General features: G+C 40.9%; 1 protein-coding gene and 1 long non-coding RNA gene across 3 annotated transcripts; both read left to right on the forward strand.

The window, feature by feature from the left end:
* Window positions 1-22,846: 22,846 nt before the first annotated feature.
* LOC118565159 lies at window positions 22,847-86,714 on the forward strand. 2 transcript variants are annotated; one of them, XR_004932225.1, is made up of 4 exons: window positions 22,847-23,062; window positions 23,143-23,365; window positions 31,605-31,715; window positions 85,396-86,714. It is a non-coding gene; the product is annotated as an uncharacterized LOC118565159 (long non-coding RNA). The 2 variants fall into 2 exon arrangements; XR_004932224.1 differs by having other exon boundaries at window positions 22,847-23,365.
* A 16,133-nt stretch (window positions 86,715-102,847) lies between these two features.
* kpna6 (karyopherin alpha 6 (importin alpha 7)) lies at window positions 102,848-115,185 on the forward strand. Its single transcript, XM_012875765.3, has 14 exons — window positions 102,848-102,990; window positions 105,574-105,707; window positions 105,841-105,933; window positions 106,095-106,194; window positions 107,362-107,456; window positions 107,559-107,690; window positions 107,824-107,912; window positions 108,031-108,130; window positions 108,926-109,089; window positions 109,182-109,260; window positions 111,436-111,561; window positions 112,259-112,386; window positions 112,984-113,168; window positions 114,640-115,185. The coding sequence occupies exons 1-14, from the start codon at window positions 102,987-102,989 to the stop codon at window positions 114,825-114,827; spliced, it is 1,617 nt and encodes a 538-aa protein (XP_012731219.1). The 5' UTR covers window positions 102,848-102,986; the 3' UTR covers window positions 114,828-115,185.
* Window positions 115,186-119,532: the final 4,347 nt, after the last annotated feature.

Raw genomic sequence — 119,532 nt, forward strand, 5'->3', positions numbered from 1 at the left:
TAAAAGTTAACCTAAGGTAGCCTAAGCTAGTCTAATTATAAATATATAGTTTTAAGCCTGGTCTTAAAAGTAGACAGGGTGTCTGCCTCACAGACCAAAACTGGGAGTTGGTTCCACAGGAGAGGAGCCTGATAGCTAAAGGATCTGCCTCCTGCAGTCTCAGAGTAAAGGGCTCTATTAGGAACATACGGGGAAATCAGAGCTCTGATATATGATGGAGCTTGATTATTAAGGGCTTTATATGTTAGAAGAGGAATTTTAAATTGTATTATTGATTTAACAGGAAGCCAATGAAGCTAAAATAGGAGAAACTTGATCTCTCTTGTTGACTTTCATCAGAACTCTTGCTGCAGCATTTTGGATCAGCTGAAGACTTTGAACTGCATTTTGTGGACTTCCTGATGGTAAAGAATTACAGTTGTCCAGCCTTGAAGTAACAAATGCATGGACTAGTTTTTCAGCGTCACTCCTGGAAAAAATATTTATAATTTTGGCGATATTCCAGAGGAGAAAAAAGAAAACCCTGGAAACCTGTTTAATATGGGATTTAAATTACCTGGTTAAAAATAACATCAAGGTTTTTTTGTTCTTTTTTACTTTAATACCACAGGCCAATTTAATGCCGCCCAAGATTAAGTGATTAAGCTGGCAGCAAGATTAAGTTTATTTTTTGAGGACTTCTGGTCCAAAGATTACAATTTCTGTCTTGTAAAAATTTAAAAGCAGGTAAGTCATCCAGGTTTTGATGTTATCAAGACATGCCTTCAGTTAAAGTAACTGATTGATTTCATAAGATTTATGGATAAATACAGCTGAGTGTCATCAGTGGGTTCTCTCCGGGCACTCCGGCTTCCTCCCACAGTCCAAAAGCATGACTGTTAGGTTAATTTGGTCTCTCTAAAATTGTCCCTAGAGTTTGAAGAAGATTTATTATTAACATGAACAAACTGGAATCTGTCAGACAGATAAGATTTAAACCAGCCTAATGCTTTCCCCTTAATCCCTACAGTATGATCAAGTCTTTGTAGGAGAATATTATGATCAACTATATCAAATGCAGCACTGAGATCTAACAGGACAAGTACAGACACGAGTCCATTATCTGAGGCCATGAGAATATCATTAGTGACCTTCACCAGAGCTGTTTCAGTGCTATGATGGGCTCTGAAGCCTGACTGAAACTCCTCAAGTAGGTCATTACTTTGTAAATGTTCACAAAGTTGATTAGCAACTACTTTCTCAAGAATTTTAGATAAGAAAAGAAGATTAGATATAGGTCTGTAATTTACTAACTCATTTTGATCAAGAGAAGGTTTCTTAAGTAAAGGTTTAATAACAGCTACTTTAAAAGCCTGTGGTACATATCCATTTACTAAGGATAGATTAATCATGTCTAAAATAGTGCCACTGATCAAAAGGAATATCTCCTTAAACAACATGGTTGGGATTGGGTCTAACATACAGGTAGAAGGTTTAGATGTAGCTAAAATTTTAGATAGCTCAGTTTCCAGGCAGGCAGACAGAGTCAGAACATGATCAGGCAGGCTCAGAAACAGAAGGCAAAAACAGGTCGAGAAACAGATAGGCAGGTTGATAGAGGACGCTGGATTGGTCTTACCGGGATGGCACGAGACAATCTGGCACTGGTGGCAGGTCAGATGGCAGGTTTTATACTGTTGAGAACAGGTGGAACCGGTGAGGGATGATTGCAGGCAGGGTGGAGCAGGGCAGGTGTGCTGAGTTATGGATCAGACCAGCACCAGTGCCGAGATCACAAATTTCCTTACGTCCAAAATATGAGGTTTTGGGTCTACTTTGATCTACAGGTGCATTTAAAAAATATTAGAATATTATGAAAAAGTTAAATCTTTTGCCACTAATTTTAGAAGGAAAAATTCAAATATGTAGTTATCACACATAGGGTGAAATGTTTCAAGCCTTTATTTCTTGTAATCTTAAAGACTATGTCTTACAGATAATGAAAACCCAAGAGTCAGTTTCTCAGAAAATTTGAATATTACGTAAGATCAAAGAAAAAATTATATTTTAAGCAGAAATGTTAGGCTCCTGAAAACCGTGTTAATTTCTATGCACCTAGTACTTGGCTGGGCCTCCTTCTGCATGGCATGGATGTGATCAGCCTGTGAAACTGCTGAGGTGTTAAGGAAGACCAGGTTGGTTTCATAGCAGTCATGTGCATGGCTGGGTTATGTGTCTCTAATCTTCCTCTTGTCAATGCCCCACAGATACTCTATGGGGTTCAGGTCAGGACAGGTTTGCTGACCAATCAAGCACAATCACATCATGGTCTTTGTACCAGCTTTTGGTACCATTTGTAGTGTGGGCAGGCACCAAGTCCAGCTGAAAAAAGATTTTTCTCCTATTGGAAGATAAACCTCTGCTGCAGCATCCAGCACAATGCTGCCACTTGCAATGTTTCACGGTTGACATGGTGTGTATGGGGTGATGGCTGCTTCTGTGATGAGTTTTCGCCTTGCCTAAAGGGGCCTGTTCTGGTGAGTTTGTATTTAACCTATGCTCTTTTTATTATTGCATTAAAGATTTAACAGCACTCTATAAGATGTACAAAGCGTAGCCTGTTATTTTTTTTTAACTAAATATCTACTTAAAACGTCTCCACAACCTATTTACCTGACTTGTCCGGCGTGTTCAGTGGTTTTCATGAAGCTGTTTGGTCTCTGCTAGTGATGTTACGTTATGTGCCGAGGCTTCGAGGCGCGTGTCGAGTAATTGAGGGGGCGTTTCCGTGAAGCGCGTATCGAGGCTTGCTTCATTTAGGGGAGGAGCTGAAAACGATGACGTCCGAAGCCTCGCTGGCCGGCTGTACCACGTGACTGCTTCGGGAAGTGGTTCAGATGTTGGCACGGCTTCGACAGCTTTAGAAACCCCACAGGCTCCATTCAAAATGTGGGTTGTTGTAGGCGAGTTGCGGTCAGTTGAGAGAGTGGATGGAGTTTTGATAGTTTGGATAGCAGAGTTTGGATAGTGGTTATTTAGTTTGAGACAGTTAGTTTGGTGTTTGGAGAGTTTAGGAGAGAGATAGATAGATAGGAGATCAGTGCTCTCAACTATCACGCATTGACCGTCACTGACTTCACACGGTCACACGCAAACATGGCATTTTTCACGCATAAAAATCCCAACGCCCATCTGGGCAGCGGACGATAAAAACTCCGCCTTCTGCTGAGATGTTTCAGCTTCTTTCACAGCTTGTGGCCATCAGTAATTCCTGCTGCAGTTCATGTTAACAGTGCAGCAGGAAGAGCGATCAGAGTTATGAGTAATTTTAGTCTTAACCAGCGGTTGAAAGTGTGCCGGTAAGGTCCTGTACTACGTACGCAGGAGGGGAGGGGGCGGGGGAAGAGAGCTGCTGCCAGATATTGCCTTCATTCAGAACCAGTGATGGCTGCACTCTGGATCATAAAACAGTTCTGTTCACCTGATGCAGTATAAAACGCTACGTCTGGTTATAAGTTGTTTTTTTTAATTCTGCATTTTTTAACTACATGCACCGTATTTCTGTGCCTCAGCGCTTCGATGCGCTTCTGCCGTGCGCTTTTTTCAGGTGCGCAAAATTCCGTTACTTGTAATTTGGGTGCGCGCTTTCATTTTAAAGAACTTGTAACATCAGGAGGCTGATCTCAGACCGGTCAGCTCCTATAATCACTGTATAGGAGCCCTTTACAGTTTTTATTTATGCATTTCCACCCTGTTTATCCCTCGCACGCAGCGCACCATCGGGTAAAATCCTCCCACCTCACCGCCCAGAGCGCACTGAGGAGAGCAATAGAGATTTGTCTGGTTGACTGAGATGAGAAACCTGTTGCTGTGAAAGGTGATATAGGTTATAAACTGTTACTGTCTAGAATTGCATTGAGCTGAAAAGAGAGGAGACATCAGCAGCTGGATCGTGCGTAAAGACGCAGCGGGAACCTCTGTGTGCTTCAGTGTTGCTGCTGAGGGGAAACTGTGGGACCGTATAGTACTGGGCTAATCATTGGTCACAGTACCCCAATCTGTACATACTTGCACTTATTTATTTATGCACCCCGGCATCATCTGTGCCATGTGAGCGTGTCTTTTCAAAGGTTGGAGAAGTAGTATCAAAAAAGAGAAATCATTTGAAACCAAAAACTGTGGAGAAATTGTTGTTTCTTAATAAAAATGCATGAAATCATCCAAGTTACACAAGCATTAGCCTATTCACTACCCCCTGCCTAGTTCCACAAGCACTTTCATTGTCCTCTGCCTGATTAAGCCCATGCCATTTTTCTAGAGTCACAGAAAAACATTATTACACAACATGCCATATCATGTCACTACTATTTTGGGAATAATTACACACAGAGAATACATTCAAACAATAATTTAATGTACACGTGTTTACAAAATTTATGTAGACAAATGATTTCGTCCTACACCTTCTGTGAAGTCATTCCCAAGAACCATAATAGACAAAAATGATATGCATCACACGTGTTAAGATACAGCTGGCTGTGATTATACAACTTGCCAGTAGGTGGTGCTGTGTGCACATGAACCGTCAAGAAATGAACCTTTTCTCGAACCAGTTGGCTGAGTGGTTCAATGCCTCATGAGGCTTCATCTCGCCATCACTAGTCTCTGCTGTTGTGTAACACACCTCTGACACTTAAATGCAGTTAGATGCTGATTTCCTGTCATGCTGCCTCTGTGAGGGGCTGTCTGAAGCAGGTGTGGATACCATCTCACCTGAGTTCCACTAGCTTGTTAGCCTGCTGCTTATGCGTTCTGTTTTTTGCCAATCAGGTTGTTGTCATTGGCAGGTTAATGACACCGTTCTACACTGTGGCCTCCTCCTAGAGAGAAACTACTTTTTTGCTGCGATACTCTGTCCTGTCTGACTAACCCTGTTCTCCTTATTTTCAGGAAATTTGTCTTTAGTTATCTGTCTGCCCTGCCTGTCTGTCACCAATCAGTCAACTCAGTGAGCCTGTCTTATCTACCTGCCAGTCAGCCCTTCTTTTCAACTGGTAACTCAGATGGCTGCAAAGTTTATTTAAAACCTCAGCAGTTCACTGATTGCAACAGTTTACCAACCTGCTTTAATTATTTCATTGCTGTTATGAAGGCTGGGCGCTCTAGAATTGCACCGCTCAAGGTGACAGCATACAGGAGTAGCTCTGTTACTATCATTCAGATTTATTCATTTTAAAAACTTTAGTTCCTCCTTTGCTGATGGAACCATTACTTTATTTGAACAAACATTATCTCTGGTTTTGGATGCTGTGCAGCTGGAGGGACTTTTGCTGATATCTCTTACTTTTGCACATCTGTTATTTGCGGTGGTGGGCACAGTCGCAATAATCCAAAAACAAATAATTGTGGAGCTAACTTTTTGCACATCACGTTATCTTTCATGTTAAATTTAGAAACTGTATGCGGACTGGTTAGCATCTGTTTTATTGGGTATCGATACATGTAAGAATGATAACAATGTTCAAGATATTCATCCGCCATTTACATCACTGTACTGGGTCACAGCTATGCTGTTTTCTTCTTACCCTTATTCTATTTTTCTTTCTTTCTTTTGATGTGGTCAGCGCCCATTGTTGGCTCCTATTGCTAAAAAAGAGGGACACATTTTTTTTTCTGTAAACAGTGCATTGCTGTGTAACTCTAATCCTTTAATTAGTAGTGTAATCGAGCTTTCTGGGTTTGTTACCGGCACTGCATGAGGTTGAAGGAGATTGTATACCAAACTGGGCTATTGGTTTTTAACACTTCTGTTAAAAACACCAAGCGATTTACTGCCTAGCTGCCCTATGGCAATCCTCGGTGGGCATGTATAAAATAGGAAAAACTTGTTGGAACCTATGTTTATTTATGCTTTTCAATTAAAAAATAGTGCACTTTAAATATAAAAATACCGATACTGATGTTACAACAATAAGTAACCCAAAAAGTTGTGATTTCTTGCACATTTGTTAAAAAGTCTAATGACCTCCAGAAACGCTCAGTCCTGTTGTTTAAGCTTCCAGCAGTGTTGCCACACCCATGTATTGTAAGCTACTTTGGGCTTGTTCGTTTATGCTGTTTACAAGGTAGAGGCAATAGAGCTGGTTGCATATTTCTCTCACAAGAACTGGCAACACTGGTTTCCAACCCACACTGGCCCACACCATTTTCTTCCTATAATGCACCTGTCTCGACACGGCGGGATTAAATAGTCTTCTCAAATGGTTCACCTGTCGTGTAAAAGTTAACATTTAGAAGTAATTTATCCTGAACTAAAACTGCTCTCCCCTCAAACATGCAGAGCTGCTTATGTTCGTAAAGCCACCGTGTGTGTGCATGTAGCAAAGGATGTCTGAAGACCTTTGAGACAGACTGAGTGACTGCCGTTGGCTATTGGTTAGCAGCTAGCATTAGCTTCCTCAAATTTCCTTATTTATCGGCAGTGAAGCTAATAGTTTGCAGAATATGAGTTTGCGAAGATAACTTTTTGATTAGCTCTAAACACCACTGTCTATTTGCTCAACCAGAGCAACTAGGTGTTTTTTGTTTTTTTTTTACAAACGAAAGCAGTTGATTAACTTCACAAAAGGTTCCAGTGGTGTGAAAGACATTCTGCCTTGTTCCAGTAAAAAAAAAAAAAAAAACTCACCCCTCAGTCATCAGAGACTTCAGACCTATTGGCCTAACTTCCCACATCAGAAAGGTCCGAGAGAGACTCCTGTTGGCCTACCTCAGCAAGCAATTGGATTTGACGATATTATACTTGTGCTTTAACAAAACTCAGTGTCATCTGGACTAAGCTGGCAGCACTTTGAGGGTCATGATATTTGATTTATGCAGTGCATTCAACACAATTGTGCCCGAATTACTTTGTCAGAAACTCCAGAAAAGACAGATGGAGGCCTCAGCCATCGCCCGAATCAATAACTTTCTGACAACCATACCACAGTTTGTAAGGCAGTTGAAGGGTTGTTTATAACAATGTGGTCAGCAGCACGGGATAGGGGATAGGGGAGTGGACGCTCTCCTTTCTTATTTACTGTATACACCTCAGATTTCTTATGCAAGTCAGAATCCTGTCACCAGCAGAAATGCTCACAACTTTTCAGTTGTCAGGTGTATCAGAGATGGTCAACAAGCTGAATACAGAGAGCTGTTAGACCACTTTATGGCATGGTGTGGAAACAATCATCTAAATGTGAATGTGCACCAAACAAAGGAGATTATTGTAGATTTAAAGAGAAACTGGGTGAGGGTCAAACACTATTTCCATCATGGGAGAAAAAGTGGAGGTGGTGGAGGAGTATAAATACCTCAATGTTCACCTGGATAAAAAGAATGGACTGGAGACGCTACAATAATTTTTTTATAACCAAAGTACCAGTGTACCCTTTACTTCTTGAGGGTGCGACCTCTTCTGCCATCATCTATTGGGGTAGCAGCATCAGAGCCAGTAACTTAAAAAAAAACTCTCAAAAAGCTGATAAGGAAGACTGGTTCTGTTCTAGGGTTTGCTCTGGATCTTCTGCAGGTGATTGTGCAAAGAGGGATTCTTCATAAAATTTGGAACATTACAAACAATCCTGAGAATCCTTTTCACGAGATGGTGAAACAACAACAGTGGGTTTTTTTTTAAGTTAAGATAACTCTTCAGATCTGCTGTAATACTGACCACTACAACAGACCTTTCCTGCAAACAGCCATTAGCATCTACAACTCTGAAGAAAATTGTATAATATTAGTTACAACATTTAATTTCCATTTGGGATTAAAGGCATACCTATTTTTAATAAAATTGAATCAGGGTAAATTTAGGCAATTTAGTTTGTGTTATAGGACCACAATTGTATAGATAGAAATGAAAATGAGATGATTCATTGAGATGATTCATAATGAGGGATGGCATTTCGCCACCAGAAAAAATTGTAAGAATTGGTCATTGTTATTAGGAAACCAGAAGTAATATTTTTCCAGTTTCTGTTTGGCCGTACGACTTACAATGAAAAAGATATCCCAGGTTTCAGGCATCCAAGATTTGTAATCTTTTTGATTTAGCTTTTAAAATGTTTATTGGTGATTGGTTTAACCCACAAACCAGCTGGGTGTGCTTTGCATGGTCCTATTTTAAACTGTAATCTGTTTTCTTGTAGCAAAGGGTGGGATTAAATAAGCATCTGCTACTTTCCACTCCCTTTGGACATTGACTTTTTTTTTGTTTTCTTGTTAATATATATATATATATATATATATATATATATATATATATATATATATATATATATATATATATATAGAGAGAGAGAGAGAGAGAGAGAGAGAGAGAGAGAGAGAGAGAGAGAGACACACAGACAGTCATCAGCTCAGTCTAGTTCCGCCTGCTGCCTCAAATTAGTCCCAACTCTGCTCACCTGTACCCTGCCTTCATATACCTGCCTCACCTACACAATCACTCCAATATCGTCTCGTCTCCTCTCATGTGCTCTGCTGCCTTGACGCTTCCATTTTCTGTGTGCTCTGCCTGCTGGATTTAGGAACCCTGCTGATGCTCAGCCCGCACTGAAGAAGGTTTCCAGTGTCTGCGTGCTGCTATCTGCTCCGTTTCCTGTAAGGTCCAGTTGCCTGTTCAGTGAGCCTTCGGCCTGCATTATCTGCTCTAATCAACTGAACAACTGTCTTCCGCCCCGGTTTAAGTTCTTCAACGCCTTCTACTCCCAGTTTGTTCTGGTCCAGTCTGCATCCTCTGGTCTTCTCCCAATTCCCTGCCAGCCTGCCTCATCTGCTAGAATTCATTCTTTCAATTAATCTTTGAAGAACATACACTGTGTTGGCTAATTTCGGGTTCACACCCTGACGGCAGGAGTAATCCTACCTTTCATGTCCAGTAGATGAGAGCAATTTAGACCAGTTTTTTTATTTATATTTATATATATATATCAACACAGCAGATCCAAAAGAAAAATTTATTTCACATGATTTTGATTAACTAAGGACTCCAGGCCCTAACCTCACGCGGCGTTCTTTAAAGCTTTTTAAATCATGAAGTGATGCTGCAGATTTGTTTGGAGATTAAGAAAAGTATTGATCAAAGTTGAAATTGCATACACCTTTAAAATGATAACATGTTGTTTATACAAATTTGATGTACTACTTTGTAGTTATATTCAAATAAAAAAGGTACTATGTTTTTTTTGGTTTGCTTTTTTGGGCTTTTTCGCAGCTCTAGTGGCTCGCTTTTTATGAAAGTAGGCTGACAGGAAGGGGGGTGGAAGAGGGGGGGAGACATGCGGCAAAGGACCGCGGATCGGATCTGAACCCGGGTCGACCGCGTCGAGGACTAAGGCCTCCGTACATGGGTCTCGCTACCCACTGCGCCACGAGCGCACCATATCCTCTCCTTTTTACTAAAAAAAAAAAAACAATTGTTTTTGTTTTTTTTCTTCTCCTGCTTCAAAAGGAGCAAAGCACAAAGTTTTTTCCAGGCAATCTACAGGAACCAAAAATGTCATTGTGAAGGCAGTTATTTATAAAGGTTTCTTATATGTGGGGGATTTAGGCTTACATGTTTGTTCATTCAAGAAGATTGTTTTTGATGAGAATGTGACAGGAATCTCTCTAAACGTAATAGCACAAGGTAAGTTGCGTATCAATTTTGAAAATTTTATGTTGAAAATGAATTACACCCTTCTTTCAAAAGTATCGATTGCCATTATGGTAATCACACCATACTTGTATTGCTCACAAGCCTTTTGCATTTTTCCAGTGACATTTTAATCATTTTCCTTCGGTGTTGAGCTCAAAGTCTTCCATTAGCCTTCCATCTTTTGCTCCCTCCAAAGAATCTCAATCAGATTCCAGTCAGGGCTCAGGCTGTGTCACTCTAAAATGAGATCAAAAGAAACATGTTGATCAAATTAGAACATTACTTGAAACCAAAATCTGCCAGAGGTATGATTACTTTTGGGCTTGACTTTGCATATACAATACAATTTGTAAGGCTTGAGGTTTAATAACGTTTTGGATTAAGGCTCTGTGTGGTGCAGTGAATAGAACAGGTATCCAATTTATAGAGGCCAACAGTCCTCTTCATAGGCTGTCTGAATTTGATTCCTGGCCTGTTTCTCTCTTCTTTTTACTTTCTGCTAAACTATTGAATAAAGGCCCCCATTACAAAAAAAAAAACAGTTTGGACTGATGCAGAGTATTTTTGTCCAACAATAAATGGAGAGAGTTTGCTAGACTTTGTGTAACACTGTATGTGCTCAGGGAATTCTCATATAAGAATGTAGCACAGAACAGTACCTTACACTGTGTTCTGGCACTTTGGTACCTTCTGTCGGCCCTTATAGATGATCCATGGAAGTACTTGTGTTTGTTTGCGTGAGTAGGGCTGATACATACATGCCGTCCTTGGGGAAGAGACCCAGCTATGGGGGTCAGGGTGGCTGTGATCTGAATGGAGAGCATTAATATTTAAGCACAGGCTCCAAAGGGAAAGAGACTGTAAATGATTCATGATTTATACCATGAGCTCTTTGGAGCAAAGGCTTGATGCTTCGTAATTCACCGATTCCTCCATTCTTATGTATCCGCAATGCCAATATGTCAGATGTGTTTTATCTCATAACAATTAATGTCCTCTTTACTTGCTTCTCTTGATTAACATTTTTTTATTCCCCACTTTCCCATTATGCTTTTTAGCTGTCAATTTTTGTTTTCTGTGTATGCAAGCCTTTTAGACTTTCACAGCACAGTAAACTTGCAGCCATTAAAAAAAAAATAAAACTTGTGGTTCATTCCTTTAAACCTCTGCCGTGGCCAATGGCACACTATATGGAATAAATAAAAATGTCTGTTATAAGTGCATATTCATAGAAATGTAACAGTGAAGTTTGAACTCTTACTTTTGTCTTTCTATCGGCAATCACAGACGTAAAGGGCAGAAGAAGGTTTTATTGAAGGGACAAAACCTTAAGAACAAGGAGAAAGACTTGATCAGTTACATTTTAGACATCAAGACCACTGTAGAATCATGATAAACATGAAAATCACTACATATATGCAGGTCAAATTAGGTCAAAGATTTGTCAAAGTACCATTTAGGTTTGTGAAGCCTCTTGATGTGTAAATGAGTGACAGTAACTTGTCAAGATTAGACAATGGCAAAGTAAATGCATTCCATTGTCCATGATTTACCCCCTGACAGGTCCCTTGTTTATTTTCCTAAAAAAATAATTAATGAATCAGTGACTGGAGAAAGGAGGGAGGATGTTGGGGGGGTTTACAAGCAGCAAGAAAAACTGTTCATCACAAGGGTGGAGTAAGAAACAGTAAGGAGATGAGAAGTTTATAAACTATAAAATCTATTTTATACCTAAATTTATCACAAAAAGTTGTTCTAAAGGGGGTTTTTTTTGACAAGAAAGCTCACCTCCAAACGTCATCGTTGCAGTGAGTTCATCTGGATTATGAGGCGATTTTAATCCAGTTTGGATTTGTTGGGAGCGGCAGAGACCGAGGATGACAGAGGATGAGGAGAACCCACCTGCCGCCACCTATTCTCACGTCTTTCTACAGAAGCACGATAGAGAGCATTCTGATCAGCTGTCTCTCTGTGTGGTGTGGAGGCTGCTGCGCCTCTAACTGGAAGAATGTGAGGGGGCTGGTGAGGATCATCGGGGCTCCTCTTCCCTCCATTAAGTACATTTCATCTCAGCGCTGTGTGTCCCGAGCCCGTGACATCATCAGAGACCCTTCACACCCCCACCATGGACTGTGCTCCCTGCTGCCCTCTGGAAAGAGGTTCCGCAGCATCCGCTGCAGGTCCACCTGGTTCTGCAAAAGCTTTTTCCCTGTTGCCATCAGACTGTTGAACTGCTGAACTCTAAACTGGACTCTGCTTTACATTTGCTTCCTTATTTGGCACTACCAACGTTGCTGAACTTTTATTATCCATTTTAATAGTACACAACTCAACGTTTACTGCATTTTTGCACATATTATTTGCACTGCACGATACTTTTGCATACAAATGCCTTTTTGCACCATTAGTTTTGCACATAAACAATGGTTGAACATTCTCTGCACTCTGTTCTTGCACACTGTTTTTCTCCTGTTACATCTGATCACTGCTGCACTTTATACTGTATTGTAATGCTGCCTTATTACACCTGAAATACCATTACAATGTCGTAAGCTGTATGCAATGAAATTTCATTCTGTATGCACACTGTAAATACAAAATGACAATAAAGTTGTCTAAGTCTAAGACCCACAGAAAGGCTGGCCTCGCAGGGGAGGCTGCAGGGTGAGAAAGAGTATTTAAAAACCGTCCTCGCCATTCTCGCCATGGCTGAGGAAAATTTATACTCATAACCCCCCACACAACTGCGGTCCGAGTGCTGCACAGGCAGGAAGAAGCTGTGCTTCTTTTTATTTATACCAACAGAAGTAGAATACAGTGGAGCCTGGTGGTGAGAAATAGGGCTGGGGGCATAAAAGGGGCTAAGGAGATGTAACGGCATCAGTTGCTCGTTGTCCTCCAGTTTCTTCTGAGTCCGGATGAGTGGCTGCATGATTGGCAGGAAGTGGACACAATTTTCTGTATGTGTCTTATGGGCCAAGAACAAAACAGAGTTTTTTGCATCGCATGCAAATTCTATTCTACAAACTCTTAAACTTTCACTACCTTTGCGTAAGGTGGTTGTTTACACATGAATACACAGTTTATTTTTTTGAATCACCAATGATGTTTTTGTGCGACAGACTTGCTAAGCAACTGAAAATGTGAAACTTCTATCAAAATGAACGGTCACATATAAAAGGGAAATGTTCTAAAAAGCATAGATGTTAAATATAAATATTGTGCTTTTGTTTAAGTGAATACTGTTGATTCTTTACACTACCTTGCTTTTCTATGACGTATTTAGACCAAAACAGTTCACACATTAGTACGCAGAAACATAATTGGTGCTGATCCTTCCTCCTACCCACAATCCATGTGTAAAGGTTCATAAAATAGCCTTTGCGTTAACCACAATGGCGGTGTTAAGACTGGATTTGTTTTAAGACAGCAAACATCTTATTTGGTCTTGGTCCCTCTTGAATTAGCTGTCAGATTCAGCCTCAGAAATAAACTAATCCGGATTTACACGAAATTGAAAAACCAGTTCCAACAACCCTGACCTGTTCCTTTAAGCAGAACAAAAGGGACACGTGATTAAATGTAATATCAAATGACAAGCACATTCCTTTGGGTGGAAAACTAAAAATATAAAGACAGTTGAAGGGTCAAGGTTTGGACAATATTTCATGGAGCTAATAGAATTTGTTTTTTAGACCTTTAACAGTCATTAGTGAAACTGATTCACTGATCCGTTTAAACCCAGCTGGCTTTTCGCACCTTATAGCTCAGTTTGACTATTTGACGACTCTCCAGCACACAGGTTCAGGGGTTGGATCCAGTTTAAACAGCTCTTTGGCAGGCGCTGCACCACTTGTGCACTGTAGCCTCAGTAATAAACCTTTCTAGTGAAGCTGAACGAAATAGTACTTCTTGTCAGCTTTTATTCTCCCTTCTTGTTCAAAATCCTTGCTTGCACTCTACAGGCTCAAGAAAAGATGATCTTAAAATACATGTTCTTTGAAATTATAGGAATTATAATTTCTTGTGACTCAGAAAATGTGCCCACGGTAAAATTACTTTACCAACCTTACTATGCACACCTGTGCCCGCATTCACAAAGATTCTCAGAATCCTCTCAGAGAGCTCCTAAACATTCCTACCTGGGATATTTCGCTTAAGAGCGATTCAGATAGTTGCTGAGAGCGACACTGAGGAAATGACAGAATTTTTTATTTAGAGAGGAGGCGTGGTTGACCCCGTTGCTAGGTGTCCTGCTGTCTTTTAAGAGCTGTGATTGGTTGATGGTACAAGAAGAAAACAAACAACATAAATGTGCTACTAGTGATCAAAGGAAAGAAATTAACCGATTAGACTGGATTAAGAAACCTGTGTTATGATGATGAATTGTAAAATAAAAAAAAATTTGTCACACTGCATCAAAATGGTTGAACATACGTCATTTACATCAATTGAATAAAATTTTATTTATATAGCGCCAATTCATGAAACATTTCATCTCAAGGCACTTTCCAAAGTCATCCTCATCATTATTTTGATTTGCTTATTTATTTTTACTTGCAAGTCATTTTACTACTTGATCTATTTATACATTGATGCACACTCACCTGTCAGCATTTTACTGAGATTGCCTGCTTGTGTAAACCAGATGCATTTGACAAAAAGAACGACATTAAATAGAGAAAAAAGGTATGTAAAAATGAAGGGCAGCACATCTGTCCCACAGCTCTGGAAGGAGAAGAAAGGAGTATTGAAAGATGAATGGGTCCCTGGATCACGGCGCAAATAGGTGGACTTTGAAGTATTGCCGTGGATCAATGCATCTTTTTCTCTGCGCGTCTTGGTGCTTACACTCACCAGCCTGGAAAGTGAGAATGCTCTGTGCAGCAATCAAAAGAGAGGAGATGGCATCACACTAGCAAACTTCTAGATGACCATTTAGACTATTGGCATTGTCATGCAAAATAAAAAATACATCCTCACCTCTTCATGAATAAAAAGTTCTCCACTTGTTATTCATGATTATTCAATATTTTTCCTATTATTTATTAATCCTCAATAAAATTACATTACTAGATCCCCGCCTTTAACCTGTCGGCCCGCTGAAATTAATTAATTTCCCTCCATGGGGATGATAAAGTTTATCTTATCTCCTTTCCTCGACTGATAAGGTGGTGGATCAGCCAATCAGCTCTCTCTGTTTCCACCATATTCTCTGTTTAAGACACTCTTATGCTCACTAAAAGTCGTCCTCACTACTCCTAATGTTTTTCCGCATTAGAAAAAAAAATCTTAGAATTCAGGAAATTCTATAATTTGTCCTAAAATAATGTCACTAAGAGCTACTTTTAGTCTTAGGATTTTCTGTGAATACGGGCACAGACTCTTAAGAAATCTGCCATACATTCTACAGTAAAACATTCCTTACAAATGAGGGTTGTTTTTTTGTTCCACCTATGGCAAAATCCTTTCATATGAAAGATCAAAAGTGCTCTGTGAACTAAGTCATTCAAGATAATCATTTGGTTGGAAAGGCTTTATTGCAAAACATTAACATATTTTAAAGCTTTCAGCCAAAGGGCATCCTGCCCCCGACATTCTATTATTATCGACCTCAGTGCTACACACTAACCAGAATCAAATAGCTGTCATTTTGTGGGAAATCAGACAGTCGTGGCTCAAAACCATTTTCCTGATTGCATACATTATAAACATCACTATGGCAGATAAAAGCTAAGTTTAGAGTAATGTTGCGTCATCTTATTTTTTTTTTTCTAAGATTTTGTGTTAGCCTCTGAAATAAACCAGAAACATCATGGCACTCAGTTTGAGATTGGGAAGTTTCTGGCAGTTGTGTTTCAGACGCCATTCAATTTATTGTGGATTTTACACTAACACGCTTATGTGGACGTCTCTTTGCTCTCCTGCTTTTGACGTTTTTGCTCTTATCTTCTTCCTTATTAAATTCTGTGGTAGCGTTACTGCGCCCCTCACTGGCGTGGCATAGGTATTACAACGCATATTAAGGCTCCTCTGGCTTAGTGCGGTTTCATCTTTACGCTCAAATTTTTCTATGCAGATACAGTATTCGGCTCCTTGTAGATGTAGCCTAAGTAAGCCACGGTAATGTCGGCGCTAACAACCCCTTGTTGTTAGAGTAGTGCCGATCTAAGTTTAGTGCAGAATGGCACGCCCCTAACAGCTTAAAAACTTGAAACTTCTCCTTCATTGACTTTTGAGTTGAGAAAGCGTTTCAGATGAAGAGTAAGACGTTTTCAAGAACTGAAGCCCAGTTGTTTGTTTTCAAGTCTTAATATATTAATGGATTTCCATCAAGTGTCCTTCTGCAATCTTCCATGTGTCAGAAAATGATTGAGCGTTTCAGTGGCTAGAAATTTTTTAGTTTCCGGTAAACCCGATTTTGATAGGTGGCCAGTGAAATACTTCAGAGGCACACATCTCACTGCTGTTCGTCAGTGTGTTGGTATGTCTGTTCACCAGAAGAGATATAGATGAAGAAAGGCTGAGGGAATTGTATCTAGGAAGGAGAAGAAGAGAGTAAGGAGAGAGATGCATGGACAGACAGGTCTGAAGTGGCAGCAGTCGGCCCTGATGGAGACTGATAGGACAATGAGGAGATAAGAGTGGAGAAGGTGCAGGAGCGGGCTGCGTTCACTCCGTCGAGGATGGCCCAAGACAGATCGAGAAAAAGACAAGGAGAAAACGAATCAGGGTTTGACAAAAAATAATGAGCGTGCCTCCAGTGGCACAATGGAGGCAAGGAAAGGAAAGGCAGAAGGAATGAACGTGGCAAAAAGGGAAATTTATGGAAAAAGGAAATTACTGGGAGAAAGGAGGGGCGGTCTGTGTGAATTAATGACGGAGAGTAACTGTGCTGCGTTTGTGGAGCGTGGAAACAGGAGATGGGTAAGATTCCCCTGTGCTTCCACGAGCACTTTGCCGAGCCACCACAGCCACTTAGGTCTATACAAGCCTGGAGCCACTCAGCACTCTGTTGTCCATTTCATCGTGTCCACAGCAGTTATCATCCAACCTTCACTTACTGCTGCAATAACAGGCAGCGCAAAGCTTACGACAGCAAAGCACAGAGCAGAGATACAATGGGATCTGAATGACATTAATACAGACTAGACTCCCTTAGAAGAAACATCACACTTTTTACTTAATAAAGTCTGAACTCTCCAGGTCTTGTAATATATTTCTGAATCTAGAACTAAATGGTGCAATGAACAATGCGGAAATATATGGCAGGGGGTATTAATGGATGCTTCTCTTTTATTTCTTTATTTATTTGTTTGTTTATGTATTTCTGTATTTGTTTATGTATCTATTTATTTCTGTGATCAGTCAGTTTCTGACAAAAATAGATTGGAATTTACATCAATCAGCTATAATATTATGACCACTGAAAGCATTGATTAACACTCATTCTTGATCATTGCAACTGTTAGTGGGTAAAAAGTACACTGCCTATTCAAAAAGAAAATTAAATACCTGGATTTAACCAACCAAATAAGTAACAGTCTCCTATTGAATAATCAAGCCATGCATAGTTATGCTTCAGCTCACGACAAGTTGTTTAACTCTAACTGATGCTACGAGTGGCTTCTCATATTGTACACAGCCATGTTGGAAAACAAATCCTGTGGCTGTAGAAAAATGTTAATCGGTTTCAGAGGGCTCAAACTGTTGACATGTACATATCAAGGACAGAAAAAATCTGGGAAATGTAAAAAAAAAAGCCAATCTTTTATTGATCACATCGTTGAATATAATTAATTGAATATAATTAATGCCCCAGACCATGTACAACATGGTCTGGGGCGTTAATCCTGTCCTAGGACAGGAAAAAAAACACATGAAATAGGACTTTTTTGTGTAGTTTTGTAATTCAGTCATTTTGTATCATCCAGACCTTACCATGCACATTAATTCTTGCACTTACCTCCTCAAACGTTTGAAGGAACAAACAAAATAGAGAAGTTCTTTAGCAACATTGCATGGGACCAGTCTTAAACATCTTTCACATGGTTGTTGGTACCTCCATCTAACATTTTCCACCACTCTATACTCTCCTAATATAAAATTTAGCAAGATTCTGAAAGAATAGGAATAAAAAAGTGTCTATCATTTGTTTAACTATTGGAAGGTTAAGCGAGAAATTGACCTTTAACAGCATAAAAATGTAAGATAAATTGCACCGTTGACTAAATTTAACCAAGATGAATCATTGGCTTGTTAAACTGAAAGAGATTTAATTTATAATGTTCATTTCAGAGCAGTAATATGGCTGTCTATTTCATCAGTGATATTATCTTGCTTTCAGATTCTGGCCCGTCGCTATGACTTACAGTTTGCTTAATATTAATGGTGATCCGTGCCTCAGCAGATCATTGCTGTTCCTCAATTTATGCAAAGTTCCAACAAAATAATGTCATGATTGTTACCATGGTTTGCAAGTGACTAGGAATGGATACCAATGTATTCTGATGCGTCTCAATGCTTAAGGGTCACATATTATACGAGATAACTGCTCAAGATCTATTGAGCCAATGGAGGCACTTATTCACGATAGAGTTGTACCAGATTGTGAGCATCAAACTGGTTTATAAACTCATAAAAAAAGAATGTAAATCCTAATAGCGGCACACCCTTTGCCCTGCCACGCATTAAGGAAAAAGCCAAACATAGTGATAATAACTAGTGATAATGTCAAGTGAAAAGGATTCCAATCTTCAGTAATCAATTCTGTTTGGAACATGACGACAGCATCAAAAAGGTACTATCCCCTGAAACCTGGTGGTAACTGTGATGCAAGCATATTTATGGAATTGTAAGCATATTTCAGAGGTACTAACATATGGCAGACTTTTATTTATATATATAATTAAACTCAGTTCAATTCAATTTTATTTATATAGCTCCAATTCACGACACATGTCATCTCAAGGCACTTTACAAAGTCAAATCCAATCAAATCATACAGATTGGTCAAAAAGTTTCCTATCTAAGGAAACCCAGCAGCATTCACTCCTCATGAAAGAGCGTAGAGCCACAATGGACAGTCGTCTGATTTGTTGATGGCTTTGCAGCAATCCCTCATACTGAGCATGCATGAAGCGACAGTGGAGAGGAAAACTCTCCTTTAACAGGGAGGAAAACATCCAGCAGAACCAGGCTCAGTGTGAAACGGTCATCTGCCTTTAGGAGGTTAGAGAAGACAGAGCAGAGACACAAGAAGCACAGAAGCACACATTGACCCAGGATGAGAAAATGTGAGCAGATGGAAGCTTACTTTTGAGCTTACTGCGTAGATCTGTTCTAGTTTCCTGGTTTATTTAGCAACACCGTTTCTGTCTACATGTAGAACTGGACCTGCTTCAGTAATGGGAAGCATTGTCTAAACGACCTTTTAATCTATTCAGCTACTTTTGGAATAAATGCTGTGATTTTCACTGATCCAAGCACAAGAGATTTTTCACTTTTTGATGCAAATCTAGCTGGAAGCTCTCAGAGAGAGTTCCTACTGGTGTCAGGTTTAACTGTAGCTCAGGTGAAAGTCCCTCTGCCCGCTGTCCCTGATGAGGACCCTGGTGATGCTCATTAGAGTAGACCTCCACTTCACATCTTGCAGGATGAATCAGTGATCGACTGTAATTTATAATCAGCTCATTCTGGGTCAGCATTCAGGTTTTACTGCTAACTTGACTCTGGTTTATATTGCATCCAACTGTTCTCTTTGCAGCTCAGGGCACCCCAGGCTCCAACTCTGCTCTCTAACAACATTTAAAGTAGCTCTGATGGTGATATTTGATTTTGTTTTCTTCATCGATATGCTGTTGTACTGAGCGACGTGCGTTCCTACTGCAAGGTACGCACATCTTTGCAGGGCATGCCCTGAGTTACAACACTGGTTTCTCTACACTCGGGCCTGCCTCATGCCGGTGTCAGGTCACCTCGTGCTGCATTCAATGTTGTCCGATATAAAGGGTTCACACTTACAACTTTTGCCGTTACCTGTAGCTTGATTTCATAGCTGCCAGGTGGGGTGGCAAGGCTTACTTTTAGGGTGGCAGCTGCCAGCCTATGCCAACCCAGTAGGTCCGCCCCTGGATGCAAGTAAAGGACAGAACACAAAGCAATCTGCCACACCGCTGCCTTTCCACTTACAGGGCAGCCACATCATAAAATGTATAATTCATCTTCTTTTTAAGTGAAGTATTAATTATATGCAAATTTAGAACAAATATGTGTATTAAGATTGTTGCAGAATATTTTTGACATGTACAAGTTAAAAAAAAAAACTTCATAAAAACCTTGCTGTTGCTGTTTGACTTCAAACATTTTAAAAGAATAATGACTCATCATGTGCATCAAATACATCATATTGATTTAAAAATGCCACCCTGACCTTGCATTGTTACTGGAACAGCGAGGTGTTGTTCTTGCAGTTTTAGGGAGTGTTTGATTACCTCATGCATTGAGGCCAGGAGCAGTGAGGAAACATTCGTCCCTCTATCCCTCAGTCCTTTTTGTGCCTGCAGGTACACAAAAAGGGAAACAACAGGTAAACTCGATGGACATGTTTGTGATGATGTACAGTTGGTGCTAGTTGTTTGTCAAAGGTGGAGCAATGATATTAGTGCTATGATAGTGAGTTAGTATCATTATATCCAAACCAGTGATGTGATGATGTTGGAAGAAACTTCACATCAGATTGACAATTGATCATTTCTCAAAGGGAAATACTGCCCCTTTGTAAACAGATTCATTTCAAGTGAGTACACATATACTCTGAAGTTCTTTACTAAAGAGTTTTGGTGGATGTTATCCACAGGCATGTCCAAATGTCTTCCGACATCTTGACTTTCGTAGTTTTATTAGGGTTATATGTGAAATATTACATAAACTATCAGATGAGGGAAAAGGGATGGATTGTTGGAGACGGAGAGGAGTTGGGTGCATTTGCATTCAGTCCCCTTTACTCGAATAAAGTTAAATAGAATACGGAGCAACCGATGCCCTGGCCTTCAGAGGTCACCGAATTAGAAAAAACAATGTGCTTGTAATCTATTCTCTGTATAAATATTGAAGCTCTGGGAAGACCTCGGAGATCTGGTAAACAAGATCGGGGAACAAACAACATTTTGAAGATCAATGGGCATCGGAGACAGGTCAGGTAAAGAGCTGGGGAAGAGTTTAAAGCAACTATATGTTGTAAAACAATATCCCATCATCTCAAAAAGCACTGTCCAATCCATCATCTGAAAATAGAAAGAGTATGGTAGAAACGTAAGCATACATTATCTGACATGCCAGAGAATAAAACCGTTAACCCATAAAGGAGCAAAGAGGGCCGTGGTGACCCTTTTTGGGGTTAGGGTTGAGGTCTTCTTTTTGTCTTTGGTCTACAATCTAAGTTTATGTTAATGTTCTGGGCTCTCATTTATAAAACAGCGCATAGAATGTATACAAACGTTTGCGTCAGCCCAAAGCCTGAAAATGTTGTATGGGGGGGAAAACAAAAAACTGATTTATAAAACCATGTGCACGCACCCAAGCACGCAAATTTCCTTTATAAATCACAGCTGCCGCTGAACGCTGGCGTACCAGGTTCCACTTTTATCTTCGGTCCTCTACATGTCCAGATTCAACGAATGTTAATGTGTATTAAAAGTAGGTCAGTGGATCTTTTTTTTTCTAATTTTCGCCGTGCAGTGGCAGAGAAGAGAAAAAGCAAAGGAACTGTGAAAAAAAAATGACAGAAAGAAGTTTATGAAATGTGTAAATCAGAGGTAAAAGCACATATGTTGTTGCACATTAAAATAACTTTTTAAAAAGTCAAACTTTTTAAAAAAGGGTGACATTTCCACACACGCTCAGTGTTGAAATGACTCTTGTGTTGGAGTCATTCTGAATAGGAGGAGGCCAGGAGGGATGAGGGCTTCCCCCCGATGACTTAATACCTCTCACACCCAATTAGCGGTCTAAATGGGCTTATTAGCCAATCGTCATCATGGGCCAAGAACTCTTGATCCCTGATTCCGCGTTCCCTCCTAATTCTGCCATTTGCAAGGTCATCCAGCAATGCCAATGCATCCACTGCGCAGGATTGCCCAAGAGTGTCTTTAACTGTTCACAGCAATTAATGTAAATGCCCTACACCTTATCACAATGTATGTGTTACTCTGTGGCACACATCACCCAAGAGATCAACAGGGAGAGGAATGTGATGGTAAAACCCCGATGAAATGTTGTGTGGACTGTGAATTAAGATTTAAGTTGGCTTATGGGCCTTTTGTAATAATTTGAAAGGATCTTATGTATAGCTACGGCTCAGCAGAGCAAGCATGAAAGCTTAAAATAAAGTGGATCTATATTAAAGTCTCATAAGGAGTGAAATTGAACATCTGTGAGGAATCGTCATGCAGTGTGGCTGGAATTCACCGCTTTCTGATGTCATGTTTTTTTATTATAGATCGCTGCCTGCATGGAAGGTGGCACGTGTAAGAATAAGTCTCCATTTTCATACGCAGGCTTTATGAATGTGACCCCTGGTCTTTGACAATTGCCTTAGACAACAACAACAAAAAACTATTCTGTGTTGTTATAGCTCTTTCTTCTTCTTTAGTATGAATTAATACTGAAGAAACCACTGAAAATGTTAATTTTTGGAAATCCATCTGGACAGGCATTAACGCTCCAGGCACCAAAAATGATGCAGAACTCACAATGGTGCTATTTTCTGTCTAATGGTGTGAGTAACACAGTGAGAAATGTTACAATATAACAAGAGGCAGATCGATATACTGTCAGCTGGAAAAAAAAAAAGAAGAAAAAAAAAACAGGAACAGCTGCAGTGAGCTCCCTGGGTGTGTCTAATGCTCACATCTCCATAAAAGCAATACTGATGAGCAGGAAGAAGGCTTTTAAAGCGCTTCGAATGCTCATTACAATGAAGCCGTCCTATTAATGGCACACACACATACACAAACCCTGCACGTCTTGAAGGTTACCACCTACATTTTGTTCACTGCTCAAATTTGAGGTAAAGCAAAAGTTTTACGCTTCCCATCATTGCCGCAGGCTTTCTGAGGCTGAAGCGAGACAGCCTCCTCTGTGATTAATGAGTCTCTGTGAGTAGAACACACAACGTTTAAAGCATTTGACTGATGCTTCGACGATTGCCGGCTCCCTCTGCATGCATCACTCAAACTTCTTACCCCCGCTCTAAGGTTTGAATTCAGGAACAGAGGAGCTTATGAGTAAAACGGGTTAGTGCTGCTGATGGAAATGGAAGAAATCCACGGCCGAAGCTCTTTTCATCGGATCAATTTCCCGACTAACGCCGTCAATATGACGCGTCTCACAGCTCCAGAAAAGGTGAGAGCGTTTATTAATTCAGCCATAAGTGTTACGCTCTATTATTTGCTCACCCGCCACCTCTCCATTCCTTTTGTGAGTGATACGTTGTGTGTTCGGAGTCGCCACACTTTGGCACCTGCCTCCATCCATAATTGATGGGCAGGGCCAGAGGACATGTCATAGCCACTCCGCACAGCCTCCGACTGACAAGGCCACACAGAGTGGCAGGGAAACACTTCGCTTCCTCACCCCATCTACATTCCGCGCACACGTCACACGTTCCTGCACTTCTGGGATGGACAGCCACACTGGCAGATGGAGGTAAGAAACGAAGAAGGAATAGAGGAGCAAATATCCAGTTTTTTTTTGGATATCTTGCATTTGTGTGTTGTCATGTTTATTGTTCCTCCGGATGTCTGCATGAGCGCTTTAGGGATAAAACGTAATTATGAAAAAAAAATGACATTACAATATCTGTTTTCATTTATGCAAATAGTAAGTATCTAGATATATTCAGAAACTGAGTGCACATGTTGACTGTAAAAACGGTAAGCACAGAGAGAGACAACATTTCCTGGTACTGAAAAGTGATTTAGGTAAAGACAATTGTGTGCACAGCTTTAATATGTGAAAGAGTCAATAAAATAGTGAAAGAAAAGAATTCATGCTCTATTTTACAATGTAATGTTAACATGGGATGCAAATATTTGATTGTACACATAAAGAGACTATAAATCATTGCATTATAGTCATGATATACCATGTTTAACCGTATTTAAAGTGCGGTAACATTGTTTCCTGTCCTGGCATGTTGCTGTTGTTGTATTAAAAATGTGTGCACTAAATGGGGAACATCAAATCCTGTCACATCTGTGACGTGTGCTGTTTAGGATATGTCCGCCTTTGTTTAGCGCCTGTGCCTCATCATCAGGACAGGACTCCATACCTTTTCCATTGACATCACCATCTTGTTTTATCACTCTATAAAATATAGCGACTGCCTGGAGATATCTGCCATTTATGAGCGTGCCCAAGTGTTTCAATAGTTAATAGGAAAGAAAAAATATGAAAGTAGCCACTTCAGAGCCACATCAAGCACTCAGCATGCTGAAGTGAGTGAATCTTCATCACCTGCAGCCCATGCAATGCTGCTTTTGAGTAGCACTCGGATACTGTAGAAAATTGGTGTATATCCATGGTAGATCTGGGTGATATGGATTTAAAAGTGTGTCATGATATTTTGTGACATTTTTTGTGATAACAATAAAAAGTATTTATAACTTAATTTTAGTCTCTATTAGGTAACTGTATGAGTACAGGAGGACAGCGAGTACTAATGCAACTTTTAAAAAACATACCTATTTTGAAATAGGCCTTTTCAGGATGCAACTTACATAAATTAGTGTGTTTCATTTCTCTAAAATGCACTGTGAGACAGAATGTCACTCTTTGCCTGTTTTCTAATCTAACTTTGGAGATTTCCTAACCCCCATCTAATATTTGTAAAACTATTAAACAGGAAAATTTAGATAAAAAGACTCTAAAGCTGGCGGATAAAAGCATGTAGTCCTTAGCCTTTATGCTTGGAATCCCCTAACTCTCCTTTCCCCCTTTTCCCTCCAAATGTCCTTGTTTTTACCAATAGCTAGAGGGGTTCTGGCTTGTCCTGCTTACTTGGAAAGCCGCCATCAATTGCAGATAAATGCCATCAGAGCTCCCCACATTTCCTTTTGCATCTAGCCTTCACTGTTAGGTGTGGTCTGCATTATCAAGCGCTCACTGTGAGTGGTAGCAAGACAAATAAAGGTCCTTGTCTAGCCAATATGAGATAAAAAGTTGGCCTGTGTCTAATATCCTATTTATGTCCCAGGGAAATTGAAAGTGGTGTGTATCTATCACTATACTGTAACTAGAACAGCCACAAGCCGTCATTTTGACCACTGCATTTAAACCTTGTCAGTTTACCACTGACAAGGTTGAAATGTATTTAGCTGAGCAATGTTTTACAAACCAAATTAACACCAAAATAAAAAAAAATGCATTAAATAGACAAACTTAACCTTTTGGTTGTACTGATTATCATCATAAAAATCCTGTATTATAACATATGCACAAGACAAATTTTGTCAATCAATTCGACAGAGAAATCTAACAAAATATAACATTTTAAATCAACAGGAATTTTAGACTCCTTTATCACATAACAAAATCTAACAACAAATTTTCACATCACCAAAACATCTGTGACAAACGGCGATCAACAAGTATGAAACGCACTGCCAGAGTGCACACAAGCCGGATATCAAACTACAGCAAAGAGCTATGAATCTTCTGCATCTGCTGCTGGTATCTAATGTTTTATCTGTTGGTGCCGCTTCCGCACATCTAGCATTGCCTCCATTTTTGGGGGCAGCAGCAGTATTTTTTAGTTCTGATGGCTTAGATCACCACCTTGATCCGCCTGACTGGATGGCTATCTCCCCTCCACAAACTCAGCTTAAAGCTCCTCTCCCAGCGGCTGCAGAAACTTTCCTTGCAGGATCCTGGCACCGGTGCACTCAGAGAAGTGAGCATAGGCGTTCATTCCTGCAAGCTGTGGCAAGTTATAAAACACAGCGATGGCCATCTCCGCTGAGAATACAAACATTTGGGCAGGTCTTTTCCTAATAAATTATTCGGGTTCGATGTCTGCATTTCCGCACCCTTGTAGAGAACAGCTCTTGCTGTTTAGGAAAGGGAGGTAACTCACGCTTTGTTCTCCCCTGAGTGGCCACAAGGTAGTATTTTTGTTTTGCAAGGTGTTAGCCCATTTTTGAGAAGTGGGGATATTTCTTTTCCTTTCCCAAGAATGGCTCTGCCAGATTCCGAGCCACCTTCTCCCCAGAGAGCTGAACTCTACTCCACACTTCCTCCTTCCCCAGATATGGAGCTCATTTAGCAGGCATTTGATGTTTTCCATCTGTATTTGTATGTTTTTAGCAATTAACAAAACAAACAGCAAAATGGCTGTCATGGTTATTCTACTGAAGTTCAAAGAAACTCTGATCAAATTAGAAAACTTAGATAAAGAATGTTAATTAAAACATTTTTTTTACTTATGTTAAACGTATATTTAGGGCTACCAGTAATTTTGACATTGCTGATTTATTGATACATTTCTTAACAAGGGATTCCTTACCCCATGAATATGTCTGCACAAACTAAAGGTTGTAGTTTGCTGTAATAGCCTAATCTAGAAGGCACTTTACCTGCACTTCAGAAATTAGGAAAAGAGTATTGGTATTTACTTGCAACAAAATCATATTTTACTTTAAAAAAGAAAGAAATCTCTGCTTGTGTTGTTTTATTTAATCACGTATGAGATGCTTTTTTTGGCTAACACATAATGAATATACTGAAAGAAATGATGGATAAAAAATCGTTGGCAAGAAAAGTTACCAATGTTAAACTGAGACTCTTGAGCTTTTAAATTCTTGACACTGAATCCACGTTGTCAAATGTCTGGCTCAATGCCATTAATTTCTCCTCTTTCCCCAATGGAAAAATGATTTGCCCACATTTGAAATGGACCAAATTACTGGAGTGGTTTTAGTGCTGGAAGTGGGTCCATACACTGAAAAAAAAAGGAAAATCCAAGAAAGTGCAGTTCCAAATTATCCATTGTGCCTCAGCACATGAAGGGAAATCAGATACATCAGCAAAACTCACATTTTGCCACATTCTCGGTCTATCTACCCTTCACAAAGCACTGATCAGGGCTAAACATGCTGACACAGCGGAGCAGCTTTCCCCCACTGCCTAACAAGGATTATCCCAGGAAACAATTTGAAAACGTAACTCTGAAAAAAAAGTAAAGGATGTTTCCGATCTTGTGAGTCACTTCGGATAACAGCGTCACCCAAAATTACGGAGAGAAGATAAAGGCAATAACATTGCTTTCATTCTACTGTCAAGCAAATCTGATGTTTGGAAATATTACAGAAAATGTTATGAGCAACATATTCTCTCTCCCCTGGTGAGTTGAAGATGACAGTTCTGACAAAGTCACTGCCGTTTGTAAGTCATGCAGATTCCATTTTATATCAGCCTGCGACGCATCAGTGGAGTCATTATTGGACGCTGACAGCAAATACTACCAAAGTCTTCCTGGTGGGGTTATGATGATCCAGCTCAGCAGATGAGGCGATACGCAACACTGACTCTGACGAGATTAGATTTTGGGGAAAACAAGGAATTCCTGGTTTTTCACAAATGTTAAATCTCGGTAGAACATATTGGTCCACATCTGACTGAACTGGACGCTGCAAACTCAGTTCTTTTTATGGATTCATTTGAGTCACTCAGTGATCTGGTTACGACACTTGAGTGTACTTAAAGCAATCCTTGTGGTTATTTTTATTCTTCTGCTGCTGATCTGACTTTTGTGCTGTGTGTTTGGCGCCACCCTTTGGCGTTTGGTGAGTACAGGTAGTGCAACTAACTGGGCTCTTCATCCTGATTCAGTCAAATTATATGAGCCAAAATTGTTCTTGGTTGAGCTTCTAACCCAGGGGTGTCAAACATACGGCCCGCGGGCCGGATCCGGCCCGCCGAACAATTTAGTCCGGCCCTGTGGCTAAATGCATTATCATTATAAAAAATGAATAATTTTTTTTTTTTTTTTTTTTTTTTTCCTGTCTAGCAATGTGGCAATAAGATGCCACAAAGAGCTCATCAGATTTGACTTCCACAAGTGGACAAGATAAAAGGAAGAGAATGATAAAACAATTATTGAAAAAAACATGCACTTCATTTAATTGAAAATATGCAGTTCCTATATTGTCCACGAGGGGCGCTGTGTTTTAATTAGCAGATTAAGCTTCAGGTGTGGAAAAATTCAAATCATTTCTTAATTTTTATCTGCTTGATGTATTTTGTCATGCAGGACAGTGTTTTTAAGTTCCAAAAAATGTGAATAAATGTTTTTCAACATTGTATAATCACTGTGATCGGTTCTTATGCATAATGCACAAGTAAATGTTTAACTGAGTAAAAGTATTGTTGAAATTGCACATACTTTTCTTAAAAACGCTGAGGTTATTCATAATATATTGTGTAAAAGTGAAATTAACTTAATATAAAAATCGACAACAAGTCCACATTTATTAGTTCTATTTAATCTTGCAAAGAGTTAACTCGTGTGGCCCTCTTGAGATCAGATTAAGCTGAATGCGGCCCCTCAACCAAAATGAGTTTGACACCCCTGTTCTAACCCAAGTTGATAAACTGATTTGACCGAGTCATCTGAGTGTTGTTTCTGGTAAGTCTACTTTGTCTTTGTGAGTTTGCTCGTTTGTCTTGTGTGCTCAGTAGCAGCCAGCGATAGGAGTTATTTGATCTGGGTGTCTCAGACTCAAGCTTCCTGATTTAGTATGAAGAGTCAAATCATCAAGGAATTGACCAGCTCCACTCTAGAAGAGACTACATATTGCATTTTTTTTTTATGCTAATTCAATTTGAATTGTTCCGGCTACCAAAAAAAGGCATTGCAAATAAAGTTTTCACAAATAATATAAATGTTTCATAAATGTCAAATTGAGTCACATAGCATTTCTGTTTAGTGTAGGATGGTCCAGTTAAGATTTGATCAAGCTAAATGTTTAACAACAGATTGTTATGTCAATTAGTCAACTCCTTTAACAGAACAGTGTGAATTAAGAACTACTTCATTTTTTATTTCAAAATAACAGTCAAAAGCATATAAAAAACTTTAGGCTCAAGCTTAAATCAGCCACCTTTGTATCCGGTGTAACATAAACCCGCTTCGGATTAAGTCACTATCAAACATCAATCAGATTGCTCCAATTGGAATATGAAAAAACAAAAAACAGAAGAAAAACAACAAGAGCCTTATGAGATTGAGGAGTGAGAGCCTCAAAGCATCAGACGTACTTGCTCACAGCCAGAACTGCAACACAGTTAGTGTTGAAATTCAGTGTTTCCTGTTTTCCTGGCATCTGAATTTTCAAGGCTACCTTCTTAACCTCAGAATGTGGTACTATCAGAGTATGAGATGAAAGGTATCAGTATTGCTTTTATCTTCTGGTTTGTAGTGAATAAACAGGGGGGGGGGGGGGCAGAAGGGGCCTCTGTGAGACTTTACTTCTGGCTGTGAGAAAAGAAAACTGTATGAAATGTGTGGTTACTAACAGGAACCAATGTGCAAGTCATGGATGCTCCTTAATTGTTCTTTTAGGTCACTTGATACTCATATAGTGCAGAGTGTCACGTGGAATAATACCTAGCTTAACACCCAAAATAGGAAGGGACAGTTAAAGCCTAGACCAGCAGTGGCCAAACAGGTCAGCATCAAGAGTCAGAGTAACATCCAGCAGCGTTGCAAAGAGCCACGATACAAAATGTCCACGTATTTTACTTCATTCAAATGCCTTATAACCTAAACAGAAACAGTTCAAACGTTTTCATATCAGATTTTTTTATTCTTTGACTGCTTAGTTAAAAATAAAACAACTGAAGAAACAAAATGTACTCAGGAAAACATAGAGCAGTGACCTCTCTCTCTCAACTTCTAGCCACCACCCAATTCTTTCACCCATACATGTACTAAAAGAATAACTTGATTATTAACATATTAGCCTCAACGTGACATTAACTGTGAATCAATCTGGCAAAATGTTGTTTTATGAATAATTGAAACTGCAAATATTTGTTTGTTTTTTTTCCTCTTTTTTTCTATATGTGGAGGGGGAGGGGCAAGGTCATGGCCTACATGTGTGCTGCCCAACAAGAAAAAATGACTTATGACGTGACAGAGCTTTCAGGTTTAACTGTGCTCCCCCTACTGGATCGATTGTAGTAATACAAAAAAATAGAAAAAAAAAAGATGCCTGATCAGCAAACCGGCATAAAATGTCCCCACTGGATAAAGAAGTCAGGTGCAGATGAAAATCACTACTTTTCCCCCCAAAAAAATGATTCTTTAAAGTAAAGTACCACAGAAACTACAGTATAAATGAGAATCTTGACAGATCACTCAATTCACTGCGAACCAAAACAGGACAGAGAGAATAACCGCATGTTGCACGGGAGTCAGGGGTTCACCACTCCTTGCAACTTTGCATTCTGACAAAATGTATCTTCTGCATTTAACCCATCCCGTTGGGGAGCAGTGGGCAGCTTTTTTACAGCACCCGGGGAGCCATCTGGGGCAAAGGGTCTTGCTCAGGGACCCTAATGGCAATCTGCTTGGTTTGAACCTGGTGATTGCAACCTTTTCAGAATGCAAGCACGCTGCTCTGATCACTAGGCCAACACTCCCCAAATCTTATTTAGGGAGGAGTGGCCTAGATTTTTAATTTTATTTTACCCTGATGTTAATAAGCATAGAAAAAGGGGCAGAGGGAGCTTCTAAACAGCTAGAGCATCATCTTGTGTAACAAACATTAAAAATTAAATAGAAAAGGGAGTTAGCACTATCTAATACGCTCATATTACTCTGCGGAGCATTGATAGTTTCATAAATATTGTCTTGAGAGAATCTTTCTTTCTATTTTAATGTACCAGTATGTGAAGTCTCACTAGCTGCTGATCAGTCATCCATCTATCCATCCATCCGTCTATAAACGCTCCAGGTCATTTTGTCACTGTGTGACTCATTTTCATGTTTTGTTCCCAAACCTCCGACTTCCATTTTGCTCCATGAACAAAACGTTTCCCAATCATGTTCTTATTTGTTGCATAACTATTTTCATAATTCATCAAGATACATAATCATAAAATGTTCAAATCTCATGTATAACTTCATTTATTTGCATATTAATCTAAGAGACTTTAATATCACACCCTATTTCCATTGATTGCGGTTCTAAAAAGAGTATCCCTAGATTATTCAATGTTACTTTAAATTGCTGGTTGTCTAAGCAGGGTGAGATCATAGGCCATTATGAACTGACACATGGTCGGTACCAAATGTCCCATAGAAGCCAGCTCCATTTTGAACCCAGAAAAAAAACTGGTATAAAACAACCAAAATGGCAATGATAATTATGGATAGGAGACATGACGTAGCATCGCTTGAGGTAACGTGAACGTTTGTGAACTTTTGGAGGACACCCGAGTACTCGGAGAACGCAACAAAGCACTGCAAAAACCAACTCAAGGCAGAAAGGCCTGGAAGATGAAAACTGGATAAGTGCTTGCAGTGAGCAGTAATCAGTCACTTTGTTCCCCCGTTTTATCTGGTTACTACAAGATTTTAAGTTCTCATAAGTTGGATTTAGCTTTCTACTTTGTTTTGTATAAGTTGTTTTTTATGTCATGCTCCTCTGAGACTAGACTAGATTCTCTCACTGGTACGTTTTCATTGGTCTCATTTTCCCTGACCTTCTTTCTGAATGCCAAGTTATGTTTCTTGTTAAGAAAGGTTTTACCACCTTACAGTTATCTTTCTATTTCCTCACTCTTAAATATATAATATTTACTGTCTTTTGCCTTTTAAAAATCTTTCCGCCCACTCGTCTTGTTATGTAGGTTCTTTATAAATGATTTCTTTATTCCACAGGTCAGCAACGAGGCCTCAGCAAGGGAAGCTGAAGTCAACTTTCCAAATCATGTGGATACAGTTTGTTTGTGTTTGAACTAAGGGGGGAGATTACCTTTCATGTGTGGTCAGGTTGGTGGAAATATATTTTACCCTTAATGAATATGATCATCATTCAAGAAATAAGTATTTTTTATATATACAGTCAGGTTATCTTTGTCTGATATTAAAATTAGTTTCTATATTTGAAATATATGAATAGGTGGCTTGTTGAATATCTCTTTAAAATCACCCCAGCTTTTATTTGTGCATTTAACTCAAGTAGTTTAATTAAATACTAGTAAGTTAGCAACTGAATCAACAGACTCACATAATGTGTTGTTTTAGACCCCAAAATGAGGCTTTTGTCATTTTTTGACTGCAGTTGATGTATTTTGCTGCAGTTGTATTTTTTTGACTTACTTTTTTGGTCAGGAAGTCCTGCCTGGTGTAAGACTGTTCAATACTGCTTTAGTAGAATAAAGAAAGTTTTGTTTAATAAGTTAAAAGTTCTAAAATTACAGAAATGTGTGTTTTTATTTTCATTAAAAAAGGAATTTGTAGTCACAATTTGCATGAAAGGAGACTCAAGCGCATGCAAGAAGAAAAGGACAGTTGATTGCATTGAATCATACATGTTGACAATCAAAAAAACAAACTTTCCCTTTATATGATTTCTACATGTGTCAGTTCTTCACCAATTGTAAATAAAGATGTGATTTTTTTTTTAATGTTAAAAGGAATCTGAATGATTTGAAATGTAATATTCAGAAACATTTGCACGAATTCTTAAAGTAGATTTACTGGTATCGCATAACAAAGTATTTAAAATGTGCGCTTTTCTTTCTGTGTATGCAGTCACGCAGTCTTAGAGGCCCTCTGCCTGTCTGCTTCAGTGGCAGCTAGGTTCACTCATGCCTTGGGCCGGCCATGCTTGTAATCTCATCAGTCTGGCTAGGCATGACTTCGGTTATTTCATCCGAGACCTACTTTTGTTGATATAAAATTTATTTTCTGCTCCAAAGACCCAGAATAATGAACATTACGACTTTTATTCATAAGTGATTGTTTCCTGCTCCACCCAGAGCTTTCTTAGTCGGATAGAAAAGCTTCAAGCTTACTGGGAGGTTTGGTCTATGTGATATCTTTAATTTAGCACTTTAGATTTTAGCTTGTGTCATTCACTATTTTGCCATGACAATGGCAACGCATCCTTCTCCCCCCCCGTGCAGGTTGTCAGACACACACACAGACGGTGATGAAGCGTAAAGGCTTGCTGGCAATGTTGTTCTCCGGTTCCATTATTCACAATATTGTAATCAAGATCTGAAAAGGTCAGTTTAAGGAAATCCAAACCATTTTATGTTATTTGCTGTCATCCCTTTTTTGCCTTTTGTCGTTTTTTTTCCAATTTGTTCAGTTGATCTCTGGGATTTTGAAAGACGCCTGTGCTGCAAAGTGAGTATTTATATAGAAAGCTGACGCTTTTATATATACCGGCTGCAAAACATTCTTCTCTGGCTGTGGAATAAAATTATAATCAACAATAGCTTTTAAAAACTGCTTAAATTAAGAAAATACATTTGTGATTGATGGTGAGAGGTTGAGACTGAATTAATTCCCTCCCTTTAATTTTCATGGCTTATTTATGAGCTGTTACTCAAATCAGATTACCCCTGCTTTTCACGCCGTTATTTGTTGACAGCATTGCGCAAGTTCACATCTCACAAGTTCTGAGTGGTTCTGAGCTCAGATTACATCGCTCAAACCAAATTAATAGCGTTCACAGGTAACTGCTTTCGCATTCTGAGCTAAATTCATGTTCTCACAACCAGTTCACTTTCATCCTGTTTCTACCAGATAGACTGCGAAAAGTTAAATGTCAGGAGAGAGAACACCGTTAGTCATTTAACATGTTAGTTCAATCCCCTACATAGACCAAAGGCCAACAGATTAACATCGTTTTCCCTCTTGTTGTTCACCTAGCGGCGTTGCTGTGTGATTGATTGTGTGCGCAACCTCCTGTAAGAGAGCAAATGGTGCACTAAAGCAGTCGGTTTTGGTAGCTAATCATATCGAAGGGGCTGGATTTTTGTTGTAGCTGACCACCTGAGAAGAAATGTTGGCTTCTGAACAGAATTAACAGCACTTCTGGGAGCAGACCAGCTATGATTATAGGTTTGAGAGGTAACAAGTAATGCATATATCATCTCTGAACCTAAACAGAGAATGCCACTCCAAAATAGTTAAATACATATTTAATGAGTTCTTTGCAATTTAAAAGCATAAAAATGATAGAATAATATCTAACTTCATTGTATTTTTCGCTCCCTTCCTTAGTATTAGTAGTGGAATGGACAAAGTTAAATATGACAGTATACATAATCAGAGTGAATTTCTTCATGTCAAAAACCCGGTCTTTGAAAGATGAAGGTATGCAACTATTGTTATATTATTCAGTTCAAACAATATCAAAGTCGATATTCTCAAGTGTTTTAATCTTCTTCTTTTTTTTTGTCAGTGAGAGACTATTTGTTTACATGAGAGAATACTGGTCCCAAAATTCATGCATAGCGTCAAAGGTTATGGGAACAAGATGGATATTTTCTTTGTTTACGGTCACACTTGCAATAAGGCGCGCTCTAATTCACACACATCTCTGCTGTTGTCAGAAATGGAAAAAAAAAACTGCAATGAGAACTATATCTTTTAATTGCAGTCCTTTTGAATGCGGTACATTGATGGTTTAGATCAATGAAATCCTGATTAGATTGAAATACGGCATTCGGAAATACGGAAGAAAAAAAGTCTACTGACTCTTGTGAAGGATGAAATATCAGTTTTTCATTTTACTGCACTCATGAAACCCCAAATAGAACGTCTGTCAACATTACCTTAATGAGTTGTTCTCAGTTCAGGTTCTTTAGGTTAAAAAAAGGCTAAAGACAGCATGAATTTCCAAGTGGTCCAAAAATATTTGTTACCTATGAACATCTTTTATAACATGCATTTGGCAAAACACTGATTGTCCTTCAAACCCTTGATAGCTTAAGCTGTATGCTTATTAGTTTATGTTCAAAACGTTCAGTAAAAGCAATTAGGTATAATGAAAATATGCAAAATGAAGTGCAAAACATGCACTTGTAATTTACATATTTACAGATATTAAAAATAAGTAACAGAAAGCTAATCGGACTTGGTATTGTTAGGATTGTGTAGCTCCCTTCCTAGTATTGGCTGATTGGCATTTGTGGATCCAACAGCTCTTGGTCTCTGCATCTCTTACCAGTTGGAAGCAGAATGAATTTCTAAAACCTGTCCCTTTTGTACAGAGGATTAAATTACCTTTCTTGTTGTATGAGAAACTTGTTCTGCTCCTGCAATATCAGGTCCACTGGCTGTAATAATCTAGTTATACCATGTATTTCTTCTAAATTATGGGGAGCAACCTTTTTGTCTTGTGGTATAAGTGCTTTTTTCCCCTTCCTTTTAATAAGTTGAAACAGTCTTTTGTAATTATGCTCTTACAACATGTCTGTATGCATGTATGTGTTTTTTGTATTTATTAATGTATGTATGTGCATTTTGTCCATATTTGTTGTTTTTGTCTATGTTATTACTTTGTTTCATGCACCACATACATTTTGTCTTTTGCATTTGCACCTTTAGCTGTGTCCTTATATTTTTATTGCTCTGTCGATATTGCTATAGAAATAAGATTTGACTTGATTTGACCACATTTACTTCTGTCAATTTGTATATATTTTTAGTAATAAATTAAATTGTGCTTCTTCTGAGCCACCCCTGTGGAGTTCCCTTTCATGTGATTCACAGAAAGACATTTGCTTAATGCATGTGCTGTGCAGGGGCTTTGCTTCACTGCCTCTGTATGGTTAGAGTTGGGTAAAACATCTGAATTTCTAGCCGTTACAAGATTCCTTAATTGCGCTGTTTCCAAGCTTTTCCTGGACTTCTCCTTTACTTTCTAATTTCAGAGTGCAGTCGTGATAGGATATCTTATTTGAAAGCCTCCAAGATACGGTACGATCAAATGAGGCCCATGGAGACAGAGCCAGCTCTTTCAGTTAATGATATGACAGTCCGAGTCATCCCCCCTCGAAGTCTGTGGCAAGTCTGTTGGCAAACTCCTCTCAGGGTCAAGAATTAAGGGCAAAGTAACTGGTGGTCTTCTTATTAGTGGGTGTTAAATTTGTGGCAGAACTACATTTAAGAGTAGATTTGACACTTGAAAATTAGCTTCATCTCCTGAAAGTCCAGATATGCTTTGTGTTCACTTTTCTGTAAAAATAAAATGCATCAGCCGTTTTACAGGTTGGACCTTGCAGCGTTTACCTGACACTGCACAGCTTTACCATTGATAGATAAAGACCCTGAGGTTTAATTAGGGCTGATTTGGCATTTGGTCTGCTATCCCAGAGGAATCCCACCATGCCATTAACTAAATGGAGTAGAGCTGTGTCCGAACTTTCCCATTCCACAGTTTTCCCTATCGTTATTAGGTGCACTGGAGAAACACTTAAATTCACATCAATTATTTAAATAGCAAACAACACAATTTTACAGCCAGTAATTTCAAACAATATTTATGTCTTTACCAAGAACTCTAGCCATTCTTGGACACAGGCGTGTTTCTTGTGAAATGGTTTTCTCAGTTTGACCAGCAATTCAAACGGTTCTAATTCCCTAAAAAAAAATAAGAACCTGATGTTTTTAATTAAAACCTACTGTAACAGCAAGGGAAGTTAAAAAGGAAAGTAAAACATTGAATTATCAATTGACACAGAAATACTTGTGTGAACTACAGTGTTGTCTTAATGTTCAGTTTGAAGGATGTCTGGGAAAAACAGCCGACCACGCCTTATGCATTTTGTCATGTGTAAGCTTTTGTACCATAGTTTTTCTATCCAAAGAAAACCTTGCAGGGAAATCCTGGAGTTTTTTGGTTTTTTTTATTTGCCACTCTGAAAAGATAGCTGCAACATCTACAGTAGATTTGTGCATTACTTAAGGCTTTACCAATACTTGTGATTGTGTCAATAAACCCAAGCCTTCACCTTTGCTATCAGAAGAATTTTCCACCAAACCAATTTCAATCCTAAAGTGGTACTACTGCTTGTGAATACCCCCATGTATTCGTCAAGATGTGCTACCTTAGAAAAGCATTTGCTTCCTGTTTGTGTAAAATGTTAGCATATGCAAACTGATCCCTAGCTAAACCATATTGCAAAGGCTGTTATAAATCTGCTGCGTAAGCATCACCATTCCGAGATGCCATATATTTCCTGAATATCTGGTAGAATTAACTGTTACACTGGTTGATTTGCCTTATGCATTTTATGTATCCTTCCACAAGCTTCTCACAACAGTTAGCTGAAATTTTGACCTCCAAACCGAACTGGTGTAGCTCAATTAGTTTTACAGGCCACCTTGTGCAGACACATTTTCAGGTGTGCCCATACATTTCCGTTTGGAGTGTGATTAGGGTTCCGTGATAGCCGATCCAAAACATTGCTTGTCCTTGAACCACCTTGTAAATAATTTCTTTCATGTCCATTTGGAAGACCCATTTGTACCCAAGCGTTAATATCCTGGTTGATGTCTGGAGATATTGCTTTAATACTTTCACATACTCACAATGCCATATCGTGAAGTGCCCCCACAGGAATGGAAGTTTCCAAAGACAAGATGCTTTCATCACTGTACCAGATTGAAGACATAAAAAAAACTGGGCCTAACTAACATGAAAACAAACAAATCAAAGCCATGGTTTCCTTATTGAACAAAAACAAAGACTCGCCTAAACCATTGCATGGTTGCCAACAACATACTTACTTAGTGTCTCATACACAAAGAAACTTATAAGTAAAAAAATGCATAGGGTACCCTAAACTCGCCTAGTGCTCTGACTCCCAACACAAACTTTTTCTTCTTTTGCCTTTTACCTCTGTCTCCATCTTCTATCTTCTGCATCTTCTTGTCTCACACCAACTAGCTTCATGTCCTCTTTTTACCTTGCCTGCAAGATGACTTCTTGCGGTATTTGTGCATTCACAAACCAATGAAAATCCGTCTTGTCCCGGTCTGGCTTCAACCATTTGTGTCCAAACCAAAAACGATTTGGGCTAATCACGTTGCAGTATTGAGGCTTAAGGCAGGACATACTGTCATATCAAGCTCCTTCGATATGAAAGCAGGAGTCTTTGAGCACATAGCCAAACTAACATAAACATGACAGGACGCACGCATAGCTGCTGCTATCACATCTGTTTTGTCGGAATCCACAATTTCTTCTTTGATAGCAGAATAGCAAGAAGTGCCTTGACCAGCTGACCTTTTGGTGGTTTCTCATGACGCCTTCTATCGATGTCCTCACTGTACATGTCTAAACCATGTCAGTCTGGCCTCTCTGGCTTTATCGGCAAAACATTTAACGTGTTTTCCCTCTGATGTACTCGTGTCTGATCCTCGCCATCCTTCTCACTTCCAAAAAGTTCCTCAACACCTCATCTCTGCTACCTCCAGCTCTGCCTCCTGTCTCTTCCTTCAGAGCTACTTTCTCTAAACCAGACAACATTGCTGGCCTCACCTCCGTCGTATACACCTTTCCTCTCATTCTCGCTCTTTTACCCCACAACACACCGGACACTTTTCTCCGCCATTCTCAACCTGTTTCTTCACCTCTTTTCCACACTCCCCGTTGCCCTGGACTGTTGACCCTGAGTAATTAAAAGCATCCGCCTTCTTTTTCTCTGCTTGCTGTAACCTCATGGCTCCACTTAAGATTATTTTATTCACGCGTGTTCTGTCATGCTACGGCTAACCTTCATCCCTCTCCTTTCCAGGGCAGACCTCCATCTCTCTCTCCATCACCTGTTCCCTGCTCTCACTTCAGATCACAACGTCATCTGCAAACATCATAGTCCATGGAGACTTGGGGACTAATGTCTGTCAACCTGTCCATCACCACATCAAACAAGAAGGAGCTCAGAAACAGATTCTTAATGCAGTCCCATTTCCACCTTGAACTCCTCCGCCGCACGTACAGTACACCTCACCTCAGTCTTACAGCTGTCACGCCGACACACTTCTCTGCTACTCCAGATTTCCTCATAATATACCACAGCTCCTTTCTTTGCACCACGTTATATGCTTTCTCTAGGTCTACAACAACATTCTGGACCTCTCTTTGACCCACTATGTTACTTATTAGTCAACATCCTCAAAGCAAATACTGCAGACATAGTACTTTTTCTTGGCATTAAACTATACTGCAGCTTACAGATGCTCACTTGTGACATCTATCCTCCACTACCCCACTACTCCTTTCCCATAACTTTATTGTAGGACCCGTGTCCCAAACATTTAGCAAAAAACAAACAGGTGGGCCATCCATTCAAATTGTTAAGTTTGTTAGAGGTTGTTTCTTGTCAAAGGGACATTTATTCTAAAAAACAAGCCTCATCAGATCACATATTCCAATTGGTTGAATATGACTGAGCATATGTATATGTGAGCATGTGCACAGACACACATCTGTGTAAATGTGTTTGTTTATCTTCTCATAAGGAGCATATATTGATCTGTCATTTCTCCTCTCCATGCAGTCATTAGGATTATTCACCGCAGCTTCATGACTGCCTCGCAGGCCCACCAAACTCAAGCTCATCTGCTTCACCTGTTTCCAGCTCTGTAGAAGCTCTCCTCAGACAGTAAGATGGTGCCAGATTAATGAACGCCTTCAGCCTGTAGGTGTCCAGCATTTTCTTGCCTGTTTTCATGTTTTTTGACCCAAACCTTTTTTTCACGGATTTTCCTTCCTTGCCATACCCCAATCAGACATCTCCACCTCTTTCTGTTTTCTGGACATGTCCTGGACTGTTATAATGACCACTAGCTTTGCCTAGCCCTTATCTGTCTGCTTACTTCTGCCAAGAGAAACCCGTGTTTGACCCAAGACTGCATTCTGGACTTCTACCAAGCCTCAGTCATCCTGTCTGTTTCCTCTGCAGTGAGTAGTCAGCACCTGCTACGCCAAGAGCTCCAGCTTGCTCACGCAGAGGCTTTCCTGTCTGCATCAGGCCTTTGCTAATAAACCTTTTAAAATGCAACATTTTAAATATTCTGGTTTGAATATTGAGTTCTGTGGCTGTCTGGCATGTTACAGTGCATGGTTATTAGCCATAAATAGAGTTTGATATCTAGATTCCTGAAATAATGTATATACAGTGTATTTACACTGTGCATTTTATGTTGATGTGTAATATTTCCTTTTTAAATTTTCTTAAGGCCACACAATCTGGCAGGGGCATAATGAAATCAGCCATGGCTGTAATTGTGTGTGTTTAACATTCATCGGTTATTTAATTAATAAGGATTTTTTTTTTAATGTTCATCAATGCACAATGCCCTTCTTTAATAAATAAAATCAATATAAAAAAGATTAATTGGTACCACTTTACAATAATGCTCTCCTTATAGATGGCTAATAAATAGTTTATAGATGATGAATTAATCTGTAAACACTTGATAGCACATTCATAAGTGTTTCTTATGCATTCATCAAGGGCATTTAAAAAACAAAAATGACTGGTTTCTTGCTAAATAGTGAGCCTAATCTGTTTAACTATATATTTCATCAACAGTTGCTTGTAGTGAACATTTCAGACTAAGTTACGACCTTGTAAGCACAAACGGGTCAGTTTGGTCTCTCGCTCGCCCTTAATCAATGCATAGTAAACACTTATGAAGGAGTTATAAAGTGTTTACAGATTGATTAATAACACCTCTATAAACTATTTACTAGCCCCTATAAGGAGAGCCTTGTTGTAAAGTGGTATCAATAAATTAAATGTTTTTTTCTGGTTTATCTATGTTTGAAATTAGCAAAAAAAAAAAAATCTTATCTTAATGTTGGAATATTCATTTGGTGTAAATTGTTCAGCTCATAAGGAAATATTCTGACTTACAGTTACTGGCTGTTATCTCCACCCTTGCTAATTACATTCACCATGATATAGGAGTGAAAGAAAGGTGGGAAAAGTGCTGGATGTGTTTTTCTTTGCATCCAAGAACTGTGCAAGAGCACACCACGTAGATGTGTGCTTCTCAGCATGGGTGAGTTTTGGTTTTCAACTGCGACGGTGAGAGTAGAAAACACAAATGTTTTGGAAAATCTTTTCTTTGCTCATTCTGTCACATTCTTTTTCTTACCTTCCCTCTGCCTTCGACATCAAGAATTGTTTTTTAGGATTCTTTCCGATAATTGCATCAGCCCCCATCTTTCGCTGGTAGCCATTCAAGGGTTCTTTTGTAAGAGCTACACGGGGAATGACTTTTACATGGGTTACACGCAGTCCTCTGTCAATACCCCCACTGTTCACTCACACAGTATATCTCTCCCCACAGGGCTCGACTCATAGACACAAACACACGCAGTCCGGCACACGGATGCTACTGCACACACCTCAGCGTGACCCTTCGAGTCAATAGGGTTTTCCAATGGAAGCATGCAGCATTCTCGGAATACAAATGAAATGCCCCAGATCAAAGAGGATGTGATGCCTGACTAATCTTTTATTGATCATAAACAATGTCGTGGATTTTCAAGCTGTGTATTGTATTTGTGGAGAATAATTTATCATTTATTTTGTGGTGAAGTTTTGCATGTTTTGGCCTCAGCAGCATTAAACGTGTCAGCTGAGACAATGTTCCCAATGAGGCACGGTTATTCTCTCCTATAACTTTGGCACGGTAGAGGTGCCGTTGTGGACTTTAATCAAGCGTTGATCAACAACATATTGTGTAATTGAGAAAGGCCTTAAAAAAAACTGCGAGCAGCAGCCACAATTTATCTCGACATATTCTCTGACTTAAAAAAACATGTTACAAAAGTGAAATAAAGCAGAATTGGCATAAAAGCAAGATTTATCATGTCTTTTGAGTATGTGTGTCCCTTTTAACTACATGTAATTTTGTATTGTTCGCGTGTTTCAAGTTTAAAAATTCACAATGTGACAGGAGAGGATCACTTCTGCCATAACGTCACTGTTTTTTTATGTTGTTTTTTACTATTTAGAAATCAACTGATCACCTGGGGGTAATGGTTCAATGCTCCACGAATGTCTATGATTGGCAAACGAATCAATCAGAAAGTTGGTTGGGTTCGGGTCGTCAGTCAATGCAGGCCACTCTAAGCAGTCACAATGCTTCAAGGACTGAATGTTTATCAGTGCAGACAGAGCTTCTGCATAGTGAATAATTAGATTAGATTAATTAGATAGCGGAGTATGTGCCCATGTGTATATACACAGGTTGCCAGTCTATCGCAGGGCAGCACAGAGACAAACAACCATTGTCGCCCACACTCACGCCTAAGCAGAATTTAGAGAACATTTTTTAGAATATGCAAACTCAATGTTACCTGACTCCGCCAGATAGATTTGCTCCGCATATCCATCTGGAAACCTTCCGTTAAAGTAATTTTGGGAAGGGGCGGAAATACTGGTTAGCTGATTGGCCTATGTTGGTGATAGACGGGCCAAATAAACCAATCAGATTCGTCGTCGCTCGTAACAGAGCGACGACGAAAACACAACCACAAGCCAAGCTACTCTTGCTGCTGCAGGTAAAGGCTCGTTAGCTCAGCAAAGAAATACTCTGTAATTCCGATAAAACTTGCTCTATAGCCACGCTAACGCTAGTTTCATCGGCTGAAGCCGCCATGTTCTTTAGACTGAACTGTCGCTTCTCGTTGCGTCACACCTCAACCCGCCTCAAAGCCAACGCTGATTGGACGTTCGTTTGGTGAACGGCTCCAAATTTTCTTTAACGGAGAGTAGCCAGACTGATCTGCGAGTGAAACCTTGAAAGCTCGCGAGATCAGGATGGTCTCACGAGGCTAAACTCAATGTAGAATGACCCAGGGCAAGGGTAGGACTCAAACCCAGGACCTTCTTGGTGCAAGGCAGCAGTACTTCAAAATATTTTGAAGTAAAACTCTTTCCTATCTATGTAAGTAGATAGGAAAGAATCAGTGCAGAGAACCAATGTGAGCAGGTTCTGCACACATAAACAGATGTGGATGTGGGAAATTACAGTTTATGCTAAAGATAAAAAGAAATATTGACACACAAGGTGGAGTTTTAAAAAATACGTGGTTGTCTAATTTGTCTGTGTTAAGTGGTATAACATTTTATTGTATGATATATTATGCTATATCATATTAGAAGTAAAAAAATATATCTTTGCTGTGCTGTAAATTAATTAATCTATACATTTCTGCCAAAACAGAAAAATTAAAACTTGATTAGTTTTGATGTTATTTTTTGTCCTTCCCAAAATCTAATAATATAAAAAAAGGGATTTAATATAAAAAAAGGTGTTGGTGCAACATGTTTAATGGTGATATTTGAAACAGGGAAACAAGTGGATAAATAAGCGAAAGTACCTAGAGGTTCAGGTTCTAAAGTTGCCATTTTCATGTTTGTGGGTCCAATTTAATTGGTCTGTTGCAATGTTTACTGTCGCCAGAGAGCAATAAAATATATATTTTCAGTTAATTATCAAAATGTATATGAAAAAATGTGTACAGCTAATAGTCCTTGACTACAGGCGAAGCTCCTCCTCTGACCCTTTGGGAGTTTAGCTGCTCCTGTGCACTGTCACAGAATTGTTGCTCTTATGTTGCAAAACTTTTTTCCACATATTCAGAAGATCTGTGACAGCTGAGCTGAGCTGGAGATCAAATTGCGTGTGCTACAATATCAGATATGTAGGACGGCACTGCTGAAGCATTATTTACCCAATGCAGTATATCTTCTAATGGCACTGAAATAGACGGTAGATTTGCAGTAATGTGAGTGGAAGTTCAATAGGAGGTAATTTTCTGTGTTCTAACTTCCAGTGTTGTGTCAGAACAATAAATTAAACGCAAGAGTTTATACTGTAGGAGTCCCCATGTGTCTACCATTGAAGGCTGCAGCCTTGGATGTCTGGTCTGTAGTTGTGCTGTTCACGAGCACTGAACTGTTTGAGATCTCCAACAACTTACAGGTCTCTGTTGTCTGCTGCAGCCTGACATTTGTCTCAAAGCCCCACATAAATAGCCGTGTGTGCTGAGATTATCTGTTTTATACGTGTTTGATTCTCCAAACAATAAACAGACCAAGAAAATCCCAAAGAAGAATATGGGAGGGGGAGGAGGGGGGAGCAAAGCCATCTCTAGCCAACTTAGTGCTCTAGGCGAGGTTTAGAGTGCCCCCCCCCGCCTTCCTCCCAGCCCCAAAAATGTCAGAAGATAATCTTCCTTACTCTTTCACTCAAAGCTTTGTTGTGCTGTTCTGTTAACGCTTAGAACATGACAAACAACTAATTATTTTGTGAAATATATTTCAGACAATGGAGATGGATAAAAAACTTAATCCTAAATTTGATCCATTCCAATAATTTAAAACAGGGATAAAGTGTTCTGATTATTTTTCCTCTAGCACTCATTTTTATGTAGAAGGAGCAAACAAAGGACGTACTCAGCAGAGATTCACATTCTGTTCACATTTAACAAGTGCAATAAATTAAAACTTCAAATAAAATTGTTTTTTTTTGTGTGTGTGAGGGGCAGCAGGTGGATGCAAACTAAAAAAATACCAATGGGTCTAATTTGGAATAAAAATATACTTATGAAGATTATTCTCAGTATAGCCTGAGTATATGTGATGAGTGGCAATACAGCGTAAGTCAAGTCTGTTTTTTTTTTTGTTGTTGTTCTTTTTGCTTTTCTGAAGGTTGTATAAGAACATGAATCCCTGTAAGTGCTGCCACAGAACAAAATATTTTTTCCCCCATACCATCACTTAAAACAAGTTAGTTTCCTGATTATATTTTTGAGCTAAAGTAGGTCAGTTGTGATTTTTGTCCTGTCAAAAATAGCCGAGGGGAAAAGTCAGAAATCAAAGTGGTTTGTAATATCAGTCTCACTGACCTCAAATGTGTAGCTGGCTGACTTGTTTCACAGCGTGGTCATTTCTTACACTTTCTCATCTGGGTCAAATGCATTCTGTGATGAAACAACAAAGTAAAACTTGTCTTGGAATGCTTTGTCAGAAACCTAGCACACAATCCAAACAAGAATTCAGGCGTTGGTGTTTGTGCGTACGCGCACGGATATCTTACACTGTCTGTAACGCAGCAGCAGGCCTCTTTATAGCTCTAGTTTATAGTCGCTTATTTTATAGCCCAGATAAGAGACCTAACAGTCAAAAACAGACCCAACAAAATCACAACCTGTGACTCACGAAATTTAAAAGCAACTTTAACAAAAACAAGCCCAAAGTTGCTTACAATAATTTTTGTGATCAAAAAAAAAATATCTTACAACTTATTGAAACCCAATATTGTACCTGGCAGTAATTTTGTTACATTACAGTCCCAAACGTCATTGTACTTGAGAATGAGAATGTGTTAGCTGATAATGTCAAAGTGAATGGACACAACATGTTTTCCCTTTTTCTAAATGCAAATCTGGAAAGTGTGACATGCATTTCGATTGAAGTCCGTCTGAGTCAAAACTTTGTAGAACCGCCTTTCTGCAATCGCAGCTGCATGTCTTATGATGTGACAAGACCTGCAGCTGTGACTAACAGATTTACACATCTAGAGAGGATTTTTGCCTTGTCTTAAAAATAGCTGAAGCTACGTCTGACGGGATGGAGAGCGCCTGTGAATTGTGAATAGAACATACATTTTTTTAATTATGTTTTTTGGTCTGGACTTTCAATAGAGCGTTACAACACATAGATGCTAAACCATTTCATTCTAGCTCCGGCTGTATGTGTACGGTCATTGTACTCCTGGAAGTTGAGGCTTTTTTTTTTAAAGAATGGTCCTGTAGTCAGTACTGACCAGACTCCCAGTCCCTGCAGAAGGAAGGTATCACAGCATCATTGTATCTCAATTCTTAATATATAACAGCTTGTTTTCTGTTTCACTTAGAATTGGTGTCATGTAAAAGAGATGCAAGGGACTTTATGACAGTAGGGTCATGGTTTTGGAGTATTAGCATGCTGGTACTCTTTCCAAAGCTGCAAGACTACTATCTGAGGGTTTGGCAGTGGCCCATGAAAGAACCACGGTGCTGGTATTATTGGACCTCAGTGCAGCATTTGATCCTGTCGATCACTGCATTCTGTTAGAGCGCCTGGAAAACTGGGTCGGCCTTTCTGGTACAGCACTCGACTAAAACTAAAACCAGAACCAAGGTTGCAAAGTTTTTGCCTTAATAAAATAGCAACTATAGAACGTTTTCTTTTGAGTTCAATCTTCAGTCAAGTCTTCGAGAAAAACAGTTTGTTTTAAGCATTATTATTCTTTAACAATCTGAGCAATCTTTAACTGAAGCAAATGTGTTCTGCATCTTAAACGCTGCGTAGAGCCACGTGACGGCAGATCTTAATTTTGGGAAAAAACACGCCTTGACTACATTACGGGTAGCCCCGCTGAAATCACAGACTCAAACAAAGTCTGTCAATATCAAATATTGCATTTTTAAACCAAGGTGGGATTCATCTCAGTGCATACATCGCTCGATTGCGAGGGCTCCCGGGACATCAACAGAAAATAAACACGGGCAGAATCCAATCATTTCTGAAACGCAAACAACTTTTGGCTCATTATCTTGGTCTGTGCCTCGCTGTTTTCCCTCCTTTGCGGGTCTCAAACCCCCTGATTCTTCGTTTTGGAGGGCTTTACATGATTTTTCCAGAATACAGCAGATATTTAGAAGAATAAATAGCTGTCCAACACCCAGTCTCCTCCTCTCGCTCTCTCTCTGTCATTTCCTCGACCCGTCTTCCTTCATTTCTAACTTTCCCCCACCCGTTTGCTTCCTCGCTCCCCGTTCCCTCCTCTTCCTCTCGTATATTGCACCTGTCTCTCAAACGCTTTAGCTATCTCCAGAGTCCTCTTTATCCTCTTCCCAGACCCCTTCCCTGTCTATCACCATTCTTGCTTCAGTCCCTCTTTTTTTTTTTCTAAACCCGTCTTCCGCTGACGGAAGGCGTATCACGGCAAAAGGTGGCTCTCAATATCCGAGAAGTCCCTTTATCGTTCAGGGGTCGGCTGCAGGTAGCCGAGCCGCTCTGGCGAGGCCTGAGTTCGTAGGCGTGCGTACGCCGGATCGCGGACAAACGTGAAAAGGCATGCAAGCGTGCAACACTCGGCGGTCCTCCGTTTTAAATCCGTGGCCGTCCCACGTGTAGCGTCACCTCCCCTCCCCTCCCCAACCCACTTCCTCTGAAAGACAGGGTGAGATTGCTGCACACACACAACCCAGCACTACATCCCAAAGCTATTAGTTCCTGACAGCATTCTCCATTCAGCCCTGTCTGCGCCCCACCCGCTCTTCCCCGCTCATACACACTTTGCGCACACACAACTCTCGGGGCTCAGCTCTCAGCACGGTACGCCGCGCGCCTTTAATAGCTTTCCACGTAGCAATCTAGCTGCTTGCCCCGTCGAGTCAATTGGGTGTATTATATTTGTAATTGGAGGCTATTGATTGACAGACTCCAAGCGCATCACAGGACAAAGACTGAGAGCTTCCAGCACCGCGCACGAAAAAGCAAAGCTCAAAGGGGTTTCTATTTCTTGTCTTCTTCTTCTTCCCTTTTTTTCCACCCCCCCTCTCCGAAACACAACAGGCTTTCATACGTGGGAGCTTGGATGCTCACACAGAGACACCTGCACACGCATGCTGACAGTTGCCAAAATGAAGCATAAAAAAAAAAAAAGAAATAGCATTCTCCTCAGTCCAAGGTCAGTCCATGAAGTGAGGATCAGAAATAGACTGGGAGGCAGGTGGGAGGGATATTGCATGAGACAAAACTCCGCTCAGCACCCATCAGTATGCTCGGCCCGTCGTCCGCTACAGTACGGGCTGCACGGAGGGAACTGTCGAGCCAGACGTATCTGCTTACGACGCTTGGCCAAACGCTGAAAACCCTTTAAATTCTTGCACGTTTTTGTCACGTTATAGCTGCAAACTTTGGTGTGTTTCCGTCGGATCTTATGTGACAGACCCACACAATGAAGGGCTTCGCTGTGACGTTGAAGGAAAATGATAAAATATGTTCAGATCAGTTTGGAAGTTGAACATTTGAACCGTTTGGGTTGCACATGTGCTCCCCTCTTTCAGGGATCACCACAGCAAGTCATCACAAGTTGCAAACCGACGTGGCAGAGTTTTTAGACCAGATGCCCTTCCCAATTAACCTGACTCCGCCAGATGGATTTGCTCCGCATATCCATCTGGAAACCTTCCGTTGAAGTAATTTTGGGAAGGGGCGAAAATACTGGTTATCTGATTGGCCTATGTTGGTGATAGACGGGCCAAAGAACCAATCAGATCAACGAAGCATACGACGTACTAACAGCGACGACGAAAACACAACCACAAGCTCTTGCCGAAACCAGTCGGGAGAAGAGCAAAAACATGTTTTCCTCTGAGAAAAGCCTCCAGAGCAGTGTTTTGCTCTTCTTTCAGTGAAGAAATACTCTGTAATTCCGATAAAACTTGCTCGATAGCCACGCTACCGCTAGTTTCATCGGCTGAAGCCGTCATGTTCTTTAGACTGAACTGCCGCGCTTCTCGTTGCGTCACACCTCAACCCGCCTCAAAGCCAACGCTGATTGGACGTTCATTTGGTGAACGGCTCCAAATTTTCTTTAACGGAGAGTAGCCAGACTGATCTGCGAGTGAGACCTTGAAAGCTCGCGAGATCAGGATGGTCTCACGAGGCTACTTCCCAACGCCACCAGGATATCCTTTTCTCTGATACTTTTCGTTTTAAATCTAGCGTGTTCAGCAGTTACCCAGCTAGCAGATGGAGTCCAATCCATTCTCAGAACGTACACAGCTGTTCTGTGATGGGTTCAGAGGTTTGCTGGAGAACACTATTGAACAAACAGCAAACTGAAGACCAAGGAAGTCAGCAAACAGGTCAGAGAAAAGATGTCATGACGTCTAAAGTAGGGCTCTGTTATAAAGCAGTATCCCTAAGCTCTGTGGGTGTCAGAGAGCTCTCTTCGATCCATCAGTCGACAATGGAAAGAGCGTGGCACAAAAGCAAACCTACCAAAACGCAGCTTTCATGTACACTAGCAAGCCAGAGAGAGTATATCGAGATTCAGCCAGAGACCCCATGTTTACTCTGAAGGAGCTGAAGAGATGTAGAGAACACAAAAACAATTTGTGGCAGAAAAAAAACTAATATTGAATGTTTGGGTGTGCAGACAAAACGCTGTTTGCCCGAGAAACAAACGCAGCCCCAGCATGAAGCACGGCAGTGGCAGCCTCATGTTGTGGGAATGCTTTTCTTTAGCGGGGACAGAGAAGCTAGTCGGGGTTCATGAGCAGATGGACGGTGCTGAACATCCATCCATCCATCCATTATCCAACATGTCTATCCCCTGTGGGGTCATGAGGGGTGCTGGTGTCTATCTCCAGCTGTCAATGGACAAGAGGCGGGGTACACCCTGGACAGGTCATTAGTCTATTGCAGGAAGCTAAATATATAAATTGTGATACATGAAAACCTCTTATAGGCTGCAAAAGGCTTGAGACTGGACAGGGGTTCACCTTCCAGCAGGACGGCTCTGAACACACAGCCAGAGCTTTAAGGGAATTGGTTGATATTGTCACCTCCAGTAAGTAAGCCTGGTATAGACACTCCAAAAGCCTTGCAGCTGTAATGGCAGCAAAAAGTTGTTCAACGAGTTATTAACCAGGGCAATGCTGTGTTCGGAAATGTCAATTTCCAAAGCAGTCATAAGTCCATGTTAAGCATATCATCTCCTGCTCCGTATGCTCACATCCCGCCCTGCCCCTCCCAGCTCCCCGCGCACGCACCTCTAATCAAGATTTATTGCTCCCCGGTGTCTGAAAACTGTCGGCACACGTGCGTATTTGCCAGGTTTTCGGTGTGAATTAGCGCTCGTCACATCATTACTGTGAGGTCCACAAATACGGGCCCGCTCAGTGTTTTTATTCCCTGTAATTCCTTTTACAGGGTCGCGCAGATAGCAGATAGCTGCCTGGCCGATTGTGAAATCTTGAAGAGAAGAACCTTGGGTGCAAACAGAAGCGAAAAAGAGACTCACTGCAGCTATTTCATTATTAACTCACAAAGTGGTGTTATGTGGCCGTGCCTTGGACTCCACACCTGTAGACATTAGAAAAGAGTCTGCAGTGAAGTGGTCTCAAATTGCTTCTCTTTTAATTAAATGGCATATACAGATAGGAAAAAGAATCGCTTTTGCTTACTTACCATTTATTGCACTGTTACGTTAGGGACCACCAGGAATGCAGACCGCTTGTCTTATTGAGGCACTTAATGAGCATTTGAAAAGAAAAAAAACAACTATATATATATATATATATATATATATATATACAAACATGTTAATCTCTGTTCTACATGCTAACTTAATGGTATGTTAAGCTTTTTAGACTCACTGCACCATGAATATTAGGATAGATCAAATCCATTACTTTAAAAAGTCCTTTATGAGAGCAATCAGCTTGTTTTTAAGTATGGACTCCCTGTTTAAAACTTAGGGCACTCTCCTCTGAGGAGGACGACTATGAGAGCCTGTCTGAACTATCTTATGGCATCAACCACAAATTAAAACATCAGAAAAAAACAGCAGGAATTGTCAAAGAATGGTCTAAATTTTCACAAATGACCATGTGATATTTGACAGCAATGTAAGAAAAGAAAAAACGCACATACAATGATATCGTGCATTTTCTTAGCGGTGTTGAAATCTGTTTGGATTTACATGCTGTTTAAAAATGATTAATGCATCAGTCAGAGTGAAAAACATAGCCTCACCCAACTGTCAGTAATCTTGGGTGCAAGCAAGTACAACAGAATGTGGTTAAAAATTGATAAACATGTCCATAACTATATATTATCAATATTAGATTTGTTAGCGTGCAGCACTTAGAATGTATTATGTCAATTATTTCTGGTCTGTTCTTTGTTGTTGTTGTTTTTTTTTTTATTGAATCCCCATTGAGAAAACTGAAACTGGGACCACCTTGCTCTGAGACAACAGTACTAATAGCTGCCCCAGCAAAACAAAGATGGGAGGGAACTTTTTTTTTTTTTTTTCCCATCTGGGAAAAAGACCATGTTGCAAAGAGAAGCCATGCAGACCTAAAGGAACACAGATCTGAGTTGGCAGCAGTGAAACATCAGTGGTTCTCTTTTTGTTTTTATCTCTGCATGGAAAGGGTAAAAACAGAACAGAAGTGATCATAGGCCATCAAGTGGCACCGTTTTTTTTTTTTATAAACAAGCACCATCTGGCAAGTTAACAGCTCAGAGCTCAAACACCCCTGGTCATGACGGTGTGGAAGGGGCATCAGTACACAAGGGATTGCTGACACGCTATTCGGTGCACACAAAGCTGATGCCGTGCCAGCCAGCCAGCCACAGTGGCCCTCTTGTTAACTCTCGGTCACTCTGTAAGCTTTAAATGTAACCAAGCAGCGTAATGCAAAGTGAAATAGAGCAGGTAAATACACATTTTGGTGGCTCTGGATGTAAACATGTGCAATGCTTCCTAAATCCTAGGACAGACTTTTAGGCTGTGTCCAGATCTTGTCTGAATTCTAAGTGGAAAGCCACGCTGAGCTTTCGATGCGGTCACGTGAATATTCTCTTTTATCTGTGCTCTGAATGGTGTCCGGAGCTTTTCAATCCAGCTGGTGAGTTACTGAGACAAAACAAAGGGAAAGAGAAAAAGAAGAAGATTTACTTTGGGTGTTAAATGTCAATACAGTAAAGTCGTAGAAAGGTGAAGGATATCAGGGAAGGGGTGCGTTTAGTGATGCTGCCAAATTAACCTGCAGCTCTAAAAAAAAAAGGGAATGCTGCTCCCTAAGGTCCAGGCTGATTCCTCATGGGATGATGCTTTCAGCCTCTGTTGGAAATTCAGTTTCAGGGAAATCTTTACCACTTAGCCCCCCTCCAGGTGAGAAAGAGCTCAAAGGGAACAAAGCAAAACCACAGCATATTGGTTCCCTTCAAAATCTATTTAATCGCTCATTGTAGACGTGGTTTCGACCTGTACTCCATATCTTTTCCCTTATTGTCCCGTATTTAGAAACCTAAGTATTTCAGGATGTAATTCATAAGCATAACTAGGACAGTAATAGTTTAGTGTCTATTTAAAACACAGTGAATCAAACGAAAGATGCTGAGGATCCTGGGGTGCGATCGTTTGGATGTTGAACGGTGTGGACGAAGGAAGAGAACCCGTGACCCCAGGGTGACAGAGGAGGGAGGACTGATTGACTGGTGGGTGAAAAGGTTGGCACTGGCCGAGGGGGACAGGTAGACGGGTAGGTCAGTGTGGAGGGTTCCACAGGACTGATCTATGGAGGACGACAGAATTGGTAGGACAGAAGTCCAGTGAAAGGAATATTCTTGGAGTTGGGAGGTGTGTACAAGCAGAGGTTGACAATTGGAGGTCAGGAGATCAGGAAACACAAAAAAGTATTTGTCAACTACTGTTGGTCTCGCATAACTAACAGCAGCAAACCCACAGCAGAGTAATTCTTTGCTGTTGTAAAGAAAAAAAATCATAAATCAAGGGCATTCTCCCTTTTTGTGTGATCACTCAACCTTTAAAACGTAGGAAAGCTTTGGACATGGTTGTTTAACGTTCAATATTGCCCCTTTTTACCCAGATGGAATACTTTAATATTAGTCTATATAGATGTAGACTCAGGAGCGCTAAATAAAAATGCACACCACACTTTTCAGAGCTTTTTTTGAATAAAAAGTAATTTCTGATCATGAATCAGGAAGGACTTGGTGAAGTACAGCATTATGTTTGGAAATCAAACAAGTGTCCATTTGGTCTTGTCCATCTACTTTACTTTGTAAATTCCATCAACCAAAAAAAAAAAAAGCTTCATTAAATGCAACACCTTGTCATGAAAATTGTTGAAAATTTAAATAATAATTTATTTAAATTAATAAAACAAAGCAAGCCTGTTATATTGCTGAATATTATAGCATATAAATGAAACTTATTTTTGTGCTTATTCTCTTCATTTGAATAGTTGTAAATAATATACACCTGCAAAATTACTAAAATCAAAGTATTTTCTGACTATATTCCAAATTATTTAACATCTACATCTTTTAATCGTAGAGAGAGCAGTAATAACGACTTTACCGAAACAGGAACTGCTGATGTGTGCCTGTGGCTGCCCTGAAAAAGGCTCTTTGTGTCTTTGTTTTCTTCCGGAGTGAAACAGTGGTAATATTACAGCAGCAGAAGCTTTTCAAGCCTCCTATAAGACAGTCTCCTCCTTTTTATAGAAAGCATCAATCCGCCAAATCTGAACAGCTGGAGCACTGCAGTAGAGTGGAGTGCTGTATTTCATGTGCCTCGTCTTTTTGAGGTTTGGGAACTGATTCAGAATCTCAAGCTCATACCCTCATAGTTAGTTACTTATTTTTACATTTTTTCTGCTGAGATGTTTTCTGTGGGCTGATTCCTCAAAATCAAAAATGGCCATTTCAGCCGTGCTGGCTGCAGTGGTGGGCATCCGTAAGCAGATACTGTAACTGAGGAGCCAACTTTTCGTTCATTGCATCATAATTTTTCGCTAAGTTTAAAAACTGCTTGCAGACCAGTTGAGGTCCACTTTATTGCATATCAATATCTGTACGATAACACTGGGCTTTTGAGTCTCTGCGTGGCTCAGCGAGACTCTTATTTTTCCAACGCTTCCATATAAAACCCGGGTTTACTGCCTATGGCATTCCTGGAGGGACATTTAACCAGCATGTATAAGACAGGAAGCTTTGTTTCTACACAACATTGATGAAACCAATTTTTATTTATGCTTTTCATTTCAAAAATAGTGTACTTTAAATATAACAATATTGGTATTGTTGAAGTTACAACAATAAGTAACCCATAAAGTAATGATTCATTGCAGGTTTGCTAGAATTTCTGAAGAAAAGCTCCTCCATGTGTTCCAGACTCCCACGAGCGCTGCCATGTTTGCTTATTATAAGCAACTTTGGACTTGTTCATTTATTGCGTTATACAAGGTAGAGGTAATACCGCTGGTTGCTTGTTTCTCTCACAAGAACTGGCAACGCTGGCTTTCAGACCTCACTAGCACCATGGTTGTTTTTTTTTTCTAAAATGCAGCTGCCTGAGCACAGAGGGATAGAACATTCTTCTAAAACGCTCACACTGCTGTGTAAAAGTAAAACTTTTAAATGAATTTATCCTGAACTAAAACAGCTATCCCCTCAGACATACAGTGATGCACATGTTCGTCAGCATCTTTTGTCTGAAGACCTGAGACACAGGCACCAGTAGTCAAGCTAATATTTTTGTTTGTGGGATATGAGTTTGTGAAGCTAACTTTTTGGTTAGCTGAGCTCACCACTGGCTGGTTGGGAAACATTAGCATTGTGAGCTGCAGGAGCAGCTTTACGATACTCTGTGGACAGAAGCTCATTCAAATGCTCTCTTCTATGCTCATCTCTGCAATCGGAAATGTGAACTTAGGACTAGTGACGGCCCCAAGAAGCCTTTCTTAGTTATTCAGTACAGCATCAAATCAAGCCTTGATAGCCTGTAAAATGCAGCTTAAGCGAAAATTCAGTCTGAAGAAACTCTATTGCCTACCTCCATCAATCAGGGACTCATCCGGCTCCGACGCAAGGCAATCAGCTTTGAACTGCTCCTCCTCAAAGCCAATCAGCATCCTGGGTTCATCTTAAAAAGAACTCCACATCCTCATCTCGGCCTTCTCCTCAGCGAGCAAGTGGTGGCGTGCCGCGTCCGGTTTGGACTCTGTCGACCGGTTTCAACCCACCTCCATCCCCTTCTCCACCATCGTAGCAAGCTTCACCTGGCTTTCCTACAGTCCTCCTTCAACCTCGTCCCTATCAGAGTATAATTCCTCCTGGACTCTTATGGAATTCCCTGTCACTCCTTAAAACGGTCCGGCAGAAGACCGCCATGCTGAGCCTGGTTCTGCCAGAGGTTTCTTCCCAAAGGGGAGTTTTTCCTCTCCACAGTCGCTTCATGCTTGCTCATCATGGACAGTTCATGCAAACCTGTGTTTATCAAGTTGGACATCTAGCTCAAACAGATCATCATATGGACTGAACAAACTTAGTTTATCTCCACTCCACCACCAGTTTCAGGCCTGGGGGGAAATATGCCTATTCTCATACGCCTGCTTATGCATATTGAAGTATAATTCAGCGTGAATTTTTCCTGCCGAGGTCTGAGCGCCAAACTCTTAAAATATTGTATCAATAAAATTATTCTAATTGCCTTTTCTTTCTGTGTGAGTTTTTCAGATTGAAATAGAATATGTTTATTATATTATATAATCAGGAATTTTAATCATTTTGTAAGCTTTACTGACCTAAGCCATCTCATGTGCTTTCAATGATGTATGAGATTTAATTTTGGTAGAAGCTGTTTTGGCCTCTCTATTTTAATCCGTTGATGTTATCATTAATATTAATGACTAATGATCATCAATAGGCCTATCCCTGGTGTTGAACAGGGGATGAATTGACTAGCTATTTATAATTATTATCATCATCATCATTATTATTATTATTATTATTATTATTATTATTATTATTATTATTATTATTATTATTGTTATTATTATTATTATTATTATATTCCATCAATTAAATAATTGTACAGACTGTTGCTCAAAACAAACAATGTGCAACATCTGCCCACCATGAATGGTGTAAGAAATTAAACAAAATGCACACAAATCAATCATTAATTGATCATCTTGCTGTTATAGCTGGAAAGCTAGATGTCATTCTAGATCTTTCAGGGCAAATGTCTTTGACATCTGCCTTGTGAGTGTTGGTGGTAAAGCCCTAAAGGTGCACTGATCCCTTGCAAGATGTCCAGTGCTGCTATTAGAAGCTTCATAATACGGCAATATTCTTCCCAGAACTGGCGCTCCCTTCCATTGAGGCATTTGATTCGCAGTTTTACACACAGGCGGTTGAGTTCATTTAGGGGAGTTGTGATGGTTCTGGAAATGGCCTTGTACAGGAGATTCCACCTTGTGGATGTGGGTACCATTAGCTTCCTGCAGCTGACCCCCCCCCCCCCCCCACACACACACACACACACACACACATACCTGTTCACAGGCTAATGTTGACTGACTTGCTTTAGTGCATTTTACAATGCTCCTCCTATATACAGCCTTGGTGTCTGCCAAGTAAATGTAGTTGTCTGTCAACATTGCTTGTTAAAATCAGGTTGTGTGTAATACACATCTGTAGTGTGAAGGGAGACCACACTGCCCATCACCAGAGGCAGTGGAAAGAGCTTCTATGAAATTTTCAGTTTCAGACTCCAAATTACAGGATCGACATACAGGACTCTGATAGCTCTATCAAAAGTGGATGCGTTATCCATTACAGTGACAACTTTGCCAAGCAATCCTTATGATGAATGGATTTGTTTAATCTCTGATCCAGTTACACAATAGGTGTGCCTGTCTCTATTTCTCTTACATGCTAGGGCAGCCTTGTTGTGCTGTAAAGTGGAATTAATCCAGTGAACTGTTACACCCATGAAACTTCATTATTCACCATCCAGATGTCAGCAGTGGTAGAAACAAAGTGCACCTCGTCAAATGTAGCCTTTAAATTAGTGTCTGTCATGTTGCATTTTCTCTCAAAGTATCCTACAAAAGATATTCTTTGGTGCAGCTTGACACCTCTTTTGGTCGGTATTTTCTCTACAATGTATGAGAATTATTCAGTCTACAGTGGAAATGGTCAACATGTCTTCAACAATATAGCCAGTGATGAGCTCCTTTATTTCACTCTTAAGTCTGCCGCCGCAGACTTATATATATATATATATATATATATATATATATATATATATATATATATATATATATATATATATATATATATATATATATATATATATATATATATATATATACACCTACATACATACGTACCTACACGTATATATGTGCATATACATTCCTGTATACATTTGTACATACAGACATACATACATGTGTACCACACAGAGAGACTGCTGGTTAGAATGCTCTCTATGATGCTTCTGTAGAAAGTTGTGAGGATGGGCGGCGGCAGGTGGGTTCTCCTCATCCTCTGTCATCCTCGGTCTCAGATTTTTTATTTTTTATTTTTTTCATTGTATTCCACTGTTTTCCATTTTTAGGTTTTCCATTTTATTGATTTTGAGTTATGTGTCAGTTCAGCACGCCAACATTACCAGTGATTACAAATCCACAGTTATACACAATAAACACACTGAAAAAACCACAAATACAGCACTGGAATTAACTTTATGACTTGTGGCAAACGTGTTAGGTCCTGCATTCACTAAAACACACATTTTGCTTTTCAAGCTGTAATTTAAACTATACCTTGGATCATGTTCCAAGTGCAGGCATGGTGGGACCAGCTTGCTGGAGTCTATGTTGCAGGTCAGAGGGTCCCATGGCACCGTTGTTTGGCAGCCTCACCTCTGTCAGTCAGCCCCCAGGGCAGCTGTGGCGACTAACATAGCTCACCACCATCACGGTGTGAATGTGTGTGTGAATGGGTGAATGACTGATTGTAGTGTAGTGCGCTTTGGGATCGTCAGACTTGTTAAAGTGCTATACAAGTAATAGCCATTTACCATACAGGCAAGACCCTGAGAGCAGGATTACTGAGTGTGTGTATTTGTGTCTAGTTTTTCTAACAATAGCTCCTACGTTCTTGACCACCTAGAACGTCATTCACTGACCAAATTGTTATAATTGTGCATGATGGATAGGCTCAGTTATATGATTCTATTTCATCAACTTTACACATGAAAGCTGTGAATATAATGAGACTGACGCTCTCTGAAACCTTGCGGCAGGCGTTCCGACTTTGATCTGCAGAAGGCTGTCTCCAACAGGGGTGTATCTCATCAGTGATCTCCCACTGCACATTTCACCCCTTCCTATGTGCTCATCTAAACAGGGAAATAACCGAAGAGCGTCTCCTTTCCTTCTCTACCTATTCTCCACTCCGATCCTGGAGGGCCACATTGCACAAAGCTCTCAAGTGCTCTTATAATGAGTAGTTTGGTCTCCTAATGTACACTCTCTAAGTGTTGCTGTTACCATAAATGGACTGTTGGACTGGAATGATGGGCTAACACACCTTTGTTGTGATAAAGCATGTGGGTGGCGGAAGAGGGAAGCATTAAGTGATTTGATGCTGCTCATGGAAACAAAATCAAAAGCATCCCAGTCCCAAAAGACAATGTATTTCAAGGGGGTTTTATGCGATAGCCAACGCAAAGTAGCATATAATTATGATCTGTAAGAAACATCATGCAGGAATTTTATACAGCTGGACATTTGTTAGCACAATAATAGGCTGTTATTTTCACCTCCTCATCATAATGGGATTCTGAGAAATTCGAAACATATGATATTAGTGTTGCCAACACTAATATTAACCTTAACCTAATGGACTCGTCTTAACAAGGTCTACTTTTAGCAATCTTTTGATCATGTCTGAGTATTAGCTATTTATAAAATGTTTTACTTTGTAAAGGGCATCATGACTGTGTGGTTTTAGATAAAGATTTGAAACGAGTGTCACTTATGTATTACTGCTCTCTCTGATAAAACAGAGGCTACAGGTGTTCCATTAATCAATGACATATTTTTTTCCCAATTCCTTTTGATTGCTTAGTGCAGATGTGGAGAGGTGGGCACATGGGGTGGCAGTAAATTGTTGCCTTCACATTGATGTTGTTGAAACGCTTCGGTTCCTACCAAATATTCCATAATGGCACAAACAGATGCTGCATCTCTCAGAGTTTTGAATACTATATTTGCAGCTTTATGCATTACTACCCTCTTGTGGGAGATTACCATGGTACCATTGGTGCTGATGAAAGACAGACATAATCTTATCAGAAAAATAAATTCTTAGAACCAGCAGCAGATCTTGTGAGGCATGTTTCAAGGTACTTTGCAGAGCTAAAAGCTAAACAGTATGCCCCTTTGTCAGTTTGGACGAAGAATGTTTGAGAAAAGCAGTTTATAAGTGCTGCCACTCTAAAATGTACTTAGAGTGGCTTCTGGATTTTGGCTGGCATGCTCTAACACATGAACTTGTTTTCACCTAAACAACAACCCTGACAGCAAAGTAGCTCTGGTGGTATGTTTGGGGTAGTTATCTTGAATATGACCCATTGTCTGAAGTATTTTGTAGTGATTAACAGGTTCCCAGCTTCCCGTCTGCTACGATCATCATCCCTGTTTCGACTGAAGAAAAGCATCTCCGGAACATGATGCTTTCCACCCCCACGATTTAACCAAGGGGCTGGTGTGATTGGGGTGATTTGCAGTGGGAGTGTGAGACATCAAGGGTTGTGACCTGAAAAAAATCTGGAGAGGGTTCACATGAATAAATACTTTGCAAGGCACAGTAAATATGCAATATTCTGGAGTAATCCCTTAAATTCATGTTGAGTGGTTATATTAAAAGAGTTTTCTGAGAAAAACCTATCCTATATGATCACAGCCTGTGTCCCTCTTGAAAAAAGGGTAACTCAGAGTCTCATTGTTATTCTGAATTTGTACTTGACATTTCTTTCATTCGTTCCAAATCTGTTAAGGCAACTCCTGTTTCTTCCTGGTCAACTCGGTCATTTGTTGAAATAAAATCTACCTTTCTCATCACAGTCATGTAAAAGGGCAATTTTGCATAAAAAAAACTGCATTTTTTTTTTACAGTCAAACTCTGAACAGATCACCCACTAACCCTGTATCTACATTAGATCTGCACACTGCCTGAAATCAATGCAGATGAAATTCCAGGAAAAGGTTTAAAGGGTTTAGGCCATGCTTTTAAAGTTCTCATATTGTTTTTTTTTCTATCCAAGGATTATGATAAGAGAGAAGCTTGGCATCGGTTTGCATCATGGCCTTTCTGTCTAGTTAAAATGACAAATGATAAAAGATCATCCAGATTGTAGCACATCTGTTGGCATTTTAAGATTCAACAAGATATGATGAGAGGTGCACATCAAAGAGTACACAAATATTGGTTTACCCTCTCCCACTTCTTTCAAACTCGTTACCATTCTGGATAAATAAAAAAACATGCAGGTTTTCATTTAATAATTTCCAACATTTGTGTGATACATACACACAACACACAAAGATACACGTGAAGAAATGCAAAAAATATGGTCACAAATTCCCATTTAACATTTTCTATTCAACTAAATCCACACTAAAAGAAACTAGAATTCGCTTTAGTGTCAAAAACAAAATACCATAATGTATTTAGGTCAACAAACTGAACACAAAAAAATGTTTTTAAAAAATCTGACCTTTAATTTAAAGTGGCCTTGTCGCGTACTATGACTTTACTAATTCCTATACCAGTAGCTCACTTTGGTTGTCCTCAAAGATTTTCCCTGACGGCTTATTATATTTCATTTCTGTGTTTTGCTCTGTTTGATAGTGAACGAAGCACTTTTGAATATATTTACCAAAACAAGACCACGTGACTTGGAAGCACGATATTGCACATACTACAGGGTGACTCGCGATATGGTGATCGTAACCAGATGAGGGGAGTGTTTTTTTATTCCCAGAGGAATGCAAAGAAATGTCATTGTTGGATACAAGCTTTTAAGCAAGAGGTCTTTACTGTGGAAAACGTTACCGGTGACACCTATATGTGCTCTCTACATATTTTGGTGGTAAGGCAATTACATTTCCAGACCCATTACCAGTGGTATTGGGTCTGGAAATTCAATTGTTGCAGGTGCCTGTATCTGGCTTTTTCCCAGCATAATGAAAACATCATCATACAACCCATGACATCCCTCACCATGATAACTGTAAACACACCACATACTGCTCACTCGTGTTGAAAGAGTCTATAGAATGGGCTGGTGGTCTATTTGATTGTCAGCAGGGTTGTTTGTGTGTGTCTGTGATCTTTTTTGTGTGCGTCTGAGGGGAGTGTGAAGGCAAGATGGGTGTCTGATTACAGCAAGATGAATGACTTTAAAGCTTTAGAAAGCAAACTGGTTTGAAGTCTATCTTTTGGGGATGAGCTTTATTATAAATTTGAATCATAGGCCTGTAATTATGTATTTTTGTCTTTGTGTTAGCTGTAATTCTACGTGTATTCAAATGTGACGTCATTCTTAATCAGTCCTATACGGCGACAACATCAATGTGTGATTCAGCGTTAAAAAAGGCATCTACAGTACGTATATTTGTCTGTGATGGAGCCGAGGGAGTCGGCGATGCCCAGTGGAGGTGCGAAAAGAAAGAGTGAGAAACCCTAATCCTTTATATTAGGTTGGTCTTCAACCATGCCCAGCTGTCCATTTACTGTGAGGCATTGCAGGACTGTCTACTGGCTCTTACAGTGGCTGCGTCAACTGTCGCATATCTGTCGCATCTTGTTTCCTGATCGTTCCAAGTTACTACCTAACTAAGCGTCTTGATTGACGATGAGTACACCTATGTTTTATTTATGTGTGTGTATGTTTTTGTTTTATGGACAATATATATGCCCAGGCCCCTCTAAGTTTATTTATACAGCTGAGGGAAAACACTTCATGATACGAAAATGAATTATGAAATAGCCACAAATCCTTCACCATACTTCTCTGCGTAGTCCATCTTTGTTGATGCTGTGCCCATCCGGAGTATTTGTTCTTTAAAAGATAAACTCTTAGTTTCAATAGTTTCATCAGATTGAACAGGTCAATGATTTTCTCAGTTTAAATAATTCAAACAGGGGCATTGGTATAAAAACTTTAGGTAATTGACTCAAATATTGTTGGTTGGTTCCTCGTACCCATTTTAAAAATCGCGGTGATCGTGCTTTTCAGGTAGTGGCTCCGAGACTTTGGAACACTGTCCTGCTGTCTCTTTGCTGCACAGAATCCACAGTATCTTTTGAGAAAAAAAAACACATTTTTATTTAGCCAGGAATTTGCTTAAGCGTGTTTTGTGTTTTTAAATAGTCTTTCCTCTTGTGAAGCCCTTTGTGATGTTGATGTCTGTGAAAGGTGCTATAAAAACAAAATTTTACTTCCTTTTTTTTCTTAAAATTTAAAACAGGTAGCAACCCACGGATAGAAAATTACAGCTAATTAGTCCACAAATGAGGCGACACCTGCAAGCGGGCTCCGACAGTCAGCTGGAGCTGTGCCGCTGCTTGTCAAGTTATTTTTCACAAACTCCTCAGAGTATCTCCAACACATCTTCCAAGCTGCAAACCTCATTTTGGCATGGTGTTTTTAGTGTGATGTGCACACCAATTTTTCCTCCAACCATGGTGTGTAAAATGACATCCAAAGAACTTTGGCTTCATCTGACCAGAATCTATTCTCCAAGTATTTCACTAGTTTGTCCAAATCCTCTGCAGCAAAATTTAAACAAGCTTCAGCACGCTTTTCTTCAGCAGTGAAGTCTTATATGGTAAGTGTGATTAGAGGCCGTTGCAACTGATTGCATTACTTGTTCTTTTCAGAAGTGGAATTCTATTTCCCAGTCTTTCTGAAGCTCCCTGTGGGTTCACCTAGGCTCCTGGACAACAATTTAGATAATACTGTTGACGCTTTCGTCAGACATTTTTCGATTGGCACCTGGTTGTGGCTGGTGTATGGTAAATTAATAATCTTTCCTCCTCCGGATTATGACTCTAACTCAAAAATTCAGAATTCAAAAATGTAGCTATAAACATGCAATCCGTTTTGCAACAGCAATAATTTTTGCGAGGTTCTATTTACTTTTACCAACAGTACCACTCTGCAATATTTTGGAAATTAGAGACATTTTTATAGGTCACCAGCTAATAAGAAACCAGCGTATAATTATTTACCCATAGTAGCAGGAATGCTTTTTGAATATGACATATTTTAGCTTATTTTTTTATCTTTTTATTTTTGCACATCATTTTCTTAATATGTATTCTTCGTACGATTCAGCTTCCTTACACATAACTTCAGTGATGGACTAATTTGGTTTAGTTTCTTATGTGTGGATCACCTTAGTTGTTACCGATGTCTGGTGTAAATCAGGCCAAGATTCGAACCCAGAACCTTCTTGCTGCAAGGCAACAGTGCGACTAACCAAGCAGCCCGTAAAATACATTTCTGTTCTAATAAATTAAAACATGTGAAAGATATTTAAGGGGTAGGCTATAAATGGGATAATATTTTGCAGAGGCCATTACACTGTTTTGCATTGTATTGATATAAATGGTTTTCAGTCTGTTTTTGTATTTTTACAACTCCGTGTGGAAAACTCTATTAAAACTCTTTCCTAGGCGTGAAGTTTTGTCACTTACCCCGGAAAGGTATTGGAATTGAAAATCAGAGCATGAGTGCACAGACTTTAATTTCTTCTCTCCTCACAACATGTGATGTGTTTAAGATTGGCCATCACTCCACAAAGATCCTGGAGTGGAAAGAGTGTTCAGGAAAAACTGACGTCTCCTTTCGGGGCGAAAGTAGACTTTTGTTTTGTTGCTGTCACATAAGCGTCGGAGATACATGTTCATCTCTGACCCGTTATGTTTGCTTTGACAAGCTTATTAAAAGGCTGTCTAAGGTAGCAGAATATAAATAAATGTGATGGTGGCAGAAGAAAAAAAAAACCTGCAAGGCCAAGCAATGCAGGGAATTCTGTGAAATGCAATACCCGTACTTAGCGTGAATATGAAGGTCTTCTCTTTGAGGCACGTCACACGGTTGTCATTGTCACATCCTGCAACATGCCAACAAGGTTAGCCTGTTTCGAGCCTTTCACACTCTGTTGCTGACACAAAATGTTTTATTAAAATCTGTTCAGTGTCTCTGTCTGTTCAGGAAATGCCATGGCTTTTCACTTTAGAAGAGAAACTAACAATGGATGAAAAAAATGATACTGAAGGCTGACAAGTCATGAATGACAAGAAGCTCCCAAACCAAAGTTAAATCTAAACATGGTTTTCCATAGAAAGGACTTGCATACAAAAGAGTGATCTTGATATTTTTTATAGTGAACCGACCCTTCAAATCTGATGGTGCTCATAAAAACAGTGTCTCGGTTTCATCTGTAAATCAGTTAAACATATCATTTAATAGTGTGTATGGGAATCAGAAGGTGAAGCAGCCCAAATATTCCCTTCATCTGCTGTTTACGTGCAGTTACTTTGAAGTTATTTGAAGCATTTGTTGTTACAGCTGGATTCTTGGTGTGCAGTCAGTCAAAGGCCAGATATATATTGTTAAAAAATGTAAGTGACACTTTTTAATGGTATAATATCAAGTGAGTTAAACTTGTGGTATGTTGATCTGGTCAGGTCAGCAGTAGAGGAGGTTGTTAATTAATGTTGGCTGTTCTGGTGGTAATGAAATTAACCACAGGTGCACTAAAGGGGGAACAATGAGACGACCCCCGAAACAGGAAGCGTTCTGCAGGTGAAAGATACAGAGATTTATTTTATTTTTACTACTTTCCAGTTGTTTTTCAGTTGACCAGGGTCAATGTCACTGCTGATATCATGAGGCGATACCTGGACCCTGCAGAGGTTGGACAGGTGGTCCAACTTCAGCAGGATGGCTCATTAATACATAGTATCAATTTTTAAAAAAAGTGTTAAATAAGAGACAAGGCCCCACTATGGGTCAGTGGAGTCTCAAGCCTTAGAAATGGCTTTGTCGTGTTTTCCAGACTGGTGGATGTCAGTAAGTTTGTTTTTTCGCCTCTTCTTGGATTTCTTTAGATGAGAGTGTAATGCATATCTTTTTACATCCTTTAGCCCACTTCATGTTGTCAGACAAGTACTAAATGAGTTTGTGATTTTACCCGGCGCTGATGAAATTAAACAAATAAAAGTTTTTAATCACTGTTAGTTCATGATTTAGAGAATTACATTTTTACACTGGGCAAGCTTTGCTTTAGAGAGGTTTTTTTTCCACTTAATACACGATAAACTGTTAGAAAATGACAAATATATGCTTCACCCTGTTTTCCTTGTCTCTTCAAAAACAGTTTGATGACCTGAAACATTTAAGTATGACAAAAAGCAAAGACAGAGGAAATGTGCAAGGGCCAAAGACTTTTTCACGGAAAGTAAATCATTTGATACGGAGCCCGGGAGAGCTCACTTTAAGTGATATTTTTTTTTCAGGTCGTGATAATTTGTGAGCACGTTTTCATTTAATTTAGTCCTCGAATTAATAAAACTTATTCGAGCACACGTTGTAATTATTCGTGGGTGCGTTTTGGTAGCCTCGTGAGACCATCCTGATCTCGCGAGCTTTCAAGGTTTCACTTGCAGATCAGTCTGGCTACTCTCCGTTAAAGAAAATTTGGAGCCGTTCACCAAACGAACGTCCAATCAGCGTTGGCTTTGAGGCGGGTTGAGGTGTGACGCAACGAGAAGCGCGACAGTTCAGTCCAAAGAACATGGCGGCTTCAGCCGATGAAACTAGCGTTAGCGTGGCTATCGAGCAAGTTTAATCAGAATAACAGAGTATTTCTCTGCTGAGCTAACGAGCCTTTACCTGCAGCAGCAAGAGCAGCTTGGCTTGCGGTTGTGTTTTCGTCGTCGCTCGTAACAGAGCATGTTGACGAGTACGTCGTATGCTTCGTTGATCTGATTGGTTTATTTGGCCCGTCTATCACCAACATAGGCCAATCAGCTAACCAGTATTTTCGCCCCTTCCCAAAATTACTTCAACGGAAGGTTTCCAGATGGATATGCGAAGCAAATCTATCTGGCGGCGTCAGGTTAGCGTTTTGGTAGATCGAGATCTCGAATATACTATAACGTGCTCATGTTTACATGTGTCAAGACAATATTGAGTGCACGTTTTACATATTGTGCTCTCATTTTAGTAAATCGTGCGCTCGTTTGAGTAAATAGTGCACTCGTTTAATAAATTGTGCCCTCGTTTTACTATGCTTAAAATGAGAGCTCAATTTAGTAAAATGAGCTCACACTATAGTAAAACGAGAGCACAATTTAGTAAAACGAGCGCACATTCTCTCAACATGCAAAACATTTTGTGATGACCCCTCTAGGGCTCCGTAATTTGAGAAGACGATCCATTTGCAACAAGAGTAAAAGTTTCATCCTGTAGTATATAATGATGTAAAGGTAGAATCTGTGATTTAAAATTTCTAAGTTTACCTGCTTTTCCACTCCTCAGGAGGAGCACGTGAAAAAAAATGTCCCAAAACCACTCTGGTCTTATTTATTTCTACTGAGCCATTCCTCTTCTCATAAACTTGTACGCTGTTCGCTGCTTGCGACTCTCAGCCATGTTCAAAGTATGCGGCGTGAGCAGCAGAGCTACAATGAACGACTAACACCGAAGCTAACCACTAAGCTAACTGCTAAGCTAATCGGATAAACACTAGAATTGAGCCGCCAGCAAGCGTCAACTAACAAGGAATGTCCACGCACACTGCCGTTACGTGAGCGCGTCAGCATGATTGGCATGCGAGACAACCAATAGATAAGGTGATAGCCCCAGAACTCGAGGAACAGAGGGGGAGAGAACAGAGACAAAACTGAGGCTTTACAGGGCTGCAGCTGTCACAGGGATCAAGTTTTTTCACCTCCTTTTCCTGAATACATAACGTATTTACTGCTGTCAGGATGGTAGGACCATTTCACCCAGTATAACGAACAGAATTACCACCAATAGCTTTAATGCAAACAAAATATTTCTCCATATAAACTACCCGTTTCGCTGGAGCTATAATTCTGTAATAACTGCAAACTTCTTAGAGGCCAAGAAGCCTCACATGCATATGTATGCGAACGCCTTTTTTTTTCTTTTCCTTGCTCACACCCACCAGGCCATCCGCTGACACGTTGAAGGATCTCTCTAGAGAGAAGCAGCAGAGAGGAGCCGAACGCCCACGAAGTCTGCTACAGCCGAGGCGCTGTCTGTTTAGCTAGACGGAGCAGAAAGCTCGCCATTTCCTCCGGCGGAGGAGTCAACCTTGTTATCCAGCGGCCGAAAAAGTAAGATCTACTGCGCACGAACTGCAGCAGGCGTGTAACGTCTAGTTATCCCCCCCGAGGACGAGCGCAAACGAGGAGACACACAACCCCGAGCTTCCGTCTCGTCGGCTGGGTCAATATATCTGGGAGTAATTTAACCCAGGCAGACAGCCCCCATGAACGCTGGGGACTAGAGCGAAAAGCGTGTCCCAGAATTGGCAGTCCTGATGGGGCCAAAGTGGCCGAAAGCGTTCACACACACACACACACACACATGCTTCACAAGCAGTGGAGCAGAGTATGGTGGTGGTGGTGGTGGTGGTGGTGGGGCTTTTATGAAAGCTTCGCAGAGTAATATCGGAAAAGGCCGTATTATTCAATCACCGGGATCCAGAGGCCAAGCCTGTCATGTAATTAGATGCTCTTTCATTCTCGTTTCCCTCCGTCTCATCTGCTCCTGCATATTCAATGAAATGCGCACTCGCCGTGTGCGCTCGGATAAAAAGGCTGTACATTAATGAGAACTCCTCTCCATTTGTATGAGCGCCGCAGCCCCCCATGTTAATGGGACTGCTCTTCGTTCGGCTGCGCCTCCGAGGGCAAGCTTCCCCCCACTTTTGAGCAAGGTGTCAGGCGTGACCGCTGAAATGTCACCCGGATCACGAGGCGCGGACGGGATTTGGAGCGATCAGACTGGGGAACGCGAAAGGTTCAAGAAGTGGGCTGTGGAGAGGCGGGAAGGCCGGGGGGGGGATGGAGGAGGAGGGGAGGGAAATTTTGAGGGGAAAGGTAGAGGGTCAGACGGGAGGGATATAAAGATGTGAGAGGTAGCGATGGTGAGAGGTCAGGAGGCTTAACTGAAAAGACAACCAAGGGTGAGGACAAGGTTGGAAGGTGAGAGGGATTGATACGATGATATGAGGAAAGGTGGAAAGCCGGCGAGCAAAGCCAACCCTCTAATCTGTATGCATCACAATTGTCCGAGCAAGTCGATATATTCATGCCGACTAATCTGCGTGTCTGTGTGTGTGTTTGTGTCTTTGTCTCGACATGAGGTCGCCGGAGACATCTCAGGAAGAGAAAAAGAAGGTGAGCTCCATTTGGGCGATAAAACCCAGAAGGCAGATTATTTCCCTCTGGGAAGCATTCGGCAATATTTTACTGTAAGAGGTGAGAGAGGAGCTCTGTGTGTGTGCTCAGCTGCGTTCATGCATGGAGCCATTCACCAGGAGTCCTTGTGTGTGTGTGTGTGTGTGTGTGTGTGTGTGTGTGTGTGTGTGTGTGTGTGTGTGTGTGTGTGTGTGTGTGTGTGTGTGTGTGTGTGTGTGTATTGCCTCTGTGGTGGTATGATTTACCGGAGTGGGCCATTCAGCCTTAGAAGGGGGGGGGGAGGCTCCTTGCCACTAGGTCGCTCCCTGTAGGGATGTCCGTCTATTTCGAAGAAGGTGCGAGGATAATAACAGTGGAGGTTCTGGGGAAATGGCTTGGGGTATTTTTTTTATTTTGCTTTTTTTTTTTTTTTTTTTGCTTTTGTCTCAGAAATGTCCAGCAGCGAGGGGTTTCTCGAGGCTGTGGTGCTTTTACTTTATTGTGTGTCTCCCCCAGTGGTCTAGTTTGCCCTGCAGCGCAGAGATCCACTTTGTGTGTGACTTAGTGTGCAGGTGTCGTTTGCCCACTGATCATTTACTTTCAACCTAATTACCAATTACGCCTCACTTATTAAGAAATTAATTAATAATCACTCAACAGCAAATTACTCATTAGATGATTTATTTCGTTTTACCCTCCAAACCAATTTGCCATTGCCCCAACAAAGAAAGAGAACCTCTTTTAAAATAAGAACCAGCTTAAGGTTCAACTTGTGTACATTCAAATAGCATTTCCAAAGTTTCACATTTTAATCAAAGTACTAATCAGCTATTGTATGTTCCTTTTAATTATCTGCAAAGCAAATGCTTTTTCAAAAGGTACTTAACTTTGAGTAACATGTTTGTAAATTAGCACATTTACTTTTATATTTGAAAGTATGCCCAGTATTGTCTGATTCTCTTATAGTCCATCCTTAGTAGTATGCTTTATGTGTATTAATATTACAATGAATATAAAGGAATCTTGGAATTAATATAAATTAATCTTACAATTAATATTAATTGGATGGCTGGCTGGCTGGCTGGATGGCTGGCTGGCTGGCTGGCTGGCTGGCTGGCTGGCTGGCTGGCTGGCTGGCTGGCTGGCTGGCTGGCTGGATGGATGGATGGATGGATGGATGGATGGATGGATGGATGGATGGATGGATGGATGGATGGATGGATGGATGGCCATAACCTCATGAAGCTCACAGAGAGAAGGGCAAGAGTGACTAAAGTAATAATCAAGTAGTAATCAAAACAAGGTTTTATTTTGGCTTATTTAGAAAACGATAAAATATACAAGATGCTTTGAGTAAAGTGACAATTTTGTGTTTGATACATAATTCTATATACTTTTGAATCATAGCTTGGATCTCTTCACTATGCATCTGCAATGTAGAAAGTCGTAAAAATAAGGAAACGCTATTGAATGACAACGGTGAATCCAAACCTTTGACTGGTACTATACACATAAAAAAAACAAGTTAAAAAAAATGGGAAATCCCAATTACGGTAAATATATAATTATTTACTGAACAATTTTCATACTGATATCTATATCTTACTTTTTATTTATGCCTACCCTCTAACAAATACTCTTCCCCCTTTGGTTAAAATAATTTCATTAAGACCCCCCTTGCAGCCATCTACCAATCTCTGACATCAGTTAAAGGAAAGTCTGTCCCCCTACTTATTTTCATTTGTGAGGGGTTTCTTTTTGAGCCAACCAATGGCGTTTCAGTTAAATCAAGATATGGGCTTTGACTCGAAGCAGGACATTTCTGTGAGTCCTCTGTGGATTTACTGGTATGTTTTGGGTCAGTGGGACGCAGGATCCAGGTTTGCTTCAGCTTTATGTTTTTAAAGATGTTTTCATATTCTAATCAAGCACCCACTGATACACAGTAGAATCCATGGTGGATTCTTTGTGGGTAAAGCCGAGCGTACACTGTACCAGTTTTCGTCCTTTTTCGGGCCGATTCTTCAGTCGTGCATTTGTTGGATCGGGCCGAGTTTCAGCTGCATCATGCGTCGTGTAGTATCCAGGGGGTAACGAGGGACAATTCGCCTCTCACCACCACCTCCCAATCAGGAATCAGACGGTCGGATGAAAATCAAACATGTTTAAAATTTGGCCTTCGTGAGTGATCGTGAGTGATCGTGAGAAATCGTGAGAAATCGTGAGAAATCGTGAGAAATCGTGAGAAATCGTGAGAAACCGTGAGCGCGTCCTGCTGTTGAAGGGGAGTAACGAGAGTCTACGAGCCGATTTCCCCCAATCTCGTACACTGCGCATGTGCAAACAAGGAAATTCTTCTTCATCTTCTCAAACGAAAACAAAGGAGTGGAGAGAAGCATGGCGGCGGTAGGTGTGACCATGGAGTCAAACTACGGAGGAGCAACTCGTAGAATTGCCAAGGCTGTGCATTTCATTCTAGTGAGCCTCATATTTAACAGTGAGCATTGACACTTCAGTCTTTTTCTTCTTCTACTGTCTACATTTGGCTTCCGGGTAGACGAGTCCAAGTAGCGCCATCTCTCTACGGGGCTGAGTCCGACATGTGGTTTTTGAATGTACAGCGTGAGCAGTCAGATCGCATCAGAGCGCCCCAGGCCGCACAGTGTAAGAACAGATATCGTGAGCGGTGAACTGTTAAACCCTGTGGTTTCGTCACACAGCTTGAGCTGTATATGAGTACCACGATTGAAAATATTGTACAGTGTATGCCAGGCTTAAGCTGTTCAGGTCGTCTTAGAGTAAAGCCTCCCCAATGCATGACACTTTTAACTTGATACTTCATTCTTGGTATACATGTCGTATTAATTTTACACCAAAGATCTCCTCTCTTCTGGTTTCCAAATAATTAAATTAACATTTCTCTACTGGAAAATGTCTGGAATCTGTGGTTTTCTACAGAGCGTAAAGGCTTCCTAACACTCACCCTTGCACTCCTTCCATGAAAGTGAAATTTCTGCAGCACATTTCTGATTGTACAGGTATAGAGGCTCCCATCAACAGTAGCAAGAGACAACTTTATGTCCCTTGACAGTATTGTAGGGTATTTGGAGACTTCTTTGAGCATATTTCAGTCTGCTTTTGGGGTAAATCTTCTTGGATAGCCAGACCTGGCCACGCTTGCAGTTATTTGAATGTTTTCCACTTGTAGATTATTTTCCGTTCTTTGAAATGGCTGATTTTAAACACTTTTCAAGTTCTCTAGAAATCCCTCACCAGACTCATAAACCTCTACAATCTTCTTTTTGAAGGCATCAACTCTTTCAATCTCACCATGGTGTTTACTCTCATCTTAACAGTCAGGGGAAAACCAAAATAAGTATCTGAGATTTAAACACGTGTGGTGGCTGGCACAAATTTTTTTTTCTTTTTTTTTTGGAGGGAGCAGAAGTCAGGGATTGTGACATAACAATAAGCTCTACTCAAACATGAATCCATCCACGGTCACTTGCCTGCTGCTGGATTTTTAAGTCTGGTCGATCAGGTCCAAGGTCCTTTATCTACTTTTTTTCCTCCAGCAAAATCCTCATGAAATTATAATTTTGTAAATAAATTACATCATTTTCTTTCACTGTGCCTATTTTCTAATGGGGCGGCACCCCTTATTAGCAAGCCGTCACCAGCTCTAATACGCTTGCATTATGTTCCACATCCATCTTTTCACTGGCTTATACAGGCTCAGTCGGAGCAACCCAACTGATAACTGCTAATATTGCCACAAATCTACCATTTGTTAAGGATTACAATGTTTTTTGTCTCTCTTCCCTCTCTTTCTTTTCCCTTCCTCCTCCCTCCCTGAGGGAGCAGTGAATCTTTGAGGGGATTGGAGTTAGTAAATTTGATTTAGGAGTCTGTGAAGTGAAGAGTGATTTTCAAAGATCTTGGTTGTTTTTTTCAGCGCTTTAAATCATGACAGAACTACAGAGCTCAGGGATCAACTAAGACCTTAGGTAAAATTTATAGAGCAACAAAAGCAGAGTTTCTCTTGGATGTAGACGGTTCTTTGATCAAGTTCGATTGCACATGTAATAAAAAGATACCACTTTACCATAAACCTCCCCTTACAGATGGCTTAATCTGTAAGGACTTTATAACTCATTTTTAAGTGTCTAATATGCATTAATTAATGGCAAGCAAGAGACAAAACTGACCATTTTTTTGCCAAATAGTAAGCTTAATGTGTTTAACTATATATTTCATCAATGGTCCTCCATAGGAACATGAAAACAGGAGAAAGCTGGCACACCAGAAGAAAAAAAAAACAGGCAACAGAAGAAAAACAGTTATCTGCACAAAAAATTACCTTTAACCTACAACCTTGTCTTTTGAGGTACTGTTTCAAGTCATTATCAGAGTACTTAGAAAGTCTAGCTGTATAGTAAAAGCAGAGAAGATAAGAAATCTACCCAGGAGTAGTTTTTTTATTTTATTTTTACAAAAACAGTAAAGTAATTTTTAAAAATAACTTTAAAGATGTGACCTATTAAAATAACGGTGTCCTGATGCAGCAGCACATTTTACACCCTTCATGCTAAAACGCATGCAATCCTCGTACCACTGGTGCATCAAAAGGCTAACCAAACTTCCTAAAGTGGATAAATGTCTCACTTTTGAAAGTCTTTAGTTAAAAAAAACAGTGTTTGCCCAAATTATTCTTCCTGAACCGTTTCATCAAATAGAACAAGCTTGATAGTAAACTTTGGGTAATGTTAAAACAATGTATTTTTTAGATAAAATGGTACCTTTTAGAGAATTAAAATGTGAATTACTGTTATCTTCGTGCTGGGTGAAAACATTCAAATTGTTACAACATCAATTGAGACTTCTTCAAATAAAAGATTAAAGGAACGTTTCATTATTCAGATTTCCTCCCTCATCCTCGTCAGAAAACAATGAAATGAGTAAGTTTGATGTTTGACGAAGGAATTTTTAAGATGTCTCTGAAAGCTGCTTCTGAAGAAAAATGCAGTTCCACTAATCTTTATTTTTATGATCTAGACATGTATATAATTGAGCTGTCAGAATGTAGCTGAATCGTCTTTTATTTACTCCTCAATTTGCTTGGAATGCCATTTATTTCTCAGCTTTTCTGCTGCAGCAAGAGATATGTTGTTGGATTTGTTTGACGCTCTCAGGGGTAAACAAGTTTACAGAGCCTTCAGATGCTTTTACCCTGTTTTTCTTGAAAAAGGGAAAGGAAAATCAACATTCGTTTATCAGTCAAAAGTTATACATTAACTCTTCATCAACATGAATGTCAGATTCATTTCCGGCTTTTAACAACTGAAGCTAGAGTTCTGGGCTCTTCTAAAAGCTTAAAGATAGCCAGCTTTTCCCATTCAAAAATCAGTTCCGGTGTGGTTTGGGATCATTGCTTTGTTGGAACGCCTAAAGGGACATAGATTTCAGACACCTGTTGTGGGTTTGTTTTGCTGCCAGTAATACTGGTGAACTGCAAAACTGAGTGTTTTAGACAGTGAAAGGTTAAAACCCTGTTCAAACCTTGTGGACTATGATGTGTTCTTGCCAGGAATCCAAACAATTAACTCCTGATTGGAACGACAGTCAAATATCATATCTGAATTCTACCAGAGGCCTGCTGACAGCTACGAATGGATGTGGTTTTTCTGCAACTTTCAGAGGGACATGTCAAGAGATATGTCTGGGTATTTGTAGACATTCTCTATATTTGAGGCTGTATATGCCCTCTGCATGAGTTTGAGAATATTATGTCATTAGGCTTCTTCATGTCCGCTGTAAGACAGGACCGACCGATTCAGGAGATTCTTCCAGCCACCAGCCACCACCGTCTACATTAATTCTAGAAACTTGGTTATGAGTTCCAACACTTCCATATTGGTAAGTATTTTTGAGCTGAACTGATTTGAGATTGCTCTGGTTATGTAAACCATGAGCATGAATTAGTGGGGGGTGGGCTTTCCCCTAGATGCCCAATTTACATTTGGGCACCCCGCTTTTGTGCATAGAGAGGCAATTTTCCTGATAAACTTCTTTAGAAAGAGATTTTCCTCTTTGTGTGTATTTTCACCATTAGAAACCTGAGGTTTGTACACTGTTAGCACCCAAAGATTGCTCTGTGATCATGTCCGTTAACTGTCACCGACCCTCAGTTTTGGTCCAAACCTCTGCTTTAAAGCAAGCTCTGAGCTTTCTCTGCAGTTTTCTGAGGCATTGTTACATTTTCATCAATTATCAACATAGATATGAGACAGCATCTCTAAAAGTAATGAAACGTAGCCAATCCAGGAGCATTTGAACATTGATCTGAGTTTATAACCCATGGCTCGTCTAAAGGCTCACTAACGAATGTCTCCATTACCATGCCAAAAACCTCTGTAGTCCAAGTCTGCAGGGTGTGTTAGAAAAATGCTCTTACAGTATGCAGCAGTTAACGGAAGCGATGATTAAAAACTGTTTTATATATATATATATATAGATATAGATATAGATATAGATAGATAGATAGATAGATAGATAGATAGATAGATAGATAGATAGATAGATAGATAGATAGATAGATAGATAGATAGATAGATAGATAGATAGATAGATAGATAGATAGATAGATAGATATGTAAAGAGAAAGATCCCTGTTTAAAGAAGGCCACTAAAGCATCTTGCAATCATCTCTCTCAGCTGAGAAGTCTGAAGTATCCGTGGGCAACAGTGGGTGGGTTTTGGGGCCAAAGGGGTGAAAAAAAATAATTGGTTTTCTCACATATTAAAAATAAAGTCAGTATAGGTGAAATTTAGTTCATGAACTGCCATACTCGTGTTTTAGGTTAATTAAAAATGTGTGCAACACTGAACAATATAAGTGTAATTAACTTTTAACGGCAAAGTTCATTTATTTTCCATAGCTTCTCATTTGGCTATAAGACGGGGCATGCTGCAACATACAGCTGTGGCTCTGTAATACCGTCATATTCAATTAATTAGAAGCTTATTGAAAAGTTCATTTATTTCAGTAACTCGGTTCACAAAGGGAAACAAATTGTATCAATTAACTCAGACTACTGATGTTTTAAAGCCTTTATTTCTCTTACGTCTGATTTTCGTCCACCTTCAGCTAATAAAGCATGTAAGATCACAATATTACATCAGACCAATAAAAATTAGCAACATGTTTAATGTGAAAAACAAGCCTCTTAGAAATGTATATTCTCTTTTATTGAATATGACAGTATAATGACTATAATAATAATGTACTTTATTTATTTATTTATTTAGAACTTTTTAAAACCAATTTGAAAAGTGTTTTACATGAATAAAAAAAAATAAAAAGAGCAGCTTAAAAGGCAGATATAGAATAAATAAGAGCGAGCTCATTGAATAAAAACTCATTTTGAAAAATATGTTTTAAGGAGCGTTTATAAAAGACGACATGGAGGAAGCCTGTCTAATGTCAGGCAGAAGAGCATTCATCAAAACAGCTCTGGGAAGAGAAAGCAGAAGTTAGTTTGAAGACCTCAGAGTCCCAGAAGGAGTGGAAGAAGCTCTGAGAGCCACAGCCCATGACAATTCAAAGATTTAAAAACAAGCGCGGTTTGAAAATCAGTTCTGAACTTCACAGGCATCCAGTGGAGGGAAGCAAGAGTTGGAGAAAAATGTTTGGATCTGTGGGGTTTTGGCGAAAATTCTTTGGTGAAAAAAGCTTTATGTGTCAGGCCAGAAGATAAAGGATTCCATTAATCAAGATGGCCAGACATAAAAAGTTACGAATATGAACGTCAGTGGGGGAAAAACAGAAAAGAAAAGAGCTGTTTTTGTGAAAGTGTTTCAAAATGTTCAGATCTGAGTCCAGGACTACTCCCAGGTTCCTAGCGTCAGGGGTGCAACACAAACCATGAGAAAGAAAGAGTCTGGATGGCAGGATCTCTGCGGACTTTTGGGTCCAAAAGCATCCTCTCGGATTTATCATCATTCAACAAGAAGAAGTTCTGAGACATCCAAACTTTGATCTCTAAGTGACAGGAGATGAGATCATTGATGACAGAGAGAGGACAGATGGCTTTATGCATGAATAACTATGAGAGTCATTTATGTGACTATAAAAAGATAGGTTGTAACTGCGTAAGACCCAACCAGGGGTTAACCTGTAAATAGAAAACAAAAATGGACCAAGAATGAATCCCGAAGGGGGACACTATGGGTAAGTTTTGCAAAACTGGAACATTTGCTACCAACAGATACAGGGAAAAATCTTTCACTTAGATAAGATGTGAAGCTGTCCAGAGTGGTCTTAGTCACACATACACAATGCTTTGATCGAGAGTATAAAAGGCAGCAGGAAAGGTCTAGCATTACCTGAACAGAACAACAACCAGCATCTGAGTGTAATGTTCTGTTGTGGTTTTGGTTATTTTCAGTTAGTCAACTTTTCTGTTTTAGGATTTATTTCTGTGTTGTGGTGTTTTGATTTGTGCTTAGTCTGTTTGTAGTCTTCTAGTCTTGGTTTTATTTGCCTAGGGGTTTTCTTTATTAGTCAGTATGTTCCCTCTATTGCTTTCACCTGTTTTGGTTATTGGTCCCGCCCTTCTCACCTGTTCCTTTCTCCTATTTAAGCCTGCCTTAGTTGTTTGTTTGTTGCTGGAACGTCTTGTGTGTACCCCTCGCGCCAGTCTGCGGTAAGCCCTCTCCAGCCTCTGATTATTTTTGTACCCATCCTGCCTGTCTGTCGGTCCGTACCTGTCCTGTTTTTTGAGTCTGCCTTTTGCCACCTGGATTTTGTTATTAAAACCCTTTCTTTAAGTTCCAGCTCAGTGTCCAGCTTACTTTTGGGTTCTCTCGTCACAAATCATTACATTGAGATGACCCTGATGTTTTTCACGACTCCTAGAAGAGCGTTTTTTTTTTCCCAGATGGAAAATTCTCAGAAAGTAAGCTTTCATTTAAAAAAGACTAAAAGCTGGGTGTGAAACGTCCTCTCTAAAATTTGCCTATTAAAAGTAATTTGGAAATTGGCCCATATTTCTGAACATAATTAGCATTAAGGCCGGTTTTCTTCAATAACGGTTGAACAGCTGATTAATAATAAAGGGAGCAACCCCAGAAGATAAGGATGTGTTAAAATACATATCTAGAGAAAAAAGGTAGGTACTTCTTTTAATGTCATCCTGTTATGGAAGTTTTATGCAATTATTCCAAAAACAAAAACAAAACCTGAATTTTTGGTTACAAGTATTTCTAAAAACAAAAAAGAATTTCCTTAAAACCTTCAAATGTTTTTGACACATGTCAGAAAGTGGAATTCATCTATTTTATTATATACCTCAGTATTATTATAGAATGATTATCATACGTGGAGTAAAGTATTTTAAACCTTTGCTTCTTGTAATGTATGTAATTATGGTTTAGAGATAATGAAAATGATTCTCATAGATTCTCTAGTCTGAGGGGTTCATGTCAGGCCAGTTTGCCGCCACCATGATCATTGAACCAGCTTTTGGTACCTTTGGCAGTCTGCTTGAAAATGAAATTCGCATCTCCATAAAACCCGGCACCGGAAGGAAGCATAAAGTACTTTAACGTTTCCTGGTTGGTGGCTGCATTGACTGTGAACTTCAAACAAACACACCAGTAAAACATGACATGGCACCCAAATCATTACTCACCAGAAACTTCACACTGAGCTTTTAGCTATGTGGATTTTGCGCTTCTCCTCTCTTCCTTCAGATTTTGGTACCTTGATTTCCGAATAAAAGTCAAACTTTACTTTAATCTGAAAAGAGGACCTTGGACCACTGAGCACAGTTCATTTTTTTTCTCTTTATACCGGGTATAACACATTTATCCCATGTGGAGTATTTGTCTGTTGTAAGAGGCTCTTGATGTGTTGACTCCAGCCTCAGTCCCCTCCTTGTGACACTCCTCCAACTTGTTGAATACATCTTGCTTGACTTCAGCTATCCCAGTCGCTGGTGATCGTTTTCCTACCACACTTTCACCTTCCACTAAACATTCTATGAATATGCTTGGATACGGCACTCTATACACCATCAGCTTCTTTAGCAATGACCTTTTGTGGCTCATGGTCCCTATTATGACGTTGCCTACTGGCCCAGACTGAGAGCCCATTTAGAGGCTCGGGGAACCTTTGCAGAGGTTTTGAGTTAATTAGCTGATCAGGGGTGACACTATGAGTTTCCAATAATTAAGCTATTGGCAATATTCTACTTTTCTGACACACTACATTTTGCGTTTTCATCTGTCAGCCATTTTGTATAGAAATAAAGGCTTGAAATATTTCACTCTAGATGTAATAAATCTTTCTGAAATGAGTGACCAAAATTATTGAACCTTTTCAAGGCTACATCTCTAGGAATTAGAATTAATTCCTAGAGATGTAGCCGTATATTTAAAAACATTGATTGGTTCTCTATGATTTTATTAGGCTATCGTAGATGGTCCAAAGAGTGTTTTGGGGGCCCCAGAGCTGCGGGTTGCAAAACCCTGCTTCAGATCTTTATTTCTGTAAAACTTTTTAAAAGGTTTTTCATTGAAGGAAAAAAAAAAAAGGTCAAAGCTAAAAAAAATTAAGCTTTCCATCTCACCTCGGCCAAAATGTATACACTTCTAATTCTCTGAATGCGGTTGTTAATCCACGGGGGATGGCTTAGATGAAGTAGATTAAGGTTTAATAGTTTAAAAGGTGCTACTCAGTCCTTTGATGTTGCATATTGGCTCACAAATTTAGACGTTCGTTCAACTGCAGAATAGGAGTTATGTTCATCAAGCTGAGAAAACAAAGCCTTGATAGATGTGAATAAAATGTTCTGCAGTCTACGAAGTAATGGGTCCGGAGCGCCGAGGGCCTCACTGGTTGAGAGAGGCTAGTGTAAAGTTAAACAGCATAACAGTGTGGTCAGAAATATACATATTAATGGTTGATTAGGGATGAACTGCACTGAAGGAAAATGTTATTGTCAGATTGATGATGTGTCCATGTTCATGAGCTGGACCAGAAACATGCTGAGTACAAATGTACTAATAGGATCAAGAAATTCATATGCAAGGCTGTTATTCTGAACATCTGTGTAGATTAACATGTATTAACATCTCCAAGTAGTATGTCTTTCAGCTGCAGCCTTCTTCGTTTCCCATGGATCGAGCAAACGTTGCATAAGTCATCTCTCGTTATCGGGGCAAGGCTCGGAAGTGGGGCTCGACTGAGTGGCAGAAGGATGCCCTCATTTGTTTTTTTCTTTTAAAAGTAGACATTTTTAACCACTTCCTGTAGCTGGCTGAGATGGTAGGTCCTCTGTCTGGCTCATGACCTGTATATACCCTAAAGCAGGAATCAGTTCAATAAAATCATCATTTCTTTCCAAACAATGAGTGATAATGCCAGGAGATTTTACAAAACGATTGATTGAGTCACCAAAAGCAAAAACCTCAACACTGTCTTTGCTAATTTTGAGTTTAGATATCAGTCTAAGTTCAGGTGTTGATCAAGAGGAGGTAATCGCCCTTTCAGATGATACATTGGAACTTGTCATTGTAAGGTTACAAAATCTGAAAAAGTTGAAGAATAAAGGATACTGTGTAAAAAACGAATAGGTATGGTAGGTATATATTTATATACTTTACCTATATATAAATATGTAACGGTGATATTTTCAGCTTTTGTACCAAATAATTTATATTATGTCACGAAACATGACAAGTATTAATTCAAAGAGTATGTAATGACAATCTATGGAAATCTTAAAATTTACATTGACTATTCTTGTCCTATTTTCTCTTTTTTCACAACTCTATCCTTCTTCGTTATATTTGAATTTTGCAGGAGGCAAAGATCCGCCCATTGTAGTGGCTCTGGTGCCTTTCTCCAGCCGTCATTGGGCAGTTTCTCAGCCCATCACAGGGCAACACAGAAACACACAGGACAATCAGTCATGGATGCGCACACAATACGGCAAGTGCAATTTTTGAAAGACCAATTACCCAAACAGTCTTGTGTTTGGACGGTGGAAAAAAGCCAGAGTACCCAAAGAGAAACCATGCATGCACAGGAAGAACATGCTCTAAGGACACAAGGCCTACCACTGTGCCGTCAGGGGAAAAAATAATACTTCTTGACATACATATTCAACTCACCTCCATGCAGGTTTACTTAGCAAACACTTTAGCAGTCGGACTTGGAATTACACCTGATTTATGATTTATCCAGGAATATCTGCTTTCTAAAATTAATTTAGCCTCATTTGACCTTGAAGACACATGTACGCACACACACACACCATCTCGGTCCAAGCCTGCACTGCACCATATGGCTGTAAATGATCAGACATCCTATATTTGACTTTAAGATTTCTCCAGAGGGTAGCAGCACTGCATTCAAGAGGAATTCACATTTAATGTCTCCAGCTGAAGTTAATTGCTCCCCAGCGTCCCTCATTTTCTCAAAGATGGAGCTCCCGCCATGCCGCGTGTGCGCGCGTGTGTGTGTTGGTGTGTCACTTTGTAGGGAGGGGGAAAGGGAGCGGAGTGGGGTGGGGGGGGGTGGGGGGGTCTGGAGAAGGGAATGAGGAAGGGGGAGAGGCAGACTCTGAGGAATATTGGTCCTGTGTTGTGGTAGATATTGCATTCCTTAATAAAAGGCTGATGCCATGGGCAGACATGGGCTGGGCTGGAAAAGAAAAGAAAGAGGAACAGTCTGAAAATTGCTATCAGCTCCATAATAGAGAAGATCTGTCTTAATTAAACAGTCAAAAACAATCTAATGACAGTATCTGAGATCAAAATGAATTCCCCGATGGTAAAGGAATTAATTAACTGATTATGGTTGAAACGTTCCTAATTAAAAAGAGTGAACTGATTTCAGAACACTTTAATGTTAAATTTGACCTATCCTACTGGTGACCGACAAACTGCGTCTTTGCTCCTTCCTCTGGAGTCGGCTTTGACTTTTTGCAAACTTGAAACCATTTCCACGAGTGCCGTCTAGACATTTTGCCACACATAGGCCAAAATGATCAAGTGGAGAGTGTTTGTGGGTCACAAAAAATCTTTTATTTTGTAATTAAACACCCCCTAGAATTTCCACTGTTATGCACATTTATTTGTCACTTTTTAACAATAAACTACACATGCAATATTTTAGCAAAACAAATTAACATTTAATTTTTATGGGACCGAACGTTGATTTTGTTTGCTACAGCATCTCACAAGCGTGTGTGTACCCCTCACGTTTTTGTGAATATTTTCTTTTATCTTATATGACACTGATACAACGTAAAGTAGTCAGTATGAAACGCGTATAACAATGTGTAACAGGGAACCAGTTTAACATTTTCACTTAGTGGTGTACTCACTTTTGTTGCCCTCAGTTTAGACATTAATAGCGTTATGTTGAGATATTCTGACGGGATGAAGAAGTTCTACAGATTAACAAGCTGTACACTGATGACTTTACATCGTATCAAAGTGTGTTAGGGGTGTACTAATTTATTTATTTTAAAGTGAATATTTATTAAAGTTTAACAAATCAAAAAGTCAGAAAAAGTCACCAGATATTTGTAGTCGTAGTCTCTATGAAATTAAAAAGAGCAAAGCAAAAATCATGGTTGTCAGAGGAAGAATTGCCACTTTACATTTTAGGAACACTTCAATTTGTCAAATTGTTGCGCTAATGAAAAATAAATAAATGAATAAATAAAGAGGACTCCATCTGCATCACCCACCTGGGATGGTGGCCCAAATGCAGTATGTGCTGTGCTTGAATTGTGGTCTGGGCCACATAAAATAAGTCCAAATACAAATCATATTGGATCGATATTGATAATTATCAACAAATTCAAAACATATTTTAAGTGCTGCCCTGGCCATTTTATGCTGTTGCTTTGTGACCTATTTTAACTTTTTACCAAAACAAAAAATAAGGTGTGCTCTCTGAACTCCTTAGAGGGGGCGGGGCTTGGTTCCTGGGTCTGCGTTGTGATTGGTTGGGAGGATATAATGACTGTAATATTAACCTACTTAGCTAGAATGCAAAAGGAAGGAAAACTGTAATTCAATTGAACTTTTTATTTACCTTTTTTTTACCTATATCATCGATATACGTCTATCGATCGATATATATTGTTATTGAATTATCGTCCAGCACCCAACCGTGACAGAGATGCGAAATAGTTCGTAGAAATCTGAACTTGTTTTATTTTCATGACCGTTGTTGGCTATTCTATGATTGTTAGTGTGATTGTGAGGCTCTTTGGCCAACTGCTGTTGCTATATCCTTGAATTTGGCATCGACGTTTTGCAACAACTGCTTTCTTCTTGCTGTCTTCCATAAAGCCCAGCTATGTGGATTGCACCAGTACTAGTTATTCTGTAGACTAATTCTCCCACCTGCGCTGTAGCGATGTGCAGCTGCTTCAGAGTTACCCTCAGTCTCTTGGCTCCTTCTCTGATTAATGCTCTCCTTGCACGGCCTTGCTGGCCACGTATTGGCAGGTGTGCAGTTGAGTCATCCTCTTACTATTTACAGGTGAGGGATCGAACTCGGCTCTGTAAGAAATTCACAGATTGGGATTTGGCTTTAAAAATCTAACCCTGCTTTAAAGTTCCCCGCAACTGCTGTGTTTCTTTGGCTTCATGACCAACTTGTTCCCTAATCTTCTCCAACAAACCTCTAAGTTCTTCACGGAAAAGCTGGATTTATACTGAGATTAAATTACACACATTCTGACTCTATTTACAGACTTTTGAAGGCTTTTGGCTTAATTGACTAAATCGATTTTAAGGTAGCAGAGTCCAGAAGACTAAACAATAATTCACAGTCGAAAAACTTTTTTTTTTTTTTTCCTTTTCCATTCACTTCCTCTTTATGCTCTACTTCATATTAGTGTATCACATGAAATCCTGATAAAAATGCATCACAGTTTTCGCCTCAAACATAGAGGGGGGTGTGGAAAAGCTCAAGGAGTGTGATTATGCTCGCAGGGCTCTCTACCTAATGAGGCGCCCATGAGTTCAGCTTAAATTCCTCACATACAGTAGTTGTTCTAAATCCTGCCTTCAGGGAGAGATAAGTCTTGCCCTTTAACTCTCCCGTGGTTCTAATCAGAAAATTCCACCTATTAAACTTCCAATCCATACAGAGGCTGCACATTTATTTCCCCAAATGCTCTCGTAACGTTATTAGGTAATTATGTTTTGAGCAATGCTTCCAAATATCTGAAATATGTTAGAGGAGTGTTTGGCTTCCTGTAATCAAACCACATTGTTAAGAATGTAATGAGGCAGAACAGCAGGTAACAAATGCTCGCATGATATACACGCGCAACGCACCGCGCACGCACCCACGCACGCTGACTTGCTCGGAGATAAAAGAGAAAACCACGGCGGCGAGGATGCTGGGTGTTGAGCCTGCCAAGCACTCACCCATAATTAGGTGGTGATGTAGTGGCTTTTGTTCTCTCTGATTAATTATCAGCGGCTCTCGGAGTCTAAGAAAACAGCCAATTAACTTTATCCAGGTTCTCATTCAATTACTCAGACGCTACACGTGAAAGGTCAGCGGAGGTTGGCTTGTTGTGGTCAGAGTCAAAAGTAAAGAACCAGAAAGGTTCTTTTGAGGCCCGCTAAAGGGCACGGAGGCAATTTTCTAATCCACTTATCATCACTCCTCTGTGTTTTTCCCATTTCCCACTCAATCTGCGTGTAACATCAATAATAGACGGCTCCAAAAACAAGCGGAGGCAGTGGAGTGTGATGGCGGCGCGCGGGAATCCATCCAGTTAAGTGACGGGCTGTCAAAGAGCATTCCCCTGGTTTTGAAGCTGACTCAAAAGTCATTTGTCCGTCTTTAGCCAAATTGTAATCCGAGGCCATCGGTTCGGCACGTCCAAAACTTTTGATAAACGCAATTGATAGCGAGAAGAAACAGGAGAATGCCGTGCGACGAGACTTTTAATTTTACCCTCTAAATGTTGCGTCCTGTCAGAAGCCATTAGGCGGCAGATGCCAGGGACTGGCTGGAGGAGAGGCTCGTTGGGTTCGGCAGCAGAGTTAATTGGATGGATTTACTGAGGGAAGGTGATCATGGCACACCGAGACGATCCGACGGCCGTCAGGGTCGGCGCCGGTGTTATTTACGGAGAGGGTGCGTTCACGGATGTCTTGTCGGCGTGAGGCCGTTGAGTTCACCAGGGCCCCTCATTACCTCGGCACCCTCCAATCACGGAGGGGGAATTTATTGCCGCCACAGGGGAGGCTGTGAGAGCCCCTCCGTGAGGTAGTTTCGCTCTCCAGCGCATTCACAGCCATACACATCACCTCTATGGTTACTGCTTTCCTCACACTCTCACAAAACCAACCACAGTAGGGCCTCTTTTAGGACACACGTCCAACAAGTTAATCAATTAGAGAACACCAATCAAGGCAGTAGTGCATGCCCAATCTAAGATCCGTTTTGGCTGAAACAGAAATTTTGAGGATTATTCAAGGCCGTGGATTCTGGTTTTATACAGAATCCATTAAAACTGCTGAATTGTGTGAAAAGAAGAAGAAAAAGCAGACATGCTCCATTGATTGTCAATGCCTTTGAAAGTTCTTTGCTGCTGCTGCTGCTGCTGTGTGGGTGTGGGTGTGGGTGTGTTTGATCACCTAGAAATAAAGAGACATCGTCCAAAAGCAAAGTTGAGCTGTATCACTGGTAAATAAAGGCACTTTGAGTTAATAGGCCGTATTGAGCCACTTCGATCGGGCTGGAATTGGCTTGTCAGGGCTGGAGAAAGTCCTCCCAGCCCCCCATGCTCATCAATTACACTGTGTGTACAATAATTGTACCGCATTGATCTCTTTAATTCATCAGCGCTGCTGGCTTCACTTGATGCAAGAATGATGCAAGGCTCTGCTGTCTGTGTTGAAGAAACCGTTAGGCAGTCAAGATATACACAAAGGCCAGAGTACATGGGATCAAGTTTTCACAATACTGTCCAAATGGCTTGGTTAGGAAACACCCAAACGTGTGGAAATCTTAAAGGGACTTAAGAAAAAAGATTGGCATGTTTGTGGGATACCGTTAATTATATATATGATGACTTTTTATCTGAGACTAATTGAGATGTCTTTCCTAGAAAATGTGAGCTTAGGAATTCTTGCCTTCAAGGGATCCAGGACGCTATCACGGAAAAATCTGATGTATAATGTACAAAACATAACATGGAGAGGCCAAAGTTTCATTTATTTTTTTTGGATTTTCTGTTGTCAAAAATAAAAATTAAGAATCTGTCATGATGCTGGCGTGTGAGTGTGGTTTTGTGAGAGCTCTTCCTCAACCTCCTCAACCTTGAGTTTGCTGAGGAGGTTGCTGGGGATGTAAGGAGCTGCAGGACAACCGCTCTTCACCTGATGGTCAACCCACGCGGTAGAGCCAAGCCCCCTGAGTTTCCTAAGTTTAACTTACTCACGCTTCTGACTCTTGGTTTCCTTGAATTTCACCTTGAAGTGACTTCCCTTTGTGCTCCGTGTGTCTCCAGGTTTCGCCTTTGTTGTCAGTGCCCGCACCAAGCCCGGATCCCCTCCGCCAGATCCCAATGAAGCCAGATCATTTTCTGAATCTCATTCCTTCGACAGTTGTCTGCAATCTGCTGCGCCGAACCCCAGCTCTCATCTGCCTGCCTGTCTGCTCTCATCCGACACTCATTCACAAAACTCTACATTGTTCGGTTTCGCTCTCACCCTCCAGTGGAAACCTGTGTGAGGAAGTCCTCTCCTTCGGATCACAATCACGCTACCAGGATTAGGAGTATCTCCTTCTGCATCATCATTTTTGCATCCACAAGTGAGCAGTGGAACTAGCGCTCTCACACGCAGCATCAAACCACCTTCCTCCTTTTCCAGAGACCGCCAAGTCAGAGTCTCTATGCTGCAGCTGTCTCCAAAGACAATTTTCGTGTGAAAGCCTTAGCAGTAAACCTTTACTTTAGTCCTGAGGGTAATTTCTGCATGTGTGTCAGGAAACTAAAGCAAAACATGACAGAATCAAATATGGCAGGTCTGAAGGGTTGGCCTTTGCATGACTTAGTTTAGCAAGTACCAACTGAAACTGTTCCTCCCACATTAATCACATCACTAAAAAACGGTGATGTTTAATAAGACCACAGATACCAACTACTTGACTTTTTCACATTATGTGAAATTATAGCCATAAACCTTATTGCGCTGTATTTTACTGTAAGGGAAAACCTTTCCCTGATTTTCAAAACATTTCACAAATCCATCCACTGTCTACACCTGCTTCTCCATGCAGGAGGATGTTGGTGCTTATCTCCAGTGCTCATTAGGCAAGAGGCGGGGTACACCCTGGACAGGTTACCAGTCCATCACGGTGACACACAAGCTGGCACACACACAATCACTTTTTAGGGCTACTTGGAGAGACCAATTAACCTAAGAGTCATGGTTTTGGACTGGGAGGAAGTCTGAGTACCAGGAGGGCACTCACACATGCACGGGGAGAACCTGCAGAAAACCAACAGGCTGGGGTTTAACCCAAATCTATCTTGCTGTAAGGCAACAGCGCTACCAGCTGCGACATTGTGCATCTCCCCATTTTACAAATAAAAACCTGAAAAGTGTGGCGTGCGTCTATAATCAACCCACCCCTCGAGTTAAAACAGCCACAAGTCTTCTGCATATCTTACATACTGACATTTTTGGTCAGCTCGAGCTCAGATTGGTTGGAAGGCATCAGTGAATAGAAGAATCCTTCATTGTCACTCAGTGGAGGAATTCAGGTGTCCCAGCAACACAGTGAAAGGCAAATGGAAGCATGTAGATACAAAACGTAAATATTCAATTCAATTCAATTCAGTTCAATTTTATTTATATAGCGCCAAATCATGAAACATGTCATCTCAAGGCACTTTACAAAGTAAAGTTCAATCATATTATACAGATTGGGTCAGATTATACAGATTGGTCAAAATGTCCTATATAAGGAAACCAGTTGATTGCATCAAAGTCCCGACAAGCAGCATTCACTCCTGGGGAACCGTAGAGCCACAGGAAGAGTCATCTGCATTGTACATGGCTTTGCTGCAATCCCTCATACTGAGCAAGCATGAAGCGACAGTGGGAAGAAAAACCACCCATTAACGGGAAAAAAAAACTCCGGCAGAACCGGGCTCAGTATGAACGGTCATCTGCCTCGACCGACTGGGGTTACAGAAGACAGAACAGAGACACAACAAGAGAGACAAAAAAGCACAGAAGCACACATTGATCTAGTAATCTGTTCTACATTAGATGGTAGTAGCGGGTGAGCCGTCTTCTCTGGATGATGTCACAGTTAACAGAACGCCAGACCAGGTGTACCTACTATGAAGAGAAAAGAGAGAGAACAGAAAGTTAAAGCAGAAATGACAACACATAATGCATAATTGAAGAACAGTAGAACTCAATATAGTGAGAAAATTAGATCCTGATATACTCCAGTAACCTAAGCCTATAGCAGTAAAACTATAAAGGTGGCTGAGAGTAACATGAGTCACTAGTTATAATTTTTGTCAAAAAGAAAAGTTTTAAGCCTAGTCTTAAAAGTAGACAGGGTGTCTGCCTCACGGACCAAAACTGGGAGTTGGTTCCACAGGAGAGGAGCCTGATAGCTAAAGGATCTGCCTCCCATTCTACTTTTAGAGACTCTAGGAACCACCAGCAGACCTGCGGTCTGAGAGCGAAGTGCTCTGTTAGGAACATACGGGGTAATCAGAGCTCTGATATATGATGGAGTTTGATTATGAAGGGCTTTATACGTTAGAAGAAGAATTTTAAATTCTATTCTTGATTTAACAGGAAGCCAATGAAGGGAAGCTAAAATTGGAGAAATATGATCCCTCTTGTTGATTTTCATCAGAACTCTTGCTGCAGCATTTTGGATCAGCTGAAGGCTTTGAACTGCATTTTGTGGAATTCCGGATAGTAAAGAATTACAATAGTCCAGCCTTGAAGTAACAAATGCATGGACCAGTTTTTCAGCATCACTCCTGGACAGAATGTTTCTAATTTTGGCGATATTCCGGAGGTGAAAAAAGGAAACTCTGGAAACCTGTTTAATATGGGATTTAAATGACATGTCTTGGTCAAAAATAACACCAAGATTTTTAACTTTATTACCAGAGGCCAGTTTAATGCCACCCAGATTAAGTGATTGGTTAAGAAGTTTATTTTTTGAGGACTCTGGCCCAAAGATTAAAACTTCGGTCTTGTCAGAATTTAGATGCAGGAAATTTAAAGTCATCCAGCTTTTGATGTCATCAAGACATGACTGCAGTCGAAGTAATTGATTGGATTCATCAGGATTTATGGATAAATATAGCTGAGTATCATCAGCATAACAGTGGAAATTAATCCCATGCTGTCTGATAATTTTGCCTATCGGAAGCATATATATAGTAAAGAGAATTGGTCCAAGGACTGAACCCTGTGGTACTCCACAGGTGACCCTAGAGTTTGAGGAAGATTTATTATTAACATGAACAAACTGGAATCTGTCTGACAGATAAGATTTAAACCAGCCTAATGCTTTCCCCTTAATCCCTACAGTATGTTCAAGTCTTTGTAGGAGAATATTGTGATCAACTGTATCAAACGCAGCACTGAGATCTAACAGGACAAGTATAGACACAAGTCCATTATCTGAGGCCATGAGAATATCATTAGTGACCTTCACCAGAGCTGTTTCAGTGCTATGATGAGCTCTGAAGCCTGACTGAAATTCCTCAAGTAGGTCATTACTTTGTAAATGTTCACAAAGTTGATTAGCAACTACTTTCTCAAGAATTTTAGATAAGAAAAGAAGATTAGATATAGGTCTGTAATTTACTAACTCATCTTGATCAAGAGAAGGTTTCTTAAGTAAAGGTTTAATAACAGCTACTTTCAAAACCTGTGGTACATATCCATTTACTAAGGATAGATTAATCATGTCTAAAATAGTGCCACTGATCAAAGGGAATATGTCCTTAAACAACTTGGTTGGGATTGGGTCTAACATACAGGTAGAAGGTTTAGATGAAGCTAAAATTTTAGATAGCTCAGAAAGCTCTACTGCTTCTAAACAGTTCAAACACTGCGCAGATTCTAAAGATTCCTCCAATGCTGCCTCACTTACTGAGGACGAGGTAATCATGTTTGGGAGGATGCCAATTATTTTATTTTTAATGGCATCAATTTTATTTATGAAGAATCCCATAAAATCATTACTACTGAGAGCTAAGGGAATGGATGGATCAACAGAGCTGTGGCTCTGGGTAAGTTTGGCAACTGTACTAAAGAGAAATCTAGGATTATTTTTATTCTCTTCAATTAATGATGAAAAATATGCTGCTCTAACTCTGCAGAGGGTCTTGTTATACAACAATAGTCTGTCCCTCCAGATTAAGTAGGATTCCTCTTGGTGTGTAGAGCGCCATTTTCTCTCCAATTTCCTAACATTGCGCTTCAAGGAACGCAGCTCTGAATTAAACCAAGGAGCCAGCTTCCTGTGAATAATCACCTTCTTTTTCAAGGGAGCTACATTGTCTAATGCAGAACGCAATGAGGAAGTCACATTGTTAGCAAAGGTATCGATTTGTGAATGGGAAGAAACAGCAATGCTGCCATCTACAGGGCATTTCTGCAATACTGAGGATATTAAGAAGGGGACAGACTCTTTAAGTTTTGATACAGCATTATCCGATAAAAATCTACTATAATGGAACCCTCTTTTGGGGGTGGAGAATTCAGTTAGATTAAACTCAAATGTTATTAAAAAATGATCAGACAGGACAGGGTTGTGAGGAAATACTGTTAATTCTTCACAATCAATGCCATATGTCAGCACAAGGTCTAAAGTATGGAGCCGAGAGTGCGTCGGTTCATGCACATTTTGAGCAAAACCAATTGAATCTAGGATAGTTTTAAAGGCTACACTAAGGTTATCACATTCTGTGTCAACATGGATGTTAAAATCACCCACTATAATAACCTTATCAGTATTTAACACCAAATCAGATAAGAAATCTGACAACTCATCCAAAAACTGAGTGTAAGGGCCTGGTGGACGATACAAAACAACAAACAGAAGAGGTTTTATTGCTTTGCAGTTTGGATGAGGGAAACTGAGGGTTAAATGTTCAAAAGAACTGTAATTATTAGTTGGCCTGGGACTAATTAATAAATCAGACTGAAAGATAGTTGCCACTCCTCCTCCTCTTCCCACAGATCTGGGAATGTGGAAATTTGAATAACTGGAGGGGGTTGACTCATTTATACTAACGTAGTCCTCTTGTAGCCAGGTTTCTGTGAGACAAAACAAATCAATCTGATTATCAGAAATTAATTCATTAACTAACAAAGTCTTTGGAGGGAGAGACCTTATATTTAATAGACCACATTTTATTATTTTATTTTTAGGTTCAAGGTGAACCATATTGATTTTTATTAGGTTTTTATGATTTGTTCCTTTTAGATCAGTTTTTGATCTGTTAAGTTTTGGCCGTGGGAAAGACACCGTCTCAATAGGATAATGGGTAGGTAACAGTACAGAAGCTGCAGAGAGGTGTGTTAAACTACGGCTCTGCTTCCTGGTCTGGACCCTGGGTTGTCAGCGTTTAGGAGAACTAATAAATCCGGCCAGATTTCTAGAAAGAAGAGCTGCACCATCCAAAGTAGGATGGATGCCGTCTCTCCGGATCAGACCAGGTTTTCCCCAGAAAGTTCTCCAGTTATCAATGTAGCCCACGTCGTTTTCTGGACACCACCTAGACAACCAGCGGTTGAATGATGACATGCGGCTAAACATGTCATCACTGGTCAGATCAGGCAGGGGACCAGAGAAAATTACAGAGTCCGACATAGTTTTAGCAAACTCACAAACCGAAGCAACACCAACTTTGGTGACCTCTGATCGGCGTGACCGGGTGTCATTACCCCCAGCGTGAATAACAATTTTGCGGTATTTACGCTTATCCTTAGCCAGTAGTTTTAAGTAGGATTCTATGTCGCCTGTTCTGGCCCCTGGTAGGCATTTAACTATGGTCCCTGGTTTCTTTAGTGCCACATTTCTCATTATGGAGCTGCCAATGATTAAGGTCGGCTCCTCGGCGAGATTGTCGCTCAGAGGGGAAAATTTATTAGAAACGCAGATGGGTTGGTGGTGATCTGGGGTCTGTAATCTAGAGCTATGCTTCCTACGAACTGTCACCCAGCCAGCCTGGTTACCAGGCTGCTCGGGTGCTACTGCTTTAGGTTCGCTACGTGAAGTTACTCTATGCGGCTCCGCGCTAGCAAAAGAGCGGCTATCAGCTGGTTTTTCAACAGCACGGAGCCGGGTCTCCAATTCTGACACCCTCGCCTCCAAAGCTACAAAAACACTACATTTATTACATGTACCATCATCACTAAAGGAGGCAGAGGAATAACTGAACATCTGACACAGAGAGCAGCAGATAGGAGACTTAGTCAGACACGGAGAAGCCATTATGAGGCTAAGGCTTGGCTAGCGCTAGGCTAACGCTAGGCTAAAGCTAGGCTAACGCCCTATTATCACGCCAAAGAACAAACCGTGTGAAACACGAGGAGTTCCCAAACGTGATGAGCAGCCACAGACAATGTTTTAAAAGTGCTTATGTTAGGAAACAGATGTTACAGCAAAGAGGTTTAAAGATAAAAAGCGAGAGAGCCTGGAGCAAAGCTCCGTCGTTCACACAGCAACAACAGGAAGTGACAGAATACGCCTTACCGCAAACAGGAATATTATATAAAAACAAAAAGAAGAATAACAGGCTGTTCAGTACGGGTACATTTTTACTATAAGAAAATACATTTTACCATTATCAAAAATGGCATACTCAGATAAAGAAAAGTGCGATTGTGTAGGGTGTTTTAAAAAATGGACAGACAGTGCATGAGTATATACGCATGCATACATACATACATACATACATACATACATACATACATACATACATACATACATACATACATACATACGCACATTATCTGAAGCCATGAGAATATCATTAGTGACCTTCACTAGAGCTGTTCCAGTGCTATGATCAGCTCTGAAGCCTGACTGTAACTCTGTAAATGATACCTGATAGCAACTACTTTCTCAAGAATTTTAGATAAGAAAGGAATATTATATATAGGACTGTAAAGACTTAAGTCATTTTGATCAATAGGTTTGTTAAGTTAAGGTTTAATAACTACTTTAAAAGCCTGTGGTACATATCATTTACTAAGGATAGATTTATAATATCTAAAATGGTGGCAGTGGTCAAAGGGAATATTTCCTTAAATAATTTGGTTAGGATTACAAATTGAACATTCAGATCAGTGGATTCAATCTTCCATACTCAAGCATTGGTGTCCTGCAACATTTAGGTGTGTCCCTTGGCCTACACCCCTGAATCAAATGGCTAAATTACCTCATTACCTAGCATAGAGTCATGCACTGCAGAGCTCTGCAAAGGAGTCATATTGGAGTCAGGCTGCAGCACCCTTGAGGACGGGAGTTTGGGACCACTGGTTTAGATGAGGCTAAAATTTTAAATAACTCAAAAAGCTCAACTGAGTCTAAACAGTCCAATCACAGATTAGGTTCTAAAGATTCCACCAACACTGCCTCGCTCACTGAGGACAACGTAATCATGTTAGGGAGGATGCCAATGATTTTATTTTTAATAGAATAAATTTTATTTATAAAGAATCCCATAAAGTCATTACTGCTGAGAACTGAAAGAATTGATGGTTTAGAAGACTCTGGGTAAGTTTGGCAACTGTGCTAAATACAAACCTAGGGTTATTTTTATTTTCCTCTATTAAAGATGAAAATATGCAGCTCCAGCTTTCAATCCTCCAAAGACTGTGGTTATCCCTGTTGCTGGCACAGCTTTTCCTACATCACTTTTTCCTTCCACGCAACGTTATACAAATATCCTGGGATACAGAACTCTATGAACAACAAGCTTATTCAGCAATGATTTTTTTTGTGAATTACTCTCCTTATGGAGCGTGTAAATGACCATCTTCTGTACATCTGTCCAGTCAGCAGTCTTCCCAATGGTTGTGTAGCCTACCACCCCAAACTAACCTTTGGTGTTTTGAGTTAATTGGCTGATTAGGGTGTGACACCTTGAGTTTCCAATATTTTTCACAATAATTTCAGACACTGGATTTTGTGTTCTCCTTACCTGTAAGCCATAATATTAAAAACTACAAATAAAAGCCTTGCAATATTTCACTCAACAAGTGTAATGAATTTATGTACCAGCAATATATAAGTTTCACTTTCTGAAATGAGTGACAAAAAATATTTTCATGATATTGAAAAAAATTTTGTACCTGTATTTAGAAAGTATTCACTACTCTTCAGAGACTCTGTAGAAGCCAATATGTGTAAAGTCTATATGAGGTGGGGAATGATGCGTGTATGGGTGTGTATTTCACCAGAAAAGGCAAAACGGTTTTGACCGCTTGGCCGGGAAACGCTGTTCCCATACAGCTGGCCGTTTTATCTTTCATTTTATAAGAAAGCTAAAGTGGGAATAAATCGTCTTTTAACTGCAAGAACTGCGTCTGGACGTTTCCTGTTTACCATCTCACCCCAGCAGATGCGTGTCAACCATAAGAGTACGATTTAAAAACACTCCGGTGGCTTTAAGCATCGGCTTAGCCCCTACACACTCTTTTTAAAAAACCAAACAGGAATCTATGGTGAATGAAGACTTTTTACAATGAGCAGCAGGTCCTGTCGTGCTACCCATCAGCACGCACTCCCTCCCAGCTGCAGTCAGCGCAGGAGACACTCCCCTCTACCGAAGTCTTCCTTTGAGTTCGTTGTGTCTCTGCTCTGTCTTCTGTAACCACCAGTCGGTCGAGGCAGATGACCGTTTATCCTGAACCTGGTTCTGATGGAGATTTTTCCTTCCCGTTGATGGGGAGTTTTTCTCTCCACTGTCGCTTCATGCTTCCTCGGTATGAGGGATTGCTGCAAAGCCATGGACAATGCAGACGACTCTCCCTGTGGCTCTACACTTCTTCAGGAGGAGTGAATGCTGCTTGTCAAGACTTTGATGCAATCAACTGGTTCCCTTATATAGGAAATTTTTTGACCAATCTGTATAATCTGACTCAATCTGCATAATCTGATTGAATTTGACTTTGGAAAGTGCCTTGAGATGACATGTTTCATGAATTGGCACTATATAAATAAAATGTAATTGAATTGAATTGAATCAAACTGGGACACTTTTGCTGGTCCCAGTCCTGGATGAAGAAGAAAGGGTTGGAACCATGACATTGCAAACACGAATCCTCAGAAGCATTTCAGTTTGAAGTTCTAAAGACATGGGTAAAGCTATTTGAAGTCAATCTGAAGTCAAGACGTTTTAATCTAAATGAAACAAAAGCCAGGTCCATGGACTTTGAAGTCAAGAAAAGCTTCATGGACAGCATGTGCCCTCTACCTCCATTGAGCAGCATATTGGTTATGAGGATGACCTCCCATCGCATCACCAGCTAGGGACCAAGGAAAGAAGTAGCGAGCTCTACATAATAGCTAATTTGCCATGTGAGAACCATGGGATTGAGGCAAAAGCTCTTTCAAACTTCTTCTAAGCATGGTATCCCTCCTATCCAGGTTTCACAGTGTGAAAACATTGCTAAAAGAAGCCAGAGAGCTTTGAAAAAGCACATGCCACGATAAAAGTGGATTGAAGTTCAAGAGAAATAGATTATTATACCAGGACACAACGGTTTGGCTTAGATGTGAAAAGATATCCCACAGAATCCACCTGTCTTATGTTAGGCACACAGTTATCTTTTTGAGTCTTTCATCCAGCTGGGTAGAAATAATGCATTAGCATTCAAGTAGTTCCTCACAAATCTCCCTTATGCACAAAAGGAATCATCCAAAAGAATAGTCCAGAAATCACCTACTCAGCATCTTACTTATCGCCCCTGCCACCCGGTAGATGTCAGAAAGTGGGCGAAAGACGGGGCGAATGGAAGACCTCCCGAGTTGCCAGGTAAAAAAAAAAAAAAAAAAAAAAGCATGGGGTGGACGAGGCTGAATTGATTTTCAACACTATATTATGAAGACATATCTTCTCTTTTCCATTCACACCCCACACGCGCTGACACGCTGCTGTCTCCGCACGTTATCCTCCCCACGGTGTTATCTTTCTCACTCTTTATTGCTCTCGCACACAGCGTTTGCCACAGAGCCTTACAGATGTTCTTTCTCCCAGAGGCGGCCAAGCCACTCTCTCACGTTTCAGCAGACTGGCTTTATTATCATATTTGGTGTAATTGAATTAAGCAGCAGTCACTTCGGCTGTATTTGTGCTACAAGATAAGCACAATAAAAAGTAAAGTGCTTTTGATGCCTCATAATTGAATTTTGGGTCCTTGATGTCATTACCCTTTCTGTGTGGCAAACAGTTTTAGTCTGAGTAGACTCGTTTTTACTTGTCTGTGGGGATTCAAATATGAGCTGCTCCGTGGGGCGGTTGCTGGCACTGTTGCCCTGCTGCAGGAAGGTCCAGGATTGGAATCCTGGCCTTTGCTCTTTCTGTATGAAGGTTACATGTTCTCCCTGTGCAAGGTAAGAAAAAAATATATATTTTAGATTAACTGGTTTCTCTGAATTGCCTGTGTCTATACGTGTGAGTGTAGCTGTTTGTCTTGAGTGTCTCTGTGTTCCTTTGCAATGGACATGATCTGTCCAGAGGTTCCATGTTCTCACTGTGGATATCTTGATTTTTTGTTTTCGTTTTTTTTTTTTTTTTTTTTTTTTTTTTTCTGCAGTGGTCTAAAGGAATGGGACGTAGATAAATTGGTTACTTTAAATTGTGGCTATAGCTCTGGGTCTTCATATGACATGATCATAGGTGACCATATATAGCACTGCAAAAAGGGAGCTAAAAGTAAGTAAAATATTCTTGAATTTAGTTTATTTGCCCTTGATTTGAGCGGATAAATAAGATTTCCTGCCAATGGAATAAGATTTTTGCACTTAAAATAGAAAAAAACTCATCTCCATCTTATTTCAAGTGCAGTATATCTAATTATCTTATTTTTTTGGTTTAGAAATACTCATTCCATTGCCAGAAAATCTTCTTCACCTGCTCAAATCAAGGACAAATACACTCATTTCAAGAAAATGTTTTTGAAATGGGTTTTTTTTTTTTTGCATTGGGATGAGCATAGGTAAGATGGACCGGCAAATCAACAGCTTCTCTTTTAGGTTCAGGTCTTTTTTCCAAATTGTAGACAGGAGTACTGCATTGCTGCAGATTAGGCCCTAATCTGTCTACCCATCTCCATGTCCTGCTTTGTCCTTACATCACTTGAGAGCAAGTGATGGAAAGCAATGAAGGTCATTGCTTGAAGTTTCCCAGTGCAAATCCTGATTTGCAAAAAGCAAAGATGGTACCCGGAGCTTTTTAAATCGGACAACCTTCTCTCCATGACTATTGTTACATCCACTGACAGGTCTTGTTTAAGTGTGTTCAAAATTTCTGTTATGGATGCACAATTATCAAATTAAAAGCACACGAGTGATTAAACAAGATAATTTAAAGAACAACTAAATTTACCCCAAAAATAAGATGTGATATTTTTTTTACAATATTTTAATTTTAAGAATCTGTCACATTTCCTATAGGAAATGGATGTGCAAAGCACTGTAGATGCACATCTTGACCACATTGCCCTCACTAAAAGATGGTTATCCAGTTTGCAAATTCGTTTCGGGCATAAATATGAAATATTTGTCTGTTTTCAGCAATACAAACAGGAATTGGGTCAGTCTTTCCTTGAAAACATTTGCTGTGTTAAGCTAGTTTTAGGAAATGAATTAAATCAAGGCTTTGGTGCACCAAATTTCAACATGTCTTTGATAAGTTTGCCATAATTGAAAATAAAAAGTCTCCTTTTACATCAACCACCGGTGTTGGTGGCCCAAATTCTTGATTTGCAGTTGGGCGCTGCACAAATTCAGTCCAGGGACCGTAAATGACCCCAGGGCGCACTTTGGACTTCCATGGTCTAGATAATGACAGAAGAGATAAACAGACATTTAAGATGATTATTTTCTACAATAGTTTAGCTTTCTTTTATGCAGACTGGTCCTAAGCTACAGGGAGAGTTCAGATCAACATAACAAACCAAACAACCCTAAAAAAAAAAAAAAAATTAAACTTACCTTACTCCAGGAAACTAAATATTCAAAACAGCAAATAATCGACCTAAAAAAATAACAAACAGGAAAAATTTAATTAAACAGAAGGCAGCTCTTCCTACAAAGCTGATATGACCAATAAGTTCCTCTGCTGCAAAAGCATAAAGGGGTGTTTAACGTTGCTTTCCATTTTCAGTGGGAACTCTGAAATCCTGGCTTCCGAGCAGAGAAATCAACTTTAATGGCCGCTATAGTCGGACTTTTCCCTCGGAGATCTGGAAAAGTTTTTAAGGCCGATTGTTGGATCCAATATGGCAGCTCCTCACACCAACAACAGTAAGCTGTGATAAAACAGGTTTATTTTACCAGTAACCGTTGTAAGAGTGCTTCTAAAATCATCGTTGGCATGTAGCAGCTGCAACTCTAAACCAAACAAATCAAAAGTGGTGTTTGCATGCGGAAAGTACAAGTTTAAAGGATGTTTATAAGAGGTACTATGAACATCACAACAGCTTTCCTGGCTGTCGCCGTATTGGAATCCTAACCTTTTCCTTTTTTGTTTTTACTTTGGAATCCCGACTTCTCTGACTGTATTAACTGGAACGCTTTTAACTCGGGTTTAACCCATTGCCAACTCCTATTTTCGTTTCCCGGTAAGGTGTCATTATATAGGGCATCAGTACCCAACCACAGAGGAGGGGGATCCTAAAACCGAGCATAGGACATAACTTCCCTTTAAATTAAAACATCCATATTGGCGATGTAATAATGCGTTAATACTCTGGCCGTGACCACCCCCAACTAGTAGCAGCCCTGGCAGAGTCCAGCGTGTACTGTGAACAATCTTAACTTCATCTCTGCAATGCAGACACAGCTCTTGTTTTGGCTACACAGGGACTGAATTGCTGTTGAAAGCATCCCTGGTACCAGGTAATCATGAAGAACAACGGCTGAATGGGCTTCTTTTGGACAGGCGGCTGTCGCTCGTTCACGGGGTGGCACAAAGTAGAGCTGCAGCTCCTCTAACTAGGAAGAAGTCAGTTCTTTCTATGTGGATGAAGTTCTTGCAACTGATCTGGATGTCTCCATGGTTTCTCCCTTTGGATGCACTTTGTAATTTTTTTTTTGATCTAAGAACACCTCGGAAACCGTCAGAGTGACACCAGAAGCGTGTCTGGACCTGTTATCCCTGTGAGCTGAATTTTTTTTTTTTTTAAGCAGGAGACAATGGATGGGCGGTTGGCTGCAGGAAAGGATGTGAGGGTGTTGATTTATTCAGAACTCGTCATCAAAAATCATTTCCAACATGTTTCCATGTCTCATTGAACATAAAGTTTACAACCCCCCCCCCCCCCCACTCCATCCCCACTTGACTGTGGATTGAACACAATTGTCAAATCGTTTGATTTCCTTTGCACACATTTGAATTTCCATGCAATTAAACTTTACTTGAGTGACACCTCATTGTTGAACTCTTTGTGCTGTTGCAGCAATATTAAAGAGCCTGTCGAGCATGCACTGCAGTTTATCAATAAAGCTGGCTCAGCTTGAATGGCTGATGTCTACTAATGAGGTTGGCATAAGCGGTCCTGCTGTACTTTTTTTTTTTAATTATTTAATTTAGAGTATTTTGAATTTGTATGGACCCAGAGGGTATTGATTGCACTCTTCATTAGGTGTACTGTACATTAAGGGATGATGATGAGTGGAAACTGGCAGCCAGAGGGGGCATTTCCCTCCGAGTTTGAGTTTAAAACTAGTCAGAATCAGATCAGAATTTGGTTTGTCGACCAAGTGTTTCTACATACAAGGAATTTGACATGGCGTTGTTGTGGTGCAGACCATGTAACATTTAAAGAGAATACAAAAATAGGAAGTATATGGCATGATATATTAAGATAAAAGGCAAAGTAAGCGATGTGCCGTGCATTACTAACAAGATCTCATTACAAAGGCCCTCTTTACTCTGTGGCATTAACTTATGGGTAGCCCTTGCATCTCTCTGCGGAGTGTCAGCTGCTGTGTGATGTGCTTCAGCAGGCCTAGAAACGACAAAAGGTAAAGGGCTAAAAGAGCCAGAGGTGAAAAGCCCTGGCCAGAGCGCGCCCTGGTCTGGATCTGAGAGCATTTGAATGCTGACTCCGGAGGACAAATTGGTCCTGTGTGAATCGGTTATTTGATGCTGGCGGAAAAAGCTGCAATCCAGCTCCTGATTTATCTCTGCGCCAGCACACCTGCTGGTGGTGGTGAATGCTCCGGCTTTAGTGCTCTGCTGAGTCAAGCACAATCCGGCCACAGTCAGGGACCACGGATCCTTTACAATGTTTGCACACGGGCTTGCGAAGAAACCACCTCGGTTATGGCACAGTTGATTTGACCCCACACGCCGTTTCAAACAGGGGAGAGATCTAGCCTGACACGAGTCATCTTCTCTTTCATTTGTGCAACATTGCCCCCTAAAGTTTTCTCTGGGAGCACATCCGGTCCCCTCAGGGAGCCATGTCACAGGACATTGCTGCATCACAATATAGTGCAGTAATTTACCACCTCTTGCTCCCAGCAAATCGACCATAGATGCACCTCACCTGTATTACTCTGTCATTTTCAATTTGAGGAAAAAAAAACACGCTGGGGACCTGTGGCTGTTCACGGCGAGTCTCGAAGTCAAAGGGAGATGTACAGATACAGTAGAAGCGGAGGCATCCGAACCGGGACGGAGGGCAGAAGGTGTGAGGAAAGAATGCCGCTGCATGGGATCATGTGTGGTCAACTCATCTGTATCAGCCATTGTTTGACTGATTCAGTATTTTAACACTTTTGGAAATATGTGCATTAAAAAAAGAAGATAAATACTGCAGTGTCAGGGTTTTGATCTGTGTTGTAGATGAAATACAATGCAAAAAATATTTATACCTCTAGTTCGCTTTTTTTCACGTTACAACCACACAAAGCACAGTGCAGACCAACGCAAAGCAAAGCAAACTTAACTCGGATTTTCATAAATAAAAATCACAAATTGTTGATTTTGAATCGAGCTCAAACTTGGGCTCTATACTTTGCAGAACTACAATTTACTCCAATTGAATCTGCAAGTGTTTTAAGGTAAGGTTGAGACGGATGTTAATATACACCCTTACCCTTTCCTCATATTGTGTCAATTGAAATGAGATCCCAATTTTCACTAACTTTCCTTAATTTTAGAAATGTGCGCACATTTCCACATCACATGGTAGAATAGTCTTTTAACTGTGTGACTTGGGTCTAACTTTTGGCGCATCTTTTGACGTAAGCTCTCACCAAAGTTTGTTAGAAATTTAGCCCATTCCTCCTTACCGAACTGGTATAACGGGACGCCGCCTCGCTTGCATCCACCTTTTCAGCTCTACCCACAGATCGACCATGGGATGAGCAAAAACACCCAAGTAAGGATGCTGTTCTCTAGCATGCAAGCTCCCCCAACCCACCTACCACAACCTGCCCCATTCCTCCACATGTAGCAACAGCCATTACGGCCAAACACCTCAATTATAGTTTCATAATACCACAGGGCATGTGTAAAAAAATATATATATACTATTTGCCCCTGAGAGCATTTACAAACTGTTAAATTGATTTTTCATGTTGCTTTTGAAGTAATGGCTTCTTTCTTCCTGATGAGCTTTTCAGCCCAGGACTTGTCTCACTGTGGATAACGACGTTGTCTTGCCAGCGTTAGCCGGCATCTCCACACCACAAGGTCTTTTGCTTTTGTTCTTGGATTGCTACACGCATCTTTCACCGAAACATGATCTTCTCTGAGACAGAGTGCCCGTCTTCTTCCTGAACAGCGATCCACGGATACTGCCGCCGTGCACAGGCTTTAAAATAGATGTGATGTGAGCTCACTTTTCAGGTCTTTGTCAGCATTCTTGGAGTTGGATTTGCAGAACTCTCTACCTGTTTTCACAAAGGAGAAGGCATCACCTATGTAGACAGCATCTCTCACGGTCAGCCTAGGGGGAAAAAAAAAAAAAAACGAGCCAGGTGGAACTGACTAACAACTAACTGGTTTAGCAGATCAAAACACGACAAGAGGACCTACGACATGATTTTGGCACTATTGTTAGCCGTTCCACATCTTTAGTGTGTCTGTTGACAGTGAAAGTGCAGCTACAAAGCCAGTAGCTCTGTCAAGCCCGTTTTGGGCCCAAATGTATATGTAATTTTTCCCAACACCTATTTCAGGAAGGAACGGGCAATAATATGTATAATAATAGGATATTTTACCACAAAAATAATGCTTAACTTAAAGAAATGTCCGGGTTTGCGTCGACATAGAAACATTGGGAGAGTATGGCCTGAAATATCTACTATGGTGCTTTGACTGCATATTCCATCAAGAAGTTGGGCGCATTTAGAAAACAGCTAGTCAAATCAGGCTTGTCTAGAGCTACTTTGGGTAATCAGAGACCCCAAAGTGTCTTGAATTTGCAAAAAATGGTATGACATTCCATCAGGAATCTCATTTCACTGCTGCTCTGACAGTTCATCCTGCTACATGAAGTTTAGGCTATGTTTCAAAGTAAATTTTGAGAGCTACAACCAGCAATACCTAATGGTAAAATGGAACTTTTCAATGCAAACTAGCAATGCAAACTAGGTGTGGTAAGAACCTCCCGGTTCTTACCACACCAGATGTTGAGGAGAGAGACACACTGGATATTACAAAAGAGCTGTGGCAGAGATATGTTTTACGGTTTGCACTGCATTCAGAGTGAGCTCTTGTGTTTATGCTTTTCAAACCAGATAAAATGAACAGAACTGTTAGGCAATATTTCCACCTAACTGCGCATTTGTTTGTTCTGGAAATTGAGGACACGTATGGGCATTACTAAATCAGAGACTGAATTGAAAGTTAATCAAAATGTATTAAAAGAGTTGAGTAGTACAAAACGTGTATCGATACATGGATTTTCCTCACGTCCACCAACAGCTGGGGTCTCGAGGGAAGGAGATTCCGACTTACCTCTTATAAAAAGTTATATGGTATTGCTGTGGATTTATCCAAGCCCTGACGGTGGGCCATACCGGAGCCTGCTTACATCCTGCAGTGTTGGTCTCCCCCTCATCTGGTCTCCTGTCAGGGTCGTCTTATCAGGTCTCCATCTGCTTCTTCCTCTCTGATGTATTCCTGCTTCTCTCCCTTTTTTTTTTTTTCCTTTTTTTTTTCCTTTTTTTTTTTACAGCTGTAGCTGTTTTAACCTTCATTAAAACAGAATGTCTCTGTAGTGACAACATTCTTTAAGACACTCCTCCCATTTTACTGATTTAACCTGCACTAGTTTATGAATGAACACCCTGTGCTTCTGCAAAACATAACTTTCTCAACAGAACCCAGGAAACTTCCGTTTCTGACAAGTATGGAATTTTTTCAAAAAATAAAAAATAAATGTGTAGGAAGCCCTAAAATATTTTTGATGCAAATGTGTGATACGTTTAAAGGCTGTGGTCTGTTACACCAACTTTGTAACAATAATGTAACGCTGATGTATTGTGTATTTCTAAACTCTGAAACCGGTAATTCACTGTACGACCACGAATCGGCTCGGCTTACATTTAGTGCATTACACTTCCGCTACAAGGGAACAAACAACCAACTGATGCAGAAAAAGTTATCTCCCAAAACACACCAGCTGAGCTTTTGTCTGCCAATATGTCCGCGCGCGCGCGTCGCCGAGGGTTGAATGTAACGTTTGTGGTACTGGGGCGACCTCTGGTGGCGGGAAGCCGCTCCTATATTTTCATGTTTCCGGCAGACATATTGCTTACTGGAGCAAATTCTGGAAAGCTAGCAGTGGGGAAGAGGATTTGAACTTGATATACATCTTCACGGCGTACTATACTTAAAACACAAACTCCGCGATGGGTAAGTGGTTTTCACAACTGAACGTGCTCACGCGGTCGAAGTGTGTTCCGCGTGGCCGAAAGTGACAGTTGGGGAATGGTTCTGTGACTTTAGTGTAGCTACTTGGCTAACGCGTTAGCCGCGCAGCTAATAATGTAGCCTATGCACGCAGTTGGAAATTGTTTTGCGCGTTTCACCCGGCGCTTGAATAAACGACCAGTTATCCGTTCGCTCTGGTGACACTTCTTTTAAACTAGCTACCAGGTACTAGTTAAGCTGGGAACGTGTCGTTTGAACGACGAGAAACGACGAGCGCTAACTTGATAAGCTAACTTGTGGTAAAACTTGGCTAGGTGCAAACAACGTTAGCATCGCGCTTTACCATTACAATGACCCACGTAGTGTTGTCTTTTTATTTATTTTAGACTATTTTCGTGAATGCTTTTCGTTCTTATCGGCAATTTGTCGTGACGTCGGTCTCCCCCCCTCCTTGTCGTTTTTATGTACAGGTAAACTTAGGGGGTCGAGGTATTTACATGTATTAGCTGTGTCCATAATCTCCAACTTAAACAAGCCCTTCGACCCGTGAATGCACCACAACAACTTAATGTGAGCTGCTGAACGTCTCCGCGTATATAAACGGTTGCCAGAGTAAAGCGGCTCAGGCAACACGGTAGATATTTGTGTTAGCATGAATGCTAGCTGCGGTGCCTTAGCCCTGTCTTTCAGCCTCATTCCAGAGACCCGCGTTGTTACACAACACCGAGGGTCGGGGTAGAAGGAGATCGTGTTTTTAATTTTTGGAAGGTTTTCGGTCAGTTTCAGGCCTGCGATCTGGAAAGAACACAAACTTCAATGTGTCTGATAAACTGCTGGCGTGGTTGTTTTTTTGTGTGTGTTGGAAGGAAGGACGATCCTAAAAGTGCTGTAAGACGCTAGCTTCGCGTCTGATGTTTCATGCTTCAGGGCACCGTTTCAGGCAAATGGATAACATGGATGGTGGAACCGGTGCAGTCAGTTTACTGTGTTTAAATATAGTCTAAAGGCAATTTAGTGATCGTGTTAAATTGTAATCTGACTCAGAAAGGAAGCTGCTGTGGGCATATTTTATGCCTCTCCTTTTATACTCCATAATCCCATTAGTATTTAACATCTGAAAGGCCATATTATTCCCACACCGTATGAAAAAATGAAGAAATTGGATTTTGATTACAAGTCTGTATTAGCACGCTAAACATATTTGAATTTCCAGTCTCTGATCCCCTGAAAAGTGCTATCCATCTATTAATTCTTTCCCTCAGTCCATTGTTTTACTTCTGTTTGTTCCTTTTCCAATCATCCATCCCACCTGTTTATCCAGTTAACAGATTCTTTCCTATGTGTTTTTTTTTGTGTGTGTGGGCAAATTCTATATTTAAAGGCGTATCAATTTAGGCATGTCTGCTGTATATTTACAGGGAGCGTTCATATCTACTAAGACATTTTGCATAAAGGCGCTTTTAAAAACTAAGACGCTGGAATTTTGAGTCTAGAAAATGATAGAGGGTATGACAGGAAAGTGTGCAAACAGCCTGGATGACATGCTCCTACGCTCATCCAAACTGAGAGGCTACTTTACTGCTGCGGTGTGTTTATTTCAGGGATAGTGCTTGATCGTGGGTTGTAATTTTCTTGTATTTATTTACCTTTGCTAAAATACTTTGACAGTTGTTGGAGACCTACTGATAAAAGGCTTCCACAAGCTCGAGGCGTCTAAAACACCTCAAAGGTTTAGTGTGTTCAGCAGCTTCTGACCGGTTTCCACCTTGCAGTTGCGTGTACCCCGGAGGGGTTCGTGTTGTCAGCGGGGGGTCTCGGGGAATTTCCAGGCTATTTTTGTTCCACCTTGCCCCAAACAACTAACAGGCTGAGCAGTCGTCACAAAGAATAGAATCTGACTAGCTTCTTAGAAAAATGACAGCGACCAGCTGCAACCGGAGCCTGTGGCTCGACAGTACATCGTTTTAGAAGGCTGGTTACACAAAATGCGACCTCAATTTCAAGCACTTATTGGAATATTTTGCCTTAGAACCCCCCTGCTGGTAGCCCAGGGGGGTTCTGGCACAGGTGCTTGGCAACGTTCTGCGATGGTGGTTTTCTGTTGTGGGGACAGCCCCCTCTCTCCCCCACCCTCCCACCCCCAGCATTCTTTTGCAACCCTGGGTGACTCAGATATACTTGCTGGCCCATGCAGGTGGACGGCTGCAACAAAGGCTGATAGCAGGCACCAATTGATGCTAGCTTTTCCATCTGCATTCATTAAATGTTTTTATGATGCTCTCACTTCACCGATAGATAAACAGCTCCTGCGTATTTTTAGGCTGTTTCTTTCTGAGCCCATTTATGCGAGGCTTTTTTCTACTAGTCTGTCCGCGCCGTTTCCCTCGTCACAGCCTAATATTAGCGCCGTGAGAGGGGGGCATGAACGCAAGCTTCATCCCTCTCATGTGTTGCTTCCTCACGCCCGGTGTCCTAGTTGAGCTCATCTCCGCCGCGGAGACTGCGCACGTTGGTTTTTCCAGCTTGCGTCTGGATCACATGTCTGTGTTTCTCTGCGCCCGTCAGAACCGTCAGCCAGTCCGGCCAAGGACAACTACAGGATGAACCGCTACAAGAACAAAGCACTCAATCCAGAGGAGATGAGGCGCAGGAGAGAAGAGGAGGGCATCCAGCTCAGGAAGCAGAAACGAGAGCAGCAGGTAGGGCCGTCTACTGCAGATTCTTTGTTGCACTGCTTTTTTTTTTGTTGTTGTTGTGTTTGTTTCCCTAAAGAAATCATTTTTATAGCCTAGCTACAGTAGGGCCGCTTTGTGACTCTGTGGTGCTTTGCAGCTTTTCAAGAGGAGAAACGTGGACGTTCTCAATGAAGAGGAGGTCATGTTTGAGAGTCCGCTGGTGGACTCGTACCTCAACTCTCCAGCAACAGTGAGTAGCTCTTTTCCTAAAACGTCTGAACACTTTGAGCTTTGTCATGAAATGTTTCATTCTGCTGGTTTCTTTTATGCCTTGCCTGCTGATGTTAGAAAATGATAAACGTGTGCTGATCGTATCGGCTACTCAGATTCATCGCACTTGCTCTCCCGCAGGAAGGGGTTATCACCAGAGACATGGTGGAGATGCTTTTTTCAGAAGACCCAGAGCTACAGCTCGCCACAACACAAAAGTTCAGAAAGCTACTCTCCAAAGGTTTGTACGGACTCTTGTGTGTGAACGTCTCGATTCCTGCAGAAATGGCTGCGATCTTTCTCTAGAGACGCGGCGTAGTGCTTAGGAAGTCATTGTCACGGTGTTTCAAAGCTAATTTATTAGTTTTAAAGGATGTGTGGATTCTGCAGACATGAAATGTATCAATAATGCTGTTAAACTGACGGGTCAGGATAAGTGAAGTGATGTTCTGGTAAAACGTTCTATGCTAATCTTTCCTGGCGTAAGGCCTCCTCATTTAGTGTGAATCCACATTAGGTGGCCCCGGCCCCTGGCTTGCTGCTAGTCCTATAGGGGCCATGAGCTAAGCGGGCCCCTGCCCTCTTAAAGCTTCTCCAAACTCAAACATGTGGTTAATGTGAACGCACAATATCAATGCTGCCATTAAAAGATTGCCTGGATTTAAAATTCTAAGGTAATCTCTGTTCAACAACCCTGATCTGTTTTATTGTGGAATGAATGCGTTGACTACCGTCGGCTAGTCGGTTCACGCTGTAGCCTTTGAGCTGCGCAGAAAGGCTACAGTTTTAAGTCTAAGGTGAGCGGTTATTGAAAAAATGACATTTATGTCGTATTGCGAACAACAGCCCGGGTAAATCTGCCAAATGTCTGTATAGGAACGTGTTTTCTATTGTTTCTGTGATTAAAAATGCATTTGATCACCGTCAGTGTTCTGATCTGATGAGCTCAGTTGTTTGCTCACACAGCAGGACTGGTAATGGATTGTCCTCCTGCTTTATTGCACTGTTTCTTTTTGACCGAGCCATCTATAAAACTGCATGAGTGCAGCGTAATTAAAGTATCTTCTTAGGCCTTTTTTTTTTTTTTTACTCGTAAAGCTCCAAATAACTAATAGGACGTGGGAATGTAAAAGCTTTCTTCCTCTGTGTGACGCGAAGGATTTCTTTTTCCGTATAGAGCTCATCAGCTGATCCTGCATAATGAGTCATAAACGTGGAACTGCAGTTTTTAGGACAGTCAGGAGGTTTTCTCGACGTTTTAACTTGAGTAACACGTCATATATGCAGTGTGTGTCGGATTTACAGCCATGTAGGAAGCAGGAGTGTCACCATTTCTGTCCTAAAGGTTGCTCATGTAATGGAAATGAGGAGAAAAACCAGCACGTGTCTCAATGTGTGTCCCTTTCAGAGCCCAACCCACCAATTGATGAAGTCATAAACACAGCCGGTGTGGTGGAAAGGTTTGTAGAGTTTCTGCAGAAGAGCACCAACTGCACACTACAGGTTGGTTCAGAAAAATGACTTTTTAAAGGTTGAGATGTGCCTCAATACGTCTGTCAGGATGTCAGTAAGTCCAGTTCTTGTTGTTTTTCCCCCCCGCTGCAGTTCGAGGCGGCCTGGGCCCTGACCAACATCGCCTCGGGAACGTCCCTGCAGACGAAGACGGTGATCGAGGCCGGAGCCGTGCCCATCTTCATCGAGCTTCTTAACTCAGACTTTGAGGACGTCCAAGAACAAGTAACACGCTTTTTCAGCTTACCTTATGGAACAGGATGTTATTGTCCCGATCCACGGGATCTGGTAGCTTCCTCCTGTTTCATTTTCTCTGTAAATGACAAATTTCACTCCCCTGTGTGTGTGTGTGCTGCAGGCAGTGTGGGCTCTGGGTAATATAGCCGGGGACAGCGCCGTGTGCAGGGACTATGTGCTGAACTGCAACATCCTCCCCCCGCTCTTGTTGTAAGTTCACTCATTCATTCAGTGTTGTTGACGTTCCATGGCCAAGCCCAAGCAAGTTTCTGCCTCAGACATACTTCTGTCATGATGTTATCTCACCGCTGCTTTTTTTTTTTTTTAGGCTTTTGACCAAATCTACTAGACTGACGATGACCAGGAATGCAGTATGGGCTCTGTCTAATCTCTGCAGAGGCAAAAATCCTCCACCTGCTTTTGAAAAGGTGACATTAACACTGAGCTGAACTCCCTTCCTTTAGCGTTTTCCAGCTCTGCATGAGTTCAAGTTTCCAGATGTTTGTCTTTGTTTGATCATTCAAGGCATGACCAAATCCTGAAAAATTAAAGATCTTTTTACAGATATTTATATTTGGATGACATCGTTTAAATTTTAAAATCTGCACATAGATTTTTGTCTCACAACTTAATTATTGTTTTGGTTTTTGATTTTACTGAACATGGAGATAAACCTGAATTCACTTTTTAACATGGTTTTTAATCGTTCTTAAACACAGACAAGACAAAGATGCTTGCATATTTTTTTGGAAAATTATTTTAAAATAATCCCTTTACTATTTTAGTATATTATAAGTCTTAGAGAATTTAGACATCGGGTTGATCTTTGATGATCCAAATTCCAAAGAAGTAATGAAATGATCCAGAGTCAAACATAACATTGTGTCGTTTAATTAATTGTGAATCCTAAAGATCCTAAAACTTGGTGAATATTTTTCAAACATCCAGATGGTTTTTAAATCTGTTATGTGTCTGGAAAAGTACAAAATTGTGGGATGGAAAATTTGTTAGAACCCTGAAAAAAAAGGCAAACAAACCTAGATGCTGTACTCTTGATGGCTAAAAACCACTCTGCTTGATCTCAGTGTTCAGAAACTTCTTTAAAAGTAAAAAAAAAAAAAATCTGTTGCCGTTTTAGTGCGAGATCAGAAATGTAACGTCAAGCTGCTGCTTAGTTTAGTCTTTTCTGGGTTTCATAAACTTGTGCTGTTGGTGCTGTCCAGGTGTCGCCCTGCCTGCCTGTACTGTCCAGGCTGTTATTCAGCAGCGACCCTGACCTGCTGGCAGACGCCTGCTGGGCTCTCTCCTACCTCTCAGACGGCCCCAACGACAAGATCCAGGCTGTCATCGACTCCGGCGTCTGCAGGAGGCTCGTGGAGCTGCTCATGTAAGTTTGGCCTTGACTCTGTTGGTCGTGTCACGTTTGAAAGGGACCGGTCATCACCGCTACAACCTCCCCCCCCTCCTCCTCCTCTACAGGCACACGGACTATAAGGTGGCCTCTCCTGCCTTGAGAGCTGTCGGGAACATCGTCACCGGAGACGACATTCAGACGCAGGTTTGTTTCAGCGCTCCAACCAGCAACAAAAACGCCCTCTTAGACACCGACAAAACCAGCTTCACCAGCCGTGTGATCTGCCTGGAGGCCGACCCCCGGGTGGAGCGGTTATCTGCTATAGCGGGAGACAGCGAGGGGCAAAAAGAAGCATAGAGAAAGTGTCAAAATTGTGGAATCACTTTAAACTCAGCAGAAAAGAAAACTCATGTCCGTTTGCTTCAAAACTGGATAAGCGTTCAATTAAAGCGTGTCCTCTGTGCCGACGCAGCGGAGCCGCAAACATCCGCTGCAGCGAGTCAACGCGACGATTCGCGTCCTGATTGCCTTTTTATTATCAAGTCGTTCTACAAAAACACATCAGAAAGACTTTTTTTTTTTTTTTTACTGAAGCAACACTTGCGTACGCGACAGAAGTGTGCAGGTGGTGACGTGTCCTGTGCAGGTGGTGTGGCTGCAGGAGCCGGCGGGCGACTCAGGGGAGCGGGTCAGAACCGCCTTCCACTGCTGTCTTTAAGCTGCTTGGCTCTCTGTGCTCAGCCGTGGCGCCGCTCACATCAGAACGTTGTTTTTGTCGGACAGCACGGCGGCCACGCAGCCAATCACGTGAGGATGTAGGATCAGTAAGTTAAACCGGGTAGGGGGGCAGACACCCCACTGCGTGTGTGACAGAGGGGAGGAGAGTGTGAGGGCGTGGCGTCCGGTAGCATCACCAAGAGTGAGTGGCTGCAGTTTTATCAGGCACTAAGAAGCAGAGCACCTTCAGAGACATCAGAGCGGTCCCTCCTACAGCGGAGTTAGGTTGGTTCTGTTGCTGATTTTTGTTCATCTGTGCAATTAAGTGCCAAGTTAAACCCTTCTTGTTGTTTTTAGCTACACTGCAAGGCTTCTATTTAATTTATATAACACTCTCCTTGTTAATGTAAAAGAAAATCTCTTCATAAACAAACAATTCAATAAGCAACAGACACTTTATGATTGACCGTTTTCAGTACAGAGGCAGCTGGTTTCTGTATTGACCTTAACTAGGAAGCGCTGAGCTTTTGGCACGTTGATGTTAGAACCAGTTTTATTTTTTTTAAGCTGCAGGTGCATCCTTTGCTCCAGATGTTCAAGTACCGTGTTTTTCGGACCATAAGGTGCATTACATATTCCTTCCAAGTGTGTAATATCTCTCCGTCCCTCCGCTGGGGTGAACAGACGGCCCTGATTTCTGGGGACAGACCCGGTTTTGGATGACCTGTCCCTAGAAATGTCCCTGATGGAGACATTTGGATGGAGTAAAAAAAAGTTTAGTGCAACAAGAGGCATTTACCCGGCCCTGCCGCTGTCCTGACTTAGTAGAGTTTGCTGAACGCACCTTCCCCGCCCGGTCGGCGTTGCAGTTCAGACGAAACAAACCAACCCTCAGGCAGAGATTCTGTGCTTAACAAAATCAGAGACGTCCCCAGTTTTCATTAGACAAATCAAATCTGGTCACCTTACACCGCTCTCTCCTGAGAGGGAGAACTATCCATCTCTGTCAGGAGGACAGAGTAGTTGGACTACACTGCCCTGTTTCTAACATAAGGCCAAAATAAACGTAACTTTTATTTTGAATTATCCTACTTGGTTTATTGCTGCCTTACATGAATGCACTTCTAGTTTAGACATTACAGTCAGGCAGTCTTGTGGACAGCTCAGGGATCTGATCAGGTAGTGACACAGTGTACCGTAATGCTCCGAATATGCGTTGAGCGGAGCAGCTTCGTTGCTTACCAAAGTCATACTTACACATTTTAACAGATATTTGAGCCCATTGTACCACATAAAATCAGCCATTAAGCACAACAGTAATCATATATTAGGTGTACCGGATTATAAGGCGCACCATCAATTTTTAAGAAAATGTAAGGATTTTAATTGCGCCTTATAGTCCGAAAAATATGGTAAACACAAAAGCGTACTGTTTATTGCAGTTTTAAGCAATTCAAAGGGAAATGGAATTGTTTGTTTACTTATATTCTTTGTTTCATGTATTTCTATTACTCATAAAATCATCTTAATTACATTAAATGCAACCTGCAGAATGTGGGCGTGCTCTTATTATTTTCTCCACCTGACTAAACATCAGAACACTCCATCACTGAAATGATGATCCGCTGCCGCTCTGACCTGCTTTCACCTGGTTGTGTTTAGGTGGTGTTGAACTGCTCCGCCTTACCCTGCCTGCTGCACCTTCTCAGCAGTCCTAAAGAGTCCATCCGTAAGGAAGCATGCTGGACCATCTCCAACATCACAGCTGGAAACCGAGCACAGATACAGGTGACTTTCCCCCAAAAAACCGCCGCAGCTGCTATCCTCTGTTAGTGCTTAGATTGAGTTAGTACAAGGTGGACGTCCCATTGCTTTAGTAGTTATTAGTGGACATTAGGTTTTAAAAAAATGTGTTAATCGGTGCCCGATTTACTGTGAAAAAGCAATTTCCCTCCATAATCACAGCCTGGGAGCAGTATTTGCACTGCTTTAACGTTTTTACGTGTTTTGGCATTAAATCACTCATTTATGTGATGGATGCAACACACATTAGTACACATTTGTTAAGTGGGAGGACAATAATAGATGGTTTTGGAAAAGTGTGGTTTGTTTTCAGCTCCCCTGTCCGTCACCTAAAGCCTAAAGTCCACATGTGAATCCAGCTGAGAGCCTTCTGGATCATTAGGATCACAGTTTATTGTCCAGATGCATTTTAATGCAGATTTATCATTCCAGGCACATTCTGCTCCAGCTCAGCATGACTCGTCTGTTTTATTCAGGGTGACGGAAATGGGCTTTACATTAACACCACTGATGCAGCACTTCACTAAATATTTGACATTTGCAGCCTAAGTATCCCAGATTGTGGTTTTCAGACGCATCTTAAAGAAAGCCTGAGCACCGTGACGCTTGGTTTGAGGTGCTGGAACGGTGGCAGAGCTTCGTCACGGCTAACCGTGGCATCATTTTTCCTCTTCCTCTCTAGACGGTGATTGATGCCAACATCTTTCCAGTACTAATTGAAATCTTGCAGAAAGCAGAGTTCAGAACCAGAAAAGAAGCTGCCTGGGCCATCACCAACGCCACATCTGGAGGAACACCAGAGCAGATCAGGTGAGGCCGGAGAGAAGTGTTCTTCTCTGCGTGTAATTCACTGCGCGGTGAATTAGGAGGCGGCCGTAGCGAGACCTGCTGTCCTTTGTTTTCTCAGCGATCGCTTTCTTACTGTTGGGAAACCAGTTCTGATCCAATCAGTGGTTCACAAAGCGAGCCTTTTACCTCATGACGCTACACATGCAGGCTCTTTACCTCAGCAGGCCTCTCGTTCTGCTGCTGAAAGGTTCTTTATCGATAACAAGTGTTGACAGTAAGCTCTTATGGTTTAAATGTGGCTCTAGAAGACGCCACCACATGTTTGTTGCCTCGTTATTTGGGTTTTGATCAGAGATCCTGATCTCTATTTCATTGGCTCAAATATCAGAACCAAAATGAATTGAAACGGGTTGTAATATAAAATGATGCAAATGTAAAACAGGTTAGGTTAGATCATACACAAGATCTGGGGATTTTTGTCCCAGTACCATGAGAAATAAAGAGATTCCTATTAGTTGGATACTGACTGGTTTTACAAATGGACGTAGAGAAATATTTTAGTCTGAGGAGAAATCCTCTTTAGTCCTTATCTGCTGTGTTGTTACCGTTTGTGTTCAGGTATCTGGTGAACCTGGGCTGCATCAAGCCTCTGTGTGATCTGCTGACCGTGATGGACTCCAAGATTGTTCAGGTGGCTCTGAACGGGCTGGAAAACATCCTGAGGCTGGGCGAGCAGGAGGCCAAGCAGGAGAACAACGGCACCGGAGTAAACCCCTACTGCAGCCTCATCGAGGAAGCCTACGGTACGCCGTTAGAAAAACGCTCGATCCAGAGGAGTCTGATCAACGGCCTTCTTTTCAGTGATTGGCCGCGGGGCGAGGAGAAGTGGGAAGGTTCAGACAAACTGAAGAGCAACATTAATGTTAAGGACCAATATGGATAGAGTGGGTTTTCAAACCATGAACCACACCTGGGGAAAAAAGAAAAGGGACACTTGAGCTTCCTAGACGCAGACGCTCTGTATCAGATCCGCGGAGTTATGAAGGCTTTCTCTCATTTCACAATGCAGCTCTCAAGTTTTAAGTGTCCATCCATCCATCCAGCTCATGCAGTACAAGTCTTTGAAACTATTAACCCAGCCATAGGTGAGACAAAGATCTAATATAAAGCTTTACTTTACAACCAGATGTGTCTGAAATCTGCGGGGCGAGGCAGCGCTTTGCTTCAGCCGCCTCCAGGGAAGCTGCACCTGGGCCAGAGGTGACAGCTGGCCCCCAAATCGATAAATATTCCTGATTTAATTTCAAAGTTCAGTGAAAACTCAGCAAGGTATGTTTTGGTGCGTTCAGCGACTTCTGTCAAGCAGCACACCTGAAAATCTGAAATATTCCAAGATACTCCTTATGTTTTACCAGAGTGTTTGAGAATAATAATAATAGCTATACTTGAGAGCTCTGATTTACTGACTTTGGCCCGATTATAAAAGCTTTCATTCATTTACTGTCTCTATGCAGCAGCCTTATCGTGATTGCTCTTTTATTTTAGGACTTGCTTTGGCAAAGAGAGATGCTTTCATGTTAAACAGGAATTTCTTTCTATTTTCAAACAGACGCAAAAATGATTGCGGATGACATTTTAAGGTATTTTTAGCATCCTGTATGAGAGATAGCAGATAGCATTACCTGCTGACAAGTGTCTGAGCGTAACTCCAATCCATCTTGCTCCATGAAGACCAAACTTGAACTGCCCTAAAGGACAAAACGAAGCAACTTTGCTGCAGGATGTTTAGCTTCTGGTGACCTGCTGACCTTTAGCATGCTGCTAGGCAACAAAGGCATAAGCAGCCGCCATGCCGTCATAGGGCTTTGTTCACACATGCTTCTAAAAGCCGTTGCTCTTACGGGATTTTTTTTTAAATAGCTTCACTAATAATGAGCATAGCGGTGTTCTTTGCTCAGAAACAACTTGATGATGTTAGTTCTTGAGTAGGGTTTCATCGATCAGAAAAAGGATCAGGTCGATCAGATGGAAAATGTCCCCATCTCGTTTTACTCAAATGAACCCCTGAAGATTTCTTGATTTGCTTTAGGAAATGGAAAGATGAGATACAAGCCTCAACGTAATAAAAATGTATCTCTACTCTTACTGAAGGGAAATTCAAGTCTGTATTATTATTTTTATTATTATTAGTAGTATTATTATTATATTGGTTTAAGAAATTGTCCGCAAAGGTTTTAAGCTTTTCATCACTTGCTTATGTCTGTTTATTTCCAGGACTAGACAAGATTGAGTTCCTCCAGAGCCACGACAACCAGGAGATCTACCAGAAGGCGTTCGACCTGATCGAGCGCTACTTCGGCGTGGAGGATGAAGACAGCAGTCTAGCTCCTCAGGTGGACCAGGCCAACCAGCAGTTCCTTTTCCCTCAGCAAGAAGCTCCAATGGATGGCTTCCAGCTCTAAGTCTTCCTAAGTATACCACTTGCCCCTGTCCCACCTGTATAACCCCCCCCCCTTCTGTGGAAAGGCCCCATGATGCCCGAGTCATGCCACTGTGCTCTCTCGCCTGATCTCTCCAAGCGCGCGCACACACAACACCCGCCCTTTGGAGGAAAGCTTACGCTGTCGCCCCCCGTTAAGCCCTAACCCCAACCCCCCACCCACCCCCACCCCGAATCGGACGAATCGGTCACAGGGCAGGCTTTTCTTTTCTCCCGGCCACTGGGAGCACTTCTCACAAACTAAAAACCAGGAGGGGGAACTGATCGGCTGAAAACCTAAAGCAGTTTGAAAACGCGCGCCCCCCCGGACCGGCCTTCCTCCTGCCAGCTCCCAGTCCCTGGCAGCGCCCGTGCTTGGCCTGTTTATCTGAATCTCTTTAGCGGGGGGGACATTCCTGTCTTCTGGATTACCCATGCATCCCCTCGCCGTCCACAAACGGGGACGCTTGAGGCGAAGTATGCCCAGTTTATGGCCTCAGTCTGATTTTTGTGCAATTCAACATGGGCGTAACCCCCCCACCCACCCGCTCTTACTTTTTATTATTCACCTCTAACCCTTATTTATCTTCTCCTTTTGTTAGTTATGTTTTTTTTTTTTTCTGTAAATGGAAAGCTTTTTGGTTTTTCTACAGAGAGACCCCCTCATCAGGCTTAAGGCTGCAGCCAAGCAGAGGGATGAAGTTGTGGGGGGGGGGGCAGATGGGAAGATGTAACAGGAGAGATCGAACCTCTAGGAAGGGCTCCGATCGGGATTTCATTTTTTTTTGTTTGTTTCTTTGGTGAAAGTTAAGAGTTTCTCTTTAACCATTAAAAGGAAATCCACGTTTTCTGAGGGTGGGGGATATTTGAGTATATCCTATATTCTTAGCGTGCTGTGTTAATAACATTTGAATTCTGAAGTGATTTATTAAACGAGGCATAGTTTAGGGTTTATGGCGGAGCAGAGCCTGCCGCGGCCGCGAGCCTAACTTATTTTTCTATCCGGCTGCATTTAATGTGCTGCAGAGATTTAAAAAGGAGGCGGAAAACCTTTTTTTTTTTTTTTGCAGTAGTGAGAATTTCCTAGCCTATTTGTTCCGCCGTACCCCAGCGTGAATTGGTTTCGTCTTTGGTGGGGGTGGGGGGGTTGCGTGTGCGCCTAATCCCAGGAACCCTGGACAAACACAACCAATTGGTACAGAGAGGTGGGACTGAAACACTGAAGTGTTCCCTGTTGGGGTTGGAAGAAGAAGAAGAAGAAGCAGCAGCAGCAGCAGTTTGACTATAACACGGTAACTTTAGCTGGTGTGAATAGTGATAGTTTAGTGACCACGGTGGTGTTTTCTTTAGTGGTAGAGCTGATAAATAGCCTCTGGCATTCGATATCACTATATCTTTGAGGAACGGAGGTGCTTATGACTTTGCATGGGACAGTTGTGCTACGTGTGGGTGTCGTTCATGTAAATAGCCTCTCCTCTGCCCGGCTGGGGGGCGGGTTTGGGGGGGACAGCAACAAATCTGCTGCTTCTGGGTGGGCCTAACAGCTGAAGATACCCCAAACGTTCCAGTGTCTACATAGAAGTATATCTGGAGCTTGGCGCATTAAATGGATGTTTGCGTACACTTTGCTGCACACACAGGAACACGCCTCACACAGATGGGTGGCTGGAAGCAAAAGCTAGCTTCCGTTTAAACTAAAAGACTTGCGTTTCTTTAATGGGTTTATAAAAAAAAAAAGATTTTGAGCACAACCTTTGTCTTTAGTTACCGTTTTTTGTTCTTTTTGTAAGAAATTAGCATTTTGTTGAAATGAATCGATACAAAACGAAGAGCTGCTTGATGGTAAAAGCAGGTGATGGAAAACTTGAGGTTGTTTCTAGCCACGGGGACTCGTGATGGTTGAGATTAGCCGAGCGGCCCCGCCCCCGGCCGCCGATTGGCCCCGCTTCTCAAAGGGCCAGGCATCCCTCGGCAGATGAAGTAGAGGTGTGCTCGTGTGAGTTTTGACTGACGGGGCGCTGTGTGAGGGAGTAGGTGGATCGACTCTGTCCTAGGGTGGGGGGAGAGGGGGGGGCTGTTCTGTGGGTGACTGATGCACTCAAATGTAAAGTATGGAAGATGAACACAATCAGGTTTCTTTAACGTAACCAAATAAAACAATCTGCTGAGGATTAGTTGGACTTGTTATTTAAACCCCAAACTGCTAAAAGCATAGTGGAAATCCCTGCAGTGGCAGCGGGAGCTTCCTGTCCGCTCGTTGTGGGTCAGCCGTGTTCATCTGGGGGCTTTTAATGCTTTTTAGTCGCTTCTGGAACGATTCCTGACGCTAGTGATTAAATCAGGACCAGAATTTGAAGTGCAAGTTTCAGTTTATTGTGGATTTCTGCCCCATCGCGGCAGTGGAAATTCTGCTCACAGGCTCAAATATATGCACGTACACCCCCGCTGATATTAGGGTAACTTCACCGCAGCAAGTTTCAGAGAAACCACTCGCTCTATGGAGCCATTGGCTTCAGCCATAACTGCCTAAATATTCTATTTATTTATTTTTAATCTTAAATGGTTAGTTGTGAGGTTTCCTGACTTTAAGCATATTCCAGAAGTTTCCAACCGGGTTGAGTTTGGATCCCTCCCACAAGTTTAATGTCGGCTTTTTTTTTTGTTTTGTTTGGGGTGATTTTTCCTGGTGGACTCCCAGTTGTGTGCAGCTTTAAACCATCTAGCAGCTGATTTGAGATGAAGTGGAATAGTCTGGAGGTTCCAGCACACACCAGGACCTCAGCATGATGCCTCCGCCACCATGTTTAACAGCTGGTGGTGGCTTTTTGGACTTGGAACCGGGAGCTTCAGTCTTGTTTGGCCCCGTTCCTGAACGCCACAACCTGCTCCCAGCTAGGTGAGAGGGATCGCCGGGTTCAGGTGGCTTTAACTCAGTCACAGTGGGGCGATCAAACAAGGCAATGATCCCAAAAAACATTTGTTTAAGGGCTTAATTTATTCCTCCCAAAGCCCCAACATTAACCCTACTGAAAATGTTCACTTTATGCCTAAAAGTCAGGATCCACAGACCAACATCAACAAATTAGTAATAATTTCTAAGACGAGTGGTCAAGGTGTGACTTGTTCCTTTAAGAAACGTGTTGGGTGTCGGCAGAAAATCCACCATAAATTCAAACTGCCCATCTTCTTTCTTGAAATTCATAGAAGTTTGTATAGTTAGTCCAGGCTGGATAAACGACGCTCTAAGGGCATCATTAAGCCCCCCCTAAATGAAGGAGACCTTCATGCCTCTGACTGCCGCTGGACTTCTCCTGCGCCTCTACCGACGTTAAGCACCGTTACCGACCTGATGATCGACCGCTGGTCTTGCAAACCACGTACGAGTGAAAAAGTCAGACCACGAATCAAGCAACAATATCTTTCCTCTACCTGACGGAAGCATAGAGCAGCATTTAGACCTGCAAGTCTTTGGTTTCCTGGCCGATCCTGTGCTTGGCCCACAAAAGAATGCCAGAATTTCTAGATATATATAGATAGATATATATCTATATATATCTCATTGCATCAACAAGGAAAAAAAAAGATTCTATTTCTTAAACATGCACTCCTGCTCACTAAAGTGCCAATCCGACCAACAAAGACTGGAGGATCTTCCGTTTCTGTCTTTGACTTGTAGATTATTTCTTTATATCTTTTATTTACTTGAATGTGCACATGTTTTATGTGCAAACCATTGCTGCTCTATTTTCCTTATCTTTCAAGTTACATTATTTGCCATTGTTTCTTAAAGTGGCACTCTTTAACAATGATGTCTAATTATCTGGGAGGGGTGGGGACTGACTTGACAGCATAAAACTGTTTTTATTTTGTTTTTGTTTTTTTTTGTTTTTCTTGACGCGACGATCTCTAGGACTCCTCGATGTTTTTCGCCGTAGGTAGCTGAGCCGAGCCGTGGATGTGGGGAATCACACCGCTGGTTTCTGTCGAGGCTGGCGTTGCCTTTAGCCGTCACCTCAAGCCCAGGACCCCCACTGTACCAAAAGTAGAACTTTGCAGCGCTTCAGTGTAGCACACAATGCAAATATCTACGTGGAAGTGACTCTAGTAGACCGAAGCGGGCGCCAATCTGACTGCCAATTCGTTTAGCAAAGCTTTCACCTCCTCGTCGCATCATTTTCAGCCGCTCCCCGAGGGAGAACAGGCTCGTTTCACTCCCAAAAACGGAAGTTCGGTTTCAAATACTCTCCGATCCAATGCAGAAGACTGCAATCAAAGCTCAGAGGCGGGCGCGCCCAGAGGGGGAGAGGCCCGCTGACATCTGTGATCAAGAGCAAGAAGCTCGATGCATTGTTTCTTTGTTGTTTTTTTTTTTCTTTTCTTCTTTTTCCAGATTTTTGAAATTTGTGATTCAAAGAAAGCGCATCGATTTACATTAAAGTGTTCTAATTAAAGCTATGTATGTTCTGATACATTGACCAGGATTCAAATCCGACTCTAATCACTTCTGAGAAGTGGAGATAAAAGCCTCAGTAGAACTTGTAAAAGGATGAATTAAGCAACAACAACAACAAAAAGTGGGGAGTATCCAAACCTTTCTGCTAAAACTTCGTTTGCTGGTCAAGATATCCTGGTTTATATCTATATCTATATATATTAGGATATTTGATTGTCTTTAGTCAGGCTGCATA

The sequence above is a fragment of the Fundulus heteroclitus genome, chromosome 13 (genome assembly GCF_011125445.2).
Source record: "Fundulus heteroclitus isolate FHET01 chromosome 13, MU-UCD_Fhet_4.1, whole genome shotgun sequence".
Taxonomy (NCBI): Eukaryota; Metazoa; Chordata; class Actinopteri; order Cyprinodontiformes; family Fundulidae; genus Fundulus; species Fundulus heteroclitus.

Bases quoted from the DNA above. Each gene is read 5' to 3' on its own strand.
- kpna6 (XM_012875765.3), top strand. The intron at 106,195-107,361 runs GTTTGTACGGAC...TGTCCCTTTCAG, and splicing joins CAGAAAGCTACTCTCCAAAG to AGCCCAACCCACCAATTGAT. The intron at 109,090-109,181 runs GTAAGTTTGGCC...CCTCCTCTACAG, and splicing joins AGGCTCGTGGAGCTGCTCAT to GCACACGGACTATAAGGTGG.